Genomic DNA, 144,179 nt, shown 5'->3' with positions numbered 1-144,179 from the left:
GTCATTAATTTTCGGACTAGGTACAAAAACTTTTCATGAGGATGACAAGCACTATAAAAAGTATGCGAGGGTGAGAAAGCACTTTTCAATGAGGAAAAACAAAAAAAAGCAGCACTTTTCCAAATTAGCTAATAAAAGTAATTAATTCCAAGTCCAAGAAGGTTGCTGGGAAACACTTGTACCAGAATTTCCTTAGTTCTAAATGGATTAAACAGAATGTCGAAGTCAGAACTTTTACCAATCTCAAGGTGGTCAGCTGGTAGGTTCACTATAAATAGCACAACCTTTGCTCAATCAACACAACCACCACCTCTTTATTTGCTTCTTTTGGTTCCTTTATCTCCACTCTCTTTTGTTCCACAATGGCCTTCTCTCAACTCTCTCTTTCTTTCTTATTTGCAACCTTTCTTCTCATGCAAACTCTGGGAAATGCAGCAACATGCAGTGACTGCTTCACTCACTCTCGAGCGGCTTATTACCCAAATTCTGATGAACAAGGAACAGAAAGTGAGAGTTCAAACCCAACGCATGCTCAAATCAATGCATTACTGTCGATATATACTTTATTTGGTCTTTATAACTTCTACACCAGATTGATTTGTGATCAAATTGCAGCTGGAGCTTGTGGTTTTGGTACATTCGGAGCAACAATCAATGGAGGGGATGTATCAGCTGCATCTGAACTCTATCGCAGTGGTGTAGGCTGTGGTGCCTGCTACCAGGTGATTGATGAGATATCAAACAAAATATATATATATATATATATAAGGGAACTACAAGGATGAAAACATGAAGATTTTGATGATTTTTCTTTATCATCACTTTTAAGTTCTAATCATGAGGTTTCTTTATTCTCTTAGGTGAGGTGTACCAACAGTAACTATTGCTCGGATAAAGGCGTCACGGTAGTTATAACTGATCAGGGTAGCAGCGATAGAACTGACTTTATCCTGAGCAGACACGCTTTTAGCCGGATGGCTCAGACTAACGATAAAGCCACATCTCTACTAGCCCTCGGTGTTGTTGATATTGAATATAGACGGTAATATCAACTTACACATAAAGCCTACAGAAGCATTTTAGAGGAAGAATGATTTCTATCAGCCTTAAGAATAATTTCCATGGAGTTCAATATGAATTTTATCTCTGTGATAAAGAAAAAGGGAAAGGAAACATATCTCCACTCCTTAGAACTAACTGAATCATTAAAATCTTTGCTCGCATCATGAAGTCATTATTCCGTAAATTTGTTTCCATTACTACTCAATATCGATATGCAGTTCTTTTACTTATGATCATGACTTTGAGAATTCAAAGCCAGCAGAAAAAGTAACTAGATTTACCAACTCTCGGAGCTCTCTGTCTCTCTCTCTCTCTCTCTCAGGGTGCCATGCAGCTACCCAGGCAAAAATATAACATTCAAGATTGATGAGAATAGTAACTACCCTCATTACCTGGCTTTTGTCATATGGTATCAACAAGGCAAAAAGGATATCACTGCTGTGCAGCTATGTGAGGTATTTCCATCCTATCACTATTTGAGACGAGATTTCAACTTGTCTAGTTCAACTTTGAACACACTAGGAGTTCAAAAAAGCCTAGCATTAATAACATAAAAGCCATTTGTTAACATAACAGACAATGTAAAAGCAAACAGTATCTTTCATCACTTATCCTGAATATATATACAGCTAACCTTGCTTCATTGTTTCAAGTATTGACAGAATTTCACATTTGCAGACACAAAATTTAGCTTGCAAGCTATTGGATAGGAGTCATGGAGCGGTATGGACAACTACCTCACCCCCAAGCGGGCCCCTGTCAATAAGGATGCTATTTAGCGATGATGATGACGAGACGTGGGTTGTTCCCGTTGCTAACGTGCCTGAAAATTGGCAACCTGGAAAAACATATGACTCGGGAGTACAAGTGAACTAGTAATCAAAAACGTCAAATTCTGATATTCGCCAACTACATTCTACGGCTATAGAAAAGAATGTCTTCTTTTCTTGTTTTGTTCCTTTCACGTGTTGTCATTCAATTTCTTAGAGATTATAATAAGCTTCTGATTGTTTTCACTGTATGGTTGACAAATGACATAAGAGATGTCCTAATCAATGTTTGAACTTCCTTTAGCATATACATACACTAGCTAACAAGATCAAATATTACACTTGAAAAACAGCAGATTCGCCTGGCACTATATTTGTTAAAAGCCACTTCTGAATTGGCCCATAAAGCATGTCACCTTGTCAATATAAAAGTTTATCTTGAATTTTCTTTTCTCGATCAGCATATAAGCAGCCTATAGTATATTTCTTTTTTGTTATTGCTCTACAGCTTTGCACTGCTAACATTCAGAATGAGAACATACACATTCAGGCTTCTCACACTGGGAGCTATCATCACGGTGGTCCTATTTTTAAGTTGATAAGTTCCCCCTCTCCCCACGCGGTGGCTGCCAATTAACCCCTTCTCTTCCTCTTCCTTTTTCATTTTCTATCAATAGATTATAGATAGCACTGTGAGCTCTCCTGAATGCCGCCTCCACCTCATCTGCTCCTGGGCGGTTCGCTGGTTGCTCTCTGAGAAGCAAGTCGTAAGATAAAGTGGAAGACAAGGGGCTGGCCCACCTCTAGAACAGGGGACAACCCCACGGACGGTTCCTTCAGCTTCACCCAGGTGGCACTGGACCACTGTGATCATTCATCGTCCCCTTGCTTCTTGTGAAACTTGTCATCATCAAGCACGTAATTAATAATGCAGAAAGAAGACAACCTCTGGGGTGTGACATCAAAAAAAAGATGGCCCTAGAGGGCGGAGGAATCATCTGCCTCGAATGCTAACACACTCGATATTATTAGGGATTAGAAATAACTCAATATATTTTTGACGAATTTTAGAGCTAAGTCGGTCTCTATATTTAGAAAATAGTTAAATAAGTCATTCTACTTAACTACGATCAAATTAGTTATAATGCTTTAAAAATGTTGGTTTTGGCACAAAGAAAACAGCACACAAAGGTCTAGAAAGCTATTTTCTTTTAAATCAAAATCATACTTATAAAGATTAAATCACCATAACGGCTTGCTCAAACTTATAATAGCCTATTCATATTCAATCGTCAATATTGAAAGAGTCAATTCAATGCAGTATTTTTAGGAAACATTCAAATTGATGAATAAAAATTTATAGAGATTTGAAAATTCATTATTTTAGTTTAGTGTATCAGTTTTATTTAACTTAGATTTTTTGTGTAGTTTATATTCTTCTGGAATTGATCTATTGTAACTAGATAGTTCTACCCCTATTCAGGGATAGAACTCAAAAAAAAAAAAAAAAACATTTTTTTTCTTCATATTTATGAAATCAGATAAATGAAAAATGAATCATTAAAAAATGAAGACTTTCAATCACTTTACCAAATCACTTTACCAACTCTAACAACTCCTATCTTAGCAAAGAGTAATATAATTTATCTCTAATAGAGATGAACAACAATAATGTGACAGTTCACGTAAACTGTATAGTTGCTTGGTGAAAATAAAAAAACGTCTAATAAATTTTATTTTTTATATTTTAAATAGATGTGCAATGCCAATAATATAATCCACATGACTTGTCACATCATCACTCTTCACCTTTACTTAGAGGTGAATATCATTACTCTTACTGAAATGTAGTTTAAATTTAAAAAAAAAAAAAGATGAAGGCCCATGCGACCAATGTTCTCCATGTAAGCCACAATAGAACCACTCTGAGGGAATAGGTGCAGTCTCTTAGAATTATGGACCTCTTAAATCTTTACATTGGTATGATATTGTTCACTTTGACCTTGAGTCATCATAGATTTGCTTTTAAATTTTACCCTAAAAGGCCTTATACTAATGAAAATATTATCACACTTATATGCCTTTGATCCTCCCCATGTCTAGCTACGTGGAACTTTAGAATGTTAAAAGTTAAAAAAGGTGCAGCACCAAAATCAACAAGACGAAAAAATTAAATAGCTGCATGTTTGACAAAGGAGAGTAGGTGCAACCAAATTGACAAACAGAATTGGAGAACGCATGCAACAGCCTTTTGAAATTGAAGCAGCGTGCACCCATGACAAACGCATAAGGGAGGCCTATAAATTGGCCTTCTTAGCTCATTTGTTAATCATTACAGTATCCCATTGTCTCAAAGTGAAAAATAAAGAATTAGAAATATTCAAAATGTTTTGTTCTATTTTCAAGAGATATTATTATTATTATCTCCTTGTGATTTAGAAAAAAAGTTATAACTCCTATTATTTTTTTATAGTAAATTCTTTTATCGTTACTTTTGATTTTTATCCTGATTTGTTTAGGGATTTTCACATAAAATTTGTGTGTCTAATTTTTTATTACTATTATTTTTCTTAAATCATCAGATACGATCCTACTATAATCCAATGTTATTCTACAACAGTTTGTTCACCTGACAATTCTCCCTTCAAACAAAGGACCACATCATTGTGGTTTTTTTTTTTTTTTTTTCCAAGCCTTTCCTCCAACTATCATCCTTCGTCTGCTCTATTGAGATCAATTACTGATCTTCACCGTGGGCCTCATGTTCATGAAGTTTCAGAGTACCCCCTATCTCAAGACCCCGCTCCAAATAGAGCTCAACCACAAATCCAATAGTGAGCTTAATCAGGACCCACCACCTTTCTTCACTAAGTCTAGGGCTTGGGCTTTAATACCACTATTAGGATTATGGACCTCCCAAATCTCCTTTTTATTATGATATTGTTCACTTTAAGTCTAAGCCATCATAGATTTGCTTTTAAATTTTACCTAAAATATCTCATACTAATAACAATATTGTCCATTATTATATGTCTTTGAACCCATTCATATTAGTTGATGTGACACTTTAATTTGCACACCCAACACAATCTTTGGTGAAAAAGGAAAAAAAGAACCAATTCCAAGAAATCCAAATCATCTAAAAGAATGGGAATGGAATCATTCTTGATCCAATGCAAAGAGGGCAACTCGTGAGACAGAATTCCTCGAATGAACAAAATAGATATCCCGATCAAAAGATAGCTTCCCAATCCACCCTTTCTATATATTTTCATTGTTGGAATTAAATGATTATTGATTTAAGCATTAAAAAGTTCATTCTAAAAATTCATAGAAGGGTTCTTCGCTTATTTTTTAGGTTCATTGGAAAATCCATCACCTTATGAGGGACATCTCTCACCTTCCACCTCAGCCGTTACTCTACTTCCTCATATGTCCAACTTGTCCTTTCTTAAAGGTACACAATTATGCATCATCAATAATGCGCGCGCGCGCGCGCACACATATATATATATATATATATATAGATAATGTCAACTATTCCCTATCTTAGGGCCACATATGAATGGATTGCCTTACCATTATTCAAAAAGCAGAATTTGCAAGCGACAATAACAAAGCATCCATTCCCTTCTGCTTGCTTTAAGATATAAAAATTTGGGTAGAAAGGCATTTGGTTGTGTTGTTGCAAACGACTAGGTCATCATGCAATCTACTACTCAAAAAGTATTTGTAACCATCAAACGCACGCAAAGACCAGTAGAAAAATTGGGGGATATATTAAATTTAGTTTCTTGTTATTGAGAATTTAAATTGTGTCTTGAATCATTCTTCTCCCCCAAGTAAGTAATGCAAAGACCCGAAGGAATTATGCCCATAAAAGGAAACCTATTATTGATTTGGTAACATCTAATGATAATGTTTTCTTGTCCCAAAAGGTGAATCGCTCATTTCAGGCGCCCCCACATCCGACCCGACAGAATGTGAGGGAGTTAATCATGGTGACTTAGCCGAGCACAGTGGTTAGACCAGTGCTTACTGCGCACAAGGAGCCCCTCTCATTTTGAGAGATTGCTCCCACACTGTCGCTGAAAAAACTCGATCCTTGGTCCTTGTCACAAACTTCACCTTAGAGGCACTTTGTGCCCCCAGCTGAGCTGCCCATACGAGCAATGATAATGTTTTCTTAATTATAAAGTATATAGCATAAGACATTAAAACTCTTAAGTCAGTAGAACAACTTTAAATTTCACAATCATATCAAGTAATCTTCACATTTTCAATATTATCATTATAATAAAACTAGTTATTGACTCGTGCGATGCATGGAATATAATATTCAACAAAAATATGTATAAAATGATATTTCAAAATATAAAATATACATTACAGCAAATTTAATATATTATATGAATTAGTGAATAAACAATAGTTTTATTCTATTATGATTAAAGTAAATTTTGGAAGACTTCTTTATATACAACATTTGTAGTCGAAGTTGTTTGTTCACCCTCTTTATCACATATTAGCATCTTCAACCCATTGCATCTTATGACTCTTGGTATTGCAATATACAATTGTTCATTTATCTGCTTGAAGAATTAACGTTAAAACCATCATTAACCATATTTATCTGTTGTATTCAATAAATTGAATAATTCATTTTTTGATGAAATGGAACCTAGTGTATTTAATAAATTGAATAAATTATTAGTGCATAATTTATTTTTTGATGCATTGGAACCTGTTATATTCAATAAATTGAATGTTGAATTTTGGAAAAAATAAATAAATTAGCACAGTCAACTTATTAAGTCTCTGTCTTCCTAATTTTAATTGATAGTTGTACATTTGGTAATATTTATCTACTTGAAGAATTAACATTGAAATCATCATTAACCATATTTACCAAACTGAATAAATTTCAAAAACTTTTCATCACTATTTAATGTATCTAAGATATATTTTTTTATTTTATAATTCCTAAATATTTATCTGTTGTATTTAATAAATTGAATAATTTATTTTTTGATGCATTGAAACTGTTGTATTCACTAAATTGAATAATTCATTTTTTAGTGTATTGGAACCTGTTGTATTCAATAAATTAAATGTCGGCAGAGTAATAGCTTCGGAAAAAAATAAATTAATACAGTTTAAGCGGGAAACTATATTAACAATGACTATCTTACTTTATATATATAAAGATATTATATATTATTATATTATATAATGATAAAATAATTTTTGTGATTTAATTAATACTTTAAGTATCTATTCATATTCCTCATAAATAGTATTTATTTTTGATTGTTTGACGGATTAATTAAATATTTAATATTCACATAATAATGTATTGGAAAACCCATGATTAGCATTGAAAAACTTATGTATTTAAAATTTATTATTAATTTTACAATAATTAGTACTTATTATTTTATAACAATTAAAAATTTTAAATTATTAATGCAAATTACTAAATGCAATAAATATTAAATGCAAGTTTTGAGGGGAATTTTTTTTTTTTAGACTATTCTATTTATATATATATATAAAGATATTATATATTATTATATTATATAAAGATAAGATAATTTTCTGTGATTTAATTAATACTTTAAGTGTCTATTCATATTCCTCATAAATAGTATTTATTTTTTATTGATTGACAAATTAATTAAATATTTAATATTCACATAATAATGTATTGGAAAGCCTATGATTAACATTGAAAAACTCATGTATTTAAAATTTATTATTAATTTTACAGTAATTAGCACTTATTATTTCAAAACAATTGAAAATTTTACAGTAATTAGCACTTATTATTTCAAAACAATTGAAAATTTTAAATTATTAATAAAAATTACTAAATTAAAATTATTAATGCAATAAGTATTACATCCAAATTATTAATGAAAGTTTTGGGGGAAATTTTTTTTTTCCAGACTATCCTACTTTTATATATATAAAGATATTATATATTATTATATTATATAAAGATAAGATTTTATTTAATGGATAATTTTCTGTAACTTAATTAATATTTTAAGTGTCTATTCATATTTCTCATAAATAGTATTTATTTTTTATTGATTGACGGATTAATTGATGAGAAGATTTAACAGAAAATATTTATTTTTGATTAATTAATAGCATTGAAAAATTCATGCAAGTTTAATACAAATTTTAGATGTAAAAAATAGTTTGACAGATTTCTGGAGGAATAGAAATATTTGCATACTATTCTACTATATATTATATATAATATATAATATTTATATATTATATTATATAAAGATATAATTTTATATAAATGAATAATTTTTTGTGACTTAATTAATAGTTTAAGTGTCTATTCATATTACTCATAAATAGTATTTATTTTTGATTGATTGACGGGTTAATTAAATATTTAATATTCACATAATAATATACTGAAAAACCTATTATTAGTATTGAAAAACTCATGTATTTAAAATCTATTATTAATTTTACAATAATTGGTACATATTATTTCAAAATAATTGAAAGATTTAAATTATTAATGCAAATTACAAAAATGCAATAAGTACTAAATGCAAATCATTGATAGATTTTGGGGAAAATTTTATTATTACTTATTATTTCAAAACAATTGAAAGATTTAAATTATTAATATAAATTACAAAATATAAATTATTAATACAATAAGTATTAATTACAAATCATTAATGCAAGTTTTGGGAGAAAATTTCATTTTTCAAGACTATCCTACTTTTATATATATAAAGATTACAATCTTTATTCATACAAATTTTATTGTAACTTATGGTAGGGTCGATATACAGGGCCGGCCCTGGGCATAGGCTACCTAGGCAGCAGCCTAGGGCCCATGCCCATTTTCAGCCAGCAGGGGGCCATGTCCATTTTAATTTTTAAATTTTAAATTAATTAATAAAATAAAATTAATTAAAGATAATAAATTTAAAAATAAAAAAGACGTTAGTGGCCATGCCTATTTTAAACCATTGTAAATTTTTAATTAATCTCAATCTCTCACCTTTCTTTTATCAATAATTAATCCCATGAGTATCAATTTTTAATTAATCTCAATTTTTCACCTTCCTTTATTAATAATCAATTTCATTCCTATGCGCCCAATAGTAGTACTCATCCCTTTACAACTATTCCATGCATTTTTAATTAATCTCAATCTCTCCCTTATATGATTGTATCACAACTATTTCCATGCATTTGGCTGTGGTCGCGACTCTATCATCTTCCTAAGTTTCACTCCTTCTCAATTTTTTATCCATCCATTATCACTGCATCTGCCATCAATTTGCACAGGTGTAGGTCCTCAATCCAATTGATTTCATAATTATGCATTCTCTTTAGTGATTCTATTTTCGTCCTCATCATCCCGTGTAATTTATCAGTTATGTCTTTTGATTTTTTTTATTAGCCCTTAAATTACTAATTAATTTTGTATTTATATTTCAATATTTGTGATCTCTCTCTTATCAGTGAATCTACACTAATGGATTGACGTTATGTCTATTGAAAAACATATATTGGAACAAATTAATTATAATTGTTTAATTATTAATTTTTCATCTAAAACTACTAAAAAGATAAATTTAAAGTGAAATATTGTGAATTTTATATAATAATTTTTTATTTATATTAATTTTATTTTTAAATATAGTCATAGAGGACCCAATAAAAAATTTAGCTTACGGCCCCTATAATCTCAGGGCCGGTCCTGCCGATATATGGGGAGTCCTGTGTCTAGGCTATATTAATATTTAGTTGAGGCTTTGTTGGAAATTTTACACATATATATAAATATAATATATATTACTGTTTACTAGGGGCTGGCACCCCACCCACGCACCCAATCCGCCCCTGACTTGTGGCAAGGGCAACCGCCTACCCAATCCGCGCCCCAACCCCGCCCCCCCCCCCCCCCCCCCCCCCCCACCCAATCCGCCCCTGACTTATGGCAACCGCCTATAATAAGAATATGTAAGCTATTTAAACATAAAACTTTACCTTAATAAACTTCATCATAACGCAAATGTGAAGTCACCCTCCTGTTATACTATGATTGAAATTGTTGATTTCCTAGAAGTATCTTGTCAATGCAATATGAACCTAGCTAGCTTTTCACAAATGAAATTAATAGCAGCCGTGGTGGGTCTAAAACACTCTGGGTGGTTTCCATGTCATGGATGATGTGTTTAATTTTTATGGATTTAATTAGATTGATGCCAGTTTAGCTACCCCTACATTAGATTCCACAAATTAAAGATAGCTTTTGAATTTGGTGCCAAGTTGTTCTGAGAATATTCAACAAGCAATCTAACGAAACCCAAAACTCCAAGCACAAGACAAAGAGAAGCAACCCAGAAGTTCAGGTTGATGGTGTAGAGGTGTTCAATTTGATATCAGACTGTTAAAAAGCAAAACTGGAAGTTGCCATGTGATTCAGGTTCTAAGGGACAAAGGTGAGCCTAAGGAGATTTTAATCTTTGAAAGATTACTCGTTAAGGATGGGTTCAAGGTCCCTACTTTTATCAGGCTCTCCCTATAATAAAAGAAATAAAATGAAGCACAAAATATAATTAATGTAATTTAGTGTAGACAAGCTTACATTCGCAGGCTACAAAGCAATTAAGAAAAATACTATACAAATCAAATTTTTCTATCAATATGATATTTTCATATCCACTTATTGGCAAGTGAAAAATCCTTCCTAATAGCATATAATAGCAAACTATATATATATATAACTGGGACATTATTTTAAGAAGTAATTCCAACATGTCTGTGGAAGAGCATAGCCCGAGTCCAATTTTGCAAGTCACCCCTCTTTTTTGGGGTTGGAAATCCTTGGGCAAAAGAGCCATTTAACTCTATTTTACCACACCCTCCTATTTATGGGCATACCTCCAAGAAAGTTTAACCCTATTGGCAGAAAAGTACTTAACCCACAAAGAAAATCAGTGTTGCTACAAGGATGCTTACATTTAATTTAATTGAAAAACACTTTAAATACATAGAAAACTCAACAAACAAACTGCAAGTTTCTGAGGCATGTTCTCATAACAAAAAATAAATAACTAATAACAAACTCTTAAAAATTTGGTCAAACTAGTTGCAGCATATGCGCGCACTCTCAACCACTTAGCAAGTAGTTACTGAGGCATGTAACATAACACTTCTCCTGCGTCAGTAGCTACACACTCCCAATTTTTTTCTTAGAAATTCAAATATGCTCCTAGAGAGCGCATTTGTGAATATATCCGCTAATTGATCAATTGTATTGCAATATTGCAGACTCACCTCACCATTCTGTTGCACTTCTCTAAGAAAGTATAGCTTGATATTGAAGTGCTTAGTTTTACCATGAAAAATTGGATTATTTGAGATTGCAATTGTTGCTTGATTATCCACAAACACTTTGGTACTCTCCTCCTGCTCCATTTGTAAGTCTGCAAAGATTTTCCTTAGCCACAGTGCTTGGTTGACAACTGAAGTTGCAGCAATAAACTCTGCCTCAACAATTGATTAGGCCATTATCTCTTGCTTCTTTGAACTCCATGAGAACACACATGACCCAAGTGTGAGGCAAAAACCAAAAGTACTCTTCATGTCGTCTAAAAAGCCTCCCCAATCACTGTCTGAAAAACCATGGAAGGAAAAAGCATGCTTATGTTTAAACATCATTCCAAAATCTTGAGTTCCTTTAACATATCTCAGTACTCTTTTTGTTGCCTTATAGTGCTCTTCACTTGCACAAGGTAGAAATCTAGATAATACATTCACAACTTTCAATATATCTGGTCTAGTTGCAGTTAGATACATTAGGCAACCTATGAGACTTCTGAAACCAGCTTCGTCAACCATTTTTGCTCCATCCTCTTTGCAAAGCTTCTCCTTTTAATTCATATGAGTGCTCATTGGCTTGCAACCCTCATTTGGAACTTCTTTAAGATCTCTTTAGTGTACTTTTTCTAACAAATAAAAATCCCTTATTGATCTTGTCTAATTTCCATTCCCAAAAAATAGGCCATTTCACCCAAATCGTCATTTCAAAAACCTCCATCATCTCCTGCTTGAATTGTTCAACAAGTGGACCATTGTTTCCTGTTACCAAGAGATCGTCTACATACAAAGAAACAATCAGAATGTCATTTGTTGAGCACTTAACATAGAGTGTTGATTCACTCAAACTTTTTTCAAAATCAAGACTTAGCAGATGCTCATTAATTCTGCTATACCAGGCTCTTGGAGCTTGTTTCAACCCATAGAGAGTTTTCTTAAGTAGATAAACTTTATCCTCTTGCCCCTTTACTATAAATCCCTCAGGCTGCTTGACATATATCTCTTCCTCCAAATAGCCATTTAGAAAGGTTGATTTAACATCAAGTTGAAACACTTTCCAACCCTTCAGTGCAGCTATTGCCAAAAGCAATCTGATGGTGTCAAGTCATGCAACTAGGGCAAATGTCTCCAAGAAATCCACTCCAAACTCTTGAGCAAACCCTTTCACTACAAGTCTGGCATTATACTTGTTGATAGAGCCATATGCATTTTGTTTAGTTCTAAATACCCATTTGACTCCAATAACTTTCCTTTGCTAAGGCCTCTCCACCAGTTCCCAGGTTTGATTTTTCTTTATCATGGCCAGCTCCTCCTCCATTGCAGTTATCCATTTTGAATCCTTCTTTGCTTTTTTAAATCCACTTGGCACAAGTACTACTACATTGCATCTCTGATAAATATCAGAAAGTGATTAGTTCCTCGAACAAGTGGGTCATCAGTCACTTCATTGTCACCAAAGAGTTCCATGGCTCCTTTGAGAGGACGTTACTCTTTGGGAGTAGTTAGCCTTTGTTCTTCCCAACTCCATTGTTGCTCCTCCTCAAAGTGAACATCTCTTCTTATTAGAATTTTCCTTGTTTGTGGTTGAAAAATTCTATAAGCTTTAGAGAAGTTATTGTAGCCAATAAAGATGCCAACTTCTGCCTTTTTATCCAACTTGTCCCTTTTCACCTGAGGTACATGGGTGAAGCAAACACAACCAAATATCTTAAAGTTTTTGAAATATCGTTTATAGCCATACCATGCCTCAAAAGGGGTTTTTGCTTTCACAACCTTTGTGGGAAGTCTATTTAGCAAAAACACAATTGTGTTAGCTGCTTCTGCCTAGAACCTTTTGGGAAGATCTTTTTCATGAAGTAAGCATCGAACCATCTCTATTATTGTTTTGTTCTTTCTTTCACTCACCCCATTTTGCTGCAGAGTGTAGGGAATAGTGAGTTGATGTTCAATTCCAACTTCTTCACATAACACATTGAATTGTGCAGAAGTGTACTTCTTTCCATTATCAAATCTTATGATCCGAATTCTGTAGCCACTTTGATTTTCAATCCAAGCTTTGAATCTCTAGAAAACACCAGCAACCTTTGACTTAAACTTTCATACTCTTTCTTGAGAAAATCCCAAATGGCCTTTGTTGAATTTTGGGTTATGATTCTGGTGAAAATTGCTGGTGAGACTGTTGAATACAAACATGCCTTTGCCTTTGATTTTCTCTGTCTTTCCTACTTATGATTCTTAATATGTGCCATAGTTGGGTTGTTTGGCAAGGAAGGAATCTCATAATTCTCCTCCACAGCTTCCCAAAGGTCACTTGTGTAACGCCCCGTCCTTTTCAAGGGCATTAAATAATTTAGAAATTTCGGGAATATATATTTTTTTTTTCAATATAAACCATTTCCCGACAATCCCGTTTTACCTTCCCAGCATACTAAACAAGAATCAATAAGCCAAGACAGGTAATCATCATAAATGCGGAAGCTAAAATCGAAACCTGACATGGTACAGAATCGAAATCCACTTTAATCATAAAATAAGAATCCGTACCATTACATCTTCAAATACTTAATCACATGGAGACTCATCATCAAGAGATAACAACTAAGTACCTCAAAAATACATTAAACCATAACAATTACATATGATCATCAATATAATAATATATCTTGAATCCTCATGAGGAAGCAAATATCGGGACAACTCGCCAAACCCATCGGCCATGTCATCACGTGTCGTTACGTTTCAATCATCTCCTTGCCATATTTGCAAGTCCTAACTAGAACGTGAAATGTTCCAGGGGCATAACCCATTAGAAGATGAAACTTCTAGTGAGGGTTTAAAAACATGATACATGAATGCAGGATGCAAATACATAAACAAACATTTGCCCTAGTGTAACTTCTTAGGCCCGGCCCAGCCCGGCACGGAATCCTAGACAGAATCTTGGCACCTCCGGTAAGATAATCCTAACGTTATTCCATCAATTGCCCTTGGAAAATTACGGCTACACTCTTAGGGTGACATCCCATCCCCATGCACAAATATCAATATGACAATAATATCGTGTCATGTAAATATCACTACTTTCCATTAATGTGACAAAATGAATCATATCTTTCATAAATGTCATACATATATAAACAATCATATCATATAGGATAGGACATATAGAATAGGACAACTCACATTTTCACGAGATTCGAAATACCTTGAAAGACGTGTATCGCCTCAATATGCGTGTACGGCCTTGATTTTCGTGCCAACTCTCGAAAGTTGCACCAATCACTTTTTCTCGAGCACATAAATCATAAAAAGCATATTTAGTCACTAAATACCTCAATATTCCAATTTCTTTCATTTTTCCTTCATTTTCTTCCATTTTTCCTTCTAAAAATCTCAATAATTACCCTCGAGACTATTTTCTCAAATTTCTTTCCATAACAATTCATAATAACCTATTAACATCAAGAAAAAATTACTGGACTTACTCGGATACTGTATTTTCACACAAAACAATGCTATTTGGTGCAAATATCGAGACATTAGGATGGCAAACACCAAAATTTTTTGCACAAACCCCCATAAAATATTTTTCTGGATTTGTAGAAATTTTTCTCAAATTTTTCGGAGGGCCCACGTACCCGCACGCACCTAGGGCGACTGGGCGCACGTGAAGACCAGCGCGTGATCGGCAGGCGCCGGTCGTCTTCTCCGGCGACGGCCTTGCCAGCGTTCCTGGTTTTCGATGCCATTTTGATCTCCTTGCTTAGTCAATCCACATGGACCATCTTGGGGCTCCAAATGATGGTCGGAAGGCCTTCAACTGGAATCTTAAAGCCTCGACCGAAGCTTCCGCCTCCCATCTCCGACGAAGCTTGAAACACTCTCAAACCTCAACCAAACCTCACCAAAATCTCCAGATTTCTCCTTCAAGCTATGGGCATCAAAAGCCCCATAATTTGGACTCTCAATTTATTCAAAAAAGCCCTCAATTTGAGCTTCAAAATTCTGAAAATCTCGGCCACAATGGACACCTATTTATAGGCAAATCCGATGCTTCAAAAGCCCTTGATCAGCTAGCCGATGAGCCTTAGAGCTTAAACCTGCCCTAGATCGACCTGATAACATCGACACCCAACCACAAAAACGAAATTTGAAGGCACTCGATCGCGCAACCACTTTCGATCACTTTTCTTCATTTTCTGGCCACCCTCGTGGCTATTGTCGGCCAAGCCCTTTACCAAAAGTCATCCTTGACCAACCCTCATGCCATCCCCATGGTCCAAATCGATGATTGGATGGGCTGGTCGGCCATGGCTGCTTGGAGGTTTTTCCTGAAATTGCACTTAGGCCCCTCAAACTTTGGCTTTCTTACTTTAGCCCATTTTCATATAGCCCCTCAACTTTTGATAATTGCCTATAAGTCCCTCAAGTCCTAAAACATCCATTTGACCCCTGAATATTCTGAAAAAACATCATTTTGACCTCCATCTGGCAATTTCAAAAAACTACACTTTGGCCCGAATCATCGTTTTGGCCCTAAACCTTTTCGTTTCTTCCTGAAACCACTGAAGGGTTGTTTCTTATGAAAAACTAAAGCCCCCTCAAGCTTTCGTTGACTTCTTGAAAAACGTCTATAACAATTTGGTATTGCAACCTAATTGGCAGCTGCATTTTAGCTATACCGAAAATTATTCCCGATCTCATTTCTTTCGATGCCATAAATCATGCCTCAAAATACTCATTACGTCCATATCATTTTCCTTTGGCATATCGGATCCAAGGCACTCCCTGCAATCGATTCGATCAATTTTTCAGGCTATTTAGATACTAATCTTCCCCAAAATTTTATTTTTCTAATAAAACGCTTATTTTCAAATAATCCTAATTTTTTGTGTATTACAACTTGCCTCAAGGTATGCCTCCATCTTGACTTCCCAAAGTTGATAATTTTCTCCCTCTAACACAAGAGGGAAAGCAATTATGAAAGTTGCTTCAAAATCCATTATTGGATTAATTTTAAAAAATGTGATTTGTGGTGTACCCTCAACTCCTCACAATTCCTTTAAGAAAAATGACTCTAATATCACTCTGTTGGCAGAAAAGTACTTAACCCACAAAGAACATCAATGTTGTTGCAAGGACACTTACGTTTAATTTAATTGAAAAACACTTTAAATACATAGAAAACTCAACAAATAAACTACAACGTTGTCCATGTTCTCATCAAACAAACTGCAACGTTGTTCATGTTCTCATAACAAAAAAAATAAACAACTAATAACAAACTCCTAAAAACTTGGTCAAGCTGGCTACAGCACGTGCGCACATTCTCAACCACTTAGCAAGCAGTTACTAAGGCATGTAACATAACAAACCCTCACACAACTCAAATTCCAAGCTCAGAAAGCTCTAAAAGCATATAGAATTGCAAACTGTTGAATAACTCTACATGAACAAATTGCTAGTAAATTTTGGGATCTAATTGAGAATACATATATAAAAACATATAATTGAAATGACCTCTTAGAATACAAGACAAACCCGCTGAAATCTCCATCATGTTTGATGTTCTCCCTTGATAAAAGGAAATTCCTCTCAGTTGTATTGGTAATGATGTCTTTACAAGATTATATATAAGAGAAGTAATATAAAAGAAAAACTAAAATTTTGTACAAAAATATAAAAGATCCTAACTAGGAAACTATCCCAAATATTGTGGATCACACTAGTTATGCCAACACTAATTGTGGATCACGCTAGTTATGCTAACACTTCTCCTCAAATTGGAGCATGAAAATTAAAATGCCTAACTTGAAACGTAAGAAACAAAACTGCAAAGGACCAAGGGATTTAGTTGTTGAGCTAACTTGCTCCATTCAATCTCTAATCAAGTTTTGATAATTAACAAAAATAATATTTTGAAAATCTGTATTAATTGTAATCCTTAACTATTTCCATTCAAATTATAAAATATTTCTCATATTATACTTGTTATCAAAAGTGTTATTTTCCATAGAAATTATTTTCTAGCAAATTAAGGATATAAATATATAGGTTTTTTTTTTTTAAATCTGAACCAAGAGATGACTCCCAGCCATGGATAATTGACTCCTGATATACCAGTCGACTCTAGTAAAGCCACAGCCGATGTAGCCAAGAGCTTATTTATGCAAAGTCAATTTAGCTGAGAGCCTTTCTTAGATAGTTGACTCCTATTTGATGGAAGTCGACTCCCACTCCTTGGAAGTCGACTCCAATTTAAGTGACAATTGACTATAGCTTTAGGACAGTTGACTGTCCTAGTCCAACAGTCATATTTTTGAACGTTATGCAGGTCTTTCAAATATGCCAATAAATATGAGAAGCACGAGATGAAGACAAGTTTTTTGCTCTCCTGAATATCAAAAGAGAAATCTAGCTCTCAAAAAACTCTCAAACACACTCCAAGCAATCCTAAACAATTTTGGTTCCTAAGGTATGGAACCCTAGAACTACAACTGAGTTTGTGGAAATCAAACTCATTACTTGATTCCATGAAAAGAATTCTACTTATATAGGATTCTATGCTATCTAATCCTAATATTTAGGAGATAAAGTACAACAAAAAGATAAAATACAACAGAATTTAAGCTATAAATAAGAAAGAATAACAATCACATCTACTCCTATTATTCCTCCTGATTTCTAAGAGCTTTATCTTCAATTATTTATGTTGCCTTTATCTGGTTTTGATCGATTCCTTTAGCAACTTAGAATTCTCTCATTTATCTCTTTTAATCCCGATAGCACTCCTTATTTACTTAGGACTCTCCAACAAATCCAAGGCTCTAAAAACTACATTGTCAATCCATCAAAAGCCACAAGACAAATGGAGAAGAAGACTTCTCAAAGTCAAATTCGATTCTCTCCACTAAACTAAGATTCATTGTTAATTTTTGTTTTATTGCCTTATATTATTGTTCATCATGTGTTATTTTATTTGTGTCCAAGTGTGGACAAAATTTGTATTCATTAAACTCTTTGTTGTGGATTGGTTGTGTGCCTAGAATCATATAGGGCCACCAAGAGTCCAAGATGGATAAGGTGGACAGGTATGCATGCATGATTCATTCTATGTTTTCTCGTGATTATCATGAGATATGATTGTTTATTTTACATATTGCTCTTTATTGAGTCTTAGGACTCACCCCCCTCCCCCATAACTAACCTTACAGATAATCCAAGACCTAGCAAGGGAAAGGTGGTGATGGTGGTTGCATTGCCATTGGATGCAGATGAAGGGCCATGTTAGGCCAAGATAATATCTTGTTCAGAGCAGTCTAGCGGCCAATGGTTGAGGTGTCGTATAATTGTTTATTTTGTTGTTTGGAACGTGAGTTATTTGGCTGTATTTTTGGTTTGTAATAAGTTATTGTGAGGTAAATGAGTTCTAAGAAAAAGGTTAGGATTTTTTATTATTTACTAGAACATAGTTGATTTTATGTAAGTTTTCTCCCATGATCTCATCATACCTCTGTAACAACTCTAAGACTCCAAGCATGTTGTTCGACTAAGTTTCGAGTACCCTCCGTTATCAATTATTCTTTTGGGATCCAAGTTATCAATGAGTGAAGGCGGTGAAACCTGGATTCCACCCAAGGTGTCCAAACCTGTAAGGGCATAACTGACCTTCAAATTTGGCCGAGCGTCATGGTTGTAACCATGGGTTACGGTGGGACCAGGGGTGCCACACCATGCCTTTACAATAAAACATTACCAACTAAAGTGATTACATCCATTAACAAAGAAGTATCATGAAAAGTTTCACAAGTTAACACTCATCCTTGAAACTTTTTTAAAGACTTCTAGGTTGCTTCTTAGCACATTAAACTTGCCACAAGAAAGTGCCTTAGTATGTCTGCCAATTGCTCTTCAGACCTATAATGCATCAAATGAACATCTCCATTCTTTTATGCTTCTCTTATAGCATGAAATTTGACATTTATATGCTTGTTCTCCCATGCTGGACAAGATTCTTAGCATTAGAAATTGTTATCACGCCATAACACAGTAGGTTCCTTTTGCACATAATCTAGGTCTGTCAAGACCTTTCTAATCCATATAGCTTGATTTGAAGCTATTATTGCAGCAATATACTTAGGTTCAGTTGAGGATTGAGCAACTACATCTTGCTTTTTGGAGATCAATGAAAATACTCCACTCCCAAGTGAAAAAACATACCCAATTGTGCTCTTAGAATCATCTATAGATCCTACCCAATCATTGTCAACAAAACCTTCAAGTTTTCCATCAGTTTTGCAATACCAAATGCCAAGATCCTTAGTACCTTTCAGGTACCTTAGGAATCTTTTACCAACACCAAGATGTGTCAAACTTGGTGAATGCATGAACCTTGAAAATAAGCTAGCTGAGAACATCAAATCTGGTCTGGTTGCAGTCAAGTAAAGAAGGTTGTCAACCAAACTTCTATACTAAGTTACATCTTCCTTTGCATCACCATTAGCCTTGGAGAGCTTTTCATTTACAATAAGTGGAGCTGAGACAGGATTGCAACTCTCCAATTTGAACTTTCTCAGCATATATTTTGCATTCTTTCTCTATGAGAGAAAGATTTCATCATTGGACTGATGCACTTCCATTCCCAAAAAATAACTCATCTCTCCAAGATCTGTCATTTCAAAAACCTACAATGTACTCTTCTTGAATTTGTCAATTTCATGAATATCATCACCTGTAACCAGCAAATCATCTACATAAAGTGACACTATAAACTTATTCCCATTGCCACAAGCTTTCACATAAAGAGTAGGCTCATTTTGACTCCTCCTAAAACCATTTTGAAGAAAGTGTATATGAATTCTGTTGTTCCAAACCCTTGGAGCTGTTTCAATCCATACAAAGCTTTATGAAGCCTATAAACTTTATATTCATGACCTACAACAATGAAACCAATAGGCTACTCTACATAAATTTCTTCTTGCAAAATTTCATTTAAAAAAGCTAATTTAACATCCAAATGAAAGATCCTCCATCTACATTGAGCTAATATAGCAACAAGTAATCTAATAGTTTCATGCCTAGAAACTGGGGCAAATGTATCACCATAATCAACTCTAGCCATTTGAGAATACCCTTTTACAACAAGTCTAACTTTGTGCTTATGAATGGAACCATCAGGTTCAATTTTATCCTGTAAACCCATTTGACACCAATCACATGTCTATCTTTAGGTCTTGAAGTGAGTTCCCAGGTGCCATTTTTGTTAATCATAGCCATCTCCTCTTTCATTGCATCATTCCACTATGTCAGCATTAAAGTTTCTTCAAAGCAAGAAGGCTCATTCACATCAAAGCTGCATTTTTCGTATATTTCAGCCAAAGACTTAGTCTTTAGTACTGGAGAGTCAAATTCAGCTTCTTGATCTTCAATATCATTTACAACTTGATTTTGGTTATTAGTTGCAATAGGGATGACTGTCAACTATGTTAATCACTTTATACTTCTTTGAACTTGATTATTTCCCCAATCCCAATATGCATCCTCATCAACTTGAATGTCTCTGCTAATGACAATCTTTTTTGACTTTATATTGTACACTCTATAACCCTTAAATCTTGCTGCATAACCTAAGAAAATCCCTATCTCAGCTTTGTCATCGAATTTGGATCTCTTAACATCTGCAATGTGAATAATAGATTAATCCAAAGATCTTCAAGTGTTTGGCAAAGGGTTTCACTCTTGACTAAGCCTCAATTGGTGCTTTCCCTTGAACAGCTCTAGTTGGTAGCCTATTCAAGAGACACACTATTGTATTAACAGCTTTAGCCCAGAAGCTTTTTGGTAACTTCTTTTCTACAGTCAAGCATCTTTCTATTTACATAACTGTTCTATTCTTCTCTCTAGAACTCCATTCTGCTCGAGAGTGTAGCTAATACTCAATTGATGAGTGATCCCCATATCTTCGCATAACACATTAAATTCATTGGAGATATACTCCTTTCCATTTTCTGATCTCAACATTTTGATCTTACAACCACTTTTAGACTCCACCATAGCTCTAAACTTCTTAAAAACATTAAAAGTTTGAGCTTTGCTTGATAAAAAATACACCCATGTCATTCTAGTTAGATCATTAATAAATAGGATATAGTACTTGTTCTGGCTTAGAGAGGGAACACTCATAGGGCCACACAAGTCAACATGAACAAGCTATAGCTTGTTCTTTGCCTTTGTAACATTATCTGATGAGAAAGGCTTTCTATACATTTTTCCCAATTGACAAGCATCACATAAATCATCAATACCAATGACTACAGGCATGTCTCTAACCATATCATGGGATTGCAAATACTTCAATGCATTCATATTGAAATGATCATATCTTTTGTGCCATAATATAGAATCATCATGTTTGGAAACAAGTGCTGAGTGATTCACTTGATTCCAACTTACTAGAAAGCTATTACCACACATTTCAACCTTAACAACTTCAGAATCATTTGAATCTAATATAGTATAACCATTATTTTTAAATGAAAGTGAATATCCCCTTTTTAATAATTGTGCAACAATGAGAAAATTCTAATCCAAATCAAGAATCAACAACACATCATGAATTAATTTTGGACCTTTGCTAGTGTGAACAGAGATTGTACCTCTTCCTGTAGCATGAACCATCTCTCTATTTCCAAGCTTAACTTTGGTTTTGTCAGTCATGTCTAGAGAAGTGAAAAGGCTTGAGTCCCTTGCACTGTGGCTTGTGTAACCATTATCCAAATACCATACATCTTTTGAAGTTGAATAACAAGCTTGAGTAGCCATGAACAGGTGATCTTCATCTTGGGGTTGCTCATCAGTGAAGTTGGCATGTTGTGCAGGTTGTGGCTGAGTCTGGTTTTGTTTAGATCTACAATACTTCTCTCTATGTCCCCACTTCTTGCAATAGTTGCATTGAATTTAAGGCTTCTCCTTACACCAACAGTCTTTTGACATGTGGTTTGTTCTTTTGCAGATTGAACAAGGAGGAAACTTGTTCTTTATTGTAGATTCAATTAAACTCCCATCCATCTTGCTTTTTCCCTTTTGATCACCACCTTTTTTCCAATAATTTTGCTTCTTTTGATCATTTTGAACAGGTTGCTTCCCCCTATGTCTTACTTAAAATGCACCTTCAATTATATCGTCCATTCTCACAAAAATTCTTTGTTCTTGAGCCTGCAATTTACTGATTATCTCAGAAATAGTTAATTTCTTGAGGTCACATGACTCCTTAATCGTAGCAACTTTAACTTCAAATTTTTTGGGTAAGCTGATCAACATTTTTTCCACTACTTTATAATCTTGCACAGCCTTACCATAGAGCCTCATCTGGTTCACCAATTCTAATAACTTTGAAGAATAATCTTTTACATATTCATTCCCCTTCATCTTCAACATTTCAAACTCTCTCTTGACAGTCAATAATTTGACAGACCTTACTCTTTCATTACCCTCATATCTTTCTTTTAACTCATCCCATATCTACTTGGTTGTTTCAAGATGCATGATGCTTGTAAACACAACATCTATCAAGGCTGGGTATAGACAAGTAACAGCTTTATCCATCTTCATCTTCTCCTTCTCATGTTGCTTTTTTAAGCTATAGTGGGATTATCTCTCAATGGTGGAACTTGCTTATCTTGATCTACAATCTCCCATAAACCCAAGGACTTCAAATATGACTTCATTTTAACAAACTAAATGTTGTATTTTGAGTGAAGCTTCAAATGGTAGCGTTTTTGGCATGGCATGAGGGTCATTTTGGCAACCCCCAAGGCTGCCCAAAACGGCCGCGTTTTGGGCCCTAGGTGGAGGGCCAAAACGACAACCGCCTTGCCGTTTCACTTGGCGTGCTTCGCTTTGTCTTTTAGCCTGCCTTTTCCCCGATCGTCGATGCTCTGCTTCACCTTTATACGATGCAATCTGCACCGCTTGAATCTCCTTTATATCAGCTACAATCGCCTCGGGATGGGTATCAAGATGGCCTCCGATTATCTGCATCAATTAGGGTTTGTTGATCATTCTCTGTTTTCATTCTTTCTGTATAGATGCTTTGTTTGTTTTTCCTCTCTAAGTTGTAAGCCTCTGATCTTAGCTTGTGGTTACGAGGCTGGTTTAATTTCTGAGAGATTATTTTTGTACAGTGAGATCTGAGAGTATTCTTTGTTTGTAATCGGTGGCTGTAAACATTTTTATCCCTATAGTGCAATGAACTCCCTTTGCCGGAGCTCAACGTGGACGTAGCCCTCTTTAATGGGTGAACCACGATAAATCGTTTGTGTCTATGCTTTCGATTTGTTTTATGTTTTTGTGCATGATTCAGTCTATTTATTCATGTATGAAATCGGTCTGTTTATTTAAGTTGTAAAGGGTTGATCTAGGGTTGAGTTTCATCTCATCCCAACAGTGGTATCAGAGCCTTTATACTTGCAGTACCTACGACTGAGTTTTATCTCAATTAGGGTTTACTATTGAGGTGTCATTTTTCTTGGGTTCCTAGGGTTTACTGAAAGTCTCTCGTCGGTTTATTATTTTTTTGCTGAGTGAGTCTGGGTCAGTGTCTAGGGTTCCCTAAGGTACCTTCGTGCAAGGCGAAGATGACATCAACCCAATTTGAAATCAGTACATTCGATGGTAAAAGAGATTTCGGTAGTTGGAAAAAGAATATGAGAGTCCTACTCTCTCATCATAAACTACTTATTGCACTTGAAACCAATGAAGAGAAATGGACAGCAAAACAGCTCGCAAGAGCTGCTGAGGTAAGGGAAGAAGCATTCAATCTTATTTTTCTACATCTTGGTGATAGTTTTATATGTAAAGTAGATGACATGAATTCCCCTCTTGAACTATGGAATAAACTTGACTCATTATACTCTGTTTTGTCTGGTCCAAATTTAGTTTATTTAAAGGGTATGATATTTAACTTTAAGATGAATGTTTCTAAATCTATGGATGAAAACATAAATGAGTTTACCAAACTTAGTTTATTATTAAGAGGAACAGATCAAGCCCTTGGTGATACCAGTGAGGCTATGATCCTTTTAAACTCTCTGCCTGATAAATATAATGTGGTTAAACATGCTTTACAATATACTGGTATTGTACCTAGTCTAGACCTTGTTATTTATGGAATTAAGGTAAAATAGTTAGAACTAAATTCCTCTAAGAAACCAGATAACAACTTGTTTGTTAAAGGTAAACCTGATAAAAGAAATAACACAGGGAATAGTAATCAAACTATGGGTTCAACATTTAAGGGTAAGGGTAAAAAGGGTAAGCAAAAGCCTAAAAGAAAATGCTACCATTGTGGGAAAGAGGGTCACATAAAGAAATACTGTTATGACTTGTTAAAGAAACAAAAATAAGGGGGGGATGCATCGGTAGCTGCAAGCAGCTCTAATAACCTAGTTGAGGTTCTTATTGTTTCTAGTTCAACAGTTGCTAATGAATGGATAATGGACTCTGGTTGTTCATTCCATATGTGCCCAAATATTAAGTGGTTTCAAAATTTTAGTAACAAAGAAACAGGAACTGTTTATATGAGTAACAATCAAACTTGTTGTGTTCAAAGCATAGGAGATATATCTTTTAAAATCCATGATAACAGAATTAAGATACTCACTAATGTTAGATACGTGCCTGGATTAAAAAGAAATCTTATATCTCTTGGTACCTTAGATGAATTAGGGTATTCATATAAAGCTGAAAATGGGAATATGCATGTCTTTAAGGACAAACACCTAATTCTCACTGGTACTAAAAAGCATGGTATATATGTTTTAAATGGTTATTCATTATCCCCTGTTAATGTTTCAACTGCATGCATGGCTAAAGCTGATAAGACAGATCTCTGGCACTTGAGACTTGGTCACATGAGCCAGAAAGGTCTGAAGGCACTGTCAAACCAAGGTTACCTTGGTTTAGTGCCTACAAATCCTTTGAACTTTTGTGAGTCATGCATCCTAAGCAAGCAACACAGGATGAGTTTCCATAAATGAACTCACCTGGCGAAGGTATGCTTAGAGTATGTGCATGCTGATTTGTGGGGTCCCTCTCAAAAGCCTACTCTCGGTGGGAACAGATACTTTCTATCTATTGTGAATGACTTTACAAGGAAGGTTTGGGTTTTTCCTCTTAGAACTAAGGATCAAACTTTAGACAAATTTAAGACATGGAAAGCCTTAGTAGAAAACCAATCTGATAACAGGGTTAAAACTCTAAGAACTGACAATGGATTAGAATTCTGTAATAGAGACTTTGATGAGTTTTGTGACTCTCATGGCATTGTTAGGCATAAAACCATGAGAAACACACCCCAACAGAATGGGGTGGCTGAGAGAATGAACAGAACTTTGTTAGAGAAAGTTAGGTGTCTTCTATTTACAGCTAACCTACCAAAAACCTTTTGGGGATAAGCCCTCTCCACTACTGCCCACTTGATAAATCGTAGCCCTTCCACTGTGTTAAACTTAAAGTGTCCTGAAGAAAAATGGACAGACAGAAAACTAAATTTCAATTACCTCAAAGTTTTTGGTTATGAGGCATATGCCCACAAATCAGTGGGAAAGTTGGATCCTAGATCCATCAAATGTGTTTTTGTGGGGTACCAAGATTGTACAAAATGATATAGGTTGTGGGATAGGAGTTCAGGTGGAGTTAAGATAATAATAAGCAGAAATGTTATATTCAATGAATCCATCTTTCCTTGTAAATCACAAATTTTGGAAGACTATTCCACACCTAGCACCTCAGATGATTTCCTTATAACTGGTAACACCCAAAATGAGGTGGAGCAACCGACAGTAGTTCCTGACCTGCCGGCTACCTCCTCCTCAGATGTTTTTAACCCCGAAGTTGACCTATCCTCTGATCATGAAAGTGATCATGAGGAGCCATCCGTAGCCCCTGAAGGTGAGGAAGAGCAATATAACTCTCCTCAATAGAACCTAAGGGACTATCAACTGGCAAGGGACAGAAGCATGAGGACTATAAGGCCTCCTGCAAGATATTCCTACTCTAATTTAGTTTACTATGTCTTAGTGGCAGGTTTGGAGATGAGGAGTAGTGAGCCTATCTCCTATGAGGAGACTGTCAGCTCCTATGACTGTTTGAAATGGCAACAAGCTATGGACGAAGAGATGAACTCCTTAATAACCAACAACACTTGGAAATTGGTCCCAAGACCTCAGAAACAAAAGCTGATAAAGTGTGAGTGGTTGTTCAAAGTTAAAGAAGGTATGTTACCCTCTGATCCCTTAAGATTTAAAGCTAGATTAGTAGCTAAAGGGTTTACCCAGAGGGAAGACATTGATTATACTGAAATATTTTCTCCTGATGTCAAATTTAAAACTATTCGAATGATGCTTGCAATAGTTGTTCAATATAATTTAGAATTAGAACAACTGGATGTTAAAATTGCCTTCTTGCATGGGGACTTAGAAGAACTAATTTATATGGATCAGCCAGTTGGCTATGTTAACAAAAAACATCCTGATCATATTTGTTTGTTAAAAAAGTCCTTGTATGGGTTAAAACAATCCCTACATCAATGGTATAAAAAAATTGACAACTTTACAACTGGGATTGGTTTTGTCATAAGTAAATATGATAACTGTTTCTATTTTATGTTATCTGATACTCCTGTTTACTTGTTGTTGTATGTTGATGACATTTTATTAATTAGCAAGCCTAAGTCTAAAATTTGTGAGTTAAAATCTCTGTTAAATACCAACTTTGATATGAAAGACTTAAGGCTTGCTAGAAGAATTTTAGGAATGATTATTGAAAGGGATAGGAGTAACTCTTGTCTAAAAATTCATCAACATGATTATTTGTTAAAATCTGTACAAAAGTTTGGCATGTCTGGTTGTAAACCAGTGAATGTTCCCTTGGCCGGCCACTTCATTTTATCAAAGAAACAATGTCCTATGTCTAACTTGGAAATTCTTAAAATCGAAAAAATCCCATATGCTAATGTCATTGCAACCATTATGTACTCAATGATTAGTACCAGGCCTGATCTAGCTTTTTCAATTTCTCTCCTCAGTAGATTCACGTCTAACCCTGGTAAAATTCATTGGGAAGTGACTGCACTCCCACCCTGCAATTAAAACACAAAACAAAACACAATAAAAATTTTATATTTTTTTCTTTATTTAGGTGAGAGGTTTATACTCGTCAGTGTACGAGTGCAGTTGTAGTCCAAACTTAAATTTATATTTTCTGAATGAGTCCAGGTCGTCTACTGAGAGATTTATTTATGGCAAAATAAAAAGAATGTCACACAAGCACACACGCATTTGGACAAATTGGCAACAAGGTTTTTTATGGTTTTTTAAACAACAGATACTAGAAAATAAATTAAGGCAGTAATTGAAATAAATACTTTAAGTGAGAATATAAAATTGGATAGTACTTGAGTTAAGACCATTTCAGTACCAACCCGTTGACTCCCAAATTTTAGCATAAAAGATTAGCAACATTAATTTAATTTCAAATATGAGGGTTTGTTATTAAATGCAATTAGAGATGATGATAGTTCTAGGTTAAGCAATTCCCATACATGATATGCGGGATTCTAATTTAAGCAACCACCATAAATCCAATTGCAATTAATACACAAAATAACTAAATTAATCATCCGGGTTTGGGTATGATAGCGTTTCCAGTTCTAATAACTCTCATACATGGCATGAAAGCTCTAAGTTAGGCTTACGCTCCAATCCAAACCTAGTGATTTTTCAATAATTAATACACACTCGTACTGAAATTTAAATTAATGTTACTTATTTAAAGCGCAGCTTTCTTTGGGAATCATTGGCGTTGGACAATGTCCTTGACTTAACCCAAGATTAGATTTAGCTACTCATTTCCATTTAAAAGTTAATTGACATGAATTTAAAAGACGTAATTTAAATAACAAAATTTAAATGACAAGAAATTTAAAGGCATAAACTAACCGGCCATTTAGGAGGTGGATAATTAAATGACAAGAATTAAAATTACAGAAATTTAAAGGCATAAACTAACCGGCCATTTAGGCGGTGGATAATTAAATGACAAGAATTAAAATTGCAGAAATTTAAAGGCACAAATTAACCGGCCATTTAGGCGGTGAATAATAAAGTAATAATAAATGACATAAGAATTTAAAAGAAGAAAGGAAGTAAGTAAGATCACAAGAGAGAATACTAAAGAAAATGGGAAAAAACAAGAACAATTCTCAAAGAGAGAATTATAAGGAAACAACTAAACTTTGATTCAAAAATAATAATCACACTTACAAATGCAATCAAGTGAGCTATTTATAGGCCACAAGATGCAATACAAACCACACAATTTCAATTATTCAATTAGACATAATTATATCTAATGGGCACTCACACACTTAAAGTTAAATGGATTTTAGCTATAATACACACCTAATATTAAATGAATTTTAGCTAAAATACATACCTAATAAAGCACTCATAAAGTTAAATAGATTTTAGCTATAATATCCACCTAATAGTTAAATGGATTTTAGCTAAAAAACACACCTAATAAAGCTCTCACATTAAAAATAAAAATAGATTTCTATAAATTGGTTTTTTAATCTTCATTAGGATTAAAAATAATCCTAGGGCCTTCTCCAAATAATATCTTCCATGGGTTACTCAAATTGGGCCTTAATTCTTCATGGGCTTGAATTCTTCATGGGCTTGATTTCTTAATGGGTTTGATTTCTTCATGGACTTTAAGTCTTCATGGGCTTGAATTCTTCATGGACTTTAAGTCTTCATGGGCTTGAATTCTTCATGCCTAAAAAAAATAATTTAATGTTATTAATAAATTATATATTATATATATGTATTACATATGGCACATATATATATATTAGATTATATTATATATATATATATTACATGCATGCATATAATGATGTATGTGTATTATATATAATTTTATATATTATTATTATTATTATTAAATTTTAAATTAAAATTTCATTTCATTCATTTTTCAATTTAAACTTGCATATAACCATAAAATATATATTAATATCTAATTTAAACCATTTTTAAGATCAAAAGAAGGGTATAATTATAACAAAATTTTTACAAAATTAACCAGTAATCAGGAAGCTTTAAAGTACTTGTTAAGATACATTAATGGCTCGAGTGATATTGGGTTAATTTATAAAAGGAAATGTGATGTTTTTGATCTTGTTGGATATGTGGACTCTGACTTTGCTGGTGACAGGGACTCTCAAAAATCTACAACTGCTTTCTTTTTTACCTTAGGAGGTAATTACATCAGTTGGAAGTCACAGATGCAGCCTTTGGTTACTCTGTCTTCCATGAGGCAGAATATGTGGCTGTCATTGATGCTTTCAAAGAAGCCATCTGGCTTCAAGGTTTGATAAAAGAAATTCATATGTTACAAGGTAAGGTTGTAGTATTTTCTGATAGTCAGAATGCCATTCATTTGTGTAAGAACCATGTATATCATGAAAAAACAAAACATGTAGATGTAAAGTACCATTTTGTAAGAGACCAAGTAGCCAAAGAAAATGTAATTATTTAAAAGGTCCCTACAGAAAACAACCCAGCTGATATGGGGACAAAAATTGTGACTACAGCCAAGTTCAAACATTGTTTGGACTTGCTGCATGTCACAGTTGGTTGAAAGAACAACCAACATGAGTAATGATGGCATAGGTTGTAGCTTGCTGCACTGTTAGTGGATTGTCCCTTAATGATTGAAGCTTCAAGGTGGAGATTGTTGTATTTTGAGTGAAGCTTCAAACGGAAGCGTTTCTGGCAGGGCAGGAGGGTCATTTTGGCAACCCCCAAGGCTGCCCAAAACGGCCACGTTTTGGGCCCCAGGTGGAGGGCTATAACAGCAACCGCCTTGCCATTTCACTTGGAGTGCTTCGCTTTGTCTTTTAGCCTGCCTCTTCCCCGATCGTCGATGCTCTGCTTCACCTCTATGCGATGCAATCTGCACCGCTTGAATCTCCTTTATATCAGCTACAGTCACCTCAAGATGGGTATCAAGACAACCTCTGATTATCTGCATCAATTACGGTTTGTTGATCATTCTTTGTTTTCATTCTTTCTGTATAAATGCTCTGTTTGTTTTTCCTCTCTAAGTTGTAAGCCTCTGATCTTAGCTTGTGGTTATGGGGCTGGTTTAATTTCTGAGAAATTATTTTTTGTACAGTGAGATTTGAGAGTGTTCTTTGTTTATAATCGATGGCTGTAAACGTTTTTATCCCTATAGTGCAGTGAACTCCCTTTGCCGGAGCTCAACATGGACATAGCCCTCTTTAACGGGTGAACCATAGTAAATCGTTTGTATCTATGCTTTCAATTTGTTTTATATTTCTGTGTATGATTCAGTCCATTTATTCGTGTATGAAATCGGTTTGTTTATTTAAGTTGTAAAGGGTTGATCTAGGGTTGAGTTTCGTCTCATCCCAACACCAAATTTGATATTTTTTCCTAGAAAACTGAGGAACAACAAAAGAAGTATTGCTTCTTGAAGCCATCTGATCACTCATAGGTGTTTAATCACTCAAAAACCAGTGTTTGCACTCTCAAAAACTCTCAATATAAAACCTCAAAGTCCATAAGAACAATGCTCTGATACCATTGTTAGGTTTGAATCAATACCATAACCATGAAACCATCAAACCATGAATAAGGAAGAGAAAAACGAAACATTCTAGATTTTTGCTGCAATGCTGACTTTTTACTTTTCCATTTATATTTATATAAAGTACATGGAGAAATTACAGCCACACAATATACTACCAAAACATAAGACATTGTCATTAAGTATACAGATTTCCTCAAAATCTGGGATACCATGCCTTTACAACAAAACATTACCAACTAAAGTAAACAAAATGATTACATCCACTAGTAAAGAAGTATCAAGAAAAGTTTCACAGGTTAACAAAAAGAGATCGGCCCTCGCGCCACAAGTACAATTGGGTTGAGAAATATATGAAGACAATTCATCGATCCCACATGGATTTCAATGTGGTGTAATAAGAAGAGATGGAATCAGTACCTGGTTTGTGTTGAAAATTCTCTTGTCGCAATTCAAAGATTTGTGAAATATTCTTTTGAGATAATCGAATTTTGAGATCACACAAACATCAAAGGTAGTATTGGCCCAAAGAACGCTTGATTTGAGCGAGGGATCAATAGAATGAATCAACCAAGATTACACCATCCGATTGCAACAAGTCCCATGAAAGAAGGTATAGAAGAAACAACTATCTGGCTTTTTGAGAAAACCATCAATGCCTGATTTGTAATACCCGAGAATGATTTGAGGTCATAAATAATATTTGATGAAGGGCATAAATGGACTTTGTGGAAAATAAGACTATAGGGTACACTAACGCAACTTTGGACGATCGAATTAGTCAGAGGGAATACCCTGGACCCTAGATAGCCAAGGAAAATGGTATAGTATCGACAAGTAATACGAGTTATGATTTTAGGCATCAAAAGAAGTTGGATCGGGAACGGTTCCCGGTACAGCTAAAAAAAGGCAATTGTGATTTAGGCTGAAATACCGAATTATCGTACGGGGTATCTGGGAAGTCAATGGAACCCCAAGGAAGTTCATATTTGGCATATAGAGTAACCCTTCAGTAGTTTTTGGAAGAAATAAAAGGGTTTGTAGCTAAAACGAAGATTCGGGCCTAAGTGCAATTTTTTTGAAATTGACGGAGGGAGATCGAAACGATATTTTTTCGGAATTTTAAAGAGAGTGTTTTGGGATATTTCAAAGGGTTATAAAGGTCTTTAAAGAGAAATTCAGTTTTTGAGCCGGAGGCAAAATCGTAATTTTTGAGGTTGGGGGTAAAAGTGTAATTTACCGAAAAATTAGGGGCATTAGCGCAATTAGTCCATTTTTCAGGGACTAAAATGCAATTAAAAATTAGCCCGGGGACCATGTTGAAAAGGGTCTAAGTGCAATTATCCAAAAGTTCGGGCCAAAGTGTAATTCTTGAAATCTTTTTACTAGGGGCATTTGGGAGATTCAGGAAAAAGCTTCATAAATGACTTTAGAGATAAGGATGAAGTCTCATGATGACGTTAGAGATAAGATGAAGGCTCATGATGACTTTAAGGATAAGATTTGTATAAGATTTGATTGGATAAGAAAAGATTTGATTTGGATAGCAATGATTGCAGAAGATCTTACAAGATTTTGGAATGAATATATAAAAGATATTAGAAGATTTGGAATGATTATAGAAGATCTACAATGATTGCAGAGAATCTTAGAAGATTTTTGGAATGATTACAAAAGATATTAGAAGATTTGGAATGATTATAGAAGATTTACAATGATTGCAGAGAATCTTAGAAGATTTTGGAATGATTACAAAAGATATTAGAAGATTTTGAATGATTATAGAAGATTTACAATGATTGCAGAGAATCTTAGAAGATTTTGGAATGATTTGCAATGATTATAGAAAATATTAGAAGATTTGGAATGATTGAAAAAGATTTTGAAAGATTTGAAATGATTGCAGAATATATATTTCTTGGTGGCTAAGTTTCCTAAACATATAAATAGGGGCTCAAGGCTAAGGATTCTCTCATTCGAAATTGTGATACATTTGTGCTAGACGAGAGTGCTTCGGGTTTAGTGGATAGAGGGTTTTTAAAGCATACGCGAGGCATCACACGCGTAGAGCACTTAGGCAGCGCGTGAGGACCTGTAAGAAGGTGGTTTGGTTAAAAGACTTGAGGAGTTGCACGAAAATTGAGGTTGGGCACAGGATTCGAGGTGTTCTGAGTTTCGTTCAAGGTGAGTTGTTCGCTACCAAAATTTGGCTTTCTTGTGAGTGGTTCTCCTCCAAAACTTGATTTATTGTGCTTGTTCTATCTGAACATATGGTGATTTCATGCAAAATGGTTTTGTGCATTAAAATGGTAACCGGTGACGGTTGGATTTATGAGGGAGGTTTGTCCCTAAACGTTTTGAACTGTGCATTGCATTTTATAAATGTTGTTTATACGATGCATTGAATTGTGAATTGTTGCATTGTCTTGAGTTTTATGTGTACGTATGGAATGTCAGCCTCGGATGTTGTCTGGATAGTGTAGCCATAATTCTCCAAGGACGTGACGGAATAATAGGGGTATCTGATGCTAGTGTGCATGTCAGGATAGCCGCCTTGGTTTCCGTGCCAGACCGTTTGGTCAGGGAAGTTGCACTAGGACGACTAGGTGATCCATACTGTGTTGTTCATGTGGGATGTCAGCCTAGGATGTTGTCTGGATAGTGTAGCCGTAATTCTCCAAGGGCGTGACGGAATAATAGGGGTATCTGATGCTGGGTGTGCATGTCAGGATAGCCGCCTTGATTTCCGTGCCAGGCCGTTTGGCCAGGGAAGTTGCACTAGGACGACTAGGTGGTCCATGTGAAATTTTGGAGTTGGGATTGTATGGTGGTTCCTGGATGCTTAAGGTGGGAACGTATTCTGGTGAGATGCGTTGGCAGCCCCATTTAAGCTGGAATCGCGTCGCGTCGTCGTGTCGTCGAGTCGGTGTGGTGGCATAGCTTTTAGAGAGATTGCTCTTTCCCCATGGTAGGGTTAAGCGCGTGGGAATTCTCTTGAGCTAGGGCTTACCAGGTATATTGGTTTATTTCATGTCTTGCATTATTCATGAAAAATGTGTTTTGAACTCTCACTTAGATGATTCATCATCTAATTTGGACTTTGTCCCTGGAATATTCAAACGTTCCAGGTGAAGGCAGCGGTGCAAAAGGGAAAGGAATCGTCGAGGAGAGACGGCGATTAGCGGATAGTTTACATTATGTCTTTTCAGTTATGTTATTTACTTTTGAAAACGTCATGTAAACGTTGGTGCAACTTTATATATAAATAAAGTGGTTTTGGTTATGACCTGTTGAGGTTTCGATCTAGCTTCCGCATTTGTGTTGGTGAACCTGTCTTGGTTTATTAATGGTTCATAGTTGATATACTGAGAAGGTGTAACGGGATCTTCGGGGAATGGTTTTTGTGTTGGATTTTTGTTTGAAAAAAAAATTTATCCCCGGAATCTTACGTTACGTTAACGCTCCCGAGAATTGGGGTGTTACATGATTGATCAGAGGGATAAAGGTAATAGACAGAGTGAACGACAACTTGTTTAGTAGTGTGATGATGCAGAGCCGATCACCTACTTCTGTCTCGAACCAAGTACTTGCAAAAAAGGGGGGGGACTTGCTCCCCGTGATCCCTCCGACGCTCAAGTCAGTTCACGGATTTTCGAGGAGTATAATAGTAATGGAAGATAATAAAAAAGTCCCTTAAGAGTCAGACCTCCATACTTGTAGAGGTTATCCTCTATTTATAGATGGCGTTCAGCCTACCCTGAGAAGATTAGATAACTTTTAGATGGAGATAAGATAACATTCGAATGGAGAAAAATCTTGAGGTGTTGGAGAGATTCTTGTTTGACTGAGTCTTCCTCTCTATTTCTTCCAATTCAAAATCACGCTGGAGGTTATAAGGACATATAGAGCTCTCAGGAATGGACACGTGGCGATCACATATTGGTCTTTACTGGCACACATGGCTTCAAGTTAATGGTAACCTCCCAGGGGTAGTATAGTAAAATTGCCCCCTATAAATATTCCCTCATCATAGTGGGATTTGGCCACTTGCCACTTGTTCAATGATGGGATCGACCATGAAGATGAGTAGCTATACATGAAGAGCATAGAAAAATTAGAGGAGAAAGGCTGGTTGGTGAGGTCCTAGAGAAAATCGGCTCTAATACCATGATAAAGGAAATTCCTTTCAGTTGCATTGATAATAATGTCTTGACAAGATTACATGCAAAGAGAAATAATATAAAATGAAAACTAAAATTATGTACAAAAATATAAAAAAGATCCTTACTAGAAAACTGTCCCAAAGATTGTGGATCACGCTAATTATGCTAACACTAATTGTGGATCAAGCTACTTATCCTAGCATCCCCAGCTTGTGTTTAATTCCCAGACGGCTTATTTAATCCACTGCACAAGAAGTGATCATAGTACTATGATCACAAGCATTCTGAGATAAACTATAAAATAAGTATCTATTAATGGAAGTCAATACATACTGCTGGAGAAACTTTCTGTGTTAATATACCTCAATCCATGGCTTCATGCATGAATTCAGGAAAGATTATTTCAACGATCAAATTGGCTGGAAAACCTACTATGCCTATCAACGCTGAAGTTATCCCTATACTTTACAAGCTTTTGCATAAGTAATTCTGGCTGAGGAAATATCAGCCCAGAATTGAGTAGTTTGTACTAGTTTCTCTACAGAGATGCTATCAGTCAGTTGGAAGGAAAATAAAAAACGGGAACTAGTGTTTGTAGTCTAGGACTATGTCAACAAATATAGATTTGAGCTTCCTATGCACCTTCAAGACTATTGTCACAGAAATGACAGCCAGATGTGATCAGGCCCAGAAGTGGGAACACTAGAAGATACCTAGCAAGAGGTTCTTTGGTGCAAAAGCACCTAACTGGTCCTTCAACATACTTCTTTCTCAAGCAAAACCATAGCGTACCACCGCACTCAAACAACCAGATAGTTGCTCTTAGACAAATTGCATTTCCTATCTCTCTATGGGTAGGTAAGTCACAGTCAATCTCAATACCTGGTCCAACTAGCATGTTTTAACTCTGCCAAGTTCTCAAGATGTAAATTCATTTCATCTTGTGCCTATCGCAGAACATGCTTCAATAAAATAATAATAATAATAATAAATTAATGATTACCAAAGAATTTATATTAGAAAATTTTAAATTCTTATGCACAAATGTCAAAGTAATCACTTGATAATAGAGAAAAACTTGCTGTATGAAGTTTGAATTACTATTGATAGAGTCATGAATTTGTTCGTATTCAGAGCACATTGACACAGAGAAAACTTTGAATTAGCATCACTGAAACCTTGAAGTTGTTGGTAATTAAACAAGAAAACTGCTATCCTTGGATCTCTTCAAAGTCATTAATTTTCCAACTAGGTACAAAAAAGTTTCATGAGGATGACAAGCACTACAAAAAGTATGCAAGGGTGAGAAAGCACCTTTCTAAATAATTCCAAGTCTAAGAAGGTTGCTGGGAAACACTTGTACCAGAATTTCTATAGCTCTGAATGGATTATTAAACAGAATGTCAAAGTCAGACCTTTTGCCAAACTCATGACGGTCAGCTGGATGGTTCACTATAAATAGCACACTTGCTCAATTCATGAAAACCACCACCTCATAATTTGCTTCTTTTGGTTCCTTTGTTTCTATTTTCTTTTGTTCACAATGGCCTTCTCGCAACTGTCACTCGCTTTCTTATTTGCAACCTTTCTTCTCATGCAAACTCTTGGTGATGCAGAAACATGCAGCGACTGTTTCACTCACTCTCGAGCAACTTATTACCCAAATTCTGATGAACAAGGAACAGAAAGTGAGCTTCAAACCCAATGCATGCACAAATTAATTCATTATTGTGTAGATACTTTCCTTTATGTTTATAATTACTAGACCAGATTGATTTCTGATTAAATTGCAGCTGGAGCATGTGGTTTTGGTACATTTGGAGCAACAATCAATGGAGGGGATGTATCAGCTGCATCTGAACTCTATCGCAGTGGTGTAGGCTGTGGTGCCTGCTACCAGGTGATTGATGAGATATCAAACGAAATATATATACAAGGGAACCACAAGGATGAAAACATGAAGATTTTAATGATTTTGCTTTATCATACTAGGTTCTAATCATGAAGTTTCTTTATTCTGTTAGGTGAGGTGTACCAACAGTAACTATTGCTCAGACACAGGCGTCACTGCAGTTATAACTGATCAGGGTAGCAGCGATGGAACTGACTTTATCCTGAGCAGACACGCTTTTAGCCGGATGGCTCAGACTAACGATACAGCCACATCTCTACTAGCCCTTGGTGTTGTTGATATTGAATACAGACGGTAATATCCACTTACATATAAAACCTACAGAAGCAATTTAGAGGAAGAATGATTTCTATCAGCCTTAAGAATAATTTCAATAGTGTTCAATATGGATTTTATCTCTGTGATGAAGAAAAACGGAAAAGGAACATATCTTCACTCCTTAGAGTTAACTGAATCATGAAAATCTTTGCTCATATCATGAACTCATATGAATAAGTCATTCCATAACAATACATAGCTCTTTTACTTGTAATCATTACTTGGAGAATTAAAGGCTGCAGAAAAAATAACAATACTCTGTCTCTCTCTCTCTCTCTCTCTCAGGGTGCCATGCAGCTACCCAGGCAAAAATATAACTTTCAAGATTGATGAGAATAGCAACTACCCTCATTACTTGGCCTTTGTCATATGGTATCAACAAGGGAAAAAGGATATCACTGCTGTTCAGCTATGCGAGGTACTTCCCATCTTATCACTGTTTGAGAGGAGATGTCAACTTTTCTAATTCAACTGTACACACATGAGGAGTTCCAAAACGTCTAACCTAATATATGTGTATATATATATAGCATGAAAACTATTCTTTTAACATAACATACAATGTAAAAGCAAATAACACCTTTCATTGCATGTCCTGAATGTACAGCTAAACCTTGTTTCATTGAATCTTCTGGTTTCCAGTATTAACATGGAATTTAACATCTGCAGACACAAAATTTCTCGTGCAAGCTACTGGATAGGAGTTATGGAGCAGTATGGACAACTAACTCGGCCCCAAGTGGACCCTTGTCGATAAGGATGCTATTCAGCGATGATGATGATGAGACATGGGTTGTTCCCGTTAATAATGTGCCTGAAAATTGGCAACCTGGAAATATATATGACTCAGGAGTACAAGTGAACTAATAATCAAACACATAGGATTCTGATATTCACTACATTCTACAACTGGAAAAAGAAATTTGGCTTCTTTTCATATTTTGTTCCTTTCGGGCTCTTCATTCAATTCACTGTACGGTTCATAAATGACATATGTAAGAAATGTCCTAATAAATATTTGAATTTCCTTTTTAACATTTATTAGTTATTTTATACACTAATTAGCCTTTACAGTGATCACCTTCGTCTATTGTCCTGTTAGTCCGACACTACATGGTAACAAGATCGGAACTTGGCACTTGAAAAGCAGCAGATTCACCTGGCACTATATTTGTTAAAAGCCACTTTTGAATAGTCCCAAAACAGCATGTCACCCTGTAAATATAACAATTAATCTTGAATTTTCTTTTCTTGATCAGCACATTTTGGTGCTTATGGAAAACCTAGTAGTAAATAAGCGGTCTCGTAGATTTCTTTTTTGTTATTGGCCTACAGCATCGCATTATTAACATTCCAAATGAAAAAGTACAAATTCTATTAGCCAAAAAAGGAAAAGAAAATAAAATGTACACGTTCAGCCCTTCTTACACTTGGTGCTATAATCATGATAAACATATTTTCTTTTTTCATTATGTATTCAATAGAGTCCAGACAGCACCGTGGACCCATGCAAGATCCAGAAGATATCGGTTGAACTCTTCCAAATAAATTGTCATATGGCTCAACTATGTTGGACCTTATACAAGTCCAAACTAAATGTGAGGAATCAATCCATCAAATGCTGTATATTAAGGGCTTTGTTTGAATCAATTCTATGTTTTTTTTTTTTTTCTTTTTCTCTGAAGCTCAAGTATCATGTATGGGATAGAATTTCCTCATGCTTATAAAACACCATCAAGGTCAGGAGAAAACGAGCAAGTTGCAGAACAATGACGAAAGATCCTTAGCCCTGGTAGAGCTTCAAGAAATGGAGTCATGTGACCAATCAGTTTTGGCGTTCAACTCAAATCAGCAGTCTCCATCATAATCGTTTGGTTTCCATGGTCTCAGTACTACTATGCCAGTATACATGGGCGCAACCTCTGGTTAAATTAAACTACACACAGCGAGTCATTTCATGAAGCTGCCAACATTATCGTGTATTCGTGAATCCAGTCAACCAATACCAACATTATCGCCATTGATTTTTCAAAACTTCCCACAAAATAATTTTCGGGTATGAAAAGGAGTAATGAAAATTATTCTCCCCTCTTTTGCTGCAAATATCATAGCCTATCTCATACACTTGCACTTAGATACCTTGACCCAGCATATACTTAATGTCTTCAACCTGTTAGAATTCCATGTCTCTGATTCTCCTCATTTTCTGAATATGTTAACTAACCATACTGAACTTTCTCCAACGGTACTTACAACACTAAAATTTCTGTAATTCGTCATATATTTCTGCATGACAATTTCAATTGAGCACCCATCTCACTCAACATGGAGTACATCATGCTCCTCTTATGAACTGAATCACTTTCCTGGGAAAATTCAGTAGCACAATTTCCTAACTGAACCGAGCTAGACCCGGCCACTTTTTGTAACCCTCTGTTATTCATCATCTTTCTTACATTTTCCACATCATTCCATCTCCCTTCTGCAGCATATATGTTTGATAGCAACACATAAGGGCCGATATCCACTGGTTCCAACTCAATTAAACGCCTGGCCAGAGTCTCTCCAAGCTCAAGATTAGAGTGACTCCTGCATGCTGAAAGTAAAGCTCCCCATAGAGTAGGTCCTCCATCCATTGGCATCTTGCTGATAAGCTCTTCAGAATCCTTCATCAAGCCAGCCCGTCCAAGAAGGTCGACCATGCAACCATAATGCTCAACCTTTGGCTCAATCATGTAAACTCGATGCATCAAATCAAAGTACCACCAACCTTCCAAAACCATTCCTGCATGAGCACATGCACTTAAAATGCATACAAAAGTGGCATCATTTGGCATCACTCCTCTATTCTCCATCTCTAGGAACATTTCAAGAGCCTTCTGTCCATACCCATGCATCCCATACCCCATAATCATAGAATTCCATGAGACAACACTTTTGTTTGGAATCTCATCAAAGACATCTCTAGCCAAATCCATATCCCCACATTTTGCATACATTGTTAATAAAGCAGTAAAAAGTAGCATGTCAGGTTCAACATTTTTACTGTTTCTAATGTAATTGTGAACCCATTTACCTCTATCTAGACTACCTAAATGTGCGCAAGCAGTCAAGACACTTACAAGAGTGGCCTCATTCGGCTTAGCATTTTCTCCTCGCATCATCCTATCAAACAACCTCAAGCTCTCAGTGTAATTCTTGGACCGCACATAAAGAGCCAATATCGTATTCCATGAAACTAAATTCTTATATTGCATTTGATCAAAAATATCTCGAGCAGCTGAAATGTTTCCAATCCTGGCATACCCATCAATCAAAGAATTCCAAGAGATGGCATCTTTTAACGGCATCTTCTCAAACAATTCTTTTGCTCTCTCCATGTTCCCAATTGCCACATAACCCGCAATCATAGAATTCCAACTAAAAGCATCTCTTTCAGGCATTTCATTGAAAACCTTAAGCGCAACACCCACTTCTCCATTCTTTACATACCCACCTATCATTGAGTTCCAAGTCACCAAATCTGATTCATAACTCAAATCAAAAACCTTCCTTGCATCCCCAATTCTTCCAAAAACAGAGTACATGTGAATCAAAGCATTCCGAACAAACAAATCAAACTCATACCCGAACTTGACAACCCGGGCATGAACCTTCTCCCCGTCTTGAAAGGAACCAATCCCCGCACAAACCTTTGCCAAAAGCGGGAACGTGTAATGATTCGGCAAAACAAACTTCCCAGTCATTTGATTATAGTAAAAAGCCAGGGCGCCATGTGGGTCATTGAATCTCACCAAGCTTCTAACAATGGTGTTACACAAGAAAGCGTCCGGCTCTTCAAACCAACCGAAGAGATCAACCGCATGAGAAACCGTGAGCCGCGAAGAACACAGTTTCTTCAAGACCCGGCCAGCGGCAAGGGGATGATGAAATAGGCCGGAAACGACGAGCTGGCTCTGGACCTGGTTGAATTCTCTCAGCCCACCGCTGGAAGACTCTAAAGCGCGCAGGATGGGGTGGTTCAGCGTCAGCGTGCGCACTCCTGGATCGTCCGAGTCGATGAGTTCAGGGTGGGGTGGATCGTCTGCCCAGAGTCTCGGCTGTGGCTTGGAAAGGTTTCTGTTGGTTTTGATGAGTTTTTCCAGAGTTTGTGAGGATAATCGGACGGTGGATTTGGGTGGTTTGAAGCTGGGCGCCATGATTGATGATTGTGAGCTTCGATTTTGGCGGAAACGACGTAAATTCGAAATGTCGTTGGAGATTTCTGACTTGCCTTCGCCGTCCGCTTATTGCGCCGAGAACTATAAGTGAGACTAGTGAGTGCTCCACTGAACTAATATAATTTTTCTCTTGGCTTCTAATTTCCTATAATTATTGCTATTTGCTATTCAGCCTCAAACCCCCCTCTCCTCTCCATTAAAATTTCTTCAAGCTTGATATGAATTTTAACTAACTTTATAAGAAAAATAGATATAAATATACAATGTTGTGTACAGTGCCCACACTTCCAAACCCAACCCAACCCAACCCAACCCCGGTAAGAACTTACTTCCTTGATAGTTGGTAGTATCGCAAGCTTATAAGCTTTTATCATTTTGTTAGTAGAGAACTAAACCAGCCACCATAAATAAATAAATAAAACAGTAACGGAGCACAACGCTTTTAAATTACCCTTTTTCACTAGCAAGCAGAGTAACAGTCAGTCAACATATATACCTCATTTTCTTGAGTGCTCCAACGAAATGATCCTAACATTGCCAACTTCTCACCCAGCACAAAGATCAACTTTAAAGGCAAACCTCTCTCTCACACAACTCTGCACCCACCTCCAACTCCAAGAAGCTAAACAAGTGCATGCTCTCATGATCAAAACCTCCCAAATCTCCGACTCTTACTCAGCCAGCCGCCTCGCCGAATTCTACGCCGTTTCCGACAATGGAAACCTCGAGTACGCTGAAAACTTAGTTGGCTACATGGAAGAGCCATACACTTTTGCTTGGAACACTCTAATTAGAGGACACCTCAAGAGGAACAGTACCCAGACAGCCATTTCATTGTATGCCCAAATGCTTTGCAAAGATGTTGAGCCTGACTGCTATACCTTTACATTAGTCCTCAAAGCGTGCACCGGCTTGTCGCAGGCAGATGCTGGGAAGCAGTTTCATTGTCAAATCATCAAGCGCGGGCTTGAAGATGGTGTCTTCATTCGGAATAAGCTGATTCACGTGTATGCCGTTTCTGGGTCAATGGGTGATGCGCAGAAGGTGTTTGATGGAAGTCCTGAATGGGACATTGTGACATGGAATAGCTTGCTTGAAGGATATGCTGAAAATGGATATACCGAATCACTTCACCAGCTATTTGATTCAATGCCTTGTAGAGATGTTGTGTCTTGGAATACCATGATTGGTTACCATGTCAATGTGGGGGAATTTGTGGAAGCCATGGAGGTGTTTCGAAGGATGCAACATGAAGGAAAACAGCCAGACAAAGTGACATTGGTGAGTGTTTTAACTGCAATTGCCCATTTGGGTGCACTTGCTCAAGGAAAATGGATTCATGCTTATATAAGAAAACAGAGAATTGGGCTTGATGAGAACCTCGGTTCTGCCCTAGTTAACATGTACTCCAAGTGTGGTTGCTTGGAAGGAGCAACTCTGGCATTCAATGAAACCAAAAGGAAGAGTTTGGATACATGGAATGCCTTGCTTGGGGGGCTGGCTGCAAACGGCAGGAGTTCAGAAGCAATTTATCTCTTCTCAAGGATGGAGAATTCAAAGGTTGGGCCTAATGCAATCACTTTCTCGTGCCTGTTGAACGCGTGCAGCCATGGGGGCTTGGTTGAGGATGGCCTGGCGTATTTCAGTAAGATGAGAGTGGTTTATGGTATTGAACCAGACATAGTACATTATGGGTGCGTGGTTGATCTTTTAGGCCGGGCTGGTCAGTTTGATAAGCTGGAGGAGATCATGAGATCTATGCCTATGAAACCAGATGCAATCATGCTCAAGGCCTTATTGGGTGCTTGTAAAATCCACAAGAACTTCAGGATGGGCGAAAAAGCTGGTCTTCAACTCATTGAACTGGCCCCAAACGACCACGGGAGCTATGTGTTGTTATCAAACATGTATGCAATGGCTAATGAATGGGATCATGTTCATACGCTGAGGAAAACCATGTTGGATAAAGGAATAATGAAGCCTCCAGGATGCAGTTCAATTGAAGTTGATGGGCTTGTTCATGAGTTTATTGTTGGAGATATAAGCCATTACAGGAGGAAAGAAATCTATGGCATGCTAGATGAGATGAGAGGAAAACTGAAGGTGGCAGGGTATGAGCCAGACACAGAACAAGTATTACTGGATATTGACAACGAAGAAGTGAAGCAAAGCTCACTTGGTCACCACAGCGAGAAACTGGCAGTGGCCTTTGGCTTCATTAGCACCACGCCGGGAACACCCATCCGAGTGATTAAAAATCTTCGGATGTGCAGTGACTGTCATTCTGCGTTGAAGCTTCTATCTGTAATTTATAATCGCCATCTGATTATTCGGGATTCAAACCGATTCCACCATTTTCAAGAAGGCTCTTGTTCTTGTAGGGATTATTGGTGAAATCTCTGGGCTCTGCCCTATTTCACCTATTAACTTCTTGGAGGAAGAAAGTGCTAGTGAAACAAAAGGAGACATGAGATTCAAGATTAACTAAAGGGATTGTTATCATTGGTTACACATTCTGGCACAACTTGGAAACTCCAAAAATGGTTATGTGGATCAGCCCCTTTCTGATACAACCATGATGGCAATAAGGAAAGGTGCCATGTTACATTCCAAGCACAACAAAATTTTAGTGGCGATGCTATAAGCATCACAGTGCGACCTCTGCTCTGTGGTTGTTTCTTTTTCCAGATCAAACAAGATCAGCCATAGCTAGTCAATAATGGCAAAATGAAAGAAAAACAACCGGATCTCTCCTATAACTGCGGCGAAAACCCAGTCCACAATCTGAATTGACAGTAAATATGATTTAACAATCATGCACCATACAGAATATGTTGTCAGAATACAGATTATATGTGCTAATACTGTAACTTTAATCATAGATTTTCAAGGACCATTGACAAGAATAAATACCAAGGCAAAAGGCCAAAACGCATAAACAACTTTACTGCCTGTTCAAGGATTGTGAAGATGCTGCTAGGATATCAGAAGAACCACAAGCTGGAGCCAACAGGAGCTGAAGAGCATGGTCTCCCAAGTTCAATTATCTACCTATACAGGGCATGTGAAGCAAGAATTTCAACCTATTTGGATCTTCTTCTGTTGGAACAGCATTACTGCAGGCCCTTTAAGAGAATGCTTGTTCAGGCAAGAAAACTCTTAGAGGCATTCAAGTTCTACAGTTGTGCTGAATGAGTCTTGAAAGATTAGCTCAATCCAGCAACAAGAAGATTAGCCAATGTTGGATGACAGACAGATTTAGCTAGCAACCTTACTGACTCTTAAAGTGCAAGACCAGAACATCTGTGCAGCTGCAGTTCCTCATTGTTTATAAGTTTTCCCTTGGCCCTCCAGGCAAAAGAGGCTCTTTCTATGATTTAAACCTACAGTTGTTGATCAGATCCTCGGCCTTCTCTTCAGCGTCATACAATGATTGAAATTCTTGTTAGGAAATGGGATGGGCTTTTCATCAATGTATGTAGTTTCACCATCAAATGTTGAAGGCTTAATCTGTCTGATGAAGTTTCAGGATAATTATTTCACAATCAAATATGCCCAACTGTCAAATGGACAAAATACTTTACAAACAAAAAAGATGTCAGAAACAAGCAATTCTTCTGCATGATTTGGAAAACAGATCAGGTACATCAAACATCGCATAACTAACATGAATTAAGACGACAGTCAAGTCATGTTCTTTTCCTGAATGTTAGTCATTTGGCATAGATGAGCCAAGCAACAAGTGGAAAATTATCACTGTAGCACCATGCTCGTATAGCCTGAAAGAAGCACGCTAACAACAGACTATGTATTTTGGTGCCCAAAATTTTGTATCTTTTCTTTTGGCTAGGAGAACAATAAGATCCCATCTCAGTAGATTGGACGTTATACTTTGGACCATGCACTGAGTAGAAATCCCTGTGAGAACTTAATCATATTGGCTGATAGACAACAATGAACCAAGCTAAGCATACATCAGCCATGTAGCAAACTACTACAGACAAACACAAATAGGCACATATAAACAATGAATGATTCAACATACTGTCACAATAAACAAATGTGTAGATCATCCAATCAATACATAGAAATGACCGTTGCACACCCTTAACTTTCTAATCATTTAGAGTTAGAATCCCACATCTTTGATGCCGACCATGGTTCAACAACAAAATATCACGTTCCAAGCAAGAGACTACCAGAGGGTTGCAATATTAGCATCACAAAATAGACTTGGGGCACCCATTAACCTATGCATAATGGTAACACGCAGCAAAGCAATCAGAGAACTTTGAAGACCATTAATAATATGATTCCACACAGGAATTCAGATCAGGAATCTTCATCATTTTGCATTGCTGTTATCAGGCAGGCTTCCATTGCATAGCGAAATCAAAGTTGAAGAGAAGTACTCATAAAATTGGCAAGGCGCTAAGGCCATCACAGGTATAGCAACCTTGTGAAACTAAATGAAAAAACACAAAACATCTTAAGAAAATAAAAGCAAAAATACTTCATGTGGAAGCATTTAAGTTTGTGGACTCAGATCAGTTCAAATCAAAGGCAAATAAGAGGTCAAAAGCAGAAATCAAAAGTCAAAAGACAAAAGGGCTGATGCTAATACTGTCACAGCTTAACTTGACTGCATCCTCCATGAACATAAACATTAATCACAGAAAAATAAGACAAATAAATTTTCTTGGCATTACTTCCAGTAAGAAAAAACTGAAAATTTTCACGTCGTAGAGAGGCAGAGAAGCGCACCAACAAGCAACCCACAAGGATACCCTCTAGAGATCACAGTCAATGATCTTTAGAACACTTACATGCACATTTAGCCACAAACATACAACCTTTACAAACAACTAGGCAAACCAGGTACTGAGGCAACATAAGCAAGCATAGGAATCAGAGATTTCGATGACCATAACTAGGTATAGCCATCGTTTTCCTAGCAAATTAATGCAAGAAAAACAAACCAAGAAAAAAGGTGGAAAACAAAAACTTGGACAGAAAAGCAAGAAGAGTTTTGTTTGGCAAAACAGATTAGAACAAAGAAATGGGGGTTCAAAATCAATGTCCAGTCGGTAAACCCTAATGCCGATGTTGATTTAGCACCGAAACCCTTTTCTCGATCTTTCCTTGCGACTATGACTTGAAGTGCAAGGGGCTATTAGGTGCCGATTTAACAATGAAGAAATTCAACAATTGTTCGTCAAAGACCAAGAGAAAGCTTTCGGCAAAGCCGCTTCCCAATTGTTCATCAGATCAGATGCTAGGGTTTCCACTTCGACTGCGGCTGGGCTGCAGCTTAATTTATATAGAGGTCGGTAATCACTTCCGACGTCGTATTGACACTCAATAAAACAAGCGGGCGGACTCTCTATATTTTTGATAAATTTTGCTACACGTACAAAAATAGGTTATCAAAAGAATGATCAAAATAAAAAATTGTGATATTTTAATTATGTAAAATATCATGATATTTTGATTGTTTTGAACGAGTGATGAAAACGAAGGCACCAATCGTTATGTCTAAAAATTTCTCTCCCCATTAATCTCTTTTCATCTATTTTCTATCTCTTTCTTTATTGCATCTTAAACAACTTTTGTCTTCTTTTTGTCGCTGCCGTTGCATCGCCTTCTCTAGTAATCGTTGACTTCATCCGATGATGATCGTGAAAGGAATCACTAATACGGCAGTACAAATAAAAATAAAATTTTTATCGTGTGTCATATACATATAATGAAATATAATATACACGTCATACATAGCTTAAATATTTAAACACTCATATTCAACAATAAAATATAAATAAATTCATACATGTTGTCCAATGTAAGGTTAGGGTATAGAAATAATTTATATACTAAGATCGTATCCACCTCACGTTGTGGTAGTCCTAGTCTATCTCCACCTACTATATTGAATAGTACCGTTCTGGTCACCTCTTCCCATGCTCGCGTCTAAAAATTTTACGCATAACAATTACACGTAAAATATTTATAGTAGTAGAATATTTTCAAAAAAACAAAGAAAGAATAAGTTGCACACATAGGGAGAGAGACCAGTGAAGGAGGAGACAGAGAAAAGGCAGAGGCCCTACCTCTCCTTCCCTCCCATCCCCTTCCTTTTTTTCTTTATCTCCCAATTCTAAGTCTTCTAATGTTCGTCGTCTGTTACTGTACAGTTAATAATTGATTTCACTATACAATCAATAATTGATTTTAATATGCATTATTTTCAATCTATCGCTGTTAATCTACTATGCAATCAATAATTGATTTCACATTATGCACTATGCATTATTGGCAAAAGGGGCCAAGAGTTAACATTTGACCAATCACTTCCAGAAACATTTTGAGCACACGATAGCAATATCAAACACAACATTATATGGTCTGTGACTTTTTAGTTTCACTACCAGCTAGCAATCAGATAACACTGAAACCCTTTTCGATATCAGTCAACCCCTTAACCCATTATCAGAACTTCTCCAAATTCCAATGACATTCCGAGAGTTTCTGAATAGCACCTAGCAGCTGTTTTTGACAGTATATTTGACAACTAAGTTGCACAAAAACGTGTTTGGGATGTCATTTCGGTGTTTCCGAATGGCTTCCCGTTTTGAAAACGGCAAAGACGACCCGAAATGATTTTTGGGACGTTTCTATAAATTGTGAAACTTTTGGGGGTCGTTTCGTAATTTGCTAAAACTAAATGGAAACTCGTTTTAAGCAAAACGTGCTTTCAGTTCCTGCAACAGCGGCCACGCAACCCGCAACCAGCAGTCCATACCCCACGCACCCCCAAAGCTAGCCGAACCCCCTCTTATTTTGCCCATATTTTTCTTCTTTCTAGTTCTTTTTTCGAATCTGTTGTGTAAGCAATCTTCTTCTTCACTCGATATGTCGGCTATCAATGATCGAAAGCCACTGATTGACAGATCCATATCGATAAAGATTGCTTACCATCTTCTTTTTCTTCTTCACCCGATCCGTCGTTTCGACCATCGATCCGTCGCTTTCGATTCATCGCTACTGATTTCAACCACCGATCCGTCGTTCCTTCAATTGCTTTGCTTCCAATTTCGTCGCTATTGTCGCTTCCATCGCTTTTGGTATGTGTTCTCAGAGTGTTTGTCTTTTGTGTTTGGAGGTGTATGCATTTTTTTGTGTTTTATGTTTGTTTAATTTTCGTTTGATATTTTGTTTTTAATTTATTTATATCAAAATTAAATTAATTAAATGTTTTCAGTAATATAGCACATTGCATATTACTGAAAATAAATTTTTATATTTGAATTATATTTTTATAATTTACTATATTAAAAATTATATTTACAAAACTTCCCCCAATATTTTTTAAATTTACATTTTACCCCATGTTTCCATTTCCTACATTTTTAGAAAAATGTCGTTTCAACGTTTCCGTTTTGTTTCAGAAACATATCATTTTTTGTTTTCGTGCTACCTAAGTTGACAGTGAAGTCTCACTTCAAGTAAACCTATTACAGTTGACAATTATCATGTGATATAATCTTTTCATCACCTAACATCCAGACTGAGCAAGAGTAATGGAGTGATAAACTCATAAACTCAGTAACTATGTGTCAGACCTTATTAATGTGACTAAATGATATCTCAAAAAACATATTTCTTAACTTTCAATCTACCATGATCAAGGACTATCCCATCATATCAATAGTAGATCACATAGGACATTCACTCCATCAAATACCGACAAGGGCAACGGATCTTATTCCCAAACACTTATCTCCATATACCAACAATACAGAACCACATAAATGAACGTTCTCACTTCTCAATTAGATGGTTTGGCTCATTAGCAAATCATGCACACCAATACACAAAACAAGCGTGCAAGTTCAAGTCTAAAAATCAACACACGATCGCAAGTCGCAACCTGATGACTCTACCATTATCCACTAAGCCATTTGGTCATTCATCGGCGTCACATTCTATTGATCGTTCCCCAATGACCACCCACAGATCTACTAACAATATCTCATGTCATATGGCGTGTGACATACCATCCTCCTATCGACCCCATGTCAAACAAGGTAGTAACCCATGTACTAGTTCATATTCGATTAATTGGAGTCTTTATCCAAAGAATCTAAGAAATATGAATAGTTTAAGAAGTTATGTTACCAAATAATTCTGTCATACAGTTCTAACACCTTGAAAATAAAATTCTCATACAGAAAATCTAATGACTCATTCATATAATTTATTGGAGAAAATATTGTATTTTATTTATTTATATAAAAAATATAATTAATACATTAAAATGAGCCATCTATATGCCATCCAAATTTAGTATCAAGGCACACTACACTAATAGATCAGACTTCATCTTATGAAGCACATCAAACTTAATTTTTTTTAAAATATGCATTATTTTTTTTAAATTATAAAAAATCTGACTTTGTCATCATAACTGAACTTCATCATAGGATGAAGTCGAACTTCATCTAAAGATGAAGTCACGAATGAAGTCCGATCATCGGATGACATCATAGGATGAAGTCTGATCAGACTTCATCCTTGTATAAAGTCCAATGATAAAGTCCAATTCCATTTGGGTTTCATCCGAAATGGTCCCAAATCGTCCACAAATGCTCAAAAACTTTTGCTACAATGCTTAAATCTCATATTAAACTTGATTTTGAACTCTAAATCAAATCTCAAACTATATGTAAATGGAAAATCTAAACACACACACACACACAAAATGAGGATGAGAGTTGATCTTACCTAGTCGGAAGGTTGCGGTGGTGTGGCTTCACGGCGATAGCATGACGGTTGCACTTCGGGTCTTATGTATGTTCGATCGAGCTTGATTGTGAATGAGTCATTTGTATTGGGGGTTTGTTTTGTTTTGTAATGGTGAGGGTATTTTGGTATTTGAACTTTTCACCGAGATAAAATGGTCATTTTCTCATTTCGATAATCAGTTTGTACAAATAGTAAAATCTATTTTTTATTTTTTGTGTGAAAGGAAACAAAACAATAAATCTTTTCATATATAAAAATAATAAATCTTTCCATGTATCAACTGTAAAGGTCTCATACAATTTTTGTCAGAAATTATTTGTTCTAACAGATTTATTTGTTCAGACATATATTTTATTTTCTTCACTTTGAAATTAAAGTAATTTAAACAATATTTTTATTTTTAAAATTAATTTTGTTACTTATTAGAGGATTTGCATTAATGAATTTGTAATGTCCAAATTTATTTGCATGCCTGTCTAATCTTTAATTCCCAAAGTATTTTTTATGTCTTCTTATAAAACTAAATCGTTAAGACTCCTCAAAACCTCGCCAAAATAACTTTTTGACAATTAAATTATATTTTAATTAGAGTGAAAAGTTAGAACAAGCACAAAGCATCTAATATCATATGAGAAAATGTTAGGAGACAGAATAAAAAATCATATCAAAACAAAATATTTTCAAACCTTCTTAAAGATAACAATTAAATTTGCTTGAAATTTGACAAAGAAACACAACACTTCTTCTTGTGTTTCTACAAATAACAAAACTTCCTCCTTCCTCTCCTTTTCCCTTTTCCCCTTTCCCCTTATAATGAGATAGATAGAGAAAAAAAGAAAAAATGATAAAAAAGAAGAAAGGTAGAAAAAATCAATATTCATCCCTCGCTTTTTGACAATGAGCAAGGGTGTGCAAAAAATAGGCAAACTGATTTAACTGAACCAAACCGACTAGCCTTGATGGTCAATTCAGTTATCCATTTAGCAAAAAATCTGGTAGTTAGTTCGATTCGATTATTTGAGTAAAAATAATTGAATCACCCATCAACCCACATAAGCATAACCCTCGACCCAAGTTTATTGTTCAACCCCTGCACACCCAATAGCCCGAGAGCCACCTCCACCAGTCAAAGGTGACAACATCGAACCCTAGGTCCCTAATCGACTAACCCTCACCTCATCATCGCCATCGAACCCGAATGTCGTCGACTTCTCCCCCACCCAACCCCTCTGCACCCGATAGCCAGAGAGTCACCCCTCCCGATCGAATGCGAGAGAAAATCGAACCCTAACCAGCTAACCCTTATCGTGCCTTCGTCGTCGGCTGCCTTTCTTTCGTCCATTCGTTGTCGCCCTTTCGTTCCTTCTCTGTCAAAAAACCAAGAATTAGTAATTTTGAAACCCTAACCCTAACTTGTGTTCAGATTCAATTTGTTCATTTGTTAGTTTCTTTATCAGTTTGTTCATTTGTCAATTTATTTGTTTGTACATTTGTTTAAGATTCAAGATTGTTCCTTAAATTCCTTTGTTCATTGGAATGATGTCGTAAAGTGTATGTTGGATGCTCTTTTTAATTTATGGTTATCAATCAGTTAATCCTTTTCTAAGTCCTCTTAGTGTAGAATTTCTATTTTTATATCATTGCTCACTTTCAAAAACACCAGTTGGTCCAATTCTCTTTCTTGTTAATTTGCACAATTTGTATCTTGTTTTGTTCTATTTTTTGTCATTCAATTTTCGATTTCACATTGGTGTTTTCATATTTGGAATAGAGGCAATTAAATCTTATTGTGATTCTGAATTTTCTTTTCATTTTTCAATTATTGTCCTTGGCTGCTATTATTTTTCTACAAATAAGGTTGAATGAATGAATGTTAATTTTTGTCATTCGGTTTCAGTTATATCAGTTTTTGTGTAGGTTCAGTTCAACTTTTTGGATAGGTTTTTGGTTCGATTTTCAGTTCGGTTAGCTCAAATTCAGAATCAATTAGTTTAGTTTCAATTAATTCGATTAGTGTAAGTGTTCAGTTTGGTTCGATTATATGTTTAAAGTTAGTTCGATTTGATTAGTTCGATTAATCAAGGAGTTCAATTCAATTATAATTGAATGCATACCCCTAACAATCAGGGGGGAGGGATTTGGGACATGAGTAGGAAAATTTTGAAGGAATTTTAGTCATTTAAGAAAATTAACAGTGATAAGGACAAAGAATAAAACAAGTTTAGTAAAGTTAAAAAATATTTAAGTCTTTTATCATTTCCAGAACAAGAACCACACCACACCCAAAAACTGGGGTTTAGGTCGTGGGAAAGAACTTTAATGAGAATAAAGAGTCGAAAGTGTAATGCAACCAGAAATTTAATGTAACTACAATGGAGGACAACAAATTAACCCGAGAGCCTTCAGACATTGACAAGAAACCTTTACATCATTTCAAGGCAAAGGGTTAAAAATAATATATATTACCAAACAGGGTAACAATATTTCTGCATGTAAGAATACAATCAACAACACGAGCAAGCAATAAGAAGATTGATCTGCTTGAATTGACATCAATACATCGTTTACACATCCATGGCTGGGCCCTCCCTCGGACCATGTCTCAGAACATGGTGTATCCATAATGATCATCCTCATTGTTCATTTGAATATAAAACATTATGGCTACAATAAATATGACGTAGGATGAAAGCTGCAATCCCAGGGCTCCCCACCCAATCACACCGGCATGCTTCAAGATAACGGGTATGGCGATGCTGCCAATTGCTGAAGCCCCTGTCAAGAACTTAGTCGCATCCACCCAGCTGTTTCAACAATTGGTTAGAGACAAGCAAGTTCAAACAGTATTTCCATGGCCAAAACAAACTTAGGAGGAAGGTTTATTGTCAGTTAAGGGAAAAGACGAACCTATTTGAAGATTCAGAAAACAGAACCGAGGTATCAGAACCCGCAAAAAACAGCAGCGGCATGGGAAGAAACACATACATAATTGCTGCAAGATTGTAATATTTGCAACATCAATCTCAAATATTATATCATTCAACAATATACCTCAAAATTCTGAATTCTTATTACGGAAAATTGGTTACTAAAAAGAAAAGAGACCAATCAGCAATCTACCTCCCTTCCCCCCCCCCCCCCCCCCCCCCCAATTGCGGTTACATGTTAAGACATTAAAGCTAATTTTTAAGTGAAGGCTGTATACTAGTCCTCAAGAAAAGTCTAAGCCAGATCACATAAACAATAGCCTGGTTGTCTATGAGTCAAACTGTTAAATGGAAAAAGACAGATAGGATACGCATTAATCTATTCCTTCTACTTGGGCAAAGGTTAGGTGTTAGGTGCTATCTTTAGTAAATGAAGATAGTGCCTGGACACTTGTATAAAGACTTGAACAATCTATCATTTCTAGAAGCATATATTCATTTCCAAAGGCAGAAAAGGAAAAAAATGTGTGCACAGATGCACGTGCGTGCGTGAGAAAGAGAGAGAGAGAGAGAGAGAGAGAGAGAGAGAGAGAGAGAGCAACAAATCAGAATGAAAGTCCGCTTATGAAGAAGAAATCAACTGCAAGCATGATGAATGAACAAACGAATGAATGAATGCATCATGCCACCGGAATTTGTCATTCAAAAGCTGTTTCTAGGATCAAGTTTCTTGGAAGCAGGTCTCCTTGAAGGATTCTATGTAAAACCCACATGTCGCAGCCAGTCAAAATATGGCATCTGAACTTATGATTGAATAGGCAAATATACAAATTCGATGAAAAGAACCGAAGTTGCACATATAATTGATAAATCTGGAGCAATAAAACTAGAAACTTCTCTGAAGGCCACAAACTAACTGATGGCATATTTCCATACCACCAACAGGTGGACATGGATATTGATGTGTTTTGATTAAAAGAGCTCTATGACCAAGGTGATAAATAGACCATAGTCCATTCAGTTTAGTTATTCCAGGGACATCTATGTTTCCTGATAATTTTAAGAGTAGAAATTTTATCCTTAATCTAACAAGAATTAGCTAACCAATCCAAATAAAAGATGGGGGCACCTAAACCATCTGAATTGCTTGAAGACAAGGACCGGAAGATTTCATATCATTTGAAATTAAACCCGGCTATGTATATGCAAAAATGGTGTGTGGTCCTATGCTTTCATATCTTGTGGTTTGAAATATCAACTAATGAAATTGTTACATCTAACTGATTGTTTCAAGCATACAGTTTAAGGATGAGAAAACACAAATTGTAAAAATGCGCTAAAAAAAGTAACTAAAAATAAAAGTTTTAGACCAAAAGCCTTTTCACCACCTACCTGTTAGCATTGGCCACCAATTATTGTACAATGCACATGCCTGCACCATCATCAAAATAAATATAACAGACAAATATTAATTTTGTTACAATAAGCTGCAACTACAAGTGACTAATCTGGGGACAGTTAACAGGAAATAATACAACTAACCAGAACTTGTAACACAATCCCTCCAGAAACCAAAATTGCCAAGAAAGCAAGTTTCCCAGTGTGCAAGCAGGCTCTCACATAACCTGGTATGTCTGCCATACTTTAACTTGCGTCACCTCATAAAGGGAATGGCTGAAATAAACATTTATAATTGTTACATATAGAACAAGGACAAAGAGGTGATGAGTATGAAAAAAGAAATATCCCAAAATAGATAACTCAGGCGAAAGAATACAAAAGGACATTCTCAATGCAAGAGGCTTCCCACTTTGCAAGGGATGGAAGATTGTTATTTCTGTAAGCAACCTTACCCTTACTTTGTAAAAAGGCTATTTTCATAACTTGAACTTGTGACTTTTCAGTCAAAAAGGAGTGACTCTATTATTGCTACCAAGGCTCACCCTCTCAGGCAATATAGATCACACATCAAAAAAAGACATACCACAATATCTAGTGAATTAGATGAAGGTAAAGTTCATTAATCCACTTGGTTACTCCATTGTCAAGGCAAGCCCTAGACAAGCTGTAAAGTCGGAGGTCCTTTGATGGACTATTCTGGGTGTTGCACTCTGTCCTGCCTTTATATAAGGTGCAGGTGGATTGACGTACCCAGGTTCACTATGTTGTAAGCACAATAAAAAATCATTCACTACTAATATAGATTCTTTTAGCATAAAAAAATAAATATAAATATGGTCATGATCAAACTTCAAAATGGTATAACACAACACCAAATTCTCTTGCTAGAGACAAAAAATCAATAAATGCGCTATAGAGTTTCAAAATTAGGTTATCATAGTCACTACCAGTATAGAGAAAATATTACTAGAGAATCCAAATGATTCAACCTAGAAATGGCCTTTTTGACAAATATCTATCCAAACTAAAAATAATCTTAGCCTTAGCAATGGATGAACATACTAAAGACATCTAGGAAAGGTGTCAAAACCTCGGTGCATGCTATTTGCAAATGATATTATCTTGGTAGATAAAACCAAAAAAAAGCGTGAATATTAAACCCAAGATATGGAGGATTTTAGAATGAAAAGGTTTCAGTTAAACTGATTGAAACCAAATACATAAAAAGTAGATTTAGTAAAAAAGGATAATGCTAACCATTGCCCTAAGATGAAGTAAATACACCTTGTTTTCAAACAAGGTGCATTTATTGCACCTTGTTTTCAGCCCAAAAACACTTCTATTGGTTGATGATAAAATGCATCGTGTTTTATAACATTTTATCAACTAATAAAATTGTTTTGGAACTGAAAACAAAGTGCAAAGATACACCTTGTCTGAAAACAATATACATTTATTGCACCTTAACCATTGCCCTAAGGGATGGTTAGCAATACCCTTAGTAAAAATACATAAGTGGATGATGTTATGGTGAGACTTAAAAATCAAGCTATCCCATGAAAAAGATAAGTTCAAATATTCAATCATACAAAAATATGGAAAGATTAATGAAAATATACCCATCAGTGTAGTCAAAGGCAATCGCCTTGCTTTCCTAGGCGTTCGGGCTTCTCAAGGCTCCATGGAAGTGTCTTGTCTACCTCTAGGCAAGGCAGCTTCAATCAAGTGACACCTATGCCTTCAATCAAGTGACACCTAGGCAAGCGCCTCATATGAGGCTAAAGGTGTTGAAAGCGATCGCCTAGGCATGAAACGAAGGTAGGAATCATCCCTAAAAATAAAAAAAAAGCATACACATAGATGTTAAAGGCGTGCCTAGGCACAAGGTGCCAGTTCGACACCTCAACTGGGCCCAGGTGAGGCGTTTTCCGGGAGGCGTGTGCCTTGCACAGCGAGGCGCCAGGGTGTGAGGTGCGCCTAGGCGCACCTTTAACATCTATTGCATAGATGTTAATTTTTTTCCTTTAAAAAGCCACCAACTCTCTTTTTAATCCTCTCTCTTCTATCTCTGCAAACTAGCTACTGTCCACTGCCCCCACGCCACTGTCCACCACCATCTTGTCTATTTTCTTCTTCTTCTTCTTCTTCTTCTTCTTCTTCCAAGATCTGATTTCTTCCCCTTTCTTTTCTTTATTCCAACACTACGACGTCTACTGCCACTGTTGTCATTCACCTTCATTGTGACTTGCTGCCACCACCACCACCACTTCTTCTTCTTATTTGAACCCAGAAGATCTGGCTTTTGGCAATGAAATCAAATCTGAATTTTATCTTCTGCTTCTAATTTTTCTAGTGACAATGAAATTAGACGGACCCACTAGATCACTGGGATGAGATGAACCCAATGATCTGCTGGGTTCATCACACAGGTGATTCAACACCCCAGCAAATTGGTGGAGTGTTGAATCATCCCCAGCACACCCGGTCTTCGAAGCCATCACTGAAGCTTTATTTTTAAAAAAATTTATATAGACATAATATATTTATGTTTGTATATTATATAATAGTATTTTTACAATATTTGAGAGTTTGAGTTTGAACTTTGATAATGTTTTTAGTTTAGAATTTGTATGATGAATGAATCAACTTTGATGTTGTTAGTTTAGAATTTGAAGATGATGAATAAATGAATGATATACATGTATTATTATTGATAATTTGATAATTGTTTATGATTTTACAAGATTTTAAGTTTTTTTTCTAAAAGGTGCGCCTCGCGCCTCAAGCTCCAGGACCCTTTGCGCCTCGATGTACCTATCGCCTTTCAAAACTATAGGCATACAAATAAACACTTACAAATCAAAAACAAAGAGGAAAATAGAAGCAAAATGGGAAAGAAGGAAGATAATTGTTTGAGTCATGTTATTGTTCACGCAATCAGAGTAAGATGCCTTCCTAATTTATTCCCTTTTCTTTCATCTTTTGTAGTAAAAAGGTCACCATGACATGGAGCACAAGAAAGTGAGTTGGAGAAGAGCCATTTGGGGTCGGCTAAAGCTTCAAGGGCCAAGGAGTTCTGATGAGTGAAGTCACTTGCTGATCAACCCATAGTGCGTGGCAACACATGGTTAACTTTCCAAGTTGCTGCTCTTAATCAGCACACAAAAGGGTGATAGGCAACACCTCCGATGGCCTTCCCTCTCTTTGATTCTCTCTCTAGCCTAGTGATGCAATTGACGCCCAATCTCTATGTTTCTTCTCTTTGGAATTCTAGTTTGTTGCTTTCTTTATAATTGGGCTATTGATGATTACTTCATTATGCAATTAGTTTAGTTTTTTGTTCATTCTATTTACTAGTAATAAATTTGTTTCATTAAGTGGAAGTGGGAAAAAAATAAAAAAAAAAAGATCAAGCCTATATAATTTTTTGCAAAATCCCAAAGATGTTTATTTGGACATTATGCAATTTTTGCAAGATCATAAAGTTCTTTGTTTGAATGTTATTAAAATAATTTCTACTAGGAGTATTTTCAAAGTCTTATATGCATTATCTAGTGATCTTTTTTAATGTTAGATATGCTTATTAATTTTTTGTCAATTTGGCGCCTTCCTTCAGTCAAGTGAGTGCTTTTTTGGGCGCTTACTGCCTCAGCCAATATAATCTGTCATAGTGCCTTAAGAGCATCTTTTGCCTTTGACTCCCCTGAAACCTATAGAATTAAGGGATGAGGTTGGAATGGAAAAGTGCGTCCAGCGTTTTATATGATATTAAATTCCATAAAGACTAAAATTTGCTTTATAGAATGGCTTTGTTGTATAGCACAAAATATTGGACAGTAAAGCACCACCAACAAGGAAATATGAGCATAACAGATAAAGACTGTGTCATGTACTTAAGCTATTAGGCCTTTACAAAATAAAAGGGAATTAGCATAGCTGGAGGAGTGTTCCAATAGTGCAAGTTGTACAAGTTGTATTAGATATTGGTAACCATTTTGGCGCCAATCTGCACCTGAGGATCAGTATAAAAAGAACTGAACCAGCCATTTCAAACTATGAAAAATCAATAGAAGTAATTCAAATTCCCTCCCCATTTCTCCCTTTCTCTCTCTCTATCAAACTTTCCCCTCTCAATTCTCTAATTCTTTCCCCACTCCCTCTCATTTTCCCCGCCTAATTCCTTCTCAAATAGCTGAGAATTCCCCTGCCAGATCTAGGATCTGACAGAATGTTGCTATGGATATATGACCATACCAAAAAAGATCGGAGAGGCTCCTATGGAAGATAAGATGCAAGAAACAAGATTAAGATGGTTCAATCATGTGAAAGAAAACTAATATAAGCTCTTGTGACGAGAGGGAATGGAGTGGAATAAATGCTTAAACAAAAGGTGCGGAGAAATGCCACGAAAACTTGGTGAAAATTTCTTGCATATAATATGAGTTAATAAGGATCTTTCAGCAGATATGGACATAAATAAAGATGATTGTGAACTAGAATTCATTAGCCAACCCCACCTAGAGGTATTCAGGCTTGATATGTTGTTGTTGTTTCCTGCAAATCTACAACAATAATAATCACAAACCTCAACTATATGAATTCTGTGGATGTCTGTATATGGCCAAAAGATACTACTGTACTTAGTTATAGTAACTTGTACTTAACATCCACTCTCAAACAGCAAAACTGGCTTTCCCAAACCAATCCTCCCCATCTAAAAGCTTGTCTTTACCAAATCTATCACATAGTATACACAATGCAGGGTTGCAAATTCATCTAGACTTCCCAATTCAGAGTTGATCAGCACATAATTTACAAAATGAAATTAAAGTTTGTTCAGTTAGAGCTGAACCTAATTTTACGGTCTTTCCCAAATACAACACAAAAAAAATCCCGGTTATTAACAGGATTTTCAGGAACTTTTCAGGCAAAATTAGGGCCCGATGAAGTAATTGCATCTATTCCGAGATTCGTGGAGGAATGAGATAATATTTTAGATTGTTCGTGATAGATTCAATAATTTTCTTGCTTCCAAAACAAAATCATTAAAATCTCAAATTTGAATAAACAAAAATTTCAAGTACGACATTGAATGCGATCAAGTAACACAAAAGTTCTTCAACCCGCTAAAAAGGAACGAAAACTCAGCACTGCAGATAACATATATATATATATATATAACATCCCTCGAAGCATGTTCATCCAATCAGACATTGCTACAACCAATCCATCCATATAATTATATTTATAAAGGTATATACATAAACATGTAATTGTTCAAGAATCGGCGGGCAATCGAATGATGACATCGACGAATTGCTTACCAGAAAAAAAGGTTAATGTGGGGAGACACCGAGGGTTCGATCGAAGCAACGGGTTTGAATCTTGGGTTTTTTCTTCTTGTTTTGGTTAAAATTTGGTTGCCGAAAACAGAGAAAAATCTTTAGGGTTTCGAGCAGTGGCAAGCTTTTCTAACCTTAGAGTGGAAGAATGAGAATCTACTGGTGCTTCCACCAGACCGTCCCCGCCTATTTCAGGACAGCTACAAAATTGGATGCACGCCGGTGTAAAGTCCAGAAAATATGCAAAATTTAAGTTTAGAAAAAGAAATCGGTTTAACTACACTTCGCCCTTGTTGTTTGGACTATATCAAATGAACCCCTCAAAAGTTCCACTTTTAACATTAACTTACCCTCTCTGTTGGACTATATCAAATGAACCCCTCAATTTCCACTTTTAACACTAACTTACTTTCATGACAGTGGAAAGGCTCTAAAAAAATTATTTTTATGGGTTTTGTTGAAAATATTTTTTAATATATTTTTATTTTAATATTTTATTAATTAATAAAATATTTCAATATATAATATGTTTTAAATTTCTATTCTTGTTTCTACTAAATATAGAATTAGTGACAACAAATATTTAATTTATTATAGTTAAATAAAATATATATTTAAAATACAAGATAAATGATATATTAATTCTTAATCAAATAAAAATATTTTTCATCTACTAAATGCCGAATTATTGAAAGACAATATTTTATTTAGTGCGAATTGTCAATTTAGTCCTGTACTTTTATTTAGGACATACTCTTATTTTAAAAAAAATAAGTTATTATAATTTTATATTTCAGCCAAAATAGCCCCCATGCTTTGAAAAAAAAAAAATAATCATTGTATTTAAAGACTCAATACTAAAGATAGTTTGAAATTTAACATAACTATAATACCATTAAACCCAAATTGAACACATGATTTAAATATTATTTTGAGGATTTAAGCTGCATTTAGTATGTGAAATGTGACTCATATTGATGGGAATTTTATTAAGTTAATGTGATTTGAAGTTTAGTATATTAGATTTGTGAAAACGTAGCTTTCTATAAAAAATATATTATCATATTTTATGAAAATTACATTTTCATCGTCGAATTTTATGCTAATATATTATATTTATTTGTAAATAAATTTATCCTTAACCAACAATACAAAACATTAACACCAAAAAATAAAAATTTTATTTTATCTCAATCCACTTTCTATTCTCTACTCAATTTGTTTATCCAATCTCTAATCAATTTTGCAATATATATATATATATGAAACAAATATTTTGTATGTTTGTGTCCTTTTTTATAAATAACTAGCGTATGTCCGCACCTAAAGACACAATGTAAATAATATTAAAATTAAAATACAGTTATAACTTATACATATTATGTTGAAAATTTGTGAAGAACTTGTAACAATTTTGCTTATATTAAACGCTCTATAAAACTAAAATAAGAAACAAACATATAAGATTTATAATATTCACAAATATTGCAAATCTAAATATAAGAGCAAGTAAAAAAAAAATATTTGTAAACATTGAACAAAAAATATAAATTAAAGTTATTATATACTTGTTAACATTTTGTAATAAAAATAACTCGGCCTATTTGTACATGACATAATAGCACTTATATCAGGTATAACACTACCTTCCAAGCATTTGCCATGTTTCCATAACACTCTGCAAAGTATGGCTAAATTCTAAGTGCTTATTCATTTTTAGCAATGCACATTTAGAAATCACGTAGCTGAAAGATAAGAAAAACAACAAATTCAGATATCAAAAGTGTAACGACCCGTTAGTGGGTCTAGAAATTTATTACTATTTTAATTATAAAAAATTTGGAGATTTGCTCTATTAAATTGAATGTTGAGAAATATTCTTATGTGTCAAAATTTATGTATTTAAATTCATGAATTGGGTTACCCATTTGGGCCAAGTGTTTAAGGTTCATGAATGTGATGGGTTTAGAGAAATCCCATGGGCCTAAAATGAATTGTGCAAATAACAAAGTGGGCATGGGCATTATATATATTTTTATATATATATATATGTGTGCATATCTTGATATGGCAAAATTTATATAAATAAATTATGTATTAAATTAATGGGTTGGTCTTTGGAAACTTGGGTTGAGCCCAATAGGAGATTTTGTATATTGCAAGTGTTGTATGGTTGTGAAGCCTATTGGGCTTAATGTTATGTTGAGGCCCTTTTGGTGGGCTAATGGAAATGGGCCATTATAATTCATTAAGCCAATAAGTTGGGCTTGAGCCCATGTAAGTGTATGATTGGATTTTTGAATTTGGGCTTAGGCCCATGTGTAAAATATAAGAGATGGAATTTAATAAATAAAATTATATATATATATTTGTATTTTGTGGATTAAAAGAAAAGAATTGTAAAATGCAAAGTGACCAAATGGTCCTTGCTTTATTGAAAAATGTAAGGGCAATCAGGGAATTTCATAACGAGATTGAATAAAGAAAAGGAGAGAGAAATAAGAAAAATGAGAAATTCCAAAAATAAGCATTTGATATTTTGAATTGTGTAAGTGTGCAAGGGGGCAAAAAGGTAAAATTGGCCAAGGGAGTGGTTAGAGAGTTGATGGGCGACATTCCCTTCCCCATGCTTTCTTTTCTTTTGCTTTTTCTCCATTCTTTCTTCCTTTTTCTTATTCCCTTCAGCAGAACTTCTTCTTATTCTTCTTCTCCATTTTGATATCCATGGAAGCTTGAAGTGAAGTTGCAGTTGGATGCATTCTTCTCCTTGGATTTTTCTTCATCATTAAGGCAAGTTCTTCTTGCATTTCTTTTTGTTATGCAAGTTTCTACTCTATTCATTTTACATTACAAGTTCACGTTGATTCTCTTTGATAATGCAAACTTTGGTTTTTTTTCTCTTGGGTCAAGTTGGTTTCCTTCTTGGTTCATTTGTCTTCGAATCTTTTATTTTATTAGAAGATCTAATCATGAGCTTATATTGATTAGTGGATTATTTTCTCATTTTCTTAACTTTGTGTTTTATCATTGGTGGGTCTTTTTGAGAGTTTTCATTAGGGTCTAGTTCACCCTAAATTCTCAAATGAATGACACTTGATTGATTAGGAATGTTAGAGAAGCAAGATTTGGTGTATCTTGCTTGGGCTGTTGAGTTTTGTGGGTTGTCGTTGTTATTTTTAAGTTTCAGGCCTCTGTTGGTCGACCAACTATTTCTATCGGTCGACCAAGTAAGTGTTTTGTTCTCAGTTAGTCGACCAAGCATTTCTATCGGTCGACCAAGTTTGTGTTTTGTTCTTCAGTTGGTCAACCAAGTATTTCTATCGGTCGACCAAGTAAGTGTTTTGTTCTCTGATTGGTCGACCAAGTATTTTTATCGGTCGACCAAGTTCATGTTTTGCTTTCTGTTAGTTGACTAAATATTTCAATCGGTCGACTAAGTGTTTCGGTAGGTCGACCAAGTGATAATTTAAGCTTCTGTTAGTCGACCAAGTGTTTTTACTTGGTCGACCAAGTCCCTATTTAGTTGACTAACTCTTCTTCATCGGTTGACTAAGTCATCAGTCGGTTGACTAACTCTTCCATTTGGTCAACCAACATAATGCATTGTTCTTTTTTTTTGGTCTGATTCTTTTCTAATGCTTGAAATTCTTCCCCAAAGCTCTTGTGATATTTTAGTTGGCTTCGAAATCATCTCGTGGATATGTAAGTGTCCCCAAAATGGGGAAGTTAATTAATAGTGGGAATTAAAGATGAAAATCATGAGTTTTTTAAATGGTGAATTCATGTAATCAACTTGTTTGACCTTGAGAAATAGTATGAAAATGAATCCCAATGAATAATGCTAAATCACGTGGTAAAAATACCATTAGCTCATGTGATGATATAATCTTGAAATGCCTAAGGACGCACGATGATCATGACGAGAACATTTATAATAATGAAGCAAGTCGATATGTTTACTTGAAAACCTTCATGAGCATTGCATGGTATTACTATTCATGGTATGGAAATTAATCTCAATGAATGATGCCAAATCATATGATGAAAATATCATTGGCTCATGTGTGGATATAATATTGAAATGGCTAAGTGCACATGATGATTATGAGGAGAACATTGCTAATAATGAAGCATGTTCGATATGTTTACTTGAAGCTTACATGAGCATTACGTGATATTATTATTTGCGCACTTATTATTTTGCACGGCGACTATGTACCATGAGGTGAGAAAATGATATCCTAAAGAGCGCCTGACGTGGGTAAGGTGGCCATAAACCCGGTAGGCGATGCTCAAGCCAAGCGAATGGCTAAATGATTTTTCTATGTATATGTATGCATGCATGTGAATGAAAGGCCTTGAGGGCCGATATGCTGCATGGAAAATTATATATTCATGAGAAATTAAATGATGCATGAAATGCATAATGATCATGGTATGGAAATGATCATAATGGTTGAGAAATAAAATGATGCAAGAAATGCATAATAAGAATGGCATGGAAATGATCATAATGATTGAGAAATAAAATGATGCAAGAAATGCATAATAAGAATGGCATGGAAATGATCATAATGATTGAGAAATAAAATGATGCACAAAATACATAATGATAATGGCATGGGAATGATGATAATGATGGGATCTAATGGGAAATGCTACTCGTACTAGGGAAGTCGGATTTATTCCATTTTGGTTTATCCATGCCTTGACTCTATTGTCTTGATTTGTTATAATATATACTTGCTGAGCCTCGTGGCTCACCTTGCTTATTCCTGTCATTCCAGATAAGAGATAAGCTATTGCTGAGAACGAGTCTAATGAGGTTAGAGCCCGGGTTTAGTTGTGTACAGAGATGTCCCAGCCTCAAGATCTATGGGTGTAATGTTGAGGGCAGAAAATAGAGGGTTCGATTTGTTGTTAGAACCCTAGTGCCCCTTTATTTGAAAAATGTATGGGCGGTAAGCCCAATATGATAATGTAAATGGTGTGTAATATTTATTTTGAGCTCCTATTGATAGTGAGCAAATATGAAGATATTTTATTTTGGCTCTTGATGATTAGTAAGCAAGTAAAAGAAAATATATATATATATGGTGTTTATTTTGAGTTTATTGTTCTTGTATCCATTTTGTGACGATCTCCTTTCGGATTTTCTATGCTAGCGGGATGATCCGAGAGAATGCCGTTACAAAAAGATTGTCAATTTAATCTCAAGATAGGAAGGAATAAAATATTATACTCTCAAATAATGAATATATAAGAAGTAGTTGTGTTAAAATTGAAGATTGACAACAACATTAGTTATAGTTATCTTAATTGAGGCTAATTGGTACTTAATGGCCTACTACTTTTGCTAGTTAGTTCTTTATTGAACCCTTCATCTCCATCTCTCTATGCATAGACATCTGTCCACATAGTGGCTTGCATATATAAAGTTTTCATTTATCCTTCTTCATTATTGAATGAACAATAAATCACATTAAAAACTATTGTTCGAGCAAATTAAATGGAATATTAAGAAAGAGCCTTGCATAAAAAAATAGAAAATAAATTGAAGAAAATAGCTGATCACTTTCTAAAACTACAACACCTGAAAATAGGAAATTGAGTTTTTGAAACTAATTAAAAATGTAAAAGATTAAGAGACCTGATAATATATTGCACCCAAAAAAATAAGACTATCAATTCGTAGTAGATTGCTCTTATAAACAACATTACAGTGCTCCAGAGCTTGTACAGCTGATGTGCAACCCCCAAATGCACATCTTCTTATGCATCATCAACAACATAATCTCATCTGATTAGCATAAGGCACATCACATATAAAAACCAAAACTAAAAAAAAAAATAGAGATTATACAATGCCCATGAAAACTCCAATCCATTCATAAGGAATTAAGGAAACAAGGAAATAATCAATTATTGGGTATTATTATTATTATTTTAAAATTCAAATACTAAACCTTCTCAAGTGCCACCAGCAGCATTTGCCATTTGTTGCCTCTATTGCGAGCATCGTCTGTCGTGTCCCTCCTTCTGCCGCTTGCACTGCCTTTTATTGTCTGTCGCCCCCTGTTGCGAGCACCATTCGTCGTGCCTCTCATTATGTCGCTCGCACTGTCTCGCCTAGTCACCTCTCCATTGCCTACAAACGACCGTCACCCCCTTTCACACCACATCTCGGACTGTCATCACCTTATTGCCAGTCGCTCATAGTGCATCGTCCCCACCCCCACCGCCATTGTCCTTTCCACCCACTCTCATTGCCGTAGCACCCGCCGACCCCCTTACTGCTGTCACATCCGTCGATGGTGTTGGTGGGTGGGTTTGTGAGAGAGAGAAAAATAGAGGCAATGAGTGAGGAAGTGAATGGGAGGGAATATCATTCATCCCAGTCAATCTCAACCATAGATATACATTCAAAATTCATCTCATCCATTGAAATGTCTTTCTCATACATGTTACATATTTTCAAAAACTTTTATGTCTTGTTATATAGATGATCTGTGCATATATGTATATACATTTGTAGGCCAAACCCATATATATATATATATTAATGTACTTCCGTCTTTTTTGGTTTTAATGGCTTTTTAATATTTTCGTTATTTTAATTATACCCTTATATTTACATCTCAAGTTAATATAACCAAATGTACTTTAACCTTTTTTTTTTTATATAGTAAGTTAAACTTTTCATTATTTTGATTACATTCCTATATTTGTATTTTTAAGTCAATTTAACTAATTTATTTTGATGTGTAAAAAAAAAAAAGTAAGATAAGTTAATACACGAGTTAAATTAATTTTAAAATATATATATATACAAGTGTAATCGAAATAATGAAAAGTTTAAATTGTCACACGAAAAAATATTAAAATATATAAGTTAAATTGACTTGAAAATATAGTTATACAAGTGTAATTGAAATAATAAAAAATTTAAGTGTTTATATGAAAAAAATTCAAAAATACATAGACAAAAATATAAAATTGGTTTAAATTTTTAGTATTATTGAAAAATAAATATAGATAATTAAGTTAACTTGAATTTTTGTTATTATATTGCTTTGTTACATATTTATTTAAATATAATATTTTAAATTATTAATGCTTAATAAATATCTTTTTAAGCACATAATTTATAAGTCAAGGATATATATAAAATTTTTGAATATTTACAAGAAAATATTTAAGGTAGTGATTATGGTAAGTATTTTTTAATGTTGTCTAATAATATTTAATTTTATTAATAATATTAATTTTATTTTTAATTAAAATATTTTTATATAATTATACATATGTCGTCACTTGCAATTTACATACTTTTAAAGTACAATAATTAATTTTGTTTTACTGTTAAAATATGGTGATTCATTTTATACTTTTTGTTTTTTTAAATTCACCTAAGGTGTGTGTGTTTTGCTAGACTAAACTTCAGGAAATGTGATATTTCCCCTTAATGCACATTCTTGATAAATTCAAATATGGACATAATTTATACATACTCAAAATTGGACATTCAGTTTAGTTTATACAAGACTTAAACATTTTAGTAAAGCGCCACACTCATTTAAATTCTGATAGTCTATGTAAAATTTTAAGTGCTTTACCACTGTACCATGTCTGCGGGGGCGATTCATTTTATACTTTATACAATATAATAATTAATTTAACATCGAAACAAAAATATAATGATTATCCGAGAGATTAAAAGTAACATAAATCAACTAATAGACATACAATTTACAATAGTTTATAAGAAATGAATAATAATAAGTATTATTAATTTTTGATGAAATTATTATAAATTTATGTAGGACAAATATTGAATAAATTTAATTTTAGATAAAATTGTTAAGGGAAATTCTATTCACAGTGAAGGTTTTTACTCTTCGCAGCCTTTCTTGCCAAATTTTTTTATCATTTTTTAAAAATCATATTTTACCCTTCTGTCACCCTCACCATATCATCTTCCTTCCTTTTTACTTTGCACAGTCACTCTATTTCTCTTTCTCTCTCATTATACCTATTTCTTTCTCTCCCACACCCATCTCTCCATCTCTCTCTCACAATGAGCACATACACAAATACGTATATATATATATATATACAAACACAGACACAGAGATAATTTATTATAATAAAATAAAATTTAAAAAATATAAATAAATAAATAATTTTTAAATATTTGTATTTTAAATAATTATAAATTAACTAATTATAAATTTTTTAACTAATTTTAAATTTTAAATTATCGTGAGTTAAATTTTTGATACTCAAAAAAATTTAAAATTAGTTAATTTATCTTATTAAATTACTTAAAGATACATATACTTAAAATTAGTTATTCAATCAACTAATTTAATAAGATATATATCTTTAAAAATAATTTATTAAATAAATTCAACTAATTTATTTTTAAAAAGAATTAACTAATTTATTTATTAAATAAATTCAACTAATAAGATATATGTATATTTTTAAAAAGAATTTATTTATTTATATTTTTTATTTTATTTTATTATAATAAAAAAATTAATTAAAATAAAAAAAATCTTTCCGAAAGCCAACTTTCGAGAAACAGTGGGTTCCTCGAAAGCTGGCTTTCGAGGAACACTTTGATTGTCAAAAATAATTTAAAATTAGTTATTTTATTTTATTAAATTACTTAAAAATACATATACTTAAAATTAGTTATTTAATCAATTAATTTAATAAGATATATATATTTAAAAATTAATTAAATTTATTTAAAGATATATGTATCTTTTTAAAAATAATTTATTTACTTATATTTTTTTATTATAATAAAAAAATAATTAAAATAAAAAAAAAACTTACCCGAAAGTTGGGGATCGGGGAACCTAGCGTTCCCCGACCCCCAGTTTTCGGGGAACGCTGGGTTCCCCAAAAGCTGGAGGTCGGGGCACACTAGGTTCCCCGATCCCCAGCTTTTAGGGGAAGTTTTTTTTTTTTTTAATTATTTTTTTATTATAATAAAATAAAATAAAAAAATATAAATAAATAAATTCTTTTTAAAAAGATACATATATCTTATTAGTTGAATTTATTTAATAAATAAATTAGTTAATTCTTTTAAAAAGATACATTCATCTTTAAATAAATTAAATTAGTTAATTTTTTTTAAAAATAAATTAGTTGAATTTATTTAATAAATTATTTTTAAAAAGATACATATATCTTTAAATAAATTCAATTAATTTTTAAATATATATATCTTATTAAATTAGTGATTGAATAACTAATTTTAAGTATATGTATTTTTAAGTAATTTAATAAAATAAAATAACTAATTTTAAATTATTTTTGATATTCAAAATGTTCCCCGAAAGCCAGCTTTCGGGAACCCACTGTTTCCGAAAGTTGGTTTTTGAGAAGTTTTTTTTTTTTTATTTTAGTTAATTTTTTTATTATAATAAATTAAAATAAAAAAAATCTTTTTAAAAAGATACATATATCTTAGTTGAATTTATTTAATAAATAAATTAGTTAATTTTTTTAAAAAGATACATCTATCTTTAAATAAATTAAATTAGTTAATTCTTTTTAAAAATAAATTACTTGAATTTATTTAATAAATTATTTTTAAAAATATACATATATCTTTAAATAAATTCAACTAATTTTTAAATATATATATCTTGTTAAATTAGTTGATTGAATAACTAATTTTAAGTATATGTATTTTTAAGTAATTTAATAAGATAAATTAATTAATTTTAAATTTTTTTGAGTATCAAAAATTTAACTCGCGATGATTTAAAATTTAAAATTAGTTAAAAAATTTATAATTAATTAATTTATAATTATTTAAAATACAGATATTTAAAAATAATTAATTTATATTTTTTTAATTTTATTTTATTATAATAAATTATCTCTGTGTGTATTTGTATATATATATATATTTGTGTGTGTTTATTGGGAAAAAGATTAAGAGATGGGTATGAGAGAGAAAGAAATAGGTATAATGAGAGAGAAAGAGAGATGTAGTAATCGAGCAGAGTAGAAAGAAAATAAAAATGATATGATGGGATGATAAAAAGATAAAATAAATTTTTTAAAAAATAATAAAAATTTTTGACAGAGAAAGACTGCGAAGAGTAAAACTCACACTGTAAATAGAATTTTCCAATTGTTAATTGTTAAAGCATTTCCCCAAATATTAGATTGAACTTGGGTGAAACCAGAGAAGTGCGTGAATCATCAATGGCTTCCACTCCCACAACAAAGCGATCAAAACCAGGCCTCACAAACCCTAATCGAAAAACTAAGCTCACCAACAACAACCACACCCCCTCTTCTTCTTCTTCTTCATCACACCACTCGTTCCTAATGGAACCACCGCCCGGCTTCTTACCGTCGAAGTCCGAGTTATTCCGGCTCATCGCCGTCGTCGCCATTGCCGCTTCGGTCGCCGTGGCTTGCAATTACATGGCTACCTTTCTCAGTCGCCAGCCAAAACCATTTTGTGACAGCAACGCGGATTTGGATTTCGCTATCTCCGGTAAGCGTGCCATCCCCTGAATTGCTTCGTTTGTCCACTACCTCGATTCGAATTCCACTCGATTTTGAATGAGCAAGTGTTTGGAAAATGTGAAGTGTTAGATACTCTTTGCATCTACCGAGAAGTGTAAGAATGGGAATGGTCAATTGCGAAGTGTGTGACTTATTGCAGATGAAGAAGCAGTGTGAATGAACCCGTATGGTGACCTATGATCTTAGCAGATAGAACTTATCAAATACAAGACGTTTGTAGGTGATTAACTGTATGGAGTCCGCGATGCTGTACTAGAAACGATAGCTCAGGGTTTGATGGTAAACAATGATAGCAGCTAAAGTGAACACCATTAGTCCACTGGACATGATTGACTGGTTCTTTTGCCTGCATGATTGGAATTTGATGAGAGTAATTTAACTGGAAGTAAGCCTGAGACTGTGAGAACCTTTGGTTCCAATGTGGGAAGAACAGCTAATATTTCATCATCCAGGATTGATCTTGTATAGGTGTTTTCTGATTGATATATTGAATGAACGTTATCCATGGTGTTGAGAAGAGGAAAAACAATGGATTTAAGCCAGTTCCACTCAGATGTGTATAAGATAAAGAGACTGGTTATATGGACCAGTTTACATGTGTTTTGATAAATGAGGGAAATGATCCAATGCGTGATCAAAATTGATGGAGCAGACATTGTGTGGTAAGTGGATTAGAGTACGTTATGGATCTTAAGCCTACAAGTTCCTTGAAATTTATTAATAAAGCATAGGAGTTTATATATAGATATAGTATGGATACCCATGAAACATGCAAGCTTTATAGAAAATGGCATCACAAATTCATGAGGTTCCATGCGGGAACTCTTGACCTCTTTACGCATTCTACCAAGTTTTGCCAATTATCTAATGCCAATTGATATTGATAAATTTTAAGTAGTTGAGAGCCAATTATCTTATCTTTTGGCAGTCCTATTCTTCCATGTCTAGAAAGTTTAACCACAGTTAGGTGCAGATAATGTCAAAGTGATAAAGAAAACAGTTATGATTTAGAATTTAAAAAGCATGGCTGGAACCTTCCTTTCCACTATGCTAAATTCCTTTGGTCTTGTTCCCTTGGGGACAGTGACAATATCCTTTTCTTGTCCTGTTTTCCACGTGATAATTGCAATTATTAGTAGCAACATTCAATTCCCTAGAAGTAATGGAGCAATCTGAGAAAATTAGGATTGTGGCCTTCCTCAGAAATTGATTTTTTTATGCATGAAGAAGATATAACTTCATGGTCTCCACATGGTGTCAGCTAAGTGACCCATCTTCTTAGTCCCTCTCCCACCATTGTACAATGAGTAATATGATTGCTATTTTTGTACCTTCTTTTGCATACAATTGTATTCTTTGAATAATGGCATCTGATCATGAGTTTATTTATGGTTGGATGATAATAAAATGCAATATTGTTGATTTCACATAACATTTTTCCTTAGTAATTGTGAATCTTGGTTACAAAGTTGTTTTTCTAAGAGGCAACATGGATGAGTGGTCATTTGTCGAACGATTTGTTAGCACGTGGCTCTCCTTCTTTTCTCACACTCTTATCATATTCCTCTGGACTAGATTCCTGTAATGTAGGCTGTCTTGGTTTTTTGAGTTTTGTCCTCTTTTATTAGGAAAAAGTGGTGGATGTTCTGGTAATTTTCTTACTGAAACAAGTTTTTGGAAAATTCAAGAATGCTTGCTTGATTAATTCCGAGAGGTTTAGAGAATATATACAAGTTCTAGCCTAATCCTTTTCCTATAAAGTAGGAAAGGATATGAACCATCTACTCCTAAAATCTAAGAAACACTATCTCCTAAAAATTAGGAGATAAAAACAGATACAAAATATAACATTTACAGATTATTTACACTAATTATCTACTACTAAAAACATCCTAGAATAATCTTTAATAACTACCAAGTCTTGTAAAGCTTCTCCACTCCTTTTCAATGTAGACTTCTTCTTCTTCTTTTACTGAATTCTCGTCCAACACTCCCCCTCAAGCTGGACAATAGGTGGAAGTCATTCCCAACTTGCTAATTAGAAACTCAAAGGCTGGTTTTGCAACCATTTTTGTTAGGACATCAACCACTTGATCACTAGAAGGCATATAATATAGATTTATCCCTCCTTCTTCAATCTCCCTTTTTATAAAGCTTCTATCAATTCTTACATGCTTCATTCGGTCATGTTGCACTGGATTTTTAACAATGCCGATAGCAGATTTGCTATCACTAAATACCTTTGTTTGTTGAGATAGAATTATCCCCAAGTCCTCCATTAGTCTTTCTAGCCAAATCACCTCACATATCCCATGCGCAATGGCCCTAAACTTTACTTCGGCATTGTTGCGAGCCACAACTGATTGCTTCTTGCTTCTCCATGTAACCATATTTCCAAATACCTTGGTGCAATACCCTGAAGTGGATCGGCTGTCTTCTCTAGATCCAGCCCAATCTATATCCACATAGCCTTCAATTCCCTTGTTTTCAGATTTATTGAATATCAATCCCTTCTCAGGTGTTCCCTTTAAATATCTTAGAGCATGTTGAATATCATTCATGTGTTTTTCAGTAGGTTAATGCATATATTGGCTGATTACATTCACTGAATAGACTATATCTGGCCTAGTTAGGGACAAATAAATTAATCTTCCAACTAATCTTTGATACCTCTCTTTGTCCACCAGAGCATCATCACCATTCTCTTCAAATTTTCAGCCTTTCTCTAGGGGAGTTCCAGCTGGTTTGTAGGCTGTCATTCCTGTATCCTTTAGCAAATCCAAGGTATAATTCCGTTGTGAGATGAATAGGCCTTCTTTACTTCGAGCTACCTCCATGCCTAGGAAATACCTCATGGTTCCTAGGTCTTTTACTTCAAACTCAGCATTCAATTGCTTCTTTAGATTATCAATTTCTTGCAAATCATCCCCTATCATAATAATATCATCAACATAAACAATCAATATAACCCTTTTTCCATTTTCATTGTGCTTAATGAACAAGGTATGATCGGATTAGCCTTGTTTGTATCCTAATCAGTTAAGTGTCATGCTAAATTTATGGAACCAAGCCCTCGGTGACTGTTTGAGTCCATAGAGGGACTTCTTAAGCTTGCACACACTTCCACTATCAACTTCTTGCTCAAAATCGGGGGGAACCCTCATATAGATCTCCTCATCCAAATCGCCATTAAGGAAAGCATTCTTAATGTCAAATTGGAAGAAGGGCCGATCAAAATTTACAGCAAGAGATAATAATACTCGAATGGAGTTTAGCTTAGCAACCGATGCAAATGTCTCTTCATAGTCGATGCCGTAGGTTTGAATAAAGCCTTGTGCAACCAACCTAGCCTTGTATTGTTCAATACTTCCATTAGCCTTGTGTTTAATTGTAAATACCCACTTACAGCCAATTAATTTCTTGTTTGGTGACAGCATAACCATCTCCCAAGTCTTGTTTCCCACTAAAGTAGCCATCTCTTCCATCACGACCATTCTCCACTTAGGATCATTCATAACAGTGTTGAGTCTAGGACTGATTATCACACAAAAAATCTCACTCCCTCACAGCCAAATCTCAAAATAGACGAACAGATTAATAGAGTAAATCAAAGAGCAATAATAGAAAGTAAAAGAGGCATGCACTTATCCTAGTTTAGGCATGAAATGCCCTACATCCAGACTGCCAGTGACTGAAATAGAATCCACTAGAAAGCAATAGGATACAACACTCCCTCTCATACACTCTTGGCTATGAACAATAGCCTCCCCTCCCGAGAATACAAGGACCAAGCAATGCTCTCTCTTAATTCTCTCTAGAGACCGTGCAAGATGAAACAAGAAGAATGAATGCTGAATGTTATCCCTCCCGAGAACCTATCCGCCTCTATTTATAAAGGGATAGAGGCGGTTACAAAACAAGGACTTAGATGCAAATTAGAAAGAATAAAAGGACTACCGGAATAACTTACAACAAGTTATTTCCGTTATATCTAAACACATAAAATATAAACATACAAAATTATTCCCACTACATACAAAGCCCTCTACTGAGACTTGACAACTTAATTAATGCAAATTCTAACAAGTAGTTTGAATATTCTTGGGGATGTTAGTGCTGTCAATCTTAGCCACAAAACTCCTGAATTGTGGAGACAATTTTGCATATGTTAAGATGATTAGATATTGAGTATTTTACACATGATCTTACCCCTCTCCTCAATGCTATAGGAATAGCCCAATCCAAACCATCTTCTTCTTTAGCATTGCTGTCAGCATCGAGTGGCTGCCCCTTTGTCATTATCAGTGTTTTCCTCTGTAGGACCCATTGTTCTAAAAGGCGATAGGTGCATCGAGGCACAAATGGTCCTGGAGCTTGAAGCATGAGGTGCACGAGGCGAGGCGCGCCTTTGCGAAAAAAAAACTCAAAATTTTGTAAAATTATAAACAACTATCAAATTATCAATAATAACACGTGCATATCATTCATGATTAATCATCTTCAAATTCTAAATTAACAACATCAAAGTTGATTAATTCATCATACAAATTCTAAACTAGAAACATCATCAAAGTTCAAACTCAAAGTCTCAAACTCAAACGAGTACCAATCATCATGCAAAGTTCTAAACAAAAAAAATAAAAACTACAAGTTCACAATCAATAAACACTACAAGTCCACAATCAATAAAGAAGTTTTAATCAATCATCATCAAGAAGATCATCAACATCAAGGTCAATATCTTCATCATCCCCTTCAATCACCCCTTGGTCTTCTTCTTCCTCTCCCAATTCTTCTCCCTCTTCCAAGTCTTCATCATTTTTGGTCTCTGTCTCACTTTCCTCCTCCTCTTCAATCTCTTGAGTTACTCGTTGCTTTGAAGTCGAAGCCGAAGTTGAACTCGATTGCGATCGAGTTTGTTTAATTCTAATTCTAATCAAATAAAACAAGTAAAGAACTCACGAGAGCAGGCTGGAACTGAGAATGGCAGCTGGCTGCTTGACAGTTGGTTTCATGAGGCGCGCCTCCCGGAAAATGCGTCGCCTTGGCCTAGTTGAGGCGCCAGTTTGCGCCTAGGTGCGCCTTTAACATCTATGGTAGGACCAGCCTCAGAAAATGATGGTTGGTCTTGCTTTGGTTCCAGTTGGCCTTTAGGTCTTCTTGAGTAGAAGAATAAAAGGTCAGGGTTATTGTTTGTTGTAGATGGGGGCTGATGTGAGGCTGGATCAGAATTTGAGGTATGGGAAATTTTAGGTTCAATAGGGTTAGAAGCCGGTTCTACTAGTGTGTGATCATGAGATATTGAGGACACACTAGTAGGAAAGGATCAATAGAAAACAAGGGTGGAGAAGGATCATTAGGGACTGTTTGAGGTGTGGTAATGGAATAGAATGGATGATCCTCATAAAATGTTACATCAGTGGAAACAAATAATTTGTGACTAAAAGGACAATAGCACTTGTATCCCTTTTGAGAGGGAGAATACCCCACAAAGATGCATTTTTGAACCTTAGGGTCCAATTTGGTTCGGGATAGGGCATTGTTGTGAACATACACAATGCATCCAAAGACCTTCAGAGCAATAGAAAGAAAGGTAGAAATGTGAGGATACATAGTGTTGAGGATGCTAAGGGGTGTTTGGAATTGTAGGGTTTTTGAAGGGAAACGGTTGATTAAGTAGGCGGCAGTGAGGACAGTTTCTCCCCAATAGGAATGAGGAACATTTGTGGTAAACATCATAGCTCTAGCCACTTCTAGGAGATGAAGATTTTTCCTTTCAACTACACCATTTTGCTGGGGTGTATATGGACGAGAGCTTTGGTGAAAGATACCATGCTCGGCCAAGTAGTTTGTGAAATCATTTGAAAAATATTCTCGGCCATTATCGGTTCGAAGGATTTTTATAGAAGTTTGAAACATATTCTCAATTAGCTTATGAAATCTTTTGAATATGTTACAAGCTTTTGATTTTTCCTTCATTAAATACACCCAACAAGCCCTAGAATGATCATCTATAAATGTAATAAACCATCTCGCACCAGTGATATTAGGATGTTTAGAGGGTCCCCAAATATCACTATAAATTAAATGTAAGGGTTTAGAGGGTTTGTACAATTGAATAGGATGATGTGATCTAGGTTGTTTAGGAAGAGTGCATTGTTTACATGTAAGAACTTGTTCTTTATTGCTGAAAAAATCAGGATACGAGAATTTAAGGTAAGGTAGGCTAGGGTGTCCTAAGTGTTTATGCCATAACAAGACTTTGGCATTGGTGCTTACACTTAGGACAACGTTATTTGAAGAGGAATTAGGAAGATCTACTGCAAGACAATAAAGACCGTCCATCACTTTAGCATCGTCAATCATCCTCCTCGAGGCTTGATTCTGAAAAACACAATAGGAAGGATAAAAAATTACATAGCAATTCATATCCTTAGTGATCCGACTAACTGATAGCAAATTATGTTTCAAACCAGGAACATGTAGCACATAATTGATCTTTAGTTTTGACATACATACTATTCCCATACCCAAAACAGTGGTTCCATCGGCCATAGATATGTTGATGGATGAGTCACATAGAGTGTAATTAGTCATAGACCTTGCTGAATTTGTCATATGATCTGATACACCCATGTCAATCACCCACATATTCTTAGAACAATGCTTAGAAACCAATGAATAGTGTTGGAGATTACCTTGCAATGCTAGAGAGGCAGTGGATTGAGAATTATTGGTGCTTGGTTGGGCTGTACCTTGATTTAGGAGCCTATACAAGGCTTGAATTTGGTCTTCGGATAGATTCAAACTTGGTTTATTTTCTGTTAGAGCCTCAACATTGTAAGCTGATCTGGGATTATCTTTCTTTGGCCGTGGCTTCCAATTTGCTAGTTTGCGATGGATCTTCCAGCAATTTTCCTTAGTATGGTTGGGTCTCTTGCAATGGTTGCACCATACTTTTTCCTTCTTGATTCCTTGTAAAAAATTCCCCTTGTTTAACAGACGCAAGGGCTGAATTCTGGTGGGGCAAAACTGGGTCTGATGGGTGTTGAAGCATCACTTTTTGCCTTCTCTCTTCCCTTCTAACTTCAAAAAAAAACTTCCTTGAGAGATGGTAGGGGCTTTGTGCCTAATATCCTTCCCCGAACTTCATCCAAATCAGAGTTAAGACCATGTAGGAAGTCAAAGATTCTTTCTCTATCATCTTATTGTATTGAGTACTATCAGCCGAAGATTCCCAACTAAGTGTATAAAACATATCCATCTCATGCCATAACTCCATCAAAGTATTAAAGTATTCAGTCACACTATTCATACCTTGTTTGGTTGTTCTAATAGCCGATTGAATTTCAAAACATTGAGAGAAATCCTCCAAATCAGAATACATCTCTTTGACTGATTCCCAAACTTCCATGGCTATTTTGTAGAATAGGTATGTTCTCCCTATTTTCGGCTCCATATAATTTATCAACCATGCCATGATAGTGGAATTTTCTGCCTTCCAAAGACCATAGTTGGCTGCAGTAGACGGTGGGATAGGAATTGATCCAGTTAGATAACCAGATTTTCCTTTTCCTTTGATCACTAACATCATCGATTGAGACCATTCCCTAAAATTACTCCCATTTAGCTTATGTCGAGTAATTTGTAGAGGATGGTTATTAATAGATGTTGGAGTGAGACTAGATGGCGCTGGAGGTGGGATAGAAGTACTCAAAGAAGAAAGGGTTGGGTTTGGATTAGTTTCGGCCATGGATAAAACTGGAGTGAGTTACTGCAGTTTCTGATTGAACAGAGCTCTGATACCATGAAACAAGTCTTTGGAAAATTCAAGAATGCTTGCTTGATTAATTCCGAGAGGTTTAGAGAATATATACAAGTTCTAGCCTAATCCTTTTCCTATAGAGTAGGAAAGGATATGAGCCATCTACTCCTAAAATCTAGGAAACACTATCTTCTAAAAATTAGGAGATAAAAACAGATACAAAATATAATATTTACAGATTATTTACACTAATTATCTACTACCAAAAACATCTTAGAATAATCTTTAATAACTACCGAGTCTTGTAAAGCTTCTCCACTCCTTTTCAATATAGACTTCTTTTTCTTCTTTTACTGAATTCTCGTCCAACACTTACAAAATCTGTTTTGTTGTCTTCATCATCTTGCTCTAACCCAAGGAGTTAGTGAAATTTTGATCTCTAGTGCACCGACAAACTACTTGTTTATGTTTATTGTTTAGCAGCATTGCAACATTTGGTGCCAATGGATAATAATTTGATGCTCATATATTAACCTTTTGATTAAAGTGCATTATTTCAGAATCCTGCCAGCCCTGTCCAAGTAATGCAAAATGTTATGATGGCAAGTTTGAATGTGTCCATGGCTATAGAAAGCATGGGCAGTTGTGCATCGAAGATGGAGATATAAATAAAGCAGCTAAGAAACTCGTGCGTGGTTATGAATTTCTCTTCCAGTACTCTGATGGCCAAGGATGTAGAGATAATAGTTCTACCTTTAACTTTGTGTGGTTTTCTGATTTTTGATGTGTTGGTTTGCAGTCTGAATTAGTAGAAATTCGTGCTTGCGAAGCATATGCCCAATTTTTGTGTGAAGGAACTGGAATAGTCTGGGTCTGTCACATTTTTTCCCCTCTCAACTCCACGTAACAGATAAATGTTTCTCTCTATTTCTATAATTGCTTTGATTGCTTCCAAACATTATGTTGTTTGCATTTTTCATCTTGTCAACGTGTATTATATGGTTATACTGTTATAGACTTCTTTCAGATTCCAGGGGATAAATTATGGAATGAATTAGACGGATTCAAGCAAATGGAGAACCATGGCTTGGATACCCCTGTATATGATTATGCAAAGCAAAAGGCAATGGAGACTGTAGGTAAATCATTGGAGATGAGGACAAATACTCTGGGGTAAGCATTTTCTCATCTTTAATTATATAAAATACAAATGTAGTTCTTTAGGCCTTTTAGTTAGGAGCAGTATTGTTTACATTTTCTTTCCTTTCTCTTGTAGGATCAAAGAGTTGAAGTGTCCAGACTTGCTAGTTGAACAGTATAAACCACTTACCTGTTACATCCGGCAGTGGGTTGCCCAACATGCCTTAGTTTTGGTGCCATTTTGTGCATTGGTATCAGACCATAATTTTCTTTGAAGCTTATGTTGTGAATTTGTCAAAGCTTAACAACATTGAGATTTTCAGCTAATTGCAGGCACAAGGTTATCGTTGATCATTCGCAGGAGATATTATCTATCATCTAGAGCCGAACAGCTTTACAACCAGGTATATTGACAATCTTTCCTTGCACATTCTTTGGAAATGAAAGATTATCATAAACAAAACAAAAAACTGGAAATTTCAATGCCTGATTCTTTACATGGCTAAGAATTTATTTATGCACGTATTTTTCAATAATCATTACATGACCAAGAGTTTGTTCCTTGTATAGGCATCCCTTGTCAGTTTATTGTCTCATGGTTGACACCTTGGCTCCCACCAACTTTGTTCCATGGAGTCACATCTCCTGTTTACTTGAAAAGATCAACCATTTAGGTAGGTGGGTGCTGAGGTTTTTAAGTTAGTTAGGATAGGATGGTGTTGGGTTTACATGGTTAAGAATGAAAATTGTTTCCCAAGGACATGAAAAAAAGCAATCTCTTGGATTGTAATGCGACAAAACTAAAAAATAAAACATTCACATGGATTGGAAGGACATAATTTGATGAAATTGTGGTAGTAATTTGCTTGTCAAATGATAATAGGTTCAAATAACTGGTGTCATATCAACAAGGCTTGTCAAAAAAAGAAAGAAAGAAAGAAAAAGAAAATGAGGTTGTTTCAGAACAGATGAGGTTATATCAGAACTGTTCTGATTTTTGTGTAATGTATTGCAACCTTCTAGTCCTCCATTTGGAGTTTAGACACATCTTGGCGAGGTTCTAGGATAGTGTTGATTCTTTGATAACCAAGCATCATTGGGATCCCACATTGAATGCGTATTGAGTGGTTGTGAGGTGTGGACTATAGAAGGGAATGGATAGCAGTAACACCACCTGATAAGTAAAAACGATTGTTTTTTGGGTGGATGGCAAACCTCAATCTGTGGCAAGTGGTGATAAAACCACTTGCGCTAATATCATGTGAGTTGGGAGATCAACAAGGGTTTACGAATTAGAGAGTGTTTGAGAGAGAGTAAGTAGTATGCTTGCTATGTATCCCTGACAAACGAACAAATTGTTTTTATATGTTTCTGTGTTGGCTTGATATCTTGATATGTTGTCTGACTAAACTAGTGCAAATGTGATAGGTCTGTGACATACTTGAAGAGCGTGCCTTGACTTCTAGTGAGGGTGAACCTTGGGTAGTTGCGTCATGGTTACGAGATCATCTGTTGTTGCCGAAAGAAAGGAAGGACCCAACATTGTGGCAAAAGGTATTTGTTTTTCTCTTGGCACCCCATTGTTTCTTCAAATAATGAATGGCTTAAGCTTCCCTTCCATCTAGTTTGTTTCTGCCCTTGACTTTAGATGGAGAAAGAAATGTTCAAGGGAAAGGTGTTTTTCCTTGGTGGGTTGTGACATTCTTTGATATCTTTTTTGAGGGTTTTTTTTTTTTTTTTTTTCGTTTCCCCTAGTTAGTGAGGACCATGGTGATAAAGAAAGGGGAAATGTCATATTTTATGTGGGCATCATTGGACCTTGCACGATCATATTAGGTTAATTTTTGAACTTGTTTTGTTCTAGGTTTCAATACCATGCTTGTTTAGTTTTTATTATGTTTAATTTAAATTAGATAATGAAGTATTCCAATGCCACCTTGTTCCCCCCTTGTCACCTTCTTAATTTGTTGTCACGTTAGCAAATTGTTAGCCTTTATGTAACAGACTGATTAGGCCTTGTTAAATAAGCCCGTTTTTGGCATAGTTGGAGGAATGTTCCAGCATGCCTACGACAAGTTGTAAGGCTGAGTGGACAAGTGGGCTAACTGCTTTTGGCACCCAAATTTGGTTATAGATCAGTTTAAATACCACTGATCTGCACCAAGTTCCACATGTTGAATGAAATTGGAAATTAGTTTTCCTCTCATTTCTGAATTCTCTCTCACTCTCTCCTCTTGTCTTTCCCCCCTAATTTCCCAATTCCCCTCTTCTCAATTCCTCTCCGAAATTGAGAATTCTCAATTGTTAGATCAGAGATATGACAAATTGGTATCAGAGCAATCTCCTGGCTGAACAGTTTTCGATGATCTTATTGTGATGGCTGACGCCCGCATATGAAGCAGATGGAGATGCAGTTGCAGCAAGTGATTGTTACGGTGATGGAGATGCAGAATCAGGTAGGATCAATGGAAGAAGCTATAGGAGCCGTGGTTGGTAAGAAGTTGGAAGATGTTTCAGATCGGTTGCGAGGAGAGATGCGCAACCAGGTTTGGGAGGAGATGTAAGAGTACAACAACATGGTACGCAACCAGCTGCAATAATTCGCGCCGATGTTCTCAAATTAGGCACAGGTAAGGTTATCCACTAACTTTCCCCCTCGTGAGAGAATGGATCCAATACATTCGAGTATTAGCACTAGTTAGAGAGTAGCCAAATCCTCTGAATTGGGGGTTGATCCGGTAATGATGGGTTAAAATGTGGTGGGAAGGAGGCCAGAAGCTCTGGTGAATTATGGCCAGTCGAATTTTCTGGTGCCTAAGTTAGAATTGCCAGTGTTTGATGAAATAAAGCCCCGGTGGTGGATCAGGAGGTGCGAGAAGTTGTTCAATATTCATTAGGTAGTTGATGACTAGAGAGTTACTCTGGCAGTAACATACCTGAACGATGTAGGTGATGTCTGGTTTCAAGGATGGTCAGGGGTGAGAGATAGCTGCACTTGGGAGGGTTTGCTAGGGGTTTGTCCGAAAGATTTGGTGAACAAAGGACTATAGATATTGTGGAAGAGTTCAATAAACTGAGGTAGAATGGAATGGTGCATGAGTATCAATTCAAGTTCGAAGAGCTGAAGTCACGCATGCTTCACAGAAACCCCTACATGACTGAGGAGTATTTTGTATCGAGTTTTATTAGTGGACTAAGTAATGACCTCAGATCCATGGTGAAAATGATGAGGCCTAGGTCTGTGCAAGAGCCAGCAGAGGATGCATTGTTACAGGAGTTAACAATAGAAGCCTTAATGAAGGAACAAAGGGGTCAAAGCAAAGGAATTAAGTTGGGGATGGTTCTATCTAGAGGAAGAATGTAGAGCAAGGAGAATTTTAGGGGAGGGGCAATAGTCAGGTATGTGGCAACTACACCTCCTAATTCGAATTTGCAATAAAGGGACAAGCTCATTGAGCAGAAGAGGCTGCTGGACTATGCTTTAGATGTGGGGACATGTATTCTCCAGGCCATCAATGCAAGAAGTAGTTGCTTCTACTAAAAGGGGAAGAAGAGGATGAGGTGGCAGTGATTGAGGAGGAAGAAGGTAAGGGGGCCATTTCCTTGCATGCAATCAAAGGGATGGCCAACAACAAGATTATTAAAGTAGAGGGAAAGGTGCACGACAGCACACTCATGGTCTTAATAGATAGTAGGAGTACATGTCACATTCCAAGGGTATTATTTGTAATTTTAGTTTTCTGTAATCTATTTCTGTTAGGGTTATTTGTCTTGTAGCTAGAGGTTGTTAGGATATTTTCTCCTTTTGTTTTTTTTCCCTTTTTTTTGTCTTGTAGCTTAGGCAGTTACAATGTCTTGTCTTGTAATTATAGCTGTGAGCTTATATATTAAGTCACAACCTACGTTGGAGAGGGAATGGAATTGATGAATGTTCTGAATTCTCTTTAATTATTCTCTGTGATCTCTTCTTCTTCTTGCTACTGTTCTCTCCTAATATTTCTCTCTCTTTCTCTTGGTTATCTTCTCCCTTATCTCATATGATGTTTCTCTCCCTCTCATCTGATTTGAGCTTGGGTATGAAAAGGGACTTGGGAAGATTAAGAGAAGAATTTTGGGGGGAGATCAGATGGAAGGGAGAGAAACAACATCAAGAAGATGAGGATAAGGGAGAGAAGATAACCGAGAGAGAGAGAGACAAAAATATTAGGAGAGATAGCAATATTCAATTCATACCATCCAACGTAGGTTGTGGCTTCAATATATAAGCTCACAGTTGCAACCTCTTTAGCTATAAGACAAGGCATTGTAACTGTCTTAGCTATAGGACAAAAAGGAAAAAGACAAAAGGGGAAAATATCCTAATAACCTCTAGTTATAAGACAAATAGCCCTAACAGAAATAGAAATTAAAAAATAGAAAACCAAAATTACAAATACTACCATTGGAATGTGACAAATTTTCCCCCCTTGAAATGTTTCTTATCCCCAAGAAACTTATTACCATTGAGCCATTGTTATTTATCCAATCCTAGTTTTCTCTATTTGTTTTATTCTTCTTTCTCTCTTTCTCCTTCTAGGCTTTTTCCTCTTTTCTTTTACGTTCCCGATCTCTTGCTCTTCTGCTGTTAGGACTTTGGACCAACACCAGAAACTGGTTTGCTCCAACTGAAATGATAATAGCAAGACTGTCATATTGCTCGGGATCAAACATTAGACTAGGCACTTAGGCTACTGCAATGGCCTTTGCTTCCTCTATCAATTCATCAAATAATTCCTCATTTTTCTCTAGTACCCTCTTAATAGGCACATCTTGATGCTATTAGCTCTTCCTTTGGTTTATTGATAATTGTAACCGAATTCATTTCAACAAATTCCTTTCCCAGTGGAGCCTCAATAACGTCTTTGGTAGCTGCCATTCCTTCTCTGTCATCTTGGATTGTCTGCTCTAATTCAGGTCTTTCTTTAGCTACAGTAGAAAAATTCCGAACAAACAAATTGCCTTCCGAAACTTTTCTTTTTATGGACTTAGAATGTTCCTTGGAAAAATATTTAGCTGGAATACTAACTTGAAACTTCTATGAAAATATAGTTAGTAAGTCATCTAGCTTGTGTTTGAGGTCTACGAATTGATTGCATGCTTCCTTGATTTCTTCTCTTGTCGGAGCGCATTCTTCTGTGATTCCTTTTCTAATTGCGGCCCATTTTTCTTGAGAGTGACTCACCTCCACGTGAATCTATCCTAAGCCTGAGGGTCGCCTGCAGATTGCTCGACTCATAGTTGAGGATTGATAAAAAAATAATGCCGAGAAGCGTCGGGAAGCAACGGTTGAGTATGTCTAATACCGTCGGGAATTAATAGTTGGGGAGGGTTGGAAATCATCACCTTCCAATCAAAACTCCAGCACACAACAATTGTGATTTGAAGTCGTTTCTAGCAGTTGCCATGAATCGCTAGTCTAAATCGCGGTCGGAATTGGCCTTTAGAAATCTGAACCTAACTGCTATGGATTTACGAAAATCCAGCCAATGATTGAACGACTTTGATACCAATTGTTACACCCTTAGGGTTGAACTAGGGTATGAAAAGGGACTCAGGAAGATTAAGAGAAGAATTTGTGGGAGAGAAGAGATGGAAGGGAAGAAACAACAACAGGAAGATGAAGATAAGGGAGAGAAGATAACCGACAGAGAAAGACAAAAATATTAGGAGAGAAACAACAATATTCAATTCATTCTCATTCATACCATCCAACATAGGTTGTGGCTTCAATATATAAGCTCACAGTTGCAACCTCCTTAGCTACAAGACAAGGCATTGTAACTGCCTTAGCTACAAGACAAAAGGGAAAAATATCTTAACAGTCTCTAGCTACAAGACAAATAACCCTAACAAAAATAGAAATTAAAAACAAAAAACCAAAATTACAAATACTACCCCTGGAATGTGATAGTGCCCACAGTTTTATTGACAAGGGAACAACCAAAAGGATGAAGTGGCCACTAGCCAGCACTCAACCCTTGTCTGTAATTGTAGCTAATGGAAGTAAAGTGCTAAGAAAATTCGCATGTTTGGGATTTTGCTAGGAAATGCAAGAAGAAGATTACCAAGCTAACTTGAGACTACTGAAGTTGGGGGGATGCCATATTATTCTTGGGGTTGATTGGATGAGGGAAGGGAGTCCAATCAGTTTTGACTTCAACAAGGTGGAGGTGACCCTAGAGAAGGATGGTAGGAGGGTGGAGGGTGGTGTTGCAAGGGAGAGCATGCAAGTTGATCAAGGGGAAGAAATTGCAATAGCTTTTCAAAAAGAAGGTGTTCCAAGTAGCACAATTGTTCTCAATTGAAGCTACTGAGCAACTAGAGATAGAGGAGGGAGATTCTAAACCAAGGAGCCAATCATCTATAGCCACTTGGCAGGTACACGAATTGGCCCTACTTGATGATTATTGGTTGAATATCAAGATCTTTTTGTAGAATCTATGTCACTTCCCCCCAAAAGATCCTTGGACCACACAATACCCCTTCAACCTAATGTTAAACCAGTGAATAGGTCTTATAGATAACCCCCTAAACTCAAATCCGAGATTGAAAAACTTGTTAAAAAGATGTTGAACCAGTTTGTAATCAGACCTAGCCATAACCCATTTGCTTCACTTGTCCTATTGGTTAAGAAAAAGATGGTACATGACGTTTCTGTATTAATTATAGACAACTCAATGCCATTACCATTAAAGATAAATTTCCTATCCCTATCACTGAGGACCTATTGGATGAGTTCAAACACGCTACTGTATTCTCTAAATTGGACCTAAGATTAGGATACCATCAAATTAGGATAGATCCAAATGACATACCCAAAATAACCTTCAAGACACACCACAATCATTTTGAATTCACTGTCATGCCTTTCAGCCTAACCAACGCACTAGCCACATTCCAAGCTCTCATGAACCAAATTTTTGAACCATACCTTAGAAAATTTGTTTTGGTTTTCTTTGATGACATCCTAGTCTTAGCCCCTTTTTGATCAACACTTAGACTATCTTAGGGCTACATTTGAGATTTTGAGATTCAACCAATTGTATATCAAGTTGTCAAAGTGTGCTTTTGCACAAAAATATGTGGAATACTTGGGGCATATAATTTCAAGGGCTAGAGTGGGCACATATCCCAATAAAATTAAGGTTGTTGTGGCATGGCCTAAACCTACTAGCATTAGGGCATTAAGAGGGTTCCTAGGGCTCACTAGGTATTACTAGAGATTTGTAAAGGATTATGGAATGATCAGCAAGCCATTGACTAAATTGTTGAAGAAAGATGGCTTCAAGTGGAACCCAGCTTTTGAGTAGTTGAAGAAAGCACTAAGTGAAGTGCCAGTGCTAGGTTTGCCTGGTTTCAACAAGTCATTCGTGCTAGAAACCGATGCTAGCAAGCATGGAATAGGGGCAGTCCTTTCACAGGATGTCAGGCCCTTAGACTTCTTTAGCCAATCCTTAGCCCCCAAACACCAAGGACTCAATATCTATGAGAAGGAGTTGATGGCAATCCTTATGGCAGTGGAAAAATGGTGACACTATTTAGAGAGAGGAAGATTCGTTATTAAAACGGATCATGAGAGTTTGAAGTTCCTATTGCAATAGAGGTTGTATACCCAATTGCAAAAAAAGGGCATGACCAAACTCATGGGATTGAATTATGCAATCCAATTCAAGAAAGGAAAGGAAAATATAGCAGCAGATGCTTTATCTCGCTCCCAAGAGGAAGGAATGAATGCGTCCATTTTAGCAGTGGTACCAGATTGGCTCCAAGAGGTTATAGATAGCTATCAACAAGGAGAGTTTTGACCAAGGGGTTGTTGGAACAACTAAGCTTAGATGCCAATAGCAGGTCGGATTATTCATTTAACAATGGAGTGATACGGTATAAGGGCAAGCTGGTGATTGGAGAAAGTGAGGAGTTGAAGAGCAGGATACTACAAACGTTACATGAGTCTCCTATAGGAGGACATTCGAGCGTTTATAATACTTACTAAAAGGTGCAACAAGTATTCTTTTGGCCTCAGTTAAAAAAATGTGTGTGATTATGTGTTGAGATGTGATGTATGTAGGAGATGCAAACATGAAGCAGTGGTTTATCCGGGTCTACTACAACCCTTAGTCTAGACCAAGCATGGACCAATGTAACCATGGATTTTATAGAAGGGCTTCTAAGGTCAGAAGGGAAGGATTGCATAATGGTAGTGGTTGACCGATTCTCTAAGTTCAGTCATTTCATGGGCCTATCCCACTCATTCACAGCATAAGAAGTGGCGAGAACATTCATGGATAATGTAGTGAAGATGCATGGAATCCCTCAGTCTATAGTCTCAGACAGAGAGAGGATATTCACTAGCCTGTTTTGGAGGGAATTGATGAAATTCCTAGGCAGTAAGCTACTGATGTCTATTGCATATCACCCAGAAATTAATAGGCAATCAGAATGGGTAAACCGGTGTTTGGAATCTTACTTAAGGTGCTTCAATTTTTTACAGCCAAGGGGGTGGCATAAGTAGCTAGTAGTTGCTCAGTGGTGGTATAATTCGAGCTTCCACAGCTCGATCAAAATGACTCATTTTGAGGCCCTCTATGGCTATAAGCCACGGTTGTTACTAGCCATTGGGGGACAATCTACAATGGGGGTAGTGGAAACATACTTGCAGCAAAGACAAGAAACAATCTGGTTGGTTAAGTCAGAGTTGGCTAGAGCACAAAATAGGATGAAACAATTGGCTAACAGGAAAAGAAGTGAGATAATTTTCAGTCGGGGAGGATGTCTATTTGAAGCTTAGCTAGCAGCATCTCAAGTCCCTGAGCCACTAGCCCATATCCAAACTGAGTCCTAAATACTATGGGCCTTTCACTATATTGGAGAAGATAGGTGCAGTGGCCTACAGGTTGCAATTGCTAGAAGGGACACAAATTCACCATGTGTTCCACGTTTCCCATTTCAAGAAAGCCAATGGAGCACAGAGATCATCCCCTACACTACCACCTATGCAGAGAGTAGAGAAGCAACAGTCCTTACCTCTATCCTGGACAAGAGGGTGATTCAAGGACATGGAGTTCCTCTCACCCAGGTTCTAGTCAAGTGGTCCTCGCTACACGAAGACAACAATACATGAGAGTATTTGTCAGATCTTCTCCAGCAATTTCCCAACTCAGCCAACTTGCTACATATTTCTTGAGGACAAGAGATGCCTTAAGGGGAGGGGATTGTCACGTTAGCAGACTGTTAGCCTTTATGTAATAGGCTGATTAGGCCTTGTTAAATAAGCCCGTTTTTGGTATAGCTAGAGGAATGTTCCAGCATGCCTACGGCAAGTTGTAAGGCCGAGTGGACAAGTGGGCTAACTGCTTTTGGCGCCCAAATTTGGTTATAGATCAGTATAAATACCACTGATCTGCACCAAGTTCCACATGTTGAATGAAATTGGAAATCAATTTCCCTCTCATTTCTTTTCCCTCTCATATTTGAATTCTCTCTCACTCTCTCCTCTCGTCTTTTCCCCCTAATTTCCCAATTCCCCTCTTCTCAATTGTCAGATCAGAGATCTAACATTTGTTTTTATTGATAATAAATGAGCCAGGGTAGTTGACAATTTTTATTGGGGTTCATGCATATAAGGAATTCTGGGGTCTGCTGTAGGGACTTGTAAAGTTGGGGTATCTGTGTGACTCTTGGATACTTTAGGATAATGGGAAACTGGACATTTACTCTTAACATCTTCTAGAGGGTAGAGACCCCGCAATCTACAACTGCTTTTGCATTAAGATAGTCTTTGTATTGGTCATATCTTTCTTGACAGTAGATTGCATTTGAGTTGAGTATAATGAGTCTCTCCGTCTCTCTCTTCTGCTTGGAGTTAAACCCATCTAAACTCCATAACTCTCCCCCCTCCCCAAATGAAAAAAACAAGAAAGAGCAAATGAGCAGGTTCAAGGCTGTTTTGGGTCATAGAATTTATGATGATTCTGTTTTAATTTTATGCATAAAAGTTATATGTTAGTTTTGTATATACCATTTTTTTTAAATAGATGAAAGAAGTATGGAAGATGAAATTCAGCGACGTCCTGTAGTCCTAGAGCACATGACGGTATGACCAGATTAATTATTAGGTGAATTGGACATTAGGATATATATGGCACACTTGACATCCATATTTGAGTCCATGCAAGAGAGGTTCTATGGGAATGGTATTGTTGGAAATAAAACAAAGATATTGGGATTGTTACCTTTATTTTATTGTATATTAGATATATATATTGCTGATATGATGTAGATATTTCATTCCTAGGATTAAAGGTGCTGATTTGTAATCTTTGATTTGATTTGATTTGGAATCTTTTCTATTATTTCCTTTTGTGGAGAGATTTGTTTCCTCTCCTTTAGTATAAATTTGCTGTAAATCTATAGCATTTTAAATAGAAGAAATATCAGTTTCTTTATTTTCTCTTCATAGTATCAGAGCCTCCTTCCTTGGAACCCTATTTTTTCCACCGCCATCTTTAGGAGTGTTTTTTTATTTTTCTGTTACAGCCTTCATTGCCCTTCAATAGCTACCCTCAATTCTTTGTTTTTCAGTCTTCATTGCTGCAGCTATTTAGTTGATATTGTCACTACCATGTTTACAATTTCTGATGCAGTCACTCCAATTCCTTCTGATCGTCCATTTGGGGGATCAACTCACTGTTTTCTCGGGTGATCTTCAGCCTACTAAAAATGCACCTAGCTCTCAATGATCTTCATCCTTTCAATTTAGCTTATCGACTCCATGAAAATAATTATCTATAGTGGTCTCAAGTAGTCTCTACTTATGTAAAGGGGAGTGGAAAACTTTCTCAGCTTACCAGCAAGGGTCCTAACCGATCCAAACTTTGGAACATGGGATGAAGAAGATGCCATGATTATGTCTTGGCTTTGTGTCATGTACTTATGGGGAAATAGTAGAAGTAAAAGTATTGGAATAAAACAAAATTCAGTTAGTGCAGTAAGTGATTGTACATTGGTAAAGCTATGGTGTATAGTACATAGGCGGTTACCAATTTTGGGCGAGAACCTATGCACATGTGCGGGAAGGCTATAAATTGTGGCCAACCCCTCTATTGGAAGTATCTGGAGATTGAATGAAATTTCTCTGATTCTCCTTTCCATTTCCATCTCAATTCTCTCATTCTCTTTGTTCTCTAATTCTCTCTCTCCCTCCCTCACTCTTGCGAGAATTCTCTCATTTCCCTTGTGATCTCTCTCCTTTGGGAAGAGATCAAAATCAGACAATTGCCTAATCCTTCCGAATCTGACAATTTTGGTATCAGAGCTGATCCTTGGCCATGTGATCGAAGGTGACGACAATGGCTGAAGGAACGAGGATGAAGAACTTGGAGACTCAGGTGCAACAATGTGGATCCACGATGATAGATGGATCAATTGGAATTGAGATCCAATCGAAACCTTGAGGCCATCATGGCTATCGATAGGAAATTGTAAGTAGCAGTGGCTCAAATTAGGGAGGATATGGGAATTTAGATCCAAGAATAGCTCCAAGGGTTCATGGTGATGTTTGCAAGGCAAAACCAAGTAAGTCTCTCTCCTGACTTCCCTCATAGGGAGAGATCAAACTCGATTATGCCGGGGCAGGGCAGATCTTATCCAATTCTATAGGGGCTAGGAATGAACTAGAGGACCATTGGGACCTCTGTTGGAGGAGATGATCATGGAGAGTTAGGTGAGAATGGGTGGGAACGGCCACCTTAGGCGCCAATGGGACAAAACCAACATGGTTGACCCATGCCATGTTTGGAGATTCCATTATTTGATGGAGTGAGTCCATGTTGGTGGATTAGAAGGTGTGAGCGGATGCTAGAGTGGTATGGGGTAGTAGAGAGGCAGAAAGTAGTATATCTTAATGATGCAGGGGACGCTTGGTACCAAAGGTGGTCCAAGGTCCGGGGGGATTGTAGATGGGAGGATTTCACAGAGGAGTTTTGTGAGAGGTTTGAAGATTGGGGCTTGTCTAATGTGGTGGAAGAGTTCAACAAAATCAGGTAGGTAGGGTCGGTGATGGAGTACCAATAGAGGTTTGAAGAGCTAAAGGCCCTGATGCTCAATCATAACCCTTATTTAACATAAGCTTATTTCAGTTCAAGCTTCATAAGTGGCTTGAACGAAGAGTTGATGCCAATGGTGAAGGTGCTCCAGCCTAGAACTCTCAAGCATGTTGCTGATAGTGCCAGGCTTCATGAATTAATGGCGGAAGCATTGATGATGGTCAAAGTATTTAATTCATCCATCAGGTATTCCACTAGGGGTATGGGAAATTTGTCCTTGATGGTCAAGGCGTTTAATTGTCGGTAATCAACACAAAAATGCCATGTTCCATCATTCTTTTTGACTAATAGGACGGTGAGGCAAAAGGACTTTAGCTAGGTCTTATGAATGATTGGCTAAGCATGTCCTTCACCATCTTTTCAATCTCTATTTTTTGAATTGGGGAATAACGGTATGATCTAATGTTTATGGGTTCGGAGTTAGGCTTAAGGTTAATAGGGTGGTCCAGGGATCAAGTAGGAGGTAATGTGGTAGGCTCAGCAAAGAGGTCCTTAAATTCTTACAGCAATTCATCAACAAGGTGTTGAGGTTGTACCTGTTCAATCTTCCCTTGTTGGTGGTTGATAGTGAGTTGGAGTTCTCCTTGCATCACCTATTCCAGACTTTCATCCACTGCCACAATTGAAAATAGTTATGCCAATTGGCACCACTTGTTCCTGAATAGCTTGTGTAACCTCTTTCCGGTCATCAGTTTGCAAGTACTGGTCTCCCTTCCCCCAGTAAGAGTCATTCTCCTCCCTTCTTTTATCGAAGGACACTTCCATCCTATTGAAGTCAAAGCTTATTGGACTCATTCTTTTCATCCAATCAACTCCTAAAACCACATCGCAACCTCCCAGTTGTAGCAGCCTAAGGTCTGCCTCAAACTTCTCTCCTTGCATTTTCCAACAGACACCAGGGCAAGCTAAATTACTCAACACCCTACTCCCATTTGCCACGGTTACACTCAAGGGTTGAGTCCCTGTAAGTGGACACTTCAATTTCCTAGCAATGCCTTCATTTAGGAAGTTGTGAGTGCTTCCACTGTCAATGAGAATCGACAGATTACTTTCATTAACCTTACCCTCCACCTTAATTATCTTGTTATCAGTCATTCCCTTCAATGTATGTAATGAAATCTCCCCATTATCTTCTTCTACAGATTCTCCACTCTCTTCAATTATGTCTCCTTTTGCTTCCAGTTCACCCCCGATATCCCCTTCTAACAACAATTGGTGTTTGCACTAGTGCTCGGGGTAATACTTATCCCCACACTTGTAACAAAGGCCAGGTTGCCTCCTCGTATCGTTATACTTCGCACCAAAATTGAATCCTACTGGATTCTTTACCCCCTAATTGCCTCTATTCCATTCTCGATTGTAGTTCTTCCCCCTTGAACTCGAGGTCCCCTAGTTAAAGTTTTATGCTGCTGCCTTTGCTTCCTCATTGAGGCTTCCACCACCATTTCTTGTAGCCTTGCACTCTTTGCTGCTTGTTCCATTGTTATAGGCCTAATCATCTTCACCATAGGCCTCAAATCATCACTAAGCCCACTTAGAAAGTTAGACACAAAGTAGGCTTCTGAAAGGTGGGGATCGTTGTTAATCATCAAAGACCTCAACTCCTCAAACCTCCTCAAGTAGGTATTATCCTCCCCCACCTATTTTAATTTGTTGAATTCCTCAATAATGTTCGACATACTCCTCTCACCAAATCTCACACGGCCTATCAGCAAACTCTTCCCATGTAGGGTTATCCTTGACCCTAGTCCACCCCTGGTACCAAGCATCTACTAGGTCATCAAAGTAGGCTGAGGCTAATGCTACTCTTCTTCCCCTTGGCACCTTATACCAATCAGACATACGCTTGGATTTCCTTATCCACCATCGGGGGTTATTCCCGTCAAACACCGGAATCTCCAACCACGACATAGGGAACCCCGGTTGTTGTGGGTTATTCTATCCTTCTCTACCTCTTTCTATCATATTCTCTACATCTTCCTCTAGTTCAATTCCAATCTCATTATTCCCAACTACTCTATCCCTTCTATTTTTTGGTAATATGGGCTCTGTTCTATCTCTAGGAGGAAAATTGGGAGCCAATCTTACCATGTTTTGGTGAGTAAACTTGACCATAAACTGTTGTAATTGGTCCCCCAACTCTACTCTCATTTGTGCGCTATCCTCCCGCATTTGAGATAGAGCACCATCGTGCCTTCTCTCCTGCCCTTCGATTGAGCTCTCCACCTTGCGATCCATAGTTAGGATTGCCTCATGGTTGCGTTCCGAACCTTGCTCCAGCTGATCTACCTGACTCTGGAATTTAGACAAGGTCAAGCTGAATTGCTGCAGCTGCGACTCGTAGTTCTTCATGCGGGTACCTTCTGCCATCAAAGAATTCTCCAATAACCTCGGCCAAGACCGTTGCTTTGATACCGAAATTGTCACTACCCAACAGAGACAATGGTGGATTTCCTGCTTTGGTGTGAATCAGTAGTCCACTCTAGAAAAATAGAAAGAAGAATAGAGAGAAAGGAGCAAAACAAAGGGAGAGAGAGAAGAGAGAAATTGAGAGAGAAATAAAAGTTCTTTCTTGATTTTCAATGATGCCTCCTCGAGTGCCTTGGGGAGTATTTACAGGACCTTAGGGTGATGCTGCCACAACAGATCACTCCCCCAAAACGGTTGCAACCGTCTTCTTTGTTCTATTCTAACCAAAGCATGTGGCCTTTCTCTCTTACTAATTCTCTAACAAAAATATTCCCCCAATTACATCAGTAAAAAAATTAAAAAGAAGTACAAAAATTGCAAATAGTAAAGGAAATACAAAGGGAAATATAAAAGGAGTTACAACCACTAAAAACCCAAAATTGCTGTAATAAGGCCCTATCCATAACACGGTAGTATCCATATCTAGTGTTGAGGTTGAACTAGGAGCAATGGCTCATGGAATTTGTGAGTTATTGTGGTTGAGAATCATTATTAACAATTTGGGATTAGAATGAGCAAAACCTATGAGGCTATATCGTGACAAGAAGTCAACAATAAGCATAGCACATAACCTAGTGCAACATGATCAAACTAAACATATAGATACCAACAATTCATCAAAGAAAAATTAAATAGTGGTCTGATCATCATACCATATATCTCTTCAGCTAATCAATGGGCAAATGTCTACTCACCAGCTTGAGGGGGAGTGTTAGAAATAAAACAAAGATATTGGAATTATTACCTTTATTTTATTGTATATTAGATGTATATATTGCTGATATGATGTGTATCTTGAAGATATGTTGTAGATATTTCATTCCGTTTGTGGAGAGATTTGTTTCCTCTCCTTTAGTATAAATTAGTTAAACCTACAGCATTTTATATAGAAGAAATATCAGTTTCTTTATTTCTTCTTCAGGTATATTGATCAACTTCTTTCCTCTTCCCTTGAAATTTATATATTCTTTCTTCCACATCATCAAAATTCCTTCTTTTTCATGTCTTTGTTTACTATCCATTCTTCGTTGGCAAATAAGTTGGAGAGGTTATGGGGACGCTGACAATTCAGGGTTGTTAGGAAAAGAATTTTAAGTATTATGAGATGCATTTTGTGCTCTATTGAGGCAAGGTCAATTGGGAATGACGAATTAGAGATGTTTGATCAATAAAGAAAGGAAGAAAAGAAATAGAAACATGAATTGTTGGTAAGATCATCGAGTTAACCATTACTTGATGGAGTCTGGTAGGATCTTATCCATTGCTATGGATATTGTATTTTTATATCTTGCATTCTGTTCTCATTCAATTAAAACGGTGCAGTCTGGTAGTTTATTTACCTAAACAGATTTACTCTTTAATGATCTTGTTGAAATATGGTGATACTATGTCAAGATAATGCCTCAATTTATGATTAAGATAAAGCTCCAGCTTCTCTAAATTCTAGGAGGAGATAGGATCTTATCTATCTCTAAAATTTAGGAGATTGGTTATATCCTATATATGTTATATTTGTATTTTAAATAGGTTTGTTTGTATTTCAAATTTCCTAGATTTTAGAAACTCTTGTCTATTTAAACTTTTTATGGAGTATTCAATAGAAGAAGACGGAAGTACAGTTTCTTCTGAGTTTTCCCAATCCAAGCCATATTTTTGTTGTTCTTTACAGTTTCCAACATGGTATTAGAGCCTTAATTCTGCTCTTAGATCCTGATTGTGCCTTCATTGCACCATTGTCTCTCGTTATTTGTTTCCTCCCCTAGGCCTTTATTGTCTTCTCTTGGTTCCTTCATTACTAAGGAAGTCAGAAATCTCGAAGGTTAATCCCGGCCTAACTACTAACTACTGGTGAGTCAGAATCGGAATTGATTACCAGTACAAATGGAACCTTCTTTGAATCCGGCAATGGAGAACTGTCTGGAATGCATGTTTCCTACAGATTGGATGGTAAAAATTACCTCCAATGGGCGCAGCTTGTTCGAACCTTCTTGAAAGGACGAGGGAAGGTAGGACATCTCACTGCCTCACCCCCAAAGACTACTGATCCAGCTTTTCCGGTATGGGATATCGAGGACTCCCTTATCATGTCATGGCTATGGAATGCCATGCAACTTGAGGTTAGTGAAAACTATATGTTCTTAGATTCTGCCAAGGCTATTTGGGACACCATTAGGCAAACCTATTCGAAGGTACAGGATGCTTCGGTTATCTTTGATATCAAAACAAAGATTAATAGTACTCGATAAGCATTTCTAACTATTACCGAGTATTTTAACAAGATGACTGGGCTTTGGTTGGAGCTAGATCAATATCAAGAAATAAAGATGATATGCAGTGATGATGCTACCACTCTTAGCCGGATTATTGAAAGAGATAGGATTGTGGAATTCCTAGCTGGATTGAATGCAGAGTTTGATCAAGTGAGGATTCAGATCTTTGGTAGGGAGAAGCTACCATCCCTGAATGAAGTTTTTGCTATGGTGAGGAGTGAAGAAAACCGAAGGGGAGTCATGCTATGTGATAGTGGAATAGAAGGATCAGCCATGGTTACAGCAAAAAAGGATGGGGCACGATTCAGAATGGGAAAAACAGAGGTCAAAAATCGTGAAGGACTTTGGTGCAGTTTCTACAACAAGCCTAGGCATACCCGAGATTATTGCTTCAAACTTCATGGCAAGGAGGCTGTGTTAAAGAAGATGGGAGGTTTTAAAAATATGGCAACACAAAAACAGGCCTACATATCAGTTAAAGAGCACAAGGAAGGAGGAACGACTAGTAAGACAGAATCAGCCCCAGGTATTGATCTTGCTTAACTTGATGGTGAGGAAATTAACAAACTTAAGGCTTTCCTTAAGACCATCAACGATGAAAATTGTGTTTTCGCCCAACAAGGTAATTGTTTACATTCAGTCTCTCTTAATGCCTCTAAAACTGATAAGAATGACATTTGGATCCTAGATTCAAGAGCCCCTGATCATATAACCCTTGATCCATTGGTTTTTGACACTTATGAGCCTATTGTAATCTCTAAACAGGTTACTATTGCTAATGAGACTTCAGTTTCCATTAAAGGTCGAGGAACAGTCATCCTCAGCCCAAATATTACCTTTCAAAAGGTCCTATATGTGCCAAATCTATCCACCAATCTTGTGTCTATCCATAGGCTTACTAATGATCTAAACTGCCATGCCAATTTCTATGCTAATGTGTGTGAATTTCAAGCCCTGAAGACCGGGAAAATGATTGGTGCAGCTAGGGAATAGCATGCGCTGTATTTTCTAGAAAAAAAAGGGAGGTTATCCTTCGGCTGGAAATCAATCTTTTAAGGCTGCTGGATTCTCTAAGTTTACATCTAATCCCACTGCACATGTTTGGCTACAGCATTATAGGCTTGGCCATCCTCTGTTTCCTCTTCTAAAAACAATGTTTCCTTCCTTGTTTCAGTCCCTAGACCTTAGTGAATTTCAGTGTGATGTATGTGCTATTTCCAAGCATCACCAAGTGTCCTATTCACCTAGTAATAAGAGGTCATCTAAACCTTTCTTTTTGGTTCATTCCGATCTTTAGGGACCCTCTAAAATACCAAATTGTTCGGGGGCCTGATGGTTTATTTCATTTATTGATGATTGTACTCGGATGACTTGGGTTTTCTTATTAAAAGATAAGGCTGCAGTTAGCACCATTTTTCCATTTTTCAGTAAGCTAATTTCTACTCAATTCAAAAATTCCGAATTGATAATGCAAAAGATTATATTAATAATCATTTGCACCAATTCTTTCAACAAGAAGGGATAGTTCATGAGTCTTCTTGTGTCCACGCTCCACAACAAAATAGGGTGGCGGAACGGAAGATGAGGCACCTTCTTAATGTTGCTAGAAGTCTCCTACATCATCATAATGTGCCTAAGAATTTCTTGGGGGAAGCCACTCTTATAGCAACCTACTTGATAAATCGAGTATCCTCAAAAATCCTAAACCATCAAACCCCATTTCAACTTCTATCTACCCATTACCCAGATCTAAATCTGCATTCTCCTCTTTCACTAAAGGTCTTTGGGTGTGTTTCTTTTGTCCATATTCTCAAGCAAAATAGAGACAAACTTGATCCTAGGGCTCTAAAGTGTGTTTTCATAGGCTATTCTCCCACCCAAAAGGGATACAAATGCTATCATCCAACTACAAAGAAATTTTATATCTCCAAAGATGTTACATTTTCTGAATCCCAACCTTTTTTTTACTCACCTCAGACTGGTCGCCAGGGGGAGTATTTGGATGGTGACCAGGAGGCGGTTGGAATATTTTTCAACTGCCCGACATCCCTCAAGCAAAGCTTCCTTACTCTCAGCTCCCTTCTTGTCCTCCAGCCAAATCTAGGTCTCCCTCATCTCCACCAAACAGTAGTAGTGAGCAGATTGTTCCTGCTACTCATAACTTGCAGTCCAGCCTCCAGGCCATTTCAAGAGATCTCCCTATGTTTTCAGAAGAAAATAGCCTATTCTGGATCCACAACAAGCACCATCATCTAATCCTAGTCAAGGTAAGGAATTTATACAATCTTCTATCCTAGAAAATGACTCCCAGCTTTATGTTTCAGACTATTCTAATCCTTCTAACCCAAGTTATGATGATTTAGATCTTCCTATTGCTGTTAGGAAGGGTGTTAGAAGCTATACCCAGCATCCCTTAACTAATTTCTTGTCCTACCACCGGCTGTCTCAAAAACACAAAGGGTTTCTAGCATCTTTGGATTCAATTGCCATTCCTAACTCAGTAGAAGAGGCCCTAAGAGATCAAAATTAAAAGCAAGCCATGATGGAAGAGATGAGAACTTTAAAGAAAAATCAAACTTGGGAAATTGTGTCACGACCAAGAGGGGTTTTGCCAGTAGGTTGCAAATGGGTATTCAATGTAAAATACAAGGCTGATGGAATATTGGACAGGTACGAGGCCAATTAGTAGCCAAAGGATATATCCAATCCTATGGCATAGACTATTTTGAAACATTTGCTCCAGTAGCTAAGATGGCAACAGTGAGAATTTTAATTTCTTTGGCAGTATTTTTGGGATGGACATTGCAACAGTTTGATGTTAGGAAGTGTTCATGAAGTTGCCTCCAGGATTTCAAGAAGAAGAAAAAGAAAAAGAAAAAGTATGCAGGCTCAAGAAAGCCCTCTATGGGCTCAAACAGTCCCCAAGGGCCTGGTTTGTAAGGTTCTCTAAAGCCATGAAGACTATGAGATACAGTCAAAGTCGTGGTGATCATACATTCTTCATGAAGCACTCAAGGGAAAGAAAAATTACAGCCTTGCTAGTATATGTGGATGGCATAATTGTGATAGGAGATGATGGGGAACAAATGCTGCTAAAAAGGAATCTAACCCAAGAGTTTGAAATCAAGGCTCTTGGTATCCTTAGATATTTCTTGGGCATTGAAGTAGCCTACTCTAAGGATGGTATCTTCTTATCTCAACGTAAATATATTTTGGACTTACTTGCTGAAACAGGGCTTACTGAAGGCAACGGTTCTAGTGTCCCAGTGGAACCTAATGGAAAACTATGGCAGAATCTTGATAGTCAACCAATTGACAAAGGTAGATATCAAAGGTTAGTGGGCCGGTTGATATATCTTTCTCATACTAGACCCGATATTACCTTTGTTGTCAGTCTTGTGAGTCAATTCATGCATAACCCAACTGAGGAGCACATGCAAGCTGTAAGGAAGATACTTGGCTATCTCAAGACTAATCCAGGTAGGGGTCTGTTGTTTAGAAGAGGAAGGGAATTAGATGTTGAAGGCTTTACTGATGCGGATTATGCAGAATCTATCACTGATAGAAGATCAACCACAAGATATTGTGTATTCCTAGGTGGGAATCTAGTGTTCTGGAGGAGTAAGAAACAGAGTATCGTGGCTAGATCAAGTGCAGATTTAGAAATTAGGGCTATGACCCTCGGAATATGTGAGTTGCTATGGCTCAAGATTATCCTAGAAGATTTGAAGATAAAAGCTAAGGGACCAATTGGGTTATTTTGTGACAACAAATCTGCTATAAGTATTGCACACAATCCTGTTCAGCATGACATGACAAAACATATTGAGATAGATCGACATTTTATCAAAGACAAATTGGATGCAGGACTAATCTATATTCCTCATGTTTCATCTAAGGAACAGGTAGCTGATGTATTCACAAAAGGTCTGGTAGCCAAGAGGTTTGAGGATCTAATATGCAAGTTTGGAATGGTAGATATCCATTCCCTAGCTTGAGGGGAAGTGTTGAAATATGGTGATATTATGGTCAAGATAATGTCTCAATTTATAATTAAGATAAAGCTCTAGCTTCTCTAAATTCTAGGAGGAAATAGGATCTTATCTATCTCTAAAATTTAGGAGATTGGTTATATCCTAGATATGTTATTGTATTTGTATTTTAAATAGGTTTGTTTGTATTTCAAATTTCCTAGATTTTAGGAACTCTTGTCTATTTAAACTCCTTATGGAGTATTCAATAGAAGAAGACGGAACTACAGTTTCTTTCGAGTTTTCCCAATCCAAGCCATATTTTTGTTGTTCTTTACAGTTTCCAACAGATCCTAATTGATTTTTGCAATTACTTCTTGCAGGTTGAGGAGTTGGTCCAGGAAGATTCTCGTTTAGATCGGTATCCAAAACTGGTGAAGGGGGAATCCAGGGTGGTGTGGGAATGGCAAGGTATGAAATATGTATGGAAGTTTTGAAAGATTCACTGAAGCATAGTATTGATAACTAGGATGATTCTTTCGAGTAATTAGATATACTATATTTTGCTTGCCATGACGGTCTAATATCTAATAGGATTAAATAAATCTGTTGAACATACTTGTAGGAACAAAGGTAATGCTTATTGAGTGAGGGCAATAGCACCTTCCTTGTTGCATATAAGAACAATTAAATAACACGAGCTTCACAGGTTACTGTAGTCTAGATCTTTTCTTTTCTGTTATGTTATTTCCTTTTCCTGTGTAGGTGGAGAAACAAATGTTATGTTGGGGCGTCTTAGTAATTTTGAAGATGGGAATTTCAAGTTCTATAGACATATATGTCCAAATAAAATAAAGCAACCATTGAAAAAGATGAAGAATAGAAAAGTAGTTGGACCAAATGATGTCCTGATGGAAGATGGAAATGCATGGGGGAAGAGGACTTTTTCGATTAAACATATTATATAATGTGGTCCTTAAATTAAAAAAGGATGCTAGATAAGTGGAGGAAATTTATTGCCTATTTATAAGAGTAAAGGAAGTGTTCAAAGTTGTGAAAATTGTAGAGAAATCAAGTTAATGAGCCACACTATGTAACCTTGGGAAAAAGTGATTGAGCAAAGATTAAGAAGAGAAACCAAGATGTTTAATAATTTGGTTTCATGTTTGATCGGTCAATGTAGAAGCTATATACTTGCTGAGGGACCTAATGAAAAGATAGAGATACAAGGTTTTAGATATGTTGTTCATAAATTTAGAAAAAGTTTTTGATAAAGTTCCTATAGAAGTCTTATGGAGGATTTTAGAGAAGAAAGGAATCTGAGTTGTTCTATACAGTTCACAACAACATGTATCAAGGAGCTGAAACACATGTTAGAACATATGGAGGAGATACTGCTTTTCCAATTACAATTGGATTACATTATTGAGCCCTTACCTCTTTCTCCTTGTAATGGATGAACTCATTAAACATATCCAGGCATGAGTGCCTTGCTATATTCTATTTGTAAATGACATTGTCTTGAAGGATGAGAAAAATGAATGCGTGAATATTAAGTTCAAGTTATGAAATAACACTTTAAAATATGCTTTAAGTTAAACAGGCAAAAAATTGGATATATGGAATGCTAGTTCAGTAAAAATATATGTGGATAATGTTATGGTAAAACATGAAGATCAAGTCATCTCAAGAAAAGATCAACTTAGATGTCTTGGATCAATCATAAGAAAAAAATGAATGATTAAAGAGGATCTTACCCATAGAATTAAGGGGTAGACTGGTTAAGATGAAAAATGTGCCCAATATTTTGTGATATTAAGATTTCATAAAAGTTAAAAGAAAAATTTTATAAGATGGCTATAAGAACAATTTTGTTGTATGGCCTAGAATGTAGTAAAGCATCAACATGTGCAAATTATAAGTGTTACGGAGGTGGAAGTTATGATTAGTGGGCTGGAATTCATGAGCTGACCCCTCATAGGAGGACTAAGGCTTGATATGTTATTTTTGTTTTTGGATTTTTCCTGATGGGTATGTCAAGAAGAAATGCCCTTTGAATTCTTTATTGCAGGAATACAGCAGCCCAGCTGCTGGGGTGTCTATTGTGGTATAAATCTTATGATCACGTTATGAATATCATCCGGCGTAGATCTAAAATTAACCATAAAATAATAATATTTGTGATGTGTTGGTAATCATTGACAAAGTATAAGCTTTTAGGTGTGGTGGTCATCAAACATTTAACTTGGTATCAAAGCAGGAAAGGTCATGCGATCAAATCTCATTGCCAATTTGACATGTAATAGCTGCATGTATTTGACAGAGTTACGAAGGGAAGTTTTAGGACTTGTAAGGGAGCACGTTGAAAGTAAAATCATAATATAGAAGGAAAAGTTTTCTTTCTAACAAATTAAGCTTTAAACATTCAATTTAGAAATGACATATATAAGGCCCTAATAATGGTGATTGGTGTGATAATTATGGGATCAAATTAGTGTGGCTGATCTCAAGCACTGGTGATATGGTCTCTGATTGTTGTTTGTGGAGGATAAGTTATGTCCATGTCGGGTTCTTTTATGTTATTCTTCAGGGCTAACCAAACGTTTGTACCAATCAATTATCAAAAATATTTTCTGAACAAGAGCTGGCACTATACAGAAATAGGGACACGCTTTCCATCTCATATTTTATTCAGTCTAGAACTATCTTTACTAGAATGACTTGGCATTATCATGATGATTTCCTCGTTCATTATCTCTGTTGTTTCCCAGTTGAAGGCTCTTTAAGCTCTCAGAGGAAGAGGAAGAAGGGCGAGGAAAGGAAATTGAAGTTGAGTGAAGGCATAAATCCATCATCTTCTAATCAAAAACTTGGGATTGGAGGCTAGTGAGCTGTTTAACCAGTTAAATTTATCTACAACCATTTCTGGTATGGGATTGTGCAAGTATATGTAGTTTCTACGTGGTTTTCATGCAAAGTACCACACACGGTTGTTATGTGACCAGGCATCCTCGTGGAGCTGAACAAGTTCTCTTCAGTCAAGTCTAACCAATTTGGTCAAGCCGAGGCAAATAGTAACTTTAGCAGAAAAATCTGGAATTTTGTTGGAGGCTGGAAATTGGGAGGAGGCAGTTCCTCAAGATATTTTCTTCTCAAATAATCTCTCTCTCTCTTCTATTTTCTTCCTTTCCGCCTTCTCTTCATGGTTTAAAGCCTCCTGGCAGTGTATATTGCGTGCCTTATGTAAAGGCTGGGTCCATAGTCATCTGTGCATCTATAATAACTGGGCAGAAACTCAATGCCCTTAAATCTTTGCAAGTTTAAAACTTGTTGATTATCTCCATATCATACAATCAATCATCCCTGTTTCTTTTTCTTTCCTTTTCCCTGTTATAATTACTGATAGTAGCTTGCGAGCAACGAAGACCCTAGTTGTTACTCTTGCAGCACTACTCTGGATGGAGTACAGAGGTTTGTTGCAGACTAACCAGGTGTTAACATCCTAAACCTACTTGTACAATTGCTAATTAGCTTCAATTTCAATGTAATGGACACTTAAAAAAAAAAAAAAAATTCTCTCTCTTTTGTCCGGACAGGGTTGTCTTGATTCTTGCATTTGATGGATTGGAGATGGAAGTGTGGGCATTTGGCGGTTCTCAGTGTCTGTACAGTAACCAAACCCCCACCACCCATAAATTTCAAGCGTGGAGTTGGCTGACAAGTAGGCTGCAAATGGGCGGTTCAGAAGGACATCGGATTTTGCAAACTATGGCAATGAGGCGTGGTTTTTTGATTGACTTAGTCTACAGTCTCTGGCTAAGCTAAGTGTAATGAGAATTCCTCTTTCAGATGCGGTGAAAAATAGTCACGCCTCAAGTCCATGTCAAATATGGATTAGGTTTTGATGAGCGTGATTGAGTCTCATCTCATGTGCTTCTTAATTTATTATTATAGTTTTCAAAATTAAAAATTAAAAAGCAAACTACAAGACTAGTAGTTTAATAAATCAACTTATTAGGACTTCTCAAGTATTTTTACTAATTTTTAGTAATTCAGGAAAATTACACGCAATTCTATTGACGTGCTTCTCTCATGGAATGCCCCATTCATCACCTTGCCCTTTGTCAACATTGAGCTCATATTTGACTTTGTTGTTCATCGCAGGCTTGCAGGAATTTATTAGGTTCATTGGCAGCATTTGAATTTTGTGGTTTTAACTTTTTTATTTTATTTTATTTTAAATCTAAAGAGATAGGACAGAGAATAAAGGGTAAAATAATTATTTTATTTCTTATTCAACAATAAGAGAGATTGTTTTTATTTTTAAAACATAAAAATTAATTTTTACAATTACATTTACGGATTATTTTTTGCAAAATTTTCCATGAAAAATTCTACAATAGCAAAAAGCTTTGGCCACTTGAATGTTTAATTTTGGCCGTCCTTTACACCTCGCTAAAAATCATCTTTGGTATTATTACTATTCTTCTTTAACATTATGGTGTGAATATAATATAGAATAATGTTATTGGTATACTTTTGTGTACATCTTGAGTTACACAAAAGTGTATCAATAACAAAAATGTCTCTTATGAGGCGCATGAAGTATTTTAGTCATAATACCCTTTTGTGTAATTCAAGATGTATAAAAATGATGTACATTGAACATAACTCTATAATATAAGAGAGTTAGAATTTACCCCACGTTTAAATTCAATAGGGGATTTATTCAAATTTCATCTATTTGGTGGTGAGTGTTGGGTTAATTGATCAGTCTGGTGAGAGAATTTTGGTGATCAAATTGAACTCAAAAGTTTAAAAAAATTAATTTAACCATTTTTTGAAATAACTAAAATAATCAAATTGAACTTAAATAACTAAGTTTGTTCTAATTAAATGGTGTTTTAATAATCATTCCATTCACAATTATTGTTTTCTTTGATTCTTATTTATAGAATATTTAGTCTTCAAATAAAATAAAAAAATCAAACTTTTAGAATAGCCTAATTAAATTGAACTGAAGATAAAAAAAAATTAAATTAAATTAAATTAATTAATGTTAATTTAATTCAAATTCAAAATTTTGATATTTTAACCAAATAATGATATCCCCATACTCAAAGTGAGGAACAACAAAGTGAAAATTCTTTTGTGTGCATGCGTGCACTTATATATATGTTAATAAAATTTTGATTTAATAAATGGTCCCTTAATAATTAAAAAATAATAATATTTAGTTAAAAAGTTAAGATTTAATATTTTAATTATTAAAAATTATTGCTTTAACTTTTTATTATGATAAAATATTAGCACATATATGAACGCGTCTATTTTTATGAGTAAATGCCACATCAACAAGATATATCATATTAGATTTCATATATAAATATGATATTTGGTCTCTCAATAATTAAAAAATTTGACACTTGATCCCTTAACAATTAAAAATTTTGGAATTTGATCCCTAATATGAAAAAAACCTAAATTTGATATAAAAAAAAATACCTAAATTTCATAAAAGACCTTAAAATTTCATTAAAAAAAAGACATAAAGATATTTTAAAAAGATTTAAATTTCATAAAAATAATAAAAAAACCTAAATTTTATAAAAAGACCTAAAAATTTCATAAAAAATACTAAAAGTATTCAAAAAGAAATTGATAAGGTTTATTTTGTCACTTTTTCTTTAAGACTTTATTTGATAGTTTGTAAACAAGATTTATGGATTTAATGAAGTTTTTGTTATTTTTCATTTGAATTATTGTTATCATAGTTTTCATTAGCTCTTTTTATGAAATTTGATCTTTTTAAAATATTTTTGGGTATTTTATGAAATTTTAGGTATTTTTATAAAATTTATGTCTTTTTTTAATATTTTTATGAAAATTTTAGGTATTTTTACAATATTTTTTGTATTTTTTTATGAGATTTAGGTTTTTTATTAAATTTAATTATATATATATATTAAAGATTAAATGTCATATTTATATATTAAATCTAATTTGATGTATCTACATTCTACTTAATATAAATAAAATAAATTTAAAATAATAATTTTTAATAATTAAAATATCAAATCTTTACCTTTTTTATATATTATAGATTATGGTCAATGGAGACATGATATTGATGGTGGGTGGGACATGGCATCATGATCATTTCAATTTGCCATCAACGTTCCGCTCTTCCCATGCTTTTAATTTTCTTCTTCCCGACTTCAAAAATTCTAGCATGAAATTCGGCTCATCTCATACCCACATCCATGCACTTCATATCACTCTTCTTCTGTTCCATTTTCATGGGGTCACATGCCTGTTCTGTTCCATTTTCATGGGGTCATATCATATGCCCTGTTAAAAGTCTCTTCCCATCATCCATCATCCATCATCCATCATCCACCCACATCCACATGCAAGCCGTCGGCATAGAATGTGACACCACCTTCCTCCCTCTTTATTTCTTAAAACGGTGTGTTAAAAATATCTTCATATACTTTCTATTTTATAACATAAATAACTAAAAATAATTTTAATTTAAGATAATTTAAGAAAAAGTTATTTTAAAATTTTTGGAAATTTTCTAGAAATTTCCTCTCCCCCAACTAAGAAAGCATTCCCTTAAATTTGCACCGACGGTGACACTTCCACTACTGCGCAGCCGACCATATTCGATACCCCCTCCAATTTCCGGTGGATAATCATAAAATAAAATCGACCAAAAAAGAAAAAAGAAAAGGCAAGAGTCCAACGCGGTCTCGGTCTCTCCTTCCGATCCCGCTCCAATCCTCGGCGGCCGCCCCACCGTCCGATCATCCGATCATTCCATTTTAACTACGTAAAAGCAGAATCACTTGGAGTTTAGTCTTGTGGATGTCTCTCTCTCTCTCTCTCTCGCTGTCTCTCTACTGCAAGGGGTGTCACTTCCCGTTCGCCTACTCATTTATAGCAGAGGAGGAGAGTGTGGCTGAGTGAACTGCTTCAAGCTTTTTGTGTCGGCCAGATCCGGCATTGGAAGATCCCTCCGTTATCAGGTATGCGTTGCTAACTTCACTCCTAGGTGTATCTGGAGGAGCGTGAGTTCGTTGTGGTGAAGGTAATGAATGCCTGCCTTGCCGCGCGTGATTTGCTTTGTGTATTTGGAGATTTTTTGAACCAGGAGAGGTTCGCAGGAGAGGAGTTTTATCTTTTTAATGTGAATCTGGTGCGTGAACTCATTGTGATCGAATGATTAGTTTCTTGCGTACTTGGATTCTTATTTCTTGGAGATTGAAATCAGACGAAGATGACAACATTAGTGTTTTTTTTTTCTTGCGTTTGTATCCTGGAAGGAAAAAGAATTTGATTTGATTAAAGAAAGAAGTAAATTAAGTTTTCAGGTGAAGGTTGGGAGCTTGATCTTCTTTTCTTTCGCTTTGTTTAGTGATACTCCTCTTATCTCTCTTTTTCTTTTCCCTGTTTGCTCTGTACTTGATCTACAAGTGTTCATAATGAATTGATTCTTGTGTTTAGGGTGTCGATTTGGTTATGGTTTGGATGGAACGCTGAGATATGCACTTCTCAGTTCAACATTAGTGTGTTGGATTTGGTTAGATGGAGGATCCTAATACTGCTAATGGGTCATTAGAAACCCACTGTTGAAGAAAACGTAGGGATCAGGTTTATATTCTAGCGAAGATCCTGCTTGTTTATCCAAATCAATGGACATGACTTAGGGTTACGTGTATTTTCTAGTTAAGATGCTGGTTCTGTCCAAGTCAATGCACATGGCATGGGATGACTCATCTTTAAATTTATTCAAGTGTTTTAAGAGTGAAAAGAGAAATTATTCTTAATTTCTTCAAGATGAAGAAAGGCTGGAGTTCCATAAATTATGAATAGCTCTGCATTTTGTTTTCAAACGACATGCCATAAAGCATGGCTCATGTTCTTCTGGACCAATAAATTTTGTGATTCAACTTACTTTTCTGTTTCATTTAATGGTTTAGTTTTAACTTTAGAGAGACATTGAACAACTGAAATGGAATCTAATCAGATAGTTTTAGTGGAAAAGATTTTTAGAAAGACTACTACTTAAAAGCACATTTCTTTCAATGCATGTATATAACTGTTCCAATTTTACATATATTTAAGTAAATAAGATCTTGACATTAACTAGAAAAGGACAGCATATTCTGAAGGAAGAACATATAGAAGAGAAAGAAAGGGATATTTTCTGCATAAAATGAACTGCATGATTATCTCAGGCATGTAGAGTTAATATTTTCTCTTTTTGGCTCTGACCAAAAAAAGAACTTGGGACCCTTTTTGGAATATGACAAACAATTACTTTAATTTTTTTGGTTCAACAGCCAATAACTTATGGTCTACTCTGTTCTTTAATAACAGTGATGTAAGGTCAATCACTATATTTAGTCAAAAATGTTTGCTTCATATTTGTATTTATCATCTGATTCATCTCAACAAAACACATGCCTTGTAATTCGCTTAAACTTTTTTTTTTTTTTCATGTTTCAGTTAGCTTCTGATTGCTGGCCCAGACACATCATGGGCTCTAAGCATCACTCCTCCAGCAATAGAGCTCGAAGCCCAGTGTCTATATTTGTTGTACTTGGTCTGTGCTGCTTCTTTTACTTACTTGGAGCATGGCAGAAAAGTGGTTTTGGAAAGGGTGACAGTATAGCTTTAGAATTCCCTAAGAAAACAGACTGCAATGTTGTTTCCACGCTTGACTTTGAACCACATCACAATGATGTTCCAATAATTGAGTCTGCAAAGCCAAAAGCCAAAGTGTTTAAGCCCTGTGATTCTCAATACACTGATTATACTCCTTGCCAAGAACAGGACCGCGCTATGACTTTCCCAAGGGAAAATATGATGTACAGAGAACGACATTGTCCTCCAGAAAATGAAAAATTGCATTGTCTAATTCCAGCTCCCAAAGGATACATGATTCCTTTTCCCTGGCCAAAAAGTCGGGACTATGTCCATTATGCTAATGTTCCTTATAAAAGTTTGACTGTTGAGAAGGCTGGCCAGAACTGGGTAAAGTTTCAGGGAAATGTGTTCAAATTTCCAGGTGGAGGAACAATGTTCCCTCAAGGTGCAAATGCATATATTGATGAACTTGCATCAGTGATTCCAATTAAAGATGGTTCTGTTAGAACGGCACTGGATACCGGTTGTGGGGTACAATTTTTGTTCTTTATTATTTTTAATCTTTTTTGTTGGATGGAGTGTCATTACTTTCATTGCCTACTTATTATCTTCCTTTCCTTAAGTAACACTGATTTCTTACTTGGTAAACTTTGAGAACGCTACTTTTTTCCTATTAGTACCTTACTAATAATTCAGATGATGGAAGTTTGGGAAATTTCTTCTATCTTGGATTATCTTCTGTAACTAGTGCACAATTATGCTCTTTCAAATTCAGCTTGGTGCCTCCCAAGTTAAGGCTAATTAGGTCTTTATTTAAATGGATATATTATTCTTATGCAGAGACCTACTTGTGCATAATGCCTCTATTGAAAATATTTCCTTAATAAGAGGAAAGCCATTGGTGGACCGAGCTGAAAGCTCATTGTGTACCATTTTACATTCTAAAAATGTCATCCTGCAGAACCTTCTCTGGATTACAAGTTCTTGTTCGAAAGATCAACACTAGATTACCATGTTGTCTTAGAACAAGAAGAATTATTGGGCAATATCTATAATTTACATTTGTGATGTGGATGTTTCTCATAATTTGTACTATTTACTGATGCAAGTTCAATCTCCTTCTCGTCTATAGTGTTCATTCAACTGGGTTGGCTGGAGTAGGCAAGGTGTAAATTTGTTCTCTCTTTTTGCTTGGCTTATATGATTACTTATGACATAGGTTGCAAGCTGGGGTGCTTACCTGCTTAAGAGAAATGTGTTGGCTATGTCTTTTGCTCCAAAAGACAATCATGAAGCACAAGTCCAATTTGCATTGGAGCGGGGTGTGCCTGCTGTTATTGGCGTTCTTGGAACGATACGACTTCCTTATCCATCTAGTGCATTTGATATGGCTCAGTGCTCTCGATGTTTGATTCCATGGACATCAAATGGTATGTTCTGCAAGTGCAAGAAGAAATTTGTCAAAGTTCTGTAAAAAAAAAATTTTGAAACATGCCCAAATCATATTCATATGTTGTTCCTTTGTTTTATTGTATGGAGGGAAATATATGACAATCATAATATAGCTTAGAGATTAGAATATTAAAACCCAACACAACTCTTTATTCATATAAACATTGTATACAAGTCATCTTTTGTTGTATTTACAATTTTACAATACCTTTGAAATCTATCTCATACCATGACAGCCATAATTTTTGAATCCTAAACCAACACAAAATATCAATTTCTTTAGATATTTTGTTACGAGAAAAGATATCTAAGGAGTAAGACATGGAGAAAGCCCTCTTTCGATGACAACATTAAAAGGAACTTCAACTTTTCAACTCTTTGCAAGAATTAATAATTAAGGCAAAAGTTTAGTCGTAACACATGTTTAAACTAGAATTCATTGAGGAAGTAATCATTGCCACATCAGGATGTGTTAAGGCACATACAATGTTAGCATTCATAACCAAACAAAAGAAGAGGAGAGGAAAATCCATATTGATAATAATTCACTCCAAATTGGTGCTGGGGCCATTGGATTTACAGTATTGGCTGGCATCAAAGTAATTGATGATTATTATCTTGATGATTTATTATCTTTAAGATGTAGGCACCTTCTCTTCCACTAGACACTCAAGTTGATGTTGCTGATTGAATGAGAGTGCTATGCATTTCTTTGCGTCTATTAACAAAATAAATCCACAACTTTTACTTTACCAAGTCAAAACCATGGCAGCATGATGGCAACTATCCTAGCTTGTATTTTATCATTGTGATATTTCTGCAGGGATCAATATAAATTCTACTCACAAGTCATAGTTCAACTTGCAATTTCCAAGTTTGTAAAACTTCTTTTAATTCAAGTTTGTAGTTCCAACTGTGTGGAGGAACACAACCACATGCATTATCTTCATTCACCGCCACTTCATGAAACTTTTTCATATGAAGATGGTGTCAAAATTTTATCTCATTATTCCATTGCTAGAGGGTTGCCTCATGTTGGGCATCCGGCATAAAATTTTTCCACTTGTTCTTTTGCATGGATTTGTATTATCAATGTGACTTTTAGAAGTCAATTGATATTGCGAATGCTGTGCCACCAACCCTAACTTGGTGCAGTTGGTGATGATGTAAAACTTCTTTTGACTCTTGAAAACTTTACATACAGCAAAACCTGATACTCACCAAAATGGTCAACTAAGAAAGCAGGGCTGGAAAGAAACACAACATTGCACAGACATGCTGCTACAATAACTAAAGATATAGGAGAAGTCACAGCAAGTACACATTACTAAATAGTATATATTATATATATATATATGAAAAGATAAGTGCTTATTCATTCTGTTTAGAAATAATTTTATAACTAATTTGAGAAAATTGTTCTTCACACTTTAAATGCGGGGGAAATCTGAACAAGAAAGTCCTAATATCCAGTCGAGAAAGGTTTATTCATAACTAAGTTATAAATCCTTATTTTTTTATTTTAATTGATTTTTAGTGTACTTTATTATATAGTGTTTTAATTTGCTTCACATGGAAACTCATGTTCCCCTTTGCAGCCACACATGTCTCAAGTGTCCAACAAATGTTTGGCTCTGGGAAGGTGTCTTTTATTTTTTTGGATACATGACATGCTTGTTTAAGTTCCAACACATACCTAGAAGTGTTCAATGAGAATTATTGTCTGACACGATGTGTTTGGCAAACATGTGGCACCTTCTTCAATTCTTCTTAGATGAACAAATTTTCACATTTATTGCATTTAAGACTTGTTCCATGAGAATAAACATATGATCATATGACATGAATTGTACGATATTGATACCATGGCTCATTTGGAAGAAACTAATTCCAGTCTTTAACTAGCAACTGGTGAACGTATTAGGGGGTTTGATTATCAAAAAGAATAAAAAGTACAAGAAGAATGTATTAGGGTGTCTGCTTGTATTTTTTCCCTATCTTTATTTAGCGTTATAATTTATGGACTGTCTACTCTCAATATTTACTCTAAAGCAACTTACATCTCATATGGCTCATCTGCTTATTTGTCTCTATTTGTGAAATTGAGACAATTATTCTGAGATATGCCAAGTACAATTCTGTGTGCATACTTTGATGGTGTGTAAAATGTACCTATTTTCTCTAGAGTTAGTATAGCTGCAAACATGATGGCAAGGTTGACTCATAGTTACCAGGTTCCGCCTAGCCCCCTGCAAACCACGTTCCAGTTCCCAAATGCACTGAAACATGGTGTTTGGGCATCTTGGAATGCCATGGTACGTGTTCTAGTTCTCCTCCTAGATTGGAGAACTGGGAAAAATGGAAAAAATGTGGCAGGCACTACACTTAGTTATAATGGAAAAAGTGTAAATATTATTTAGTAGAACAACATCAAATATATAACTTATTATATTTAGTTATTATAATGGACAAAATAAATTTTATTTTATGGAAAAAAAGGGATAAGCCTAAAATTATGGAGGAACAAAAGAAAGACAAATTAAAAATATATATATAAGAAAGACAACTTGATCCTTCCAAAAAAGACAAGATCCAAAATGTTTTCAAAATTAGTTTTTGAATATATATATATATTATGTTTTGGAGGTGTTCCACTTTGGCGAACCATAAAAGCCCACCCCCCCCCCCCCCCCTCCACTATGTTCCGAGAAAAGTGGCATACCACTTCCCTATGCCTCATTCCACATACTGAGAGCTCCATGAACAAAGCAATTATGGGTTGAATAGGCAGGGTTATAGATTGGAGTTCCATTGGGGAATACATTAGCAGTGTAGGCTGCATCCTACTGCTAAAGATACTCAAGTTCATGTCTCTCTAAGTTACCTGGAGAGAGGTTATTATTCAAATCTTAGTCTAAGCCTTCACTGGATATATGAATCTAACAAACTTTAATCAATTTTCTTGCTTGTCTGTAGATGGTATGTACCTAATGGAAGTTGATCGAGTCCTTAGACCTGGTGGATACTGGATTTTATCTGGCCCTCCAATTAATTGGAAGACCTACTACAAGGTATGGAAACGGACTAAGGATGATCTTAGAGCAGAGCAAAGAAAGATTGAGGAGCTGGCTGAACTTCTTTGCTGGGAAAAGAAGTATGAGAAAGGAGATATTGCAATCTGGAGGAAACGAGTGAATGCCAAATCCTGCCAGAGGAAGTCTGCTGATGTGTGTAAATCTAAGGAAACTGATGATGTCTGGTGAGTTGCAGTATGTCATAATATTCTGAAGGTTCTTTTTTGTAGTTTTGATCCCTCTGATAAGAGGCCTTTGGAAATTGTTCTACAAAGTTTCTTGACGTCTTACTGAAAATAAAACCATATGTCCATCATGTTTTTGTTTCTAGCCACTCCTTTGTGGACCAACTTTTATGCATTGTCACGATTATGCTTCTAAGGTTCACTTTTGGCAATTTTTGTGAAAATATAGTTTTGTTTACACGGCTAAGAGTACACCATTGTTTCAATATAATGCTTGCAGAGTGTTTTAGTTAATCAAGTTATATATTTTCTGCTTCATTTATGGTTTTCTTCTGTGTGGGTCTTTGTTAATTGTTTGCTTGAGCAATGTAAATCTTGTGCCTGCATCCAGGCATATATGTATATATTTTTGTTTCACAGTATTGCTGCTAGTTCAGGAGTGTGTTCATTTACTTCATTTCCACCTGATTTTCTTACATCTTATATTTTGTGGATTGGCAGACTATGCTTTCTTGGTTGAGGCCTGTAAGAAACTTGTTTGTAGAATTTATTTTTATCTCCACTGCTGCTTCACCTTCCATTATCACGAAAATAGAAGATGTTATATGGTGGTTTTTCACTATTAAGGTTAACATGGCTTATTAAGGTTAAATGGCCTTCTCTTAGCACTTATTTACAGTTGTTTTATGCAGTTGCATTTATGGCTTGATAGATCATGGTATAGATATCTGTTTCATATGCTACTGTGCATAAGTCGTATTCATAGCATTCACAAGATAGAACTTTTAACAATGGATTAGATAGAACTTTTCAAGTAGCTTGTACATAGCTAATAAAAATGAATATGTAAGGCTCTCAGTAGATCACCTGACTACAAGTTTCTTCTCTATCATCCAAAATAATTGATTAGTTTTTCTTCTTTTACTGTTCATGATTTCTTGGGATAAAGGGACTTTACTAATCATTTGAGCACTAATGCCTGAAGAATTTACAGATTCTTCAATTTGTTGTTGAAGTTCAATAGCAACATGGGTAGTTTTTAACGAATCTCTCCCTTTTGCTGCACTGGGGTTTTAATTTGTGATTCTTGGGTCTTTCCATACTGAATTTCACCCTAATATTTAGATTTTTGATCAATTACTGTGCCTGGGAAGGTGTTGGGTTTGAGTAATGTGAGTTGATACTACATTGACAGTGCTGTTTGAGCATTGAATGATGCAATTTCTGGAAGCTCATTTTGTAAATTAATTTTTCATTTGTTTCTTGTTTAGTGATGTTCCCTGATGTGTGAATCCTAGTAGGCTTGAAATACATTGTTCGAGGACAATTTTTATACCTCTCATCACCAATATATGGAACTTTTTATAAGATTACCAGTTCATTCAACAATAATCCACAACTTAGGAACTTACATTTTTATTCACAAGATATTTGAGCGGTTGATGGTTTGTTTTGCTATGTGAGGTTTCATTATTTGGCCATCAAAATATGGGGCTTGTGACTCCTGTGCCCTGGGCATATTAGACTGTCATGCAAACCATCTTGTTTATTTTACATCTGTCCTCCTTGGTACCTTTTATTTGCTTTGGAGACAGTAAATTGATATCATATCAACTATTTCTGTTGTGCAGATTTTGTTTTGACAGGTTTGAAATAAAATATTAAAATGGATAAATAAATTCTTTTGTTGTTTACAATAAAATACACGAGTGGTAGTCATACAATTGCAGCATCTTCTACTTGGCATATCATTTGTAGTATTTTGTTTTAACTTCTAGTTTTTTGTGAACTGCAGGTACAAGAAAATGGAGGCATGTATAACTCCCTACCCTGAGGTTGACAGTGCAAATGAAGTTGCTGGAGGAGAATTGAAGAAATTTCCAGCTAGGCTTTTTGCAGTCCCTCCTCGAATAATTAAGGGATCTGTTCTAGGGGTCACGGCTGAATCCTATCAGGAAGACAATACAAAATGGAAAAAGCATGTAAATGTTTACAAAAGGCTCAATAGTTTAGTAGGCACTACAAGATACAGGAACATAATGGATATGAATGCTGGCCTCGGAGGGTTCGCAGCAGCACTTGAATCACCAAAAGTATGGGTGATGAATGTTGTGCCTACCATTGCTCAGAACACCCTAGGTGTTATTTATGAAAGGGGTCTGATTGGCATATATCATGACTGGTATGCCCTCCCATATTTTCTTTATTTTCCCTTATCAAAAGTTCACCCAATCGTGCATACCTTTCTTATTGTACATTGTTTGCGTGCCCCCACTGTAAGGTTTCTCTCGAGTAGTTGTCCTGGTTACTTTTTTGTTTTTCAGAGTAAACTTCATAGTAGTTATTCTGAACTTGATAGCATTGGATTTGTTGCAAATGTTGTGGTGGACAAGCTTGGCTTGTTGTATTACTTGTTTTTATTAGCTTATCTCCTGAGAGTGTTCCCATTATAAAATCCTTCATGCTGATTGAAGATGAATTTAACCATTTATTCTTCAATTAAGAATCATTAGCCTTTGGAATGATGGGTTACTTTCTGGATTTTTTATGATGATTAAATGTCTTAGGAACAAGAAGTTTGCTAGGTAGAGCATCTGAATTAAGGGAGATTTCTGATTTTCAATGTGAATACTTAAGACAGCTTTAGAAAGAGTCAAATGTTACCCATTGATGTCACCATCCCCCCTCCTCCCCCTCAAACTTGATGAATGGTCCAGTGGTTGCTTTTCCTTTGTATAAAAAGTGATGAAAGTGATGAAAATGTAGAGAGTGATAAGGTAACTGTAGAGAGTGATGAAAATGAAATTTTGATTTCACAGTTAATTTTATTTGGCTTCGTGCTTTCAGGTGTGAAGGCTTCTCTACTTATCCAAGGAGCTATGATCTCATTCATGCGAATGGTGTGTTCAGCTTGTATCAGGACAAGTAAGCTTCTTCTTCCTCTAATTGAATAGCATCAGTTTGCATTATCAGCTTTTACTTTTATGTTTTTCTAATGGCTTTCTAGTAGCCTATTTTATCCTCTAGGCCTGGTTTTGGAAAATTTCTGGCGAGCCTGAGTTTTCACGTGTGGTTTTATGAAATGCAAACATGTCAAGTTACAATGGGAAAACCCTCTAATCTGTGAGAACTAGTGTGAATTTCTGAAGTTCATGTTCAGATTTGAATTTCTTTGTGAAATCTTCCTCCTCTGTTTGGTTCTTTGAAAAATAAAATTGTAAAATCTGGATAACAGCAAATTGGTTATTTGAAACATTACTTTTAACATTTTATCAGTGAAGTCTATTCTTCATATTTCTTGGTTGAAATCGGATGGGTGTGTTTTGGAGTTTTCATCAAATGATCACAGGTTTCTTGCCATAAATTTCCTCCCTATAGCTCGAACATGACTGGTGAGATCCACAAAATTTATAGTCTCAGCATGCAATTCTTCCTCTTTCTTTAAGACATCCTGTTGATGTTGACTGGAGAAGATTGATGACAAAAATATACTTGATTTATGAGCATTAATGCAAATCTTCCACAACTTTAAAGTCTGAATCACGAGTCTTATGAATAAACAGGTGTGAACTGGAAGACATCCTTCTGGAGATGGATCGCATTTTGCGTCCTGAAGGTACAGTCCTCTTACGAGACGAAGTTGATGTTCTGAACAAGGTGAGGAAAATTGTCGGAGGCATGAGATGGGAGACCAAATTGGTGGATCATGATGACGGCCCCCTGGTGCCCGAGAAGATATTGGTTGCTGTCAAACAATACTGGGTTGGCAGTGGAGGAAACAGTACATCCTCTGACGAGTGAACCGTGGCCAGATTCAGTTTCACACATGCATGAATAATTATCAAATGATGGAAATCAAACCACTATGCCAGGCCCAAAAAAAGAACTTCTTGTGGTCCATCCAAGGCGAAGGGATTCAAAGGGTCCTGCCCCTTGGAGATGGCAAAGAGGCAAGTTAATTTATTATGTGCACCGTTGTTGATGTAGATCACATGTGAAATTTGGTTCTGCATGGTGTTCTTGAATGTGATTCTTGAGGGAATGGAAGAATAGCATTTATAGTGGGCTGAATAATTAGGACAATGAGTGTTAAAATTGATTTTTAAGATAATAATGATTTTAATGAACTGTTTTACTTTCTTGCTATGAAATGAATTGTTTTCTTTCCAGTGCCTTGTTTTGGTATTTAGGTGAAATGAATGATTTTCTTTCCCTTTCCCGTGCCTTGTTCTGGAATATAGGTGGGGTACGTGTTACTTGTGTTTGCATTTGGAGATGCAAATATGATGACGACTTTGAAGTTTATGCATTTCCTGATTTCCAAACAATAAATATAGAAAATTATGGAAAGGAAAATGACAAGAAAAATATATAATATTATATATATGCATATTTTTAGTCAGTGAGCTTTGGTAGCAACATGATAAGGTTGTTTTTTGTGATTGAAAAATCATGAGTTTGAGTTGTGATGCCTTTTCGCAAATTAAGAGTGAGATTAAGACTCTTTCTTGACAGAAACTTTATGCAGTAGGCCCAACTTTTTCTTTATTCATGCATATTTTCTATATGGACATAATAACACTAATTTTTTTTTTATTCTTTCCATTGCCTTCAACAATTCCTAATTTCCTAATTCCAAGCAAAACATCATGGATTTATGAGACTTAAGTTGTAACAAATAAGTGTTAAGTTTGAAGGCTCCCTCTACACCAACTTTCTGATAACAATAATATCGACTTGATGAAAGAAAGTCTTCAAGCTAGTCATCTTTACGCCTAAAGGGAAAGGAAGCATATATGCCGGGCCGGTAGGCGATAATTAGTTTAGTGGCTTTCTAAAAAATAATAAAAATTATTAATAATTTATTTTTTTATTTTTTGAGATACAAATTAATTAATTAAATTTTTGTATTTTAGTTTAATTAAAAAATGATCTTGTAAAAGTTTTTATTTTTTCGTAAAAGAAAAAAATAATGAATATATATGTTGCGTGATTTCAAAAAATATTATAATATCAGCACATAAATTAGCTATATCACAAAGAATAAAATTAAGATTGTGACAATCACATGGTGTATAAAGTGTTCTAGAATTTATATCTAATAATTTTTCTTATATACCTTGTTATTTACCTTTTATATTAGATTCATTATCATATTTTTATTCTCTCGCATTATTTATATCAAGTTCAAGATTTTTTATTTTACTTAAAAATACCTTAATTAGAAGTATCATTCACTTTTAAAAAAATTATAAAATACTCTTTTATTTTTATTAGACTTATTAAAATATTTGCATATCTTAATATAAAAAACATTTGTTCTTTATGATTTACATCTCGGGTACTATCAAATATAATTGAAAAATATTTTAATTCTTTGATTATTTTTAATAATGATATTTCTTATCTCTAATGCTAAAATATTTATCAACTCATTTTGTATATTATGACCTAAGTAATAGTTATGAATTTCTTTGTTCTTGTATTATTGGATCAAACTTACATATCATCATTTCAATTAAATTCAAACAAAAATTATTATTATTTTAATAAATCTTTTCATTTGTATCATGAAATGTTAAATTATTTTTTAATTTTTTTTTTACAATAATGTGTATTGAGAGGGAGAGAGATGTTAAGCCTTGATTTGAATAATAACAGTGAAAATCCACAACCCTTTGCACATCTCGTGCAAGGTGCCTATGTTTATCAAACATTTTTCACACTTATTTATAAATTTTAAATTAATTCTCTCTCTCTCTCATTTTCTTTCACCCTCTCGAAGCAGTGAAGCTTTTGAGTGGTCGTGGCCGCTGTAACTTTTTAACCTCTTTTTTTAATGTTTTAAGCATAGATCTTAGTGGCTTATGTCTTAAACTAGTCTTGCATATAAACACATGCATAATTAAGTTGAATTATTTAGTCAATTTTATTGAGTTTTCATCAACACTAAAAAAAATACACATCTTTTTTAAAGCAAATGGAGGATTATCTTTTTCTAATTAATATGGTAAACAATACTAAATCAAGGCATGTGTGCCTCTGTGTGTGAGAGAGAGAGATTTGCTAAAGAAAGTAGAAGTTGATATGCCGACAGAGAGAGAGAGAGAGAGAGGAGAAGTTGATATGCCAACCTTAAATCATTCACATAGCTTGAAAATTTGCTTTGGTTGTTATGTCAAAAAGTAAAACCTTCCTTGTCCTACAGAAAATCACTGGTAATAGGCACTAGAAAATGAGGACGACGACATTTGCAGAAATAAAGCAGAGGTTGGTATGCCAATTCCTAACTATTCACATACACACACAGCCAGCTGAACTTTTTCTTATGGTTGCTATATATGTCAACAATTCAATATATAGCCCTTTCCTTATCCTACAAAGCAGCATTACTCCTTGCTTCCCTTTCAGTACCCACAAAAGTAAAATATAGAATCTCACATCTCTTATCTTATGTTTGGAACACAGGATTTTGCCACAGAAAGAACAAGAAGCAGAAAAATGATATTATTTGTATCCTTGTGTTTTCTGTGTGCATAAAAATATTGATTTTCTTGTCACAAATTCTTATTCCAAATACAGCATAAGCATATCAATAGGGTTTACATATATATATATATATGTCTATACATATATCTGCTTTTTCTTAATATTTTCCTTCCACTAATCTTACTAATCCAGACATAGAGCAAGAGAATCTGTGGGCACGACCTGAAGATCAAATTGAAATCTGTGGGCATATGTGTCCACTTTGTTCTATCCCCTTATTCAATTAATCCTACTTTTTTGCCACTTGAACTCCAATGGTGATGCTAATTTGTTAAAAGAAGAAAAAAATGTCTTCATCTAAGATGAGGTGAACCGTCATCATCCAATATTTATTTTCATAGTTGTCTTTATGTCAAGATGTGAAAGTGTTTGAATTTTTTTTTTCTCTTAAAAATGATAGTGAGGGAAAGCAAGGCTTGATAATGACAGTAAAATAATTTTTTTTATAATTGAAAGGCCACATATTTAAGTTATAGAAATAGTCTTTTTTTGTGAAAAAAAATAAAGGAAAGATCACATAAAAACACACTTCTGTTTTAACTATTTCAAAAGGAGAAACCTCATGCATAAATGATGCTCTTAAAAATGATAGTAAGGAAATGACTAACCCTTTTGACATGATTATATAAGGCCAAATTTATATTTTTATTTATGTACTTTTTTTTTTTTTTTTTTTGTAACTATCTAAATTTTTCGTTATTTCAACTATGCCCTTAAATCGTGTATTTTTGAGTTAATTATACATCTCATCTCACAGAATTGAGTTAGAATATGCAATACACACGCGCTGAAATATCCAAATTATCCATCCATCCTCTGTAACTCATCTTTAAGAAACTCTCATTGTCGACCACTATTTTCGCCACAACATCTTCCTTCAGTGGCCGGCGACAACTAGCATGTAGAGGATGGAGAAGAAAATGGATTAGAATGAAGAAGGTTTGCGGGGGTGAGGGACTGGCGAAGATAGTGGAGGTTGAGTAGGCGGTCTTGCAAGACAAGAAACATATGAGGCAAGGGAGGTGGCCAGTGACAAGTACAAAAGATGTGGGGAAGCTAAGAAGACATCAGAGAGAGCTGAGGAAATGTCGGAGAGAGAAAAATTTCTTTTAAATTCTTACAACATTTGCACATATAATATGGTGCTCTCTAATTAGCCTAACAATCAAGTTTTTATTCATCACTCTCCCACTAACGTGTTATTTGTGCTTCAGTTGCTACGCTGGTGAAGTGTACAATTGACTTAAAAATATATTAACTAGAAGTGAAATCAAAATAATAAAAAATTCAAATCATACAAAATATATATATATATAAAAACAAAAATAAGAATTTGGCCTTTATACAATAACAATAACAACAACAACGTCAGTAAGTCTTATCCTACTAGATGGAATTAGAAGAAGTATTCTAACGTGGCTATTGAAGAATGACCAATGCGACTGGAAAATGACAAACCAAAAACGTATCTTCTCTTGAATCTGAAGTCCTCTGCAGTGAGGCCATCTGTCCTCTGTCCCAAGTGTTTGGCAAGTAGACAAGTCATATGGCTAGGATGTTCACCAAACAATGGGATCCATGTTGATTTCTGATTGAGTCATGTTGGCTGATTCACTCACATAGGATAGAGATATACACAAATAAAGGCAAGACCGCTGAAGCATTCCAAATCAGCTCAGTGCAGACTACAGTCTGCTGCTCAAAATGGGACTCAATTCACTGAATTCAAACCATGAAAACCAAATAACTTCAATCATTCAAGTGAAGCCAAGCCTTAAACTGGTGCAACTGCAACACTGGTCATTTCTTATCTTTCTTCTTTTTTCCAAATGATATATTTTTGTTCTTAATGTACTGAAAAGAGATTAATCAAGAATAAGCGTGATTATAAACACTCTAATCATACTTGCAAATTATCAATTTCAACTCTAAAGATATTTGCTTTTACCTAATAGTCTTCTTTTACACTTTGTTTTTCCCCTTCTCTTTCTGAATTCAGTTACAAAATCATTTAATATGGTTTCTTTGAGAGCTTGAACTCTTAAGAGTCTCTTTTTCTTTTCTATATACAGATTTATAAGCATGTGTGGGATGCAGACAGCAACAGAGATGGATGATTGACGACACAGTGCTAGGTAATGATTCATTGAGATGGATGTAACAGCTAAAGACAATGATATATAAAAGAATTATTTAAAATTTTTGTACAAAATAATATGGTTCGTTAGTTAATACATTTATTGAGAAGAAAAATACCAGTTAAAATAGTTTATACTTTAATTTGACAATAAATTTTGTATTAAACTTTGATAAAAATATCACTTTTGGGAGAAAAATATGCCAAACTTTTGTTTGTTTGAAGGATTTGTTTTCATGCAAGACGTGTTGCGTTATCTATGGAATAAATGAGTTGTGTTCGAGTCTAAGTATTTGACACATAATTAACTAAACAAACTGTATTTAAATTAATTTACATTCTATCATATTTATAGATGAACAGGGATAACACAAATTATCACCTCCTTGAAAAAGATGGCAGCTCATGTGTTGTGAACAAGTAGGTGGGACTGCATTAGTGATCACCCACAGAATGAAGAGAATGCCAACAAAAAGATTAAGTTAGGTGTAATTCCTTGAATGAGATCCATCCATCTTGAAGGCAAGGAGGGATCAGATTTGAAGCCATTATTTTGAATTGTGGGGGTTTTGAGAGGACACCTCTCAGAAGTCAAAATGATTGAATGGTTTGAAGTTTTAGGAGGCAAATGAATGGGGGAGACAAGGATCTAAGAGCTGATCATGGTAGGGCTTCCACTGCCTCTGTGAAAAAGCTAAAAGAGCGGTGTGAGGATAAGCTAATCAGCTAGGCTGCCTTTATTGTCCAGAGTTTTTGTCTATACACTGAATTGATATGAATGCACCATTCAGTCTCCAAGAGATCAAAACCCAGTTCTCCAAATCTCTGTTTCATATGCACTTTTGGCATGCTGAGATATCTTTACCTAAAAAGATATTATCACTTCTTATAATTATATATAAAAAAATGTCATTTTTATAGAATTTTTATTTCCCAAATAGCTCCAGATTGATGATGGTGACATTTAAAATTATAAACTATTTTTTCTCCCAAAAAAAATACAATTATAAACTAGTTTGATAGATTAATTTTTTTTCCTATAGTTACGTTTGAGACGAAGAGAACCTAATTAGGTTATATTTTATTTTTATTTTTTTTAGGCTTAAGTGAGTAGGTTATATTTTTGGTGCAAAAGTTTTTTTTTTTTTTTAATAAGAAGGTGCAAGTCTAAGAAGTCAAGAGATGTTTATTTGCAAGTATCCTCTATTAGAGTTTAATAATAATGTCATTAATCACTTTATTCCTTAAATTCAAGAGACCAATAAATCTTAAATGACAACATAGGACTTTTTTATTTTTGTCGAGATGTCATAGATCATTGACAACTTCTTCGACCATTTCTTCAACCAACGACGATCAAGATAAGAGTCGCACAACTCTCAAACCTGAAAGATAATAAAAAAAATATTTGAATTTTATTTTTTTCATATAATCGATAAAAAAAAAAAAGAATATACCAAAAAGGGAAAGAGGGAAGATAAGAGAAAGAGGGAATGGGGCAAAGTGGTAGATTCAATTATATATCCTTCAAAGCATAATTCCTCCTTCTAGGATGAGGCCTAGGAATGTGACTCTTTAGATCTTTGTGTCTAAGTATCAATTCTTTTTTATTGTGATATTTTGTTATATGTGTACATAATATAAAACAATATTATTAGACAGACATAATTATATTAAATGTTTTCTTTTTGGTATTTGGAGAGATGAATTAGGTGAAAAGGTTGCATGATTGGTTTACATTTGTTGTGATTAAATTAAAGTGAAGAAGATTCACACCTTCCCAAAAGCAGCAACAAATTATGTATGATGGAGAAATGATTATATATTGTAATAATAAAAGCAAAATCATATTCTAAAAAAAAAAAAAATGAATGCTACACAAAGTTTAACTTTAACCCACTTTTAGTTAAGACTAAATCAGAAAATAAAGTTTGAAACAAGTGAATGTTTTTTTTTTTTTTATGAGTATTTGTTAATTAAGATATAGATTTTAAAAAGTAATATATGAAAAGTATTTTAAATTTTTTTTATTTTTAATGTATTTATTAAATTTATCTAACGATTCTTAAAAAAGAAATCATGTGATTTATTGTACAATATTTTTCAAATATGTTTATCTCTTTCCTTTCGTATTAGTATATATTAAATCTTATAAATAAAAAAATAACATATATATTTTTTTATGTATTTTATAAAAAAATTTAAATTTATTTTAATTATTCTATATATTAAATTAAATAATGCATTGTTTGGGAGGAACAAAGTAAGTAAGTTGGGAAGTGGGGATTTAAAAGCCTACAAGTTGAAAAGTACAAAAGATGTGAGCCTTTTCTCCTTTGGCCTGCGGGGAACATGAAAGTAAAGCAGCACTGCAAAAAACAGATGTGATGCTGATGCTGATGCTTTGGGAGGGATTGTTTGGGTAATACCCAAACATCACCATTCTCTACTTCTGTTAAAACAAGGGCTTAATCACCCAAATAATGCCAAACTTAATTTTATTTGCTTCTCAAATTTAAATTTTATCCATTCACCTTTGAAATTTGTTGAATCACCCTATCTTAATTCTCAATCACTTGTTCTTTATGTAACTTTTTAAATAATTAACTACAAATACTCAAATGCAATCAATAATATATAATTAATAGTTGAAGAGTAAATGAAAAGAGGAAAATCTCCTATGAGAGTTTCTTCCTAAAAAAAAAAAAAGTGAATCCCAACATCGAAGATAATTGATAGGTAATTCTATCGCTCGTGTCAACCACACTGTGTTTAGTTATAAAAATCACATGCATGGTAATGGCACGTGATACGATTTTTGTAGCATTCTATACTTTGATTCGTACATTTAATTTTATTTTATTTTTGTAAATGATTTGTGTATTTGTTGTCTCTTTCTAATTACGTGAGGTGTAATTTTAGTATTAAAATAATTTTTTATTATAAGTACAAGCAGGAGTTTTAAATTTTAGCGACAATCAGCAGTTTTTTAAGCCATTTGAAAGTGAAAAATAATAATAAATTAAACAAAAAAAAACTTGATTAAATAAGACTGTGAATAAAAGCTTTTAGTATTTTCTTGAAAGAAGATGATTTATTTATTGTCATATAATACTCGTGAAGATAAGAAAAGGCTGTCACGACAGGCACGGGACGGCAGCCTCTGATCCGTATCCATTTATTTGGGCACCGCCTTGTCCTTCCGTACACAATTATTACTTCTACCATTATCAATAATATGACAAAAAAGTAAAATGTTATTTATACACTTATTTTATACATCTTAAGTTACATAAGAGGTATTATGATAAAAAAATTCCATGAGACACGTGAGGCGCAGGGTATTTTGGTCATAATACCCCCTTATATAGCCCTAAAATATACAAAATGAGTGTACATCTAACATGATTCTATGACAAAACCCAATATTCATTAGAAAGAAAAATTATTAAAATATAATAATAATATTTATTATTATTATCTAAATATAATAATAAATTTAATTGTAGTGGATGGTGTATCGATTAGAGTCTCCAAGTGACCTCCCATGGAGGTCCTCTAATATTTAAATTAATACTTAATTTGAAAGTAAAATACAAAAAAATAAAAATATAATCAAAATAAAGTTATAAGTATATCTTATCTAAAAGAGAGTTTTCTTATTTATAAAGAGAAGTAAACCAAAAAAATCGCATTCTTTGACAGACATATCAAACACCTTTCTGAATTTGTAGACGGGTATATCAAAAGTAAGTTTGATTCGTTTTTCGCGATCTCATGTGAGTAATATCCAGATATCAAGTCTCTCGAGATATATAATAATCTCTCAAAAAGGTCTTTCATATTGTTTAGAGAGAAATTTCTAGATTTAGATAGCCCACGAAAGTCTCCCAAATATAAATCTTCTTGTAAGCGAATGACGTACAAAACTCTCTCGAAAGGGTCCTTCGATGATGTCGAGATAGGCTTCGAAGAGGGATCAGTTGATCTTCTCAGTCTCTCGATCACTTTGATTTTTCGGCAACCTAATCTTTCGAGCACTCAAAGTCTCTCGATCAGTCTCTAGTCCCTTAATCTTTCTTTAGATTTGGGCTCATTATTGAGCATAACAAAGTGTAATAATCACTTTATTCTAAAATATGTTGAGTTTATAAATATAGAACAAGAAAATATGAAAACTATATTTTTATTTTTCTTCACTATTAATAGAAAATATCTTCAAAACATAAAATTCTTAAAAATAGAAGTATTGAATTTAAAATTGAATCTACATTCGTATTTAGTGGAAGAGATTTGCAAATTACGTAGAATTTGTCTAAAATCCACCCTTTGTACTGACTACTACTAGACTTGTAAGTTTAAAAACAAATTCCAAAGTAAAAAGTGTTTGGGGTTTGCCCTTAATAATGTAGTTCATGTGCCATGGAAAGCCCAGTAGCTTCATAAAGATGATGTCATTGCCGCATTCATTGCCCACACATGTCCCAATTTAAGATAAGCATCACCTCTCATTCGCAACTCCATTCATTGCTTTGCCCTAAATGCTGTAGCATGAATTTAAGGAGTCCCACATGAGCTTGCAAACAAAAATTTTACTTTATGTATTTATTTTATTTTAATTTACGTGTTTGATAGGTTTGTTTAGTACAAACTTAAAAATAATTAACATCACATTTAGTCTCTCATACACTCAGTATTAGAGGTGTTCAGTTCGAACTGAAAAATTAGTTCAATCTAAGATCGACTGGATCTTAATTCGATCCTCGATGTACTTACAAACTTCAACTATTTTTTAGTTCAATTTAATTTGGGGTAGCTCAAAATGGTAAATTGATTGAAAATAAATAATATTATTTATTAATTATTAACAATAATATAATATATTATTAAAAAATGTATTATATTGATTATTTTTTAGATTTTTTATGAAAATTTTTGTTTGGATAATTGTATAAATATTTATATGCATATATTTTAAAAATTTTATATTAAAAATAGAAAAAAAATATTCAAGACAAATTAGGACCAAAATCGTCTTGATCCTAACCAGTGCAGTCCGATCTCCTTTCAACTGAATGAACGCCCTTACTCAATACTTAATGAATGAGTAACTCTTTTAATAAAATAAAAATAGAAAATTTAAATTCCATGGCATATTTTCATAAAAAATAATTCTTAAGGATATTCTCAAAAATATATTTTTGTAAAATGGAATTATAATGAAAAGTTATAGCGACGAACTAAAAAAAGAGTAATGCTAACATGTGCCTAAAGGTAATGTTAAGGAATGAAAAAAAAAAAATGAGTAATGTTAAGAGTATTTGTTAGAACAGGCATAATAAATATATTTTGTTTGAAAGATTGTGTGTATTTTTATATTTTATTTATAATTTTTAAGAGCTTGTGTTAGATAATAAAATTTCAAAACATGATATACTTAATAAGTGTGCATGGAGACTAAAAATAAAATGCAAGTGACCTAACATTAGGCTTAAAAAAATTAAAAAGTATAGAGTAAACCAAACCTGAGAAACAAGTAAGAAAAGAATTATAGTATTTAAGAGGAAAAGAATGGCTCCTTTTAAAGCAAAGCATGCCATTGAAAAGGGTTGTTGGAGGCTCAGTGGGGGTTGGTGATGTCATTGGAAAGGGTAAGTCGTAGCTGTTTTTCTGAGTTATAATTGAATTTATATCTCCAAAATGGTGTTTATAGGACGGAGATATTGTCAGAAAATAGATCTTTGAAATGAAAGAGACCATTCTTACATGAAAAATTAAGATTAAATTAGTGGTCCACCATATACCCATTTTATGAGATCTAATTTGGCTGATGCAGTTTCTGTGTTTCACCATATATGTCTGGAGTGGTGACCAATTCAACATTTCAGTGTTTGCAAAAATGAATAAAAAAATTTATATTAAAATAAGATTGAAATGCTTTGTAAATTAAAATATAGAATGATCGAGATAAGATTGAAAAATATTTTAAAATTTTATATAAAATTGTTTGAGTATTTGTTAAATTTAATCATTTTTTATTATCTGTAAGATCTCAAATAAATTTATCTGGAAGGAAAGAGATAAATTTATCTAAACAATTCTACATAAAAGATCACGTAATTTCTTTTAAATGAATTGTCAAATAAATCTAACAAACATAATAATAGATATCACTTTTATTTAAAATATTTTTTATCCCTCACTTTTTCCAACATATATCTTAATTATATCATCCCCTCCCCCCCTATCCCAATTATATAGTTTAATCTATGTAAATAAACCTATTATTTAAGCTTTATCTCACATTTGAGGTTTGATTTTATGAGTTCAATTTCATATTTCATTATTTAACACTTCTTTCAAGAATTCTTATCTTTGTTTGATCCCGACTATTGCTAAATTGACACTTGGAAAAGATTGAAAATGGTAGTTTTAGTTATAGTTTGTGTTGTGTTATTTATTTATTTTTATTTTTGGTTATGCATGTTTTCTTACTGTTGAAAACTACAAAATTTGATTATAAATACTTCAAGTACACCTAATGCGTTATATTACTCTTAACACTTTTATAGTTGAGCAAGTAACCTTTTGTTTTATTGTTATTTAACAAGTTATTTAATCAAATATGAAAATATTGAAATAAATCAAATTCAAACTATTAATTATATGGGCTCCGCTCATTTATATACTGAGTGTACTTAAGTACTTTATGAACACGATAATGTCATATAAAGATAAGAATATTACTTTTAATAGTTTATGAGTGTAAGATGTGCTAACGAGAATATCTAGTCTAAATTTTATTTATATTTTTCGATTGAAATTAGATGTGTAACACAGTCTCGATGTCTCTGAATAAATAATAGTTCATATTTTTTGAAATTAAAAAAAATCAAATTAATAATTTCAAAGGTCAACTGAGCAAAATTTGTAATAAATTTTTATAGTTTTTTGGAGTATTTTATTGTTACTCTTCTTCTTTTTTTCCTAACAATATTTGAATAAATATGCATTGACCGGTAGTGTAAGACCTTTTTCACAATTTGTGGTCTGAGGCAACTGATGGTAACTATAAACAACGTGACAGAGCTCAAAAGCACACTTGAAACTTGAAGCCTTAACACCCCCCAACCCTTCTGCACCCACCTTGAATTCTGCTTCTCTCTCTCTCTCTCTCTCTCTCTCTCTCTCTCTCTCTCGCTTTCTGATTTTCTTCTTCTTCGCCAGAATTGCTGCGAGAATAGTAAGAAGCTTTTTTTTCCCTGCAACAACAACAGAAGGTAAAAAAAGAACTTCTTCTCATTGCGTTTTTCCATGCCAATCACATTGGTTAAGATGCATGTTCATCTATTGCTTGGATTTACCTTGCTTTCTTAGCGTTTCTTGTTTGAAAAACGGGTCTCGGGTTCTCTGTTGGCCATGTTTGATTTTTCATCGTGTATTTCTCCATATAATGTATATTATTGTGTTTTCCTTCTCATATGGGTTTCCATGTTCTGGTTTTCCCCCCTGTTTCATTTGCTGATAAGATCTTACAATAAAAATAAAAATAAACTTTTATCCGTCTTATATATTAGTGGGTTAGAATTTTGGTCAGTAGTATTGGGTATCTAAATCAAGTGCATGATCCAACATCTTGAGCATGAAAAATCAAGATTTGCCTTTACATTACAGCCTATTCTTTTCTTCTTCTTTTTTCTTTTGTGTGTGTGTGTGTATGTGTTAGTAAGTTAGTAATACTCTGTGATTTTCATTTCATCAATTGATAATGTGTAATTCTTTATCTTAATTGATCTGGCAGTTCCATAGTTTACATGAGATTTTATGTTTTTCTTTTTGGGGTTTGATAACATGTATTTTTTAGGAAGAAACAATAAATTTTGATGGGATATTCATGTGGGTTTCTTCAGACTTGGGTGGATGTTTATAATCGCCTATTTGCAAGACTCATTGTAGGTGACCCGAGAACAATGCTAAACCAGCTATGGTTTGCACTGCTAATGGTTTACTGGAATGGAGAGATTTCCCTAAGGGCCTCAGAGTCCTCCTTCTTGATGGAGACAACAGTTCTGCTGCTCAAATAAGATCAAAGCTTGAGGCAATGGACTATATTGGTTAGACATATTAAATTTCCTTTTGCTTTTTAACTGTTGATATGCAGATTTTGTTTAGAGGGCATCCTAGTCGTCTTTGTACACAAACTTACTTTTGCTATGCAAAAAGGTTGTTTCAACTCAAACCCCTGGCTTCTAATCACAAATGAGCAAACATCATTGCCAATATTAAGGATCGCCCTCGGTGGCATCTTATTCTGTTCACAGATTTTACTTTCTAAAGCAAAAATGATTTTTCCCATTCTTTGCATTGTCTATTTTACTTCACTATGGTGGTCCCTATTTCTCCCTCAGTGGCATCTTATTCTGCCCTATTCTTTAGTTGGGCTACATCTAAATGAATGTTGCTCTTATTTAGTTGCATACAACCTGGAATTGGCTGTGGCTATAAGGACTTGATTGTTGTGGGGGGAACTTTTTTCCTTCTTATTACTTCGAATAAACATTTGAATGTAAGTAATAAAATTGCACTAATGTAAAATCTTATTCCATATTTTTATTTAGTATCTTGATCCAAGTTAATTTGTTGGCGTTCCTTATTCCTTACTTTAATTGTTGGTGGTTAAATTCACTTTTTGTTTGTTGTCCACAATCTCTTTTATTAGGATTTCAAGTTCTTTGCGAATCAAAAAATCATTCTTTTCTGGAGACATAATGTTTCGTACCTTTTGATACTTGAGTTCACCTCTGGGGACTTCTAGCTATTAACACCTTCATGGGTCTTCCTTACTTTTTCCCAATTTTACTGTTACTACATGTGGTGGCAAAGCTCTCCCTCTCTCTTTCTCTCTTCACACACGCACACACATTGTGCATCTATTTATGTTAATGTTTCCTTGCTCTTGACCTTTACAGTTTCTACTTTCTGTGATGAGAATGAAGCTTTGTCAGCAATTTCAAATGAACCTGAGAGCTTCCACATTGCTATTGTAGAGGTAATGAATTTCGATTAAACTATGATCACTAGACAAAAATTTAGTGTCCAAGCACTAAACATCATCCGTTTGATTTACATGCACTTATGGCTATTTGTATATGCATGATTATGAATTCATAAATAGGAGCTAGAGTTCATCTCATGGAAAACACATTTGCCAAAAGGTTCTATAAGATATTCTGCATGTGTTTGAGATCCACTCTTTATGCTCTTCAATAAATATTGATTTACATGACGTGTAATATGTTTCATCCCTTATGAGAGTCAACCATGGTCGATAACTCCAAGGCTGCGTGTTTTTCATTCACCGGTTATAAAACAGAAGGCTAACTCTTGTATATCATAAAAACAGTATTTCCTTTCTCATACCACCCAATCACATTTATCCATTTTTTCTCCATATGGTACCCGATAAACTAAGATAGACTAGATAAAGCACAGTCACGTGTCTCTGTCTCAGACTATTTGTTTTCACAGGTGAGTAGCAGCAACAGTGATGGGAGGTTCAAGTTCCTTGAAGTCGCAAAGCACTTGCCCACCATTAGTGAGTGGAAATGTTGTGCTTAATATATTGTAGTTTCCAAGATAAGGATAAAGCTTTGGCAGGAGTTTGTTTATGCTAGGATGGGATTGCTTTCTCTGGGATTGTTTATGCTAGTCATGCAATGGTTTATAAAGAAATGACTAACAAGGGGGGACTGTTAGAAATAGAAAATAAGATGGTCCTTTTTGGATATATATAAACCAGTTTCTAATGTGGTGCAATTACTCCCTTTTTGCAGTGACTTCAAAACTACAATGTCTGGCTACCATGATGAAGTGCATAGCGGTGAGGATCCTATTATTGGCTTGTAATGTACTTTCTATGCTCCTACTTATACAGTAAAGAGGAAGGAACAGAATACACATTGCTTGTATAGATTTTGATACGCTTGACTTTACCTTCAAGTAATTATATAACTGGTTAGATTTTAAATATAACCCACCTTAAGCAGTGTTTCAATTCAATTTTGATTACATCAAAGAATGATCAGAGATCGATTTTAATTTTATAGCGCATCAGGATCTCCTCACGCATCATATACAGTTGCTAGCTGCTATGTATTTTGTTATATTGAATTCGTTTCGAATTAACTTTCAGCTTGGAGCAGTTGAATTTCTTCTGGAACCACTTTCAGATGACAAGCTTAGAAATATATGGCAACATGTAGTTCATAAGGTTTGTCTGGATTTAACTACTGATTATTGGGCTTTTACTATATGATTACATTGCCAATGCTTTGGGAAGAAATTCACAAATTTGCATGCTTGAGCAGGCATTTAGCGCAGAAGGAAAAGGCCTTCCAGAAACACTAAAGCCTGTCAAAGAATCTGTGGTTTCTATGCTACAGCTTGAGGTGGATAATGGAGAACCAAAGAGCAATATCCTAGTAAAATCAGAAAATGAAACTGCAGTGGGCAGTGATAGGTATCCAGCTCCTCTTACCCCACAGTTGAAGCAAGGAGTTAGGTTAGTGGACGATGGAGATTGCCAAGACCAAACTAATTCCTCAGAAGAGAAGGAAGGTGGGGATCAAGATGGGGAATCTAAATCTGTCGACACTACTTGTGGCAGCGCAATGGCTAACACTGCTGCCCAGGCAAGGCCACCTGAGATACTGGATCGGACTGTTACTAAAGAGGAGAATGAATCTCCTTATGGTTGTAGAAGTGAGAGTAACATGTCTTGTCCACGGAACAAAGATAGTCTGAATGATTCTGGTGCTGATGCTGGAAATCCTGTGAAGGCATCTGGGATTCACCATTCATGTGCAAATAAGGCCAATCGAAAGAAGATGAAGGTGAGTTGTTCTTCAAGCCTCCTACATGTAAGCAGCACTGAACTTATACTTAACAGCAAGCGTCCTGATTTGATTACCTATAATCTATTAAATATCTGGGTTGTTGTAGTTGTTACTAATCTATTTGATTCAAGAATTTGCTATCACATTTCTCATTTATGGGGCCACCAAAGCAAGTAATATATAGTTGTTTGTAGAGTAGTAGCTACAAGATTAGACAGGTTCATACTTCATAGTGGATTTTGTATATTTTTTCCTTCTATACGACTGAATGTGCCAGGTATAGCACACTATTAGCCCTCTGGCTCTTGGACTTGTCCAGTTGAGAGGATTTTCCCAAATGAGAGCATTTTCCTGCTACTTTATATAAATCATATACAATTCTTTGACTTCATAATGCTGTAAACACTTGCTGGTCCAGCCCATGATGTTTGCTATCAAATTCTTATATGGTGGGAACCAAAAATCGAAAATCGAAAGATGTGTGATTTCAGAATATATTTCTTCCTTTTCCTCATTTTCCTTAGCCAATAAATTGATTACGAGTGCATTGACTTTATTTTGACATTATGTTAATGTCAACCATTTTATCTTTTCTGGTTGAATGCTTTATTAATTCAACTGAATGTGAAATTTCTTCGCAAATGTTAAATAAATTTCAAATTGAATTTTTCTCTGCTGTCAAAATTAAACAAGTTTAATGCAACTTTTTCTATCCTTTTTCTTGAGCTTCAGGTAGACTGGACACCTGAACTGCACAAAAAGTTTGTACAAGCAGTCGAGCAACTTGGTGTGGGTAAGGCCATCCCTTCTAGAATACTAGAGTTAATGAAAGTCGAAGGATTGACAAGGCATAATGTAGCCAGCCATCTCCAGGTTGGTCTGAAATCTCTGTTTAATAATTTCAGCACTTTGTTTATTTCAATAGAAGCCATGCTTTACTGTTTAAAGATGATTTTAAATCTACTTGATCAAACACGGTGTGCATTATTGATTATTTGCACAGAAGTTCCCCATCTTGCTATCTGCTAATGTTATGAAAGCAAGAAGTTTTGAATGTAATCTGCCTAAGCAGATTACATAATCTGCCTAAGCAGCGTACCGCCAAAATGTAAACAATCTGTGTGTAGCCTATTTACTAGTTGATTTCGTGGAACATGTTGATGAAATTGATTTCTAAAACCAAAACCATTTTTTTTTTTAACTACTGTAAACCTCTTTCATGGTTTCATTCATTTCCTTGCAGAAATACAGAATGCAGAGAAGACACATTTTGCCCAGGGAAGAAGATAGAAGGTGGCCTCATCCAAGAGATCCCTCACAAAGGAATTATTATCCACATAAACCCGTCATGGCCTTCCCGCCATATTACTCTAATCCGACTTTCCCAGCCGCTCAGGTCTCCTCAGCATGGGGGCCTCCCGGCAGTTACCTCACTGGCCTCCAGACATGGAGCCCTACTTTCTACTCACCGTGGCAGCCTGCACAAAATTGGCATTGGAAGCCATATCAAGAGGTAACAACTGCTCTTCTCTCATATATTGTCTTATGCATCGCATTGGTGAGTGTTTGCATGTCATGAAGAAGTATTCACTGATCGGACTAAATGTCCCGGTGCTGTGGATTTTCAGATGAATGCTGATGCATGGGGCTGCCCGGTGATGCCTCCACAGCCTCATGGATCCTGCTTGTCATTTCCTCAAGTGAGTAGTACATGCACGGTTCTTTTTTTCTTGGTTTTTTAGATTGATAATTGAAGATATCGTGCGTAAAACTTGATTAAAATGGTTTGGTTACATGAAAAGAAAACAAATATAAATTCTTGAAAGGAGAATAGTCGAATTGGAACTAATATTTAGCAAAAGAATCAAAGAATGGCCAACAAAAATTTATGTAAAGACTCTTAGATATATACGAGTTAGTTAGTTATAAGTGCTTTACAAAAGAGGAGCCTTATTTATGATTGAGCCCCAAATAATTGAACAAGACTTGACTTGATATGTTACCATTATTGTTGTACTCTGTTGATATTTGTCATATGTTAGTAGAAATGCATGCAAGGGTCCACCAAATAACAACGTTTTCCAAAATGCAGAACGTGGCCGGCTTTGTCGGTGCTAACACCGGGGATGGCAGAGGCATTCCACAGAGTTCTTTCGACCTCCACCCGGTACGTATTACTATAAATTCACGTTACTCCATCCAGCTGCTGATTTAAATTTCAAATTCCATTCTGCTCGATAATTAAAATACACAAAACCCATGTTGCTTTAAGGGCATGAGAGCAGTAGCCTGGCAACGCCTTTCGAGCCGCCTAATACATATTCATTTTCCCTAAAATTCAGACCGAACACTTAAAACGCATGGCTTTGTTTTGAATTTTACGTTGGTGCAGGCGGAGGAGGTAATTGACAAGGTGGTGAAGGAGGCAATAAGCAAGCCATGGCTGCCGCTGCCCATAGGCCTGAAGCCGCCTTCCACTGACAGTGTCCTAACCGAGCTCTCAAAGCAGGGCCTCTCCCCCTTCCCTCCCCGCTCCATTAACGGCTCTCGCCCCCGATGACGTGTCGCCGCGCCATTGGCCCACGACCCTCCCTCCAGTAAGCAAACAGATTCAGACAAGGAAAAAAAAGCTGCGGTGGATGCTGTGCAACGCCACTGTAAAAGCCACGTGCTGCGCCATGGCTGAGGATCGGCCACGTATGCGGGATCATGGTGTGGCTGTGAATCAGTCTTTGGAAATTTGATGGTAGGGTGGGAACCTCGTGTTGTCTGTGGCGGTGGGTGGGGCCCTTACCTGATTGGTGCCCTCAATAATGTAATGTTGGCGGACAGTGTTTGTGGGTGGGGACTGGGGGGCTGACTGGATCTGTACAGAGACTTTTTGTGAATAAAAATCGGAATTTTTGAATTTAAACGCGGATGTACGCTGATGGCTCGTATGATGGGACCGCTTGATTATCTGCAATGGTAGAAATGGTACGTTTCGCCATTAATGGCAATTGCAGCCTTCAATCTTCATTTTCCAACCTCCAATCAATATTATTTTAAGTGCGTGTTACCTAATTTCTTATTTGTGGATTGTTCGATAATTTTTTTTTTTTTGTTTGAGAAATCATTTTTCTTATAACGATTACGTGAGGCTATTTTCTTTTAAATCATAAAAATCAAATTTCTTAACAAGAAGAGATGAAATTTTCTAGACAATTGAAAATAGGGGGTGGGTGGCGGCTTGGGGGATGAGAGAGAAGAGCGAGTGGGTGGGGAGGGTTTATAAATTATTTATATTTTATATTTTTAATAATTAATAAATATAAATATATAAAAATAGAAAATATTTTATATAAATTATTTCTTTGGAAAATAAAAAAAATAATTTTGTAGTTTTATTTTTTAAAAAAAATAATTTAATTAATTTAAAATACATTATTATTTTAATTTTTTATGTAAAATTTAATATTTTTTAATACATTTTCACCATTAAATTCTATGAAAAATGATCAAATTCTATGAAAAATATTACCAATTAAACACCAAAAGATGAAAAATAACATCATTTTTCAAATAAAAAATTATATCAATCAAACAGGTTAAACTTCCAATTTTCGTAAATTTATTTTCCCTGCTAGTCAATTCCCTGAAAATTTTTTTTTTTTCACTCTAATTCCACTCTTACAATCAAATGCACTTTAAAGTCTTTAAAATTAAAGTTAGATACATTTATTTATGAAATAGAATTATATTATTCTTTTCTTACGCTTACTCTCAACGGTATCATTTTTTTATTATATTATAAATAAGTTTTTTTATTTTAATTTTGTTTCAAAAATTATGTTTACACCAACAACACTTCTTCTATTTGACTTTTTATTTTGTTTATTTATTAATAAATTTTAATTTTATTTATTTTACATTATAAAATTAATAATTAAATACATAAGATATACATATTTAATATACAAAATAATTAAATATACACAAACACAAAATGAATAATCAAATACATAAAATAAAAAAATATATACATACACAATTAATAATCAAATACAAATATATACAAAAATAATAATTAAATATACATACACAAAATTAATAAGTAAAAATTAATAATCAAATATGCACATACACAGACTTAATAATCAAATACACAAATCAATAACCAAATACACAATATCACTTATTCAATATAAAATATCCCCAAATCACAAACTAGTGTTTAGTACTTGATTTGCTCCTTGTTAAAGAAGACGTCCCTGCCGCCAAATATGACAGTTGGAGCCCCAATTTAGTCATTCGCCGCACCTGCAACTCGTTTTCTTCAAATCTACTAGTCGCCACTTGTTCAACGTCTCGTATCTAGCCTTTGTTGCTCGTCACCGCTATTGGTCAGCCTCTTCTGAAGTTGATGGCCGTTCGGAGGGGTGGCAAGATGGCAAGGAGGGCTAGGAAAATTTCAATTGCCCCATGTGTCGAGCGTTTTCATTTTTGACGAAGGAAATTAGTTATTTTTAACTTTGTTGGAGTTAAAAAATCTATATTTAACTCCCTATTTTTTGGCTTGGCTAGCAAATTTTCCCATCATTCAAGTGAACCTTAGAACAATAAAAGCATATTAAAGCTTAATCCTATTGATAACAATATTGATTGCACAAATTTTTATTTTTATTTTTTTCTGTTATGGCCTGGCACAACTTATGGGCCAGGCACGGACCTTTGTAAAAACTGCAAACATCTCAGCATTTATTGGCAATGGCAAGTCACAGCCTATACAATAAGGCTTCAGGCTTAGCCCATGGACTGGCCAGGATTGGTCCGTGACTGAGACTGTTGGGTACAAGCCCATATGAAGCCCATCCAAAGGCCTGGGCTTTTCACTTACCAGCCCACTCATTTCTTTTCTCAAAAAAATATTCATTACTATTGAATATTCTCTAGTGGTCGACTAAACTTTATTGCATAATTAGTTTAAACACGAATAATTTTTCCAATATTAAGTTGATCGCAAGGTTGAAGATCCAAACTTTTGTCTACTACGGTATGAAAGCAGCCCACAACCGTGTGGCCCGACCTAGGTATCCTACCACTGCAGTGCCAAGCAAATTCTTAAAAAAAAAAAAAAATCCTACAAATTCAAATTCAATGTTAAAGAGTAATGTTAAATCATTGTTCTAAGCATAATAGTTTAGTAATAATTATAATTATTTAGAAATTAAAAATAAAATATAATAAATGTACATTATCTAAATTGAATGTTAAAAATAATATATAATAAACGCATATTGTCTGAAAATAAATATATTTATTAAAATACATATTTATTATATCGTGTTTTTAGGTCTACACATTTTTTATTAGTTTGTGCTAAGACAAATGCGTTTATTATAACAAAACCAACAAGTAAAAATGTTTAAACATAAAATCGAGATATGATAAATATGCATTATTAAAATAAAAAAAATGTTATGAGTCATGACTAATAACAGTGTCATCGATCATACGTCGTATTTTTATTGAATGATGTGTTAGACATAAAAGACAATAACACATGATCTTCTTAGTCTCTTCTAAAAAAGAAACGCCACATAACTGGTGACACCATCATCATAATTTTCTTTAAAAAAAAATTAGTATATTTAATGCTGATTAATCATTACTTTAAGACCAATGGTTAAAATACTTTTAAGTATATTTTGTTTTTAGATTAAAGTGTTTTTATTACATTCAATTTTCAAACAATTTTATTATTTGATAATTAATGTATCATACTTTGAATCATTTAATTAATTAATAAAATTATTTAAAATTAAAAATAAGGTATAATAAATGTATCTTGTCTATTTTTTTTTTTATTAAATAACTTAAAGCTAACATTACTCTTTTAAAAATAATTTTAATAAGTGTGCTTTCATGTTTTAATTTCATTGTTTAATTAAATTTTTACGGTTCAAATGAATTCGTAAAGTACTTATTTGAATAAAGTAAATTTATTTAAAAGAGTTGAAATGTGTAAATAAGGTTAAGTATCCATCAAACAATTAGTACAAAATAAAAACATAAGTAAATGCAATATAAAATTGAAGCATCTTGTAAATGGTGTAACACTTTTATCCACGTGATATATTATTGAGGTTTTAACTTTTGAATAATGATAACTATAAAATAAATTGCAAGATAGAAAAACAAATAAAATAAATCGTCCATTCTATAATATAAGATAATATTTATTAAAATAAATAAGATAAAATTATATTAAAATAAGATTTAAATATTTTTCGGATCAATATATAGAATACTCAAGATAAGGTTGGGACGCATTCCAAATTTTTTATAAAACTATTTTTAAATATTTTTAAAATGTATTAGAGGATATATGCGTTATTTTTTCTTATTTGTAAGATTTAAAATATGATTATCTTAAATGTGAAGAGAGATAAACATATATGAATGTTATGGATATTTTCTATACCACTTCTTATGAGTTAGACTCGATCCAGCAAGCTGACCCAACCTCCCGAAACCTAATGGATCCAAAGCCGTGATTGTTAAAGCAAGGTCACACGGCCCCGAAACCCGAGCTGAAACCGCCGAACCAAGCGAGCTCCCAGCAATATTTTCAACTCACTGGCCGAACCGTTCAACTCACATAACAAAAAGACGATGGAATAATTGGAGGAGATGTCTACCTGTCTTATATGAGGCAAGCCAAATCTCTAATAATGTGGAATCCATTCATGATTTTATGAAGCTGATAAGGACATGTTGTCTCCATAATATTATTCTCTCATTTTTTATTTTATGAAAATTGTAAACACTCCACATTATAAATAGTAGTCAAAAACCATTGTAAAGCGGGCGATAAGAATGATATATTGTTACTCTGTTGGAATAACCAGAAAACAGTAGTAGACTAGGTATCATTCTAGTTGAACCACGTAAAAACTTCCCTCTGTGTGATTTATTATTTGTTCTATTTGTTTCTCCCGTTTGCATTGGTGTTCGTTCTTTCATTGCGGGCTGACGAATCACGATCAACCAACTTCGAACGTTGACACTGAAAAATATGCTTATGTTGAATGGAGAAAAAGATAAGCATATTCAGAAAATATTAGACAATAAGCTATATAACTTCTTTTTTATAGGTGGTTAGACAAAAATTTAAAATATTTTTCATATTTTTATTTTTTTTAATTTATATTTTAGTTAACAAACACTATTTAAGTAAATATTATATTTTAGTGTTATGAAATATCTTTACCACTATATTAAGATCCCTTAATGCTTAAATTTTTTACCTAAAGAATTAGAATTGATTATGCACTATATTATTAGTGGATAATTCTATACTGATATAAAAAATTAAAATTAATTATTCATGGATAATTCTATAATGCTACAGTGATATATAACTTAAGTTACAAACTTATATATATGGCTTAAGACTTTCAACTCATATGATTTTAGATTACTTTTTGTTTTAAATATTAGAGAAAATTTGTTATATTATTTTCAAAAGCAAAAGCTATTGAGTGACCAATTTTTCCAAACATTGTGAAAAAGCATTTAATAATTGAGCATATATATATATAAGATATTATAAATAAATATATATATTTTTGACAGGTAGCTGTTGTCATTGAATGATTGTTGAGTTCCTACTTACCAATTTCTCTCTTCTACAAAATACATGTTCTCCACATTGGGTTGCTTCTTCTTGTCCATTTCACCAATTAAAATTACCCATATGTCCTTGCATTTCTGTGGTATTTATTTATTTTTGTGGCATAAAGTTTGAGTGTGGAAATAATTATTTTAATTAATTAAAAAATATGACATTTAGTTTTTAATATGCAAAAAGTCAAAATTCTGTATTTTAATTATTACTTTAAATTCTTAATATGATAAAACGTTAATATGCGTATAAATACACTTGTTTTTGCTAATGAACTCCACATCAGCGAGACATATTAGATTATGATAAATACATAAATATGATATTTGATCCTTCAATAATTAAAAAAAAAATGACATTTAATTCATTAATAATTAAAAATTTTAATATTTGGTCCCTGATATTAAAAAAACTAATTTGAAAGAAAAAAACAAAAATTTCATAAGAAATACCTAAAATTTTCATTAAAAAGACAAAAATATTCAAAAAAACTAAAAATAATAAAAAGATACCTACAAATTTCATAAAAATACCTTAAAATATTAAAAAAATTAATGGAATTTATTTTAACACTTATTTTTTAAGATCTCATTTAACGGTTTGTAAACAATATTTATGGATTTAATAAAAAAATATTATTTTAATTTGAATTCTTGTTATCACAGTTTTCATTAGGTCTTTTTTTTGAATATTTTTAGATCTTTTTATGAAATTTTTATGTCTTTTTTATGAAATTTTAAGTATTTTTTTGAAATTTAGATATGTTTTATTATTTTTAGATCTTTTTAACGAAATTTTATGTCTTTTTACAAATATTTTTAGGTCATTTTATGAAATTTTAAAGTATTTTTATGAAATTTAGGTTTTTTAAATTAAATTTGATTTTTTTTTTTCAAATTGGAAACTAAATATCAAAAATTTTCAGTTGTTGAGGGGTGACATATCCATTAATCTTTTTATTTTTTTATTTTTGACAGATAGCTATTGTCTTTGAATGATTGTTGAGTTCCTACTTACCAATTTCTCTCTCCTACAAAGTACATTTTCCCGCCATTGGGTTGCTTCCTGTTGTCCATTTCACCAATTAAAATTACCCAGATACCCTTGCATTTCTCTAGTATTTATTTATTTTTGTGGCATAAAGTTTGAGGGTAGAAATGATTATTTTAATTAATTAATTTGAATAAGTGCAGCAATGGAGTGTAATGATTGGAGGAGATGTCGTCCACTTGGGCAAGTTCCTTTTTAACTGTTGCCAAAATTTATTTATTTAGAAAGAAAATTACGGAAAAAAATATGGTGGTGGGCATATTAGTCAAAAGGATCGAACGGAAACGATAAAGATGGCAAACCGTCGTCGTTTCGGGACCTCCCCACCGCCCTGCCCTTTCGGGCGACCTGTTTTTGGGGGGCGCATCCAGCATTCATGATTTGGGCGCCGGATATATATATATATATATATATATATTGGTGTGGGTTTATTTATGTCTATCCAAAAATGAAAAGAGAATCCAATTTTTTTTTGTCAGGAAAAAAATTAATTTTTAATTTTATCATCAAATGAATATATGTTGGATATTTAATTTTCAAAATACATTGGTGGGCATAAATGCAGCCAAGTACTTTATTTTTAAAAGTCTTGTAACATTTCAAACTTTTAAAACGTCCATTAAATATTTTTAATTTTAAAAAGTAAAACTATTAAATATATTTTAATTTATATTAAATTAAATTCATTTTTATATTTTACCAAAAACGTCCCATAGCATCCGAACTTACTTAAAAAAAGTTTAATAATTTTATTTGAAAAATTTAGAGTGTTATAAGAGTTTTTTTCGATAAAGTACAAGAATATATCTAATTTAATATAAATTAAAAATAGTTAGATATGTGTTATGGATTCGAATATGTGTAGTTTTTTTTTATGGGGTAATGCTTTTAATTTTTAGTATAGTCGAATAGTAATGATGTAATAATTCATGTGGAAGTGATTAATTGGTATTATATATATTTAAAAAATATAAAAAATAAAATTTATTAAGTTATATTTCATTTCAGCCAAACACTTTTAGATGAGTTGCCATATCACTGTTATTCATATTTATTGGGGATGAATATTATTTTTCTTTTTTATAAATACTTTAAAAAAATACATAAACTTTAATGTAATTGTAATTTTGATTGAGTTTAGATTTATTCCTACTTTCATATAAATATAAGTTATTCTCGTCACATTTTGATGAATTGTTAATTTAATTGTTTTTTTTAATTTAATTTAATTGTTATTCTTTACACTTTCTACTTCAAAATAAATAAACAAACAAACAAACAAGGCCAGTGAGATGGTGATGTGACGAGACTTTTTTTTTGTCTTTTAATTGTTAATTAGATTACAACAACTTGAACTCACTACAATTCAAGTATGCTTTGAACAAATTTATTGGTTATGTATAGTTTATAAATTATTTACATTAGATAAATATAAAAAATTTTATGTGTGAACTCTACGTGGTTTCAAGACTTTATTAATGGTGTTATTTATGATTAATGCGAATTCCATAACTTTTTTTAATTGTGTTTAAAGTAAATTACACACATTCTTAATATTTGTAGAAAAATATATAAATCTTTAACATATAAGAAATGATAGAGATCTCACTCAACATTATGAACCGTGTTTCAAAAAATAATGTTGGCCCCTATGAGTAGTTGGCATTAATATACTATGGCGTGAAATGGGGTTTCTAAATAAATAGTCAATGTGAAAGTAAGAAAGAAAAAGAGAACGAAAAAATAAAGAAAATAAGATAAAATATGTGATGGGTGGAGAATGTTAACCACACTTATTTTGCAAATTGAAATCCACATTTATTTGTAGATAATAATTTTTAACGAATTGAAGCTCAAGTTTGAAATTTTTGGCCATCAACAATATAAGATCCATACATAAAGATATATAAAGAGAACATATTGTTTTCCCAACAATGCAAATTGAAATGTCCTATCTTTTTTGATGACACGATGATAATGACCCATTTTATCAAATAATGGGATGACGATATCTCAAATTTATAACTCTACCAATCCTTATCAAACATTTATTTTTTCTATTGTTAGCTTTTTTATCCCTATAATATATATATATATATATTATAGGAAATTAACAAGGTTATATGCAAGAAATATTAAATTTTTTCAAGAAGATGTTTGTCATTTCTTAAATATTATGTGTTTTTGTGTTATTAGTGTAATGTATAATTTACCCTTTAAATTTAG

General features: G+C 34.8%; 8 protein-coding genes and 1 non-coding gene across 15 annotated transcripts; 6 read left to right on the top strand and 3 right to left on the bottom strand.

Annotated features, from left to right (window-relative positions):
• Positions 1–293: 293 nt before the first annotated feature.
• On the top strand, positions 294–2,078 carry LOC127786857 (expansin-like B1). The gene is made up of 5 exons (XM_052314562.1): positions 294–507; positions 616–722; positions 861–1,042; positions 1,385–1,517; positions 1,741–2,078. Exons 1-5 carry the CDS (start codon positions 363–365, stop codon positions 1,936–1,938), a joined length of 765 nt encoding a protein of 254 aa, XP_052170522.1. The 5' UTR covers positions 294–362; the 3' UTR covers positions 1,939–2,078.
• A 34,460-nt stretch (positions 2,079–36,538) lies between these two features.
• On the top strand, positions 36,539–38,309 carry LOC127786856 (expansin-like B1). Its single transcript, XM_052314561.1, has 5 exons — positions 36,539–36,732; positions 36,838–36,944; positions 37,069–37,250; positions 37,560–37,692; positions 37,944–38,309. Exons 1-5 carry the CDS (start codon positions 36,588–36,590, stop codon positions 38,139–38,141), a joined length of 765 nt encoding a protein of 254 aa, XP_052170521.1. The 5' UTR covers positions 36,539–36,587; the 3' UTR covers positions 38,142–38,309.
• A 323-nt stretch (positions 38,310–38,632) lies between these two features.
• LOC127786854 (pentatricopeptide repeat-containing protein At3g29230-like) lies at positions 38,633–41,580 on the bottom strand. Its single transcript, XM_052314559.1, has one exon. The coding sequence runs from the start codon at positions 41,471–41,473 to the stop codon at positions 39,551–39,553; it is 1,923 nt and encodes a 640-aa protein (XP_052170519.1). The 5' UTR covers positions 41,474–41,580; the 3' UTR covers positions 38,633–39,550.
• Positions 41,581–41,835: 255 nt separating this feature from the next.
• Positions 41,836–46,016, top strand: LOC127786855 (pentatricopeptide repeat-containing protein At5g48910-like). Its single transcript, XM_052314560.1, has one exon. The coding sequence runs from the start codon at positions 42,017–42,019 to the stop codon at positions 43,886–43,888; it is 1,872 nt and encodes a 623-aa protein (XP_052170520.1). The 5' UTR covers positions 41,836–42,016; the 3' UTR covers positions 43,889–46,016.
• Positions 45,771–45,849, bottom strand: LOC127787791 (small nucleolar RNA R160). The gene has a single exon (XR_008020251.1). It is a non-coding gene; the product is annotated as a small nucleolar RNA R160 (small nucleolar RNA).
• A 6,799-nt stretch (positions 46,017–52,815) lies between the features above and the next one.
• Positions 52,816–60,200, bottom strand: LOC127814025 (vacuolar protein sorting-associated protein 55 homolog). Of its 2 annotated transcripts, none has more exons than XM_052355244.1 (5): positions 59,949–60,200; positions 54,766–54,897; positions 54,616–54,655; positions 53,204–53,288; positions 52,816–53,100 (listed from the first exon to the last, which is right to left on the bottom strand). In XM_052355244.1, exons 2-5 carry the CDS (start codon positions 54,862–54,864, stop codon positions 52,899–52,901), a joined length of 426 nt encoding a protein of 141 aa, XP_052211204.1. In that variant the 5' UTR covers positions 54,865–54,897; positions 59,949–60,200; the 3' UTR covers positions 52,816–52,898. The 2 variants fall into 2 exon arrangements, with proteins under 2 accessions (XP_052211204.1, XP_052211205.1); XM_052355245.1 differs by having other exon boundaries at positions 60,101–60,197.
• Positions 60,201–70,162: 9,962 nt separating this feature from the next.
• On the top strand, positions 70,163–103,643 carry LOC127786907 (uncharacterized). Of its 4 annotated transcripts, XM_052314657.1 has the most exons (10): positions 70,163–70,500; positions 78,858–78,985; positions 79,097–79,168; positions 79,325–79,470; positions 79,574–79,688; positions 79,761–79,841; positions 80,866–80,991; positions 100,674–100,761; positions 103,062–103,192; positions 103,296–103,643. In XM_052314657.1, the coding sequence occupies exons 1-9, from the start codon at positions 70,203–70,205 to the stop codon at positions 103,175–103,177; spliced, it is 1,170 nt and encodes a 389-aa protein (XP_052170617.1). In that variant the 5' UTR covers positions 70,163–70,202; the 3' UTR covers positions 103,178–103,192; positions 103,296–103,643. The 4 variants fall into 4 exon arrangements, with proteins under 4 accessions (XP_052170617.1, XP_052170618.1, XP_052170619.1 ...); XM_052314656.1 differs by having other exon boundaries at positions 70,164–70,500; positions 103,062–103,643; XM_052314658.1 differs by lacking the exon at positions 80,866–80,991 and having other exon boundaries at positions 103,062–103,643.
• Positions 103,644–106,955: 3,312 nt separating this feature from the next.
• Positions 106,956–117,825, top strand: LOC127787128 (probable methyltransferase PMT14). The gene is made up of 7 exons (XM_052315004.1): positions 106,956–107,321; positions 108,805–109,476; positions 110,165–110,375; positions 113,374–113,656; positions 115,452–115,838; positions 116,504–116,581; positions 117,220–117,825. The coding sequence occupies exons 2-7, from the start codon at positions 108,835–108,837 to the stop codon at positions 117,455–117,457; spliced, it is 1,839 nt and encodes a 612-aa protein (XP_052170964.1). The 5' UTR covers positions 106,956–107,321; positions 108,805–108,834; the 3' UTR covers positions 117,458–117,825.
• Positions 117,826–129,535: 11,710 nt separating this feature from the next.
• Positions 129,536–136,236, top strand: LOC127787135 (two-component response regulator-like APRR2). Of its 3 annotated transcripts, none has more exons than XM_052315010.1 (12): positions 129,536–129,622; positions 130,299–130,456; positions 131,312–131,391; positions 131,871–131,937; positions 132,176–132,222; positions 132,535–132,612; positions 132,710–133,234; positions 133,970–134,110; positions 134,481–134,750; positions 134,866–134,937; positions 135,330–135,404; positions 135,630–136,236. In XM_052315010.1, exons 2-12 carry the CDS (start codon positions 130,327–130,329, stop codon positions 135,795–135,797), a joined length of 1,653 nt encoding a protein of 550 aa, XP_052170970.1. In that variant the 5' UTR covers positions 129,536–129,622; positions 130,299–130,326; the 3' UTR covers positions 135,798–136,236. The 3 variants fall into 3 exon arrangements, with proteins under 3 accessions (XP_052170970.1, XP_052170972.1, XP_052170971.1); XM_052315012.1 differs by having other exon boundaries at positions 130,253–130,456; XM_052315011.1 differs by having other exon boundaries at positions 129,537–129,622; positions 130,288–130,456.
• Positions 136,237–144,179: the final 7,943 nt, after the last annotated feature.

This window comes from Diospyros lotus, chromosome 12, assembly GCF_014633365.1.
Source record: "Diospyros lotus cultivar Yz01 chromosome 12, ASM1463336v1, whole genome shotgun sequence".
NCBI lineage: Eukaryota > Viridiplantae > Streptophyta > Magnoliopsida > Ericales > Ebenaceae > Diospyros > Diospyros lotus.
The sequence above is the reverse complement of the archived record's forward strand: the minus strand, read 5'-3'. Positions and strand labels throughout refer to the sequence as shown.

Bases quoted from the DNA above. Each gene is read 5' to 3' on its own strand.
- LOC127786857 (XM_052314562.1), top strand. From the start codon at position 363: ATGGCCTTCTCTCAACTCTCTCTTTCTTTCTTATTTGCAACCTTTCTT. The intron at 723-860 runs GTGATTGATGAG...TTATTCTCTTAG, and splicing joins GCTGTGGTGCCTGCTACCAG to GTGAGGTGTACCAACAGTAA. The intron at 1,043-1,384 runs GTAATATCAACT...TCTCTCTCTCAG, and splicing joins GTTGATATTGAATATAGACG to GGTGCCATGCAGCTACCCAG.
- LOC127786856 (XM_052314561.1), top strand. From the start codon at position 36,588: ATGGCCTTCTCGCAACTGTCACTCGCTTTCTTATTTGCAACCTTTCTT. The intron at 36,945-37,068 runs GTGATTGATGAG...TTATTCTGTTAG, and splicing joins GCTGTGGTGCCTGCTACCAG to GTGAGGTGTACCAACAGTAA. The intron at 37,251-37,559 runs GTAATATCCACT...TCTCTCTCTCAG, and splicing joins GTTGATATTGAATACAGACG to GGTGCCATGCAGCTACCCAG.
- LOC127786854 (XM_052314559.1), bottom strand. From the start codon at position 41,473: ATGGCGCCCAGCTTCAAACCACCCAAATCCACCGTCCGATTATCCTCA.
- LOC127786855 (XM_052314560.1), top strand. From the start codon at position 42,017: ATGATCCTAACATTGCCAACTTCTCACCCAGCACAAAGATCAACTTTA.
- LOC127814025 (XM_052355244.1), bottom strand. From the start codon at position 54,864: ATGGCAGACATACCAGGTTATGTGAGAGCCTGCTTGCACACTGGGAAA. The intron at 54,656-54,765 runs GTTAGTTGTATT...ATGATGGTGCAG, and splicing joins GGATTGTGTTACAAGTTCTG to GCATGTGCATTGTACAATAA. The intron at 53,289-54,615 runs GTAGGTGGTGAA...ACAATCTTGCAG, and splicing joins TTGGTGGCCAATGCTAACAG to CAATTATGTATGTGTTTCTT.
- LOC127786907 (XM_052314657.1), top strand. From the start codon at position 70,203: ATGGCTTCCACTCCCACAACAAAGCGATCAAAACCAGGCCTCACAAAC. The intron at 79,689-79,760 runs GTATCAGACCAT...TGAGATTTTCAG, and splicing joins TGGTGCCATTTTGTGCATTG to CTAATTGCAGGCACAAGGTT. The intron at 79,842-80,865 runs GTATATTGACAA...CAAATGTGATAG, and splicing joins CCGAACAGCTTTACAACCAG to GTCTGTGACATACTTGAAGA.
- LOC127787128 (XM_052315004.1), top strand. From the start codon at position 108,835: ATGGGCTCTAAGCATCACTCCTCCAGCAATAGAGCTCGAAGCCCAGTG. The intron at 110,376-113,373 runs GTATGTTCTGCA...GCTTGTCTGTAG, and splicing joins GATTCCATGGACATCAAATG to ATGGTATGTACCTAATGGAA. The intron at 115,839-116,503 runs GTATGCCCTCCC...TCGTGCTTTCAG, and splicing joins ATTGGCATATATCATGACTG to GTGTGAAGGCTTCTCTACTT.
- LOC127787135 (XM_052315010.1), top strand. From the start codon at position 130,327: ATGGTTTGCACTGCTAATGGTTTACTGGAATGGAGAGATTTCCCTAAG. The intron at 131,938-132,175 runs GTGAGTGGAAAT...CCCTTTTTGCAG, and splicing joins AAAGCACTTGCCCACCATTA to TGACTTCAAAACTACAATGT. The intron at 135,405-135,629 runs GTACGTATTACT...ACGTTGGTGCAG, and splicing joins GTTCTTTCGACCTCCACCCG to GCGGAGGAGGTAATTGACAA.